Source organism: Cervus canadensis, chromosome 4 (genome assembly GCF_019320065.1).
Source record: "Cervus canadensis isolate Bull #8, Minnesota chromosome 4, ASM1932006v1, whole genome shotgun sequence".
Taxonomy (NCBI): domain Eukaryota; kingdom Metazoa; phylum Chordata; class Mammalia; order Artiodactyla; family Cervidae; genus Cervus; species Cervus canadensis.
In genome coordinates this window covers 49,530,432-49,644,608 of record NC_057389.1, presented here as the reverse complement: position 1 = coordinate 49,644,608, position 114,177 = coordinate 49,530,432, and the positions used below count along the sequence as shown (strand labels likewise).

The 114,177-nt window shown below is 37.5% G+C and overlaps 2 protein-coding genes across 4 annotated transcripts; both read left to right on the top strand.

The window, feature by feature from the left end:
- The first annotated feature begins 7,631 nt into the window (after positions 1 to 7,631).
- SPINK5 (serine peptidase inhibitor Kazal type 5) lies at positions 7,632 to 91,148 on the top strand. 3 transcript variants are annotated; one of them, XM_043465058.1, is made up of 36 exons: positions 7,632 to 7,813; positions 9,095 to 9,120; positions 12,881 to 13,008; positions 14,566 to 14,638; positions 24,196 to 24,323; positions 26,418 to 26,481; positions 27,584 to 27,711; positions 29,509 to 29,575; positions 36,450 to 36,577; positions 38,233 to 38,314; positions 39,654 to 39,781; positions 40,971 to 41,052; positions 42,153 to 42,280; positions 42,717 to 42,798; positions 43,138 to 43,265; positions 45,811 to 45,859; positions 49,601 to 49,728; positions 51,310 to 51,391; positions 56,799 to 56,926; positions 58,596 to 58,677; positions 59,543 to 59,670; positions 60,264 to 60,327; positions 62,768 to 62,895; positions 64,405 to 64,501; positions 65,976 to 66,103; positions 67,765 to 67,837; positions 68,810 to 68,937; positions 69,088 to 69,166; positions 71,739 to 71,866; positions 72,668 to 72,740; positions 73,443 to 73,532; positions 73,642 to 73,769; positions 74,680 to 74,779; positions 82,651 to 82,781; positions 84,883 to 84,961; positions 90,848 to 91,148. In XM_043465058.1, exons 1-36 carry the CDS (start codon positions 7,759 to 7,761, stop codon positions 90,854 to 90,856), a joined length of 3,459 nt encoding a protein of 1,152 aa, XP_043320993.1. In that variant the 5' UTR covers positions 7,632 to 7,758; the 3' UTR covers positions 90,857 to 91,148. The 3 variants fall into 3 exon arrangements, with proteins under 3 accessions (XP_043320993.1, XP_043320992.1, XP_043320994.1); XM_043465057.1 differs by having other exon boundaries at positions 58,593 to 58,677; XM_043465059.1 differs by lacking the exon at positions 73,443 to 73,532 and having other exon boundaries at positions 7,634 to 7,813; positions 58,593 to 58,677.
- A 14,281-nt stretch (positions 91,149 to 105,429) lies between these two features.
- Positions 105,430 to 111,073, top strand: LOC122439195 (double-headed protease inhibitor, submandibular gland-like). Its single transcript, XM_043464286.1, has 6 exons — positions 105,430 to 105,564; positions 106,282 to 106,313; positions 107,415 to 107,536; positions 109,040 to 109,082; positions 110,349 to 110,461; positions 110,907 to 111,073. The coding sequence occupies exons 1-6, from the start codon at positions 105,498 to 105,500 to the stop codon at positions 110,962 to 110,964; spliced, it is 435 nt and encodes a 144-aa protein (XP_043320221.1). The 5' UTR covers positions 105,430 to 105,497; the 3' UTR covers positions 110,965 to 111,073.
- Positions 111,074 to 114,177: the final 3,104 nt, after the last annotated feature.

Below are 114,177 nucleotides of genomic sequence, written 5' to 3'. Positions count from 1 at the left end.
CTGCTTACATGCTATATGACTTTGGAAAAGTAATAGAGTCTCACCAAACCTCACATCACCAGATGGTTGACACCGAAATCAGACTGATTGTATTTTCTGCAGCCAAAGATGGAGAAGGTCTAAACAGTCAGTAAAAACAAGACAGGGGGCTGACTGTGGCTCAGATAATGAACTCATTATTGCCAATTCAGACTGAAATTGAAGAAAGTGGGGAAAACCATTAGACCATTCAGATATGACCTAAATCAAATCCCTTATGACTATACAGTGGAAGTGAGAAATAGATTTAAGGGACTAGATCTGATAGACAGAGTGCCTGATAAACTATGGATTGAGGTTCATGACATTGTACAGGAGACAGGAATCAAAACCATCCCCAAGAAAAAGAAATGCAAAAAAGCAAAATGGCTGTCTGAGGAGGACTTACAAATAGCTGTGAAAAGAAGAGAAGCAAAAAGCAAAGGAGAAAAGGGAAGATATTCCCATTTGAATGCAGAGTTCCAAAGAATAGCAAGGAGAGACAAGAAAGCCTTCCTCAGCAAGCAATGCAAAGAAATAATGGAAAGAAATAGAATAGGAAAGATTAGAGATATCTTCAAGAAAATTAGAGATACCAAGGGAACATTTCATGCAAAGATGGGCTCAATAAAGGACAGAAATGGTATGGACCTAACAGAAGCAGAAGATACTAAGAAGAAGTGGCAAGAATACACAGAAGAACTGTACAAAAAAGATCTTCATGACCCAGATAATCATGATGGTGTGATCACTCACACTCACCTAGAGCCAGACATCCTGGAATGTGAAGTCAAATGGGCCTTAGGAAGCATCACTACGAACAAAGCTAGTGGAGGTGATGGAATTCCAGTTGAGTTATTTCAAATCCTGAAAGATGATGCTGTGAAAGTGCTGCACTCAATATGTCAACAAATTTGGAAAACTCAGCAGTGGCCACGGGACTGGAAAAGGTCCATTTTCATTCCAATCCCAAAGAAAGGCAATGCCAAAGAATGCTCAAACTACTGCACAATTGCATTCATCTCACATGCTAGTATACTTTACTATGCTTAAAATTCTCCAAGTCAGACTTCAGCAATACGTGAACTGTAAACTTCCAGATGTTCAAGCTGGCTTTAGAAAAGGCAGAGGAACCAGAGATCAAATTGCCAACATCTGATGAATCATCGAAAAAGCAAGAGAGTTCCAGAAAAACATCTGCTTTATTGACTATGCCAAAGTCTTTGATTCTGTGGATCACAATAAACTATGGAAAATTCTGAAAGAGATGGGAATACCAGACCACCTGACCTGCCTCTTGAGAAATCTGTATGCAGGTTAGGAAGCAACAGTTAGAACTGGACATGGAACAACAGACTGGTTCCAAATAGGAAAACGAGTACATCAAGGCTGTATATTATCACTCTGCTTATTTAACTTATATGCAGAGTACATCATGAGAAATGCTGGGCTGCAGGGAGCACAAGCTGGAATCAAGATTGCCAGCATAAGTATCAATAACCTCAGATATGCAGATGACACCACCCTTATGGCAGAAAGTGAAGAAGAACTAAAGAGCCTCTTGATGAAAGTGAAAGAGGAGACTGAAAATGTTGGCTTAAAGCTCAACATTCAGAAAACTAAGATGATGGCATCCGGTCCCATCACTTCATGGCAAATAGTTGGGGAAACAATGGAAACAGTGGCTGACTTTAGTTTTCTGTGCTCCAAAATCACTGCAGATAGTGATTGCAGCCATGAAATTAAAAGACACTTGCTCCTTGGAAGGAAAGTTATGATCAACCTAGGCAGCATATTGAAAGGCAGAGACATTACTTTGTCAACAAAGGTTGGTTTAGTCAAGGCTATGGTTTCTCCAGTGGTCATGTATGGGTGTGAGAGTTGGACTATAAAGAAAGCTGAGCAGTGAAGAATTGATGCTTTTGAGCTATGGTGTTGGAGAAGACTCTTGAGAGTCCTTTGGACTGCAAGGACATCCAACCAGTCCATCCTAAAAAAAATCAGTCCTGAATATTCATTGGAGGGACTGATGATAAAGCTGAAACTCCAATACTTTGGCCACCTGATGGGAAGAGCTGACTCATTTGAAAAGATTCTGATGCTGGGAAAGATTGAGGGCAGGGGACGACAGAGGATGAAATGGTTGGTTGGCATCACTGACTCAATGGACATGGGTTTGGCTGGACTCCGGGAGTTGGTGATGGACAGGGAGGCCTGGCATGCTGCAGTTCATGGGGTTGCAAAGAGTTGGACAAGACTGAGTGACTGAACTGAACTGAAACCTCTATTTTTTAACCTGTAAAAACAGAACAAAATGATAGTTACTCTTTATTGTTGTCCCTGTCACTTAGTAAGTACACCATAATGAAGTACTTTATGTATGTACTTTATGTAATGATGTACATTATGGTACACATCATGATGTACCATAAATGATAGCAAATTTTGTTTCTTTCTAAACAAATAAAGATATTTTCCTAATTTTACTTACAAATCTGACAATTTTCTTATTGTAAATATGCACATAAAATATTTCAGTATAAAATGTGCATTACTCTTTTACCAAAATTCAGTATACTAGCTGCTTCATAATTAAGTCATTGTAATTTTCCCCCAAGGGACTATAGTTCCAGAAACCTGCTTTCTACAGTCAGAATAAATCCTAGGAGACTTCAGAACATACAGAACACCCAGGTAATGGATAGTACAGTGTCATGGAACAGGGGTTTCAGTAGTATCAACTGTAGGAGAGGCTAGATATTGTATTTAAGAACCAAATATTACCCCAATACATGAGATTTAATATGGTCAAACATTAGGTATTGAATCATTCTGTTTTCTTAATCCTAATCTAACAAAAACAACAATTATATCTATAAATAGTAAGGTCTGTATGCTTAGTGATCAAACAGTGCCCATCTCATCTTGTTCTTAGAAAAAATGATATGCTTATCTCTATAGTCTTTTAGCCTTCTAGACAAACAGAAAGAAATTCTCATAGAGGGAGTGAAGGTACAAAGAGGTGATTAAATAGATAATCCCACTAAGGGATTGTAGGCTTTCCTAGTGGCTCAGATAGTAAAGCATCTGCCTGCAATGTGGGAGACCCAGGTTCATTCCCTGGGTTAGTAAGATCCCCTAGAGAAGGAAATGGCAACCCACTCTAGTACCCTTGCCTGGAAAATCCCATGGACAAAGGAGCCTGGTAGAATCCAGTCCATGGGGTCTCAAAGAGTCAGACATGACTGGGTGACTTCATTATTCATTATAAGGGATTGTAAGTAGAAAAAAATATGGGAGACCCCTATAAGTTAATGGATTACTCAAGAAAGCAGGTTTACTTAGCAATAAAACCATGCAAGAAGCACGAGACAGACCACAAAACAACAAAACAGTGGTGACATCAGATCCCCATCGTGCCCAGGTGAGCTCAGTAAGTTAATGATCTCTAGGACATTGCTCTCTGCACACATAAAAAGCAATAATTTGTGGACCTAGCTTGACCATGTAGGGACAAGAAAACTCCTGTGCTCAACTGGGAGGAGGAGCTGATGATGGAAGCGTGACATCTATTTAAGAAAGACAAAGAAGGTCTTCTCCCTCTCCCCACTTTTCCTTTGATTATAAAACTGTAGCTGCATAAGTTCTCAGAGCATGGCATTTCTCACTTGCCCACTTGTAAACTTCACAAGAGTCCTATTCTTTAAAAAATCACTTCTTATCTATCACTTTGCTCACACTGAATTCTTCTTTGCACTGAAACATAAAGGACTGTGGTGACAGAGCTCTTCAGAGCCCCAGGGAGAAAAAAACACAATTGGTTTCAATACCTATTAATAGGACTTTGAAAAAGAGAAGGGGTGGGGGGGTAAAGGCTGTTTTCCAGTTAGTGTCTTCAGAAAAGGAGAACACAGACTTGTTAGTCAGGAAAAACATGAGAATCTTAGGAAAGGAAACAAAATTTAAGAAAATAAAAAATTAATTCATTTTCTAAGAAGTATTAGGTTATATACTTTGTCAATCATGGTCACAGCATGCTTCTTTTTTTCATTATGGGTTTACGGTTGTGTGTATGTATGAATATGTGAGAGCAGGCAATAAATAGAAAGGACTACATTAGCAATAGAACATTGTACCTAGTTTAAAGCACTATAACATCCAGATTCTCTTGAACTGCCTGAAAGTCTATGCGCTGGCAACATAGGGTGTAAAAAATAAGAAAGTGGCAAGGCTGGGACTACCACTGAGGCGAGCTCCTACTCTGAGGTTTATGAAGGGCACCATTTTCGGCAGGTAAGGAAAGGACTATGACACCTGCTCTGCTGCCTCACAGCATTGAATGAACAAATCAAGAGAGCTTATGGAAAACAGACTGTTTGGGAAGATGTAGAAGGTGGTTAACTTTAAGGGACTATAGTTATTTATTAAACTGTTATGATCATCAAGGAAATCTCAGCATATAGAAAGAGAACATTTGAAGAGTGATCTGCTAACTTTGGATTTCAGAAGTAACCTTTGTCTTTAGTAACACTGCTGATCTACAAAGTCTTGTTCCCTTCACAGTTTTCTCATCTCTTCCCCCTGTGTCAATATCCTTGATGAGAATTCAGATTCTGGGTCACTTGATACCTGTGTTGAATTGTGAAGTCTATACTTTTTGCAAACTAACTCCATTCCTTTTTAATGAGAAGGAAAAGGGTTGTGCATATTTGATGAAAAGCTTAAAGAGCTGGGAAAAAAATTTAGAATTTAAGGAAAGTATTCTGACAACCTAATACAAAAGTACTCTATTAACCCAGCTCTCTAAAACCTCAGTTCCTTTCATTTGAATTTCAAGTCTATGGTTTTTGAAGTAAGAAGTGATTAACAGAGTGTGTGATCAATCACCTCTGGATTTACATTTCTAAAATGAAATGGAGAAGTAGCTCTGATGACAAGAGCCAGTTGACATGTGCTTTTGGTATTGCAGTGTTCACTGAATCTTCTCTTGGCTATTTTATCCTCCTGGAAGAGGTTATCAGTTTCAATCCTCTTATGCATCATTTCATTAGGTTCTGGGTGTCAGTGAGGAACTCTTTTCCAGTAAGAAGGAAACGAACTCCTTCAATCCTTCCTCATAGCTGGGATACTTCAGAGACACAATCATCTTTTGGTTCTTTTGTTACACCCTCTCACCACTTCCACTCCTGAGAAGACTGTCCATTTGGGCTAGATTTGATTTTCATCATTGCATATTACACAGTCACCAATTCAATTGTAAGGCATTAAACTTTCCTACCATCAATAATGGGCTTCCCTGGTGGCTCAGTGGTAAAGAATCTGCCTGCTAGTGTAGTAGACATGGGTTCAATCCCTGGGTCAGGAAGATGCTGTGGAGAAAGAAATGGCAACCCACTCCAGTATTCTGGAAATCCCATGGACAGAGGAGCCTGAAAGGCTACAGCGCAAGGGGTTGCAAAGAGTTGGACATGACTGACCACACACCCACGCACACACCATCAGTAAGAGTATGTGGTTAGGACACATTTCATATGTTCTACCAGAGCAAATGGAAGATTAAAAAATTAGTATTGGCATGTCATGGAAGATTTTACAGGAATCAATGATGACCAAAATCTAGCAACAGCTTCAGCAAATTTAAATGGCTAATACTTTGATTTGTTTTAGGTATCATGGTTTAGAACACAATGATAGGATGAAAAAGAGAGATTGTATCTTGACTTTTTGGTTTTACTTCAGAATGTTTTGGGATTGTTATTTCTATGCTGAGCAAACTTAAATCTGTCATTGTGGACCACGTCTAAGAGATGTTGACTTTTCTTGGAGTCTTAGAAATTACCTAGGAAGCCACATCATTATAATGGGATGAAAATGCAAGACCAGCTATCAAGTATAAAGCTTATCACATGTATTTGGAATTTTCCTGAACATTATACACACATACACGCACACACGATTTACCTCTCTTAAAACAATTGTACAATATAGTTTTACTATCCCTGCTTTACATATTAGGAAACAGGCTGAAAAAAAATAAGTGATTTGCCCAAGACAACATGGCTGGTAACTATGATCAAGATTTGAACCCAGGTTTACTATGAGCCAAAGCCATGTTCATTTCCATTACAATGTATAGTTGCAAAGACAGAAATAGAAAAATTTTCTGATTCCCTGTCCCATCTCTTTCCATTAAGCTATGACAGATGTCAATTTTCTACCCTGTAATAGTAATGCAATCTGAACTTGCTTCCTATGGTCACTAATTTTACTAAACTTTTGGAAAGAAATACAGAAATACAGCACAGACTTTGAGACCAATGATTATATTTTATAGGAAAGAAATTATTTCATGAAAGAAAGAAAAGGAAATAGTCTGGATTTGATGGTATATTCAGAATATTGACACGACCTCAGCATTGACTAGCCTTAGATCAGTTTTCTGGAACAGTCTTTAAAAGGGCTTTCATCCCATTGAATCCAAAATTTCCTTTCTATAGATTTGGAAATGTATAGAATACCAGAATCCAACCATTTGGCTTTGATTTCAGTCATCTTTGCATAATTCTCCAGGTGCTTTATTGAATGGAATAAAATAAACCAGTAGACAAAAGGCATTACTTATAGAATGGAAGAAGGAACTAAAGAGAAGATACTTTCTCTGGAAAAGTTATCTATACTTTTAAATATTTTGTTTCTTCTTTACTTCTTGGGAAACTAAATAATGAAGTATTACAGCAGTAAACTTAATCTAAAACTGATTTAAGTGAAAATTTCCTAACAGTAATTTGGAAAGTGAAAGACTGTGGAAAGTTAAACCCTGCATCTCTAATGTTTATGATTATGATGTTTGGCTAGACTACAGATAAGGCTTGCAAATTTAAAATGTCTTTCAGATTGAAAAACTTTAAAAGTAGCTGTGTGCAAGCTTTTTTTTTTTTGGTGGAGAATGTGAGTAGCTATGCACAAGCTTCGATTTCACATCTTTCTGCCTTTACTAATGTATAGTGGTGAAGCAGCAGATGGAGTTGAAAAAATGTTGAAATTGTGGTCTTCTCTTCCATCTCAGTAGTGTGCTTTTGGGAAACTCATAGCTTCTTCTGTTTCTGTTTCCCCATGTCTTCAGTGTTTGAATTTTGATAGTTATCCCTTAGGGTCATTTTATAACTTATATGTGAGTCTGTGACACTGAATTGAAACACTCTAGGACAGATGCAGATGGAAGCAAAAGGAACCCTAGGTGCTCTTGCTCTGAGCAGCTTTCTCCAGATGTCTTTAAATCTTTACCTGACTTGTAGGACAACTCATCTGCCTTATTTTCCCCTCCCTTCTCACTTACGAAGGGAGCTGAATTAGAAACATGTTTGTGTATGAGGAAATGTGTCTAGTGTTGGTGAGAAATTCAGTTCTCATATTGGACTCTGGAGCGTTAAACTTTGAGTTTTGGACATAATCTCTTGCCTTCTAGGGCAGGTATCTTGAAAACACATTAGAACTACTTTAGAAATAGCTTCTGTGCAAATCTGCCACCTTGACAGGATCCTAAAAGATGGAAACTAAATTGATGTGGTATATTAAGTTTAGCATGACCTTGAACAACTGGTTTTGCAGTGTTGGCTGTTGTGGGTGTCACCCACAGTGATATTATAAAAGTGAGCTGCATCTCCACGGCTTCAGTCTTAGAGCACCAGCTGGTGAGCAATGCAAGGAGCAGACTGGTAACCAACTTACATCATCATCAACATGAAGATAACCGCAGTGCCAATGCTTCTGACCCTGGCTGTTTGTCTCATACAAGGTGAGCAATTTGCCTGTAATCCAAGCCCCTTGCCACATATTCCAAAGCTCTAGGCAGGGACTTCTCTCCCTCCCTCCCTCCTCAGTGTGTGTGTGTGTACATGCATGTGTATACAAAGCCCTGAACTATCTTGCCAGACTTAGAGTTTTGAAGAATTACATATGCAACTTTATAACTAGGGTATCTTTAAAAAGGACATGTAGTTTGAGATCATCTGAATTTTTATTCATCAGAAATTCTTCCATTAATTCAACATTAATTCTGAAAAGCTAATAGAGTCTTCTCCATATTCCCCTCACCAAACATATAAGTTCATAGTGATATGAATTATATATATATTATACATATTTAGAATATTAAATGTATGTAACAAAATTATATGAATTATGTATACAACAGATATTTAAAACTTAGATGTACTTAATATGTATACTTTATTACTCTACTTATAAATAAAGCATTAAAAAATAAAATTCAACCATCTGGTTTTAAACCAGTATGCTTTCTAGCAAATTTTATTTTTGTGTTTTCAAATCCTAAATGAATTGAAAATATTTCTTCTACATGGTAAGGGACTTCTATGGGTGGCGGGAGATAGGTTTTTGCTTTTGCTATCTGGATTTGAAGGGAACACAGATTACCTAGACTTAACTTGCTATGAAGTGTTTACATATTTTAAAAGGAAACTTCAGAGATGGAGAGTGAGGAGACTGTTACACACAAACGATACCCACTTTCCTAAAATGAGTGTCTTGGTACCAAAAAAAAGTCTGTCAATGAGAGAGCGTATTAGTCTGTGATTTTAATTAATCATAATATTCACCAGATCTCTAAATTTTGTGGCTGTGGAGACAGTATTATCAGAATCCAGAAAATTTACTTTTATGTATATAGGATATAAACTTTATGCTACATTATTCCTTAAAACTGTGATTGCTATATTGGATATGTGTGTTATAATTTTAAAAGAAGCCTACAATACTTTGTTCTGAAAGGATTTTTTAAGAAGTTAAATATTTTGAGGGGGTCAGAAAGTATATGAATATTATTTTTTGAAGAAATTGGCACTTTGTGAGTGAGAGATCTTTGTTATTGTATATACTGCTGGTGCAATGCCCTCACTTTATTTGCCACGGTGCATTTTAATGTGTTCAAATCAATTTGTGGTTTTAAAATATATTGTTGTTAAAATAAGCAAGATACTACACTCAGTGGATTGTTCGTTTTACTTATCAAATGTTGTACATTCCCTTAACTTTGGTTTCTGTATTTTTGTCCCAGATGCTGCCAGTGAAGATGTAAATCAGGTTAGTCCTGCTTTTTCTGTTCATTGAATTCATTCCAAGATCCCTGAAGAAAAATGTTCTGTGACCAACACCTTCATATTAATAATACAGACATATTATACTGATGGGCACTAATAGCTTTGTTAAAAACACAGAAACAGGTCTTTATGAATCAAGGCATAAATCACACACACACACACGTTGATGCATTAATGATAACAGAGGTTGGCAAGAGGTGGTCTATCACACTAAAGGAATGCTTTACAATTCCACAAACACACATTAGTGAATTACTCTTGTTCAGCTTAACAGCTGAAAAAGTCAAGACACACACAGGAAGCTGAAATAGGTTTTCTTGTGATCACTATGCAAAAAGGAGTTGTCTATATCTTGTATATATTCAGTGTATATAGTTCATTCAGTACACATATACTGAGCATCTTTTGTATGTCAGATCCTGTTTGAGGTGCCAGGAATATAAAAACAAGGAAGAATCCTCCCATCATGGAGCTTACATTGTAAGGGAAGAAAAAGACAAGTTAATAAGTAACTTAGCAAAATATACAGTACATTAAGTAATGATTAGAGCTAGAAGGATAGAAGATAGGAATTTCTCTGGATGGAAATGGTATCAGTTCTTCTCAATAGAGATAGTCAGTCAGGTAAGTTTCCTCTGAGAAGATAGCCTTAGAACAAGGATAGCATAAGATGCAGAAGAAGTGAATAATGAAGATACTTGCAACTCACGGCAGACTGAGCAGAAGCACCTGTGTTTAATTTCTATAGAAATTAAGTGTTTTTTTAATATATTTGAAAGCCATATTGAGAGAGCCAATTATACACACACATACACACTCAAGTGCACAACTGTGCCATTATTTCAGATTTGAAATATTTCTGGTTATGTAGCTGATATTTACTATGTCTCTTAAAGATCATGAACATTAAAAGAATAAAACAGTACAAAGATTGTTTTCTATACCAAAACTCATAAACATGATTAAAATACTCTTGCTGTATTTTATTGTTAACTTTTTTTTAAAAAGAGAAACTTCTTACAGGAATATTCTAGAGAATTCCATTATAGTCTCTTTTATTGAAGTTTGCTGATTAAAGAGGTTCAGAAACTCCCATTGCATAAGTAGAGTGGGATGATAGGGTAGGAAAAAAGACTGGATTTTTGAGAATCAAAGAGCATGCTTGTTTGGATATTTTATACTTAAAAAGAAGGGTATTGTGTAAATCTCACTGTTCATGAAGAAATACGTTTCTTTTTTCAGAGTCTCTTATAATGGGTGGTAGTTTCCAGTGCATACTTTAAATTTTGCACTGATATTTCTCATAGTGTTAAATTCTTATTTCACTGAAAAGCATTTTTAAAACAGAAATTTAGCCACCTCTTATGCTGACAAAAGCAAAAAGAATATGACAAGTGATTATTTATCTGGAAATAATTCAGATCATAGTCTGAATATTTTGTCAGAAATGAAAACTATTGATTTTCTCTTCCTTACAATGCTGAATTTTTTTTTTCCTTCCTTTTTTATTAGTTTCTGAGTTCGGTAGCTCGAGGTCTTTCTAGTACCATAAAAACATGTTGAATGTTACAAACATGAGCCAGAGCAGCACAGAAAAGCACCAGAGTGATCTACAAGGATCTTTATCAAATACTTACATTTGTCATCCCAGAAGCCACGTCAGCCTTGTTGGTGCTTTAACATAGAGCAGGGATGATGCCAACTCCTGGGGGTTTATTTTGATGCCTGGGGAGGAACAATGGAAGACAATGAAACAGATATCACAGCCAGTGAAAGAAAACAGAAAGAGCTTGGCCCTACAGGGCTCCAGTTCTTCTGAGATAAGTGGAGAAAACAGAGCAACAAACAAAATAAAAATGAGCCAAAGACTGGAAATTACATCATGAGTAAACAGTTGCAGAGAAGTCATCTCACCACCTCAGGACCCTTTATGGTCCAGACCTGTTCCTGTTTCAACCCTATCTATCATGGTCATTGGGAAGTTATTTCACTTTTCCCAGAGAAAAATGCAACTGTTTCTTTCAATTTTTATGGACTTTTCCTCTTGCCCAACAGAATACACTGGATAACCTCATAATTCAGAAAAATAGCACTGAGTTCCATCTTTACTGATTACAAACTGTGAACAAATTTCTAAACCTATTCTCTGGGACTCTGCTGTCCATTTGTGTTAAAAAAAAAAAAAAACAGGAAGTGGGTTTTTCTCAGATTTAAGAATTTGTCTAATTGTGATATTGGAGAAATCCAATTCAGGAATTATTTTGGTTGATAGTGTTCTTTTTCAGTTGACTAATAGAACCTATTTAAAACTTCATTCTTCATGAATTTTTGTTTTTAGTATGTTCTTTAAGACCTGCCTCACAGAAATATATCTCTATTACAAAGACACCAGGCTCTTCTCTCATGCCATGACAGGATTTTTACCTGGACTTTATAGGTTCAGTTATATCCGGCCAGTTAAGCAGTAACTGGCAATATCAGCATAAAATACTACAGAATCAGAGACCAGACCTGGATCTCAAGAGACCTAGTTGTCAGTCTACTGCCATAAATTGCTGTTGTGCTACTCAGATAAAATCACTGGTTGGTGATGACAATCTTACAGATTTGTTAGTATGTTACCCTTAGCAAAATTTCCCAGGGCTGGCCTCTGAAATTATGTATTCTTCTTCACCGTTAAGCATTCTTCATTCTGCAAGTGCTATTACCTGCCTCCCAAGTGTAGGGTGCTGGGTTAGGTATATCGTTATCCATTAGATGGTAAACACCATTTAGGCCAAGGATCCTTCTGCCTTATTTACTGCTATATCTATGACACTTAGAAGAGTATAGTATCCTCATAGTAAGTGTTTGTTGACTGACTGACTGATTACTATAAAGATATGGGAGGTTGAATAGAATTCTATAATCAATCCTTTGGAAGAGGTGCATTTGTCAGCATTGGGTCAAAGGCTTGATTTAATTACTTATTTTTTCTGTTACAAGAATATTGAAGCCTTTTTTCAAAGTCAAAACAAAATATAGACCAGTGAATTTCCTAAACTAGTAGGTAGGTAATGTAATATTTTAAATCAGGGCTTTACTAGGTAGTGCAAACGTACCATTGATACTAAGCTCCTAGAAAAAAACCTGAGTGTCATACAGCAGGCCTTCATTAAATATACTGAATTAACCTTCTCAGCAACCTTTACATATGCCTTTCAATGATAGTTATTATTGAACTATGATATTAGACATTTTTATATGTATGAGCTTAGCATATTCCAATAATAAGCATGGCAATAACAACAACTATACTAAGCAGGAAGAAGAGGTGAGGTAGAGAACCTAATTATTGAATATCTACAAAGTATCAGGCCCTCTATGAGGGATTTACATGCTTACGATATTTAATCCACACAAAATTTATGAAGCATGTATACTTCTAAGTGGGCCTTTGAGAATATCATTTGCCATGACTATGGGACTTATAAATGAGAAACCTGTCATATAGGCTCAGGTTTTTTGACTCCAAGTCCTTTGTTCTTTCCATTTTGCTAATGGTTTTAGATGAATGCTTTTAGGTGAATTTTCAATTTCCAACAGACAATCCAGATTCATTACTTTTATTTGTATTATCTGTATCAAGTTGAGTGAATGTCTTCCATACAAAGAGGGTAGTGGTTATGAAATAACACTGTTCTTAGAAGGTAAAACTTGCTGTGATGAGATTTCTGTAAACACTTTTTTCATATTTTCCTAAGGAAACATGCAGTGAATTTCGAGCATTGATGAAAAATGGAAAACTGTTCTGTTCCCAAGATAAAAAACTTTCTCAAAGTCCTGATGGAATAATGTTTGTCAACAAATGTGCTATGTGCAAAATGATATTGTGAGTCAAGTTTATCTTTCTTTCAAGTGTTTTGAATTACCACTATTCTGTGAATTCAATATATTATCTTTATTTTCTGTCACGTATAGTTTTCTGAATCTAAGTGGGTAAATAATAATGCTCAGCAGATGATACTTCTTGTCAAGTAAAGTTGGATAAATGTCACCCACCCAGAAAGATTTTAATAATCACTCATGGTGTTCCAAAATATCTCAGAGGGCTCCGTATCAATACTTTAGGTAGTACTCAATAGTCTTTTGAGGATGTAGTTCCAAGTTGAGTTTTCTGACCCTGGGAGAAAAGGATTCTTGGGCCTGTTAAGACCTGACACTGCTGTACCCCTGAGAGTGATGTGGGAGCCAAGCAGGAGAAGCAGGATATACCCTGACTCTGGGAGCTGCCGTAGGGCTTCAGACATCTAGGGTTATGCTGGCATGAAAGGACTCTAGAATCAACTGCGGCTTCCAACTGCCTGCAACTCAGAATTAATATCCTGGAAGTTTACTGACATCTTTGCAATGCTTCCTAACTTGATTTCCTTCTCTCCAGTGACACCCAAAAAAAGTTTGGGTTGGAAAAGGAAAATCCTCAAATCAAAGAAACTTAATTTACTTTTGAACAGGGAATTCATTCTCAGTTTCTAACCATCAAAACTTCAACGCTGGTACCAAGACAACACTAAGCTAACCCATTGAAGATAAGTATGTTATAAATGGTAATGTGTCAAGGGATTTTATCTGACATAGTTATTAATATCGGGATAACAAAGCTCTTATCACATATGCTTCTAATGAAGACACTTTGGAAGATGAAGGAAGGCAGGGCAAAATTTAGGGAGGGGAGACTCCCAGGGCAAGCTGAAGAATCCTTAGTCTTTTGAAAGCCGAATGTAAACCAGTAGATATATTACTTACTAAAGAGTTTTCTACTTGTTAACATAGGATGTTTTGATAGGAGACTGAAACTATGAGTAGAATAAATTTATTGAAAAATAAAAATACAATGCCTTTAGATATGCAAGGCAGGTTATTTATCACTTTGAAGTCACTCAGTCAATTATTATATTACCTATGTAAATTATATTGAGATAAATTTGGTTTCTTAACCTGGAAAGAAGGAGACTGTATGAGGCATTAAGGTTTTCTTTAAATTGCTCAGTTTGTTCTGTGGGTCCTTAAGAGGCTGGAACCTAAGACCAAGACAGGTGGGTAGATTTGGGGTTGATGTGAATATAGTCTTTCAAAGAGAGCATTCTAAAAATAGTACAAATGGCTTTTGGAGCTGGTGACCACCTGGATGTTGGCAGTATTTAAGGTGGGTAGTGTGTTGTGCAGTTAACAATAGAGATTGTTGCCTTCAATAGGAATACATTTAAGATGGATGTATTTCAGTACTGAGGAGAAGTCTGTGGTACCTGTGGTCATTTCTGGACATACTTCCATTTTTGACAAGCTAGAATGGGCTGAGAATAGCCAAAATTCAGTTTACCACATATGATATTAGTCCTAAAAATTGGGCAAGCATGTCTGAGATATTCTATTCTTTCTTATCTTCCAGGGAAAAAGAAGCAAAATCCCAGAAAAGGTCCAGGCTTTTAACAAGAGCCTCCAGGGCTACTGCCCCAGGAAAGGTGAGACTATTTTGAGTCAACTTGTCATATTTGCTTTGGAGATCACATTCAACTCTATTCAGATCTGTTTATTTCCTAATTACTAGGTCATCACCTGTTGTGAAGCCAGCTACTTAGAAGGGAGGGAACAGGGCTTAGTCCAGGGGTGGACTAAATATCTGGTACAGCTTGTCCATAGGCCCAACCCATGACCAACTGTCTGAAAACATTCCGGGCACTAACAGATGCTAAGAGGTGGAGTAAACCAGTGTGATGACTGCCTTGCAGAGTCATTTCTTATTCCTACTATCCTGTCTTGGTTCCAGCAACGCCTTCATGGGACTATAGAACTAAGTTCAAGTCTCAGAATTTGGACAATTTATGTATCTCTGGGTCTCAGTTTATTCACTTTTGATATGGAACATGGATCAAATGAGAATCTAAATTTAAAAGGTCAGCTACAGTGTTTAACATGTGTTAGCAGCATGTGCCTCATTTCCTTTCTCTTTTTCTCTGAACGTATTTTCTAATACTTGGAGATTTCCTGTAATTCAAGTAGACTGGCTTGTTTATATCTATTTTGCAAATTGGGATTCAGGCTAATATTTGTTGGAGAAAACTGTTCTGTAGTAAAAAAATTTTTTTAAATTAAATAAAATGAAAAAAACTATACAGATGCAATCCAGTACACAACCACTTCCCTTTATACATAATTTTTTCATTATATAAAAATTTTTATTTGTATAAAAAAATAAAAATTCTAAGCCCTGATTGGGCAAAGTCTCTGACTGGCCTACAACATCTCACAATAAGGTACTGATGAAGCTGTGGCTATCACAAGGTGTTCTGACAACTAGTCATATTATTCCAGGTCTCCCATGTAGCTTCTTCTCCAATATCTTCTTTCTCTTCCTCCTCTTGTGCCTCTGACACATAACTAAAATGATCAGTCAAGGAAGGCACACCCAAATTACCTTAATATCCCTGGTCTAACCAAGCTAACATCTTCCTTGTCAGTGTTACTCAGGACTGTCTGAGCACCTCAGCTTCCACAGTAGACCTAGTCAACCAAAGTCTTTGCCTGGGCTCAAACGGTCTCACTTTTAAAACAATAACACAGTCACCATGTAACTGATGAATAATTATAAATGCTGAGGAAAAGGGGGCTGCTTTTTTGCTCCCCAAATCTGTGAGGGTCAGAAAAGTTTACTTGTATTTTTCAAATCTGCCTTTCTTTGTCACATTTAGAGAGAGGCTTACAATGTAAAATCCATTCTACTTCTCCTCCCCCTCCTCTTTTTTCTTCATGAAAAGCCTATATATCAATGGTGTTTAAAAAAATACAAAACACAAGTAAGTGACAAAAATCCCCCAAATACACCACACACACACACACACACACACACACACACACACATATATCATTTTTAATCCTGTTTTAAAACATTACTAGTGATATGTTTTCATATATAGACATACATTTGCTGAACTTTAAAATAAAATTTTTAAGAAAATTCTAGAATATTGAGACATTATATTTCTCTGTTATCATTTTATGCCTGAATTATAATTTTGACCTCTCAATAAAGTTCTTATGGTTACATATTTTACTACCTAGGAAATGATTTACCTATAAATTAAGGCAGTTAATATTTGGCTGTGTACCTTAAAGTAATTTCTGTCTAGATTTTTACATGTCTGTGAATAGACTAATGCAACTATACAATTTTATTGTTGTTATTTTCCTCCTTATTATAAAAGAAAACAATCTACTCTCTCTGCTTAGATTTCTACCATCAAAAATTAACCCTGACTCTTACTTTCAGAATAAGATGCTCTACCTGTTCAAGAAAGTTTCTCCTAGAGACATCCTCTCTCTTGCATCATCAATCTATTCTTCATTAGTGTATCTGTCATTCTTTAACCTTATAATTCTGATATCCATTCCATCAACAAGACTTGTTGGTTTTGCCTACAACCAATATTTCAATTTGACTCCTTTTCATGATTTCCATTCCTTCCACCCAGGTTTTCTGAACTTCCATAATTTCTAATCACTAATATCTTTGGTCTATGTAGAAACTTTTGTTTTTTAATTGATCAGTTCATTCATTCAGTATTTCTCATTGATTTAGGTTTCCAGCTTTCTAGTATATTAAGTAGGGTTACATGTATGTGTTTCTAAGTTCCTTTTTTGTTCATACTAGTTCATTTCTTTAATAACTAATAAGGCAATTGCCCTTTCTCACTTTTTCAAAGTTGACTTACCTATGCACAGGTAGTATATTTTCCACATAAATATTTGAAATAAAAAAATTTACTAAGTTTATAAAAAAATCAAACTTGAGTTTGGGAACTCAAATGGTTCAGGTTACAGAGAATTTATAAATTAATTTGCATAAAATTGACTTTTTACAATAGTAACTTGGCCACGCCAAAGGCATAGTATATCATATCATTAATTCATGTTAAGGCATAGTATATCATATGAGATCCATAAAATATTCTCCATAGGTATTTTTATGTTTTTGCTAAGACCTAGGAAATTGGCAATTTTTCTGCTCATTTGAGTGGTATTTTTGTTGTTTATGGTATTTATACCTGATTATTGTTGGCATAGACAAATTCTATTGATTTCTATAAGTTGATTTTATATTAAAAACCTTTATGATACCTTGTTAATTATTATTTTTTACATGTTAATTCTCTTGTCTTTTTCTTGGAAGTTGATCACATCATCTGCAAATAATAGAAGTTCTACAACTTCCTTTTCAATTTTGTTACTTCTTTATTTCTTTTTCTTTCCTTATATCATTGGCAACAATCTAGAGTTCATACATTAGTTCAACAGTAGCAATAATAATGAACTTCAAACTGCCATTTCTTGGCCTATCTTAAATGCCGTATATCTATAAAGTTTCTCCATTATATATAATGTTTACTATAGGTATTTTTTTCTGTAAACTTTAGTTAAAGTTTAGAAGTTCCTTTCTGTTTTTATTCTTCTGAATATGTTTTAATCATTATCACATGCCTTCTTGGCAACTATGGAAATAATTTTACAATTTTTCTCTTTCAATCAATTAATATAATATATTTCTGGATAACCACACTAATATCAAATCATTATTTTCTCAGAGTAAATCGTACTAATCACATTGCATTTTTAGTACACTATTGAATTTACATTGTTAATATTTAGAAAATTTTAAGCTATTTTTATAAGTGAAATGAGTCTGTACTTTTCCATTCTAATTATTCTCATGTGGTTGAGAATCAGTGTAAAATTACCCTGAGGGGTGGCACTTCAAACTATTGAATCAGGAGTTCAGCAAATTCCCTCCCCAAGGAACAACAATAATGCTACACAAAATTGAATAAAATAACCACGTTAGCACTCTAGAAATTGACCAGCAGCCTATGTTAATCTGATAATCAGTTATGTTTGAAAAACTGTTGAACTTTGGGTAAGAATGATGGGAGTCTATGGTCCTCTTGCTTAATGATAATCACATCTCATTCCCATGGCTTGGTTGATATGAAGGGTCTACCAAAGAAGAGAAGACTATGTGGATCAGTAACTGCATCGCCAATGTTGAAAGGGGTTTATTTAATTTGGAGTTATGGGCAACTGTCATATCCAGAGATATTTTTGGTTACTCCAGTAAGGAGAATGATCTTAGGGTTGTAGCAGTAAGCATATTTCTGGCTAAGTCTTCATAAAGGGGTAGCAGAGGCAAAAAGGGACTAAGCAATCCACAAAGTCCTGGGCAATCATGAAGCTATGTGCAAGCACTTAAAAGACACAAGAATATCCCCAAGAAAAGCAAATGCTGAGGAAGATATAAAAATAGCCTGAGTTTTTAATATTCTTCCATACATACATAAGTCCTTCTGTGGAGGATGAAAACTTTACTGGTTTTGAGAAGTTTGTGCATAAACTGTGTCCAATCACTGGCCTGCTGCTAAATTACACAGATCTAGGGAGAAGCAGCTCTGAGACCACATTAAAAAAGAATTAGTAGGAGACTTCTCTGGTGGTCCAGTGGCTGGGGATCTGTGCTCCCAGTGCCGGGGGCCCTGGTTCAATCCCTGGTCTGGGAGCTACATCCCACCTGCTGTGGCTGAGAGTCTGTATGCTGCGACCAAGAATCCTCATGCTGAAAGTAGGATCCGCGTACCACAACTAAAGATCCATCATGCTGCAATGAAGATCGAAGATCCTGTGTGCTCCAGCTGGGGCTGGGCACAGCCAAATAAATAAATAAAAGCAAATGTTAAAAAATTAGGAAACTTGTAGATAGATTAATAAAGTTTAACAGAAGTAGTACAGAAGGAAAAAAATATTGACCAAAAATGTACAGAGTCACAGAATCCTTGAGACAAGTATATCAATACATGTGAAACAGGGATGTCAGAAATAAAAGAGGGAGACTGGATAGAAAAGCTATTTGAAGAAAAAATGGCTTAAATTGTATCAAATTACTGGGCTTCCCTGACAGCTCAGTTGATAAAGAATCTGCCTGCAATGCAGGAGACCCCATTTTAATTCCTGGGTAGGGTAGATCCCCTGGAAAAGGGATAGGCTACCCACTCCAGTATTCTTGGGTTTCCCTTGTGGCTCAGCTGGTGAAGAATCCACCTACAATGTGGGAGACCTGGGTTGGATCCCTGGGTTGGGAAGATCCCCTGGAGAAGGGAAAGGCTACCCACTCTAGTATTCTGGCCTGGAGAATTCCATGGACTGTGTAGTCCATGGGGTTGCAAAGAGTTGGACACGACTGAGTGACTTTCACTTTCATGTATCAAACTGGATGAAAAAATTAATCTTTATAGTCAAGGGTTTCAACAAATTCTAAATTGGATAAAGGAGATTTACAGCTAAGCTCAGGCTTCCCTGGTGGCTGAGTGGTAAATAATCTGCCTGCCTGTACAGGAGATTTGAGTTCCATCCCCGGGTTGGGAAGATCCCCTGGAGAAGGAAATGCAACTCAATTCAGTGTTCTTGGCTGGAAAATTCCATGGACAGAGGAGCCTGGCAGGCTACAGTCCATGGGGTCACAAAAGACTCAGACATGACTTATGACTAAACAATACCTCCACCACCACCTAGGCTCCTCATGATGAAAATGCTGAGATCAAGAGAGAATTTTAAAAGCAGCAGAAGAAAAAATGATGCTTTATATATACAAGTTATAATTGATGATTGGCTTGTCATTTAAAATAATGAAGTTCAGAAGGCAATGGAATGAGATGCTCAAAGTGCTAAAAGAAAGAAAATGTTAACCAATATTCTATATCCACAAAAATTATCCTGTAAAACTAAGGCAAAATAAAGATATTCCCATATCAATGCAATCTGAGAGAATTTGTTGCCTACAGATCTTACAAGTAATAATATAGTTCTTTAGTTTAAAGAAATGACCACCAGATGATAACCTGGAATTATACAAAGAAATAAAAAGCTCTAGAAATGCTAAATATGGTATACCCTATAAATATATGTTGCTTATTTTCACCTAGCTTCTTTTGAAGATATTATATACAGCAATGATTATAATGTTGTTTTATTGGGTGTACAAATATTATATAACATATATGATAGTTATAGTACAGAAAGGGATAGAGAAAATAGAGCTACAATTAGGGCAAAGTTTCTATATTTTACTAAAATTAAGTATTAATTGGTAGTAAATTGTGATCAGTTAGGATGCTTATTATAATCACCAGAGCAACCAATCAGAAGTGACATGTATATCTGCAATTAAAAATAAACAAAAGAAATGACATGTATAATAAATACATAAAATCAACACAAGAATAAAAGAGACACACTAGTAATATTTAACCCAAAATAAGGCAGTAGTAGAAAAAAGAAGTAAAAAGAACAAGAGTGCATTGAAAACAAATAGAAACATAGCATATATAGATACTATCCTATGACTGATTAAGTGAAATGGTTTTGACATCCCAATCAAAAGGCTGAAATTGCTATATGCTAAGAAAAAAAAGCAACTGTGCCTCTAGTACATACTCCTTGAATTCAAAGTTTTAGAAAAATGGATTTTAAAGCTATTTGAACTGGGGCATTTTGGGGAGAGAATATCTCAGACTAATATATCAGTTAATATTTATTCATCTGTTCAACTTTCCTCCTGCTTATTACCCCAGTATAGATATTTTATATGATTTTTATAGCCATGTCTCCATTTTGATATCCATACAGACACAGTATGCTTCAACGGTATTTCTCAATGGTGATACAATTATTTCTAATATTATTGTGCATGGGTGCTAAGTTGCTATCCTTAAACTGTTATCTTCTCTTTCATCAGTTGTACTAGAATCTATAACCTTAGATTTTTTAAAAAAGTATTGATTCACTTTTGGCTACGCTGGGTCTTCATTGCTGTGTGGACTTTTCTCTAGTTGCACTGAGCAGGGGCTTACCTTTAGTTGCAGCGTGTGGCTTCTCTTGTTGTGGAACACAGGCCCTAGGTGCTTTAGTAGTTTACTACTGCGCCACCAGAGAAGCCCAACATTAGCTTTTATATTAGTTTCCTCTATAGTTTCTGTTCTTTATGCCATTCATTCCTATTTATGTCTGCTCTGCTGCTCATTTTACAATGAATTGAGCAGTACTTTCGTCTTTAAATTTTCATTTTTTAAGTTTCATGACAAGGGTATTTGAAGGTGTCAGTGATCATCTACCTCAGATTTGCTCCTGAAGTGTTTTCATGTGTCATTCTTTGCCAATCATTTCTTAATTTTCCTCCCTCCCAAAGTTATTTATTAATACATTATTTGATTTTCAAATATGTGATAATTTTTCCATTTAAAATTAACCTTTAATGTTATTGAATTATGTTCAAAGCACATAGGCCATTTGACAGTGATCCTCTGGAATTTCATAAAACTTTGTGGCCTGATAAATATTCTGCTTTTATAAATGTTTTATATGTTCTGAAAAAATTGTTTATTTTCTGTTTCTTGGATGTAGTTTTCTATTAAAATCTAATAACTTAAGCATCTTAATTTTTTCCTTTGATATGTCAGTTTCTGAGAAGTGTGTGTTAAAACCTCTAATATCAGTTATTTATTTATGTAATGATTACATTCTATTGCTTATTGTTTGACATATTTAGAGCCTACATTATTGAATATATGCTCATGATTATTATGCTTTCTTGTTATTTTCTTCCCTCATGTAGTGTCCTTCTTTGTTACCTATAATGCATTTTGGACTGAATTCTATATATTAAGTATTATTATTGTTGCTTCTGCCTGCTCTCTTCTTAGTTACTTTTCTTATCCTATTTGTGTATTTTTCAACTTTAATTTTTTTTAGTAATTTTTTTTTTCTGCTAAAGTGAGCTAGAAAATATTCAAGGCCAAGCTTCAGCCTCTGCCTCTCCTGGTGAGTGTCAGGAGACGACAAGGGCTAAGTGCCAGAGCTGAAGGTTCTAGAACCAGTGTTACTGACTAATTTGCTGCCTCTTGACCAGGTCAGGAATCCATCTGTAAGCTCTCAGAAATTGTCAGCATCAGGAAGAGGTGTTCTCTGTGGGCTGTGACCCACCAGCCCTTGGAGTTTGGAGGAGGAGGTGGAGGTGGAGTAGTAAATGCTTGCACCTGTTCTCACCACCTCCCAGCTGGGCTTTTCATCTGCCCATCACCCTGCCAACACCTGTGACTTAGTAGCTGCTGTTGGTTCACTGGTGAAGGGGCAGAGGAGGGACAGCCCCAAGTAAATTGCTTGGATCCTTATCCCCTTGCTTCTGCAGATTCTCCAGAAATAATTTGTGAGAGAAAATCAACAGCTTTTCTTCATGCTCCTGCTTTTGCCTTATGCCCCAGCAACACTTTTCTCTCTGGTCCTTAAGCAGGAGAATCTCGTTCCTATCCCCAGTCCTTTGCAATTCTCCATGCCAGGAATGTTCTTCCCACGGATCTTTAGTGCCTGGCTCCTCCTCATTAATCTCATCTCACAGTAAATGTTACCTTTGCAGAAAGATCTGTCTCGACACTATATTTAAAATAGCCACCATCTGGATGCTATATTTCATAGCACTTATAATTTCAAGTTGTTGTGTTTACTGTCTATCTTGTCCCAATAGAATGTAAATCCCTTGGAGTATGTATTCTATTTTTTGCTATGCTAGGGTCATAGTCTAGTGGAATACCTAGAGCCTAGTAAATATATAATGGGTTTTGAGGAATAAATGAACAACCAAATGAATAACATAGCACATATGGCCATGGCTCATCCTGTTTTCTCTCTATTTTTAACTTTTTCCTAAACATAGGACATGAAGAGTGGGCTATGTTTTAAAGATTTTCTTTCCTAGTTTAAGTTCATTTTCCTTTTTAATTGTCTTCTAGGAGAGTTCCTCAGTATAATCTTCTGGTTCACAAATGTATTTTACATTTGTGTCTGTGCTACTTTTATCTTTGGTATTGTGTGGCATACTAGGTCATAGGACCATATTCTAAGTTTTCAAATCTATAATTAAAACATTTTGTTATGACAATAATGACAACAATTTTTTTTTATAAATGTGATATCATATTCTTTGGTTTTAGATAGAGATTAAATACAAGTTAACTCTGTGTCTTCTTTAGCTAGCTTATGTCACAATAATGAGTTGCCAAATAATGTTTCACAACTGTTTCTTTCTTTCCCACCACAAGACTGTAATGTGGATCGGGTGTGAATTCCCATTTTTCGGATTAGGGAAGTAAGGTTCAAAGAGGTGAAGTGAGTGGGTGGCAAATCTGAGACCTGAATACTAGTCTTCAGTTGTTACCTAGTGTGGTTGTTTTCCTCACCAAACAGGTTTGTCACTTTGTATATGTCATATTATTAGAGCAGAGATTTTGGAATTTCTCTCATCATCCCTAAAAGGTGTTTAGCTTTGTTGGCTTATCAGCACAGAAATCATTTAAAATAACAGCAGCAACAATAATAATAAATGGCCAGGATATGTTTGGTACTGTTCTAAGAGCTGTATGTGTGTCAATACATTTAAATGCCTTTATAAGCCCGAGAATCTGGTAATATATGCATTTTACAAATGAGGACACTACAGCATAGAGTGGTTAAGTAACTGTCCCAAATCACACAACTAGTAAGTGGCAGATTTACAATTATGAACCCAGCAATCTGGCTCTTGATCATTACTCTAATCTATACTACTATAAAAACTTTATTGGAGCTTATAGTTTACAGAGAGCTTTCATATCCACTGTCTACTGGACCCTATGACTACTCTGCAGAGAAGGCAGGCAGGCTTTGACAAACAGTTTGCTAAATATCAGAGAGGTGACTTGGCCCACCTCACCCAGATAGCAGGTGTCTGAAATCTTACTGAAATAATTTCTTTTGAAATTAGACTATATCTCTGTTCTTGGACCATGTTTAATTATTCATGATTTTGTTAGCTCACTGAAACCTCCTTATTATATTTTCCTTCTCCACTGTATTATACTGTTGTGGGCTTAAAATATTAATCTAGTTATGTATCTGAGGAATATCTTCTCTCTTACATTTTGATGTTCCTTGATTATGTCTCTTGCAGTTGAATTGTGATGATTTCAAGCAAGGAGAAAGGGCTGGGGATTTTATCTGTACCCTTGGTGGTACAGCTGTCTGCGGCACAGATGGGAAAACATACAGTAACAGATGTGCGCTGTGTGCTATGAATGCGTGAGTATTCTTCGAAGGTTTTCTCCCTGAAGCATGTTCCCTGTATAATTATGACACAATTTTTGTACATCTTTAAGGTAACAATTCATTTTATGGGAGTTAGTCATCTATAAATTATTAGGATCACTTCTTTTACTATTCTTAAGAGAAAAAATATGTATGTAATACAACACTCTATATTTTACAAAGCACACTTGTGTGCAGTTAATCAGATGGTTAACACTTTCTGTGAAGTAGACATATATCTGATATATCTATATCTGTACACACATACACACACAAATATATATTTATATATATATATATACACGGGCTTCCCTCATAGCTCAGTTGGTAAAGAATCCGCAGGCAATGCAGGAGACCCTGGTTAGATTCCCGGTTGGGAAGATCTGCTGGAGAAGGGATAGGCTAACCACTCTAGTATTCTTGGACTTCCCTGGTGGCTCAGCTGATAAAGAATCTGCCTGCAATGCAGGAGACCTGGGTTCAATCTCTGGGTTGGGAAGATCCCCTGGAGAAGGGAAAGGCTACCCACTCCAGTATTCTGGCCTGGAGAATCCCATGGACTACCATGGGGTCACAAAGAGTCAGACACGACTGAGTGACTTGCACTTCACTTCTCTTCATACATATACACATCTCTCTATCTGTTTTCTTTCTACCTATCTATTTAGGTATATCTTTTCTTCATAGAGAGTTATTTAATCATCAAAAGATACTTATTTACTAAATCTCAGTAATTTATAACATTGGGGTAATGGGGCTTAATGCTTAACTCTGTCCCATCTACTCATTGTTCACCATGTATAGCTAAAGCATCTCTCTGCCCTACATTTTGTCCTTGTTCAATTCTTTCTTCACCCTTGGTGCTAGGTTTGGTTATCAGTCGTCTTCAGCCAACAAGACGGCATACCTGCTCTGCAGGTTCTGGCTTATGATCTCCGTCTTGAATTGGCTGCTCTTCAGTTTTAGCAAATACAACCACCAATGTTTGAGAAGGCTAATTAGAAATGCTGATAAATATTCAGTCTTGAGGTCTACAAGCTTTGTCCCTCCTTATAACAAATATCTTTACCAAGCACAACTGAATTAAGTCACTCTGATCTCTCACATGACAGCATTTTCAGAAATACACACTAAAAGTATATCTTCAACTTTCACCAAGGGTCAACAAAAAGAAACAGAAAGCAAAAATAGGCACAGAAAGAACATACAAGTTGTTATTAGGAGTGCATTTGTAACACCATTATGACCACACTGTGTATTAGTTCTGACCTTGTTTTATGTGGGGAATCTTACCATGTTTTGTGTGGAGAGCTTATTTAAGCCTCTCATTTCTGGTATATAACTTTTTAATTATACAGTGAGAATCATCTTGCTCACTACATTTCCTTCTTAGTTCTGTCTGCTAGGAAACTCTGTAATGTCACTGGAATTCAATTTTTATATTTTCCTTCAGCTGATACCTTTTGGTGTAATTTTTTTCCTCAGTTTTAACTACTTAGTTTTTTTTAATTTTATTTTTATTATATTTTTATTGGTATGTAGATGCTACAGATCTTTTTAGAGTAGAAAATGTATCTTATATTTGTGCTACTATGTTCTCAGGCATGCTTTTAATGCTTTGTTAGACAGAATAATATTAATTAGGGCCTTATATATTTTCCATGAAAAACAAAACATTATCATAACTCCAGTAAAGAATGGTAGAATAGTATGCTGGATACTATACACTTGAACTTGATTATTTAAAATAACATCATCATCAACAACAAAATTCCTTAGGTGGGATCTAATATCTAGTTACAAGATTTACTTCTTACCTATTCTTCTGATATGGATCCTCTCTGGAAACAGGAAAAAAAAAATCTGGAAATAGCATTTACAAGTCTGAATCTTACCTCCAAAATGCTCTCCAAATTTCTTTGACTGTAACTTATAGAAGTGGGATTTCATTAGAAAGAGTAAGTAAAGAATGCAATGTGACACCTATTTTCAAAAGCAAAGGAGGATCAAAATACAATGAAAAGAAACTGCATATGCTGAGAAGTTCCATGATATTAAACTGCTGTGTCTACTAACTTTGAATTTCAGTGAAACCAGAGCTCAAGTTGGCATAAAAAGTGAAGGAGAATGTGAGAACAGTAAGCCAGAACAGGTGAGGACAAATGTCAGATTGGGGGGAAACACTGGGGGACTGACTTTGAAAAGAAAGAAGATGCTCTCTCCTTCCTTCTTTGATGGAGGTGTTGGAAAGAAAGAATTCTTGCTGCACCTGAAATGGAATACTGCTCATTTAGATGAAAAGCAACTGATAGTTCCTGAAACTGGAGTGGATTACTTTGGTGGTTAGACCTTTCATCTCTATTTCTGCTTTTCTAAAAGAAAAGGAGGTAGGGAGGGAAAAAAAGAAAGCTACACGTGTTGTACAAAGGGATCTACTTCAGTTACTGAACCTGAGTAGAAACCCCTGTCACTGACAGTCAAGATCTCAAGCAGATTACTCAACCACGCTTTACCAGTGTTTCCATATCTACAATGAGAATTGGACCACATACCTTCTTTTTGATGCTAAAATTCTGTGAGCCTGTGATAACAGGGGAAGTGAGTGAGTGTCTCACACACATCACACTTGATTTTTGATAGTTGGATGATTTTCCCAAGTCAAAGTCTGATGACTTTCCAATATGCAAGCACAGCACCTGAGGTTACCTCCACCGATACATTTAACACATTGTATTTTTTTTTTCTTCAGATTCATTTAAACTATATTTTTGTTGTTTTTAAAATTGAAGTACAGTTGATGTACAATGTTGTATTAGTTTCTTCTGTAAACCAAAGTGATTCAGACACACATACACACACACACACACACATATTCTTTTTAATATTCTTTTCCATTATGGTTTATCATAGGATACTCAATACAGTTCTCTGTAGCACACTGTATTTTAAAAGTCTCTTTGTGTCACCCAGTGGATTGTGAACGAGTTCAGGGCAAGGACTGTGTTCTACCTTGGTTCTAGCACATCACAGGTTATCCACATTTCCTAACAAATGAATAAACAAGTAAATGAGCTCTATGGTTAACCATGTGAATTACACAGCACTTAATGACCTGCTTTTACACACTGGCACTGCTCCAGGTAGCTAGTCTGTCCTGGGCAGAGGGCCACTAGGCTCTATAAAATTTCTGAAGATAGTGTAGTAAGCATTACCATCAGGATGGTAAATGTCAAGTTCCTTTCTCTGTTCTTCAGGATATATGTAGTGATTTTCGGCCTTATGTGAGGGATGGAAGACTTGGATGCACAAGGGAAAATGACCCAGTTCTTGGTCCTGATGGAAGGACGCACGGCAACAAGTGTGCGATGTGTGCTGAGCTTTTGTAAGTATCCTCATCCCCTCGCAGGATAGCAGGTGAGGCGGTTGAGGATGCACTTGGTTGCTGTTCTGAGAACCACCCCACGGAGCAAGAAAGTCCTTTTCCTGAAGCATGTTATCCTTGGTCTTTATAGGGTGAAATGGTCCCTGCTCCCACAGTGTCTTCTTCTCTTTTTAATTCATATTATCTGATAATGTTTCTTAAAAGGAGTGGATAAAGTGATTGTACTAGTTATCTAATTCAAGACTGTTAATTTGTTTAATTATAATGACAAGTGCATAGTGTTGTTTACGGCACAATATTTCAAAATTTAAAAGGTGCTCTCTTCTGGAATAATTTAAATAAGTCATTTGACATGCACTGCTTTATTCAGGCATGTGTAGATACTCGTACTGAAAATGGCAGTCGAAAATAATTATGTCGTGTGCATAAATGTATTAGTTGTATAAAAGGTGGGGTGGGCTTTATGAAAGGGAAGAACTCTTGGGTTAATCTTTCTCTCAGTGCCTGATGCTTCCCTGAGCACTGAGCCCCAGATCTGAATAAGATCCAGTTAGTCTTTAATATTCTGGCTATTAAACAAAGCACAGGCTCCCTAATCTGTGTGTTCGAAAGCCTTAAGGTGCTCTGTTTACATCGTTGGATCTTTAAAATCAGGACAGAGAAAGACTCAACAGATTAAAGAACTTTGCCCCTGTCTCTGAAGATTACAGTATGCTATTGTGGAATTCAGGCCTTCCCTGGTAACTCAGCTGGTAAAGAATCCGCCTGCAATGCAGGAGACCCAGGTTCAATTCCTGGGCCAAGAAGATCCCCTGGGGAAGGGATGGGCTATCCACTCCAGTATTCTTGTGTATCCCTGTTGGCTCAGACTGTAAAGAATCTGCCTGCAATGCAGGAAACCTGGGTTCAATCCCTGGGTTGGGAAGAGCCCCTGGAGGAGGGCATGGCAAGCCACTCCAGTATTCTTGCCTGGAGAATCCCCATGGACAGAGGACCTGATGGGCTACAGTCCATGGGGTCGCAAAGAGTCGGACGTGACTGAGCGACTCAGCCCAGCACATTATGGATTTCAAGGGCATGTCCTCTCAGGTTTATAAAGCAGAGACTAACTGGTTTTCGGACAGGAAATCAACCTCATTTCCACTTTCTTATCTACAAGGCATGCACTTGTAGTGCTCAAACCTGCCCTAATTCTGTGATTTTGTGTTTATTTTCGTTTCCTACCTAAAAAAGAATTTGACTTCCTTGTCTCCTGGTTGGTTTCTTGCTCCATAGAACTAAGATAGTCATGCCTATTTCTAAGATGAGACTGCAACTATACAACAGATCTGAAAGGATTTCCAAGCTTTGTTCAATGTAACTTTTTAGTGACAAGGGTGCTTCTACATGAAGACAAACAAATACTTTACAAGGTATAAAAAGCTATACATAAGGGTGTGTTTGACAACATGTACTTCAGATGCTTAGTTTGGTTTCACCCTTGTCACGGTGTTTTAAAGCTCTTGGTTCTGCCTGTTAAAGCAAGTTTTCCTGACAATCTTATGTTTGTCAATCAATTAGTCACACCCATCCAGTGTTACAGAACAAAGCTTCTAACTGACTGTCAGTGAGTCAGTTTCACACCCACCCTTATCTCTGGCAATTCTCTGGCTCAAACACTCAAAACAGGGGAAAGCTTGTCTCATGTAAGTGGATGGGTTTAGCAAGCTAGAGCACAGAATATAGAACTGCTGAGCACAGAACTGGACACTGAAAAATCTGATACAGTCATAAATCAATCAACTATTTTCTTGACAGCTTAAAAGAAGCTGAAGAAAATGCCAAGCGAGAAAATGAAACTAGAATTCGACGTAGTGCTGAAAAGGTAAATTTCTCATCAACATAATTTAGTTCCTGTGGACATAAATATTAACAACTTATACTTGAACCTTTAAGGTAATTCAGTAATGTCACTGTCCATCGTTATATTGAGCTTTTTTCCTTAAAGTTCCCCAAGTTGAATTCCTATAATGCTACTCCTAGAATAATCTTCCTAGTATATTAATCATTAGATTCAACATTAAAATAGCTTTTCCCACCTAAAGCTCAAAATGTGCAATTTCTCTCCTTGCTTAAAAAAAAAAAAAATACCAAATTTATGCAAATTAAATACTATTTCGTTTCCACCAGTCTTCTCTTTGGCTTAAATTACTTTTGCTTTGACTAGGTTAGTTTAAAAAGCAACATAATATAAATTTGACAGAAATAACTTTAAAACAATTCCAGAGTCTTTTAAACAGTATATTCACTAGTATATTTTATGTATAATCCTACTAACACAAGTTAGTTATTCATTTTTCCATTATGGTTATTATGTTCAGAGAGGCCTGCATTTATAAAGGTCATGCTTCTAATTAAACAAAAACTTCAAATACTGATATTGTGGTTTTTAAAATACCTTTAAAATTAAGGTTTTTTCAAATTATTTGATGATTTAGCTTTTCAATCTAGTATGAAAAAATTATTCCTTTTGTTAATTGAATACTCATCGTAGGTAACATAGCCTAGATTTCTTAAATCACCAAGGTTATTAAACCTTACTGTCAATGAAAATGATGGTAGTTATTTTGGTAATAAGGTTTCCCTGGTGGCTCAGTGGTAATGAAGCCACCTGCCAATGCAGAAGACATGAGTTCAATCCCTGGGTTGGGAAGGTCCCCTGGAGAAGGAAGTGCCAACCCACTCCAGTATTCTTGCCTGGAGAATTCCCGTGGACAGAAGGGCCTGGTGGGCTACAGTCCATGGGGTCACAAAGAGTCAGACACTACTGAGTGACTAAACAACAACAACGAAGTCTTTTGCTGAAAAGTGAGAACACTTGAGTTTTAGTCCTGTTCTGAGTGTGTGAAACTGGGCTACTCATCTCTTCTGTCCATGTCTCAATTTTCTTATTAGTAAAATATGAAGGCTGGGTAAATGATTTCAATCGTACCCTCCTGTTGGATTCTGATTCTGTGTCCTGCACTCTTTTGTGCTAATATAAGGATACTATTTTTGTGGATTGTAGGGCCTATGTTTTCCTAAAGGGACATGCAGGTCCAATTCTTGGTAGCTAAGAGCTGAACTTCCACTTCATAATGCAATTCAATGAATCAAATGCCCCAGCCTAAACAGGGCACTCAGAGTTTAAGAAAGACAGAACATTCATAATTATCAATACTTTCTTCAACACTCACTGAGATTTCAAAAACACTTCTTTTGTGGTGGTTGTTAAATCTCAGTTTAACACTTTGGGTCATCTTCTGAGATCAACATTTTATTACTTCATCAACAGACAGTTTATTTTCCTTTGTCTTTCATCCTGTCTCAGCTACTTTTCCTTCTTTTACTCTCAATGGCTGGGGTCATTGTTTTGATGGGGTCATTAGATGTGATTTTGTTGAATGGGACTGCATTAGAGTGATGGCTCAGTACTTACCCCATGATCAACCTGTCAGTGTGTTGATCACACAGTGCTTCTTTAGAATCTCCTTGGATGAATCATAACTTATAAACTGAAATTATCATTGTTTCTTTTATGGGAACCATTGAGCATTAATTTTATTGCCATGCTGATTATCAGGTGACAGTCTTCTGTGTCTGTGTTCCTAGATTGTTACAATCAGGAAGTTGAGAGCATACCCATTACTCCTCCAAAAACAAGTATCTTCTCATTAGATTCTCTTTTAAAGTATCCTAGTGAAATATGAGTTATTTTTTTAAATTAGAGAATACTAGATCTAGGGAAGGTCCTAAAGAGCAGCTGTTCTGAAAACCTCCTTTGTGTTGGTAGTGAGACTGAAGTCTCAAAGGTGATGGGACTTTGCTACGGTTTCCTAGTGAGTCAGAGCCACAATTTAATTTCACTTCTGACTCCAAATCACACTCTTTTATTAAATAAGGTTTTTAATTGAAGTATAATTAACATACAGTATCACATTAGTTTCAGGTATGCATCATAGTGATTTGATATATATATATATACTTGTCAAATATATACTATATGTTATATAATACATATATTACATATAATACATATTATATATATACTTCAAAATGGTCACCATAAGTCTAATTACCATGTGTCACCATACAAAGTTCTTAGAATGTTATTGACTATATTTCCTATGCTGCATTCTAAATCTCCATGGCTTATTTATTTTATAACTGTAAATCTGTACCTCTTAATCCCCTTTGCCTATTTCACCTCCATCCCACCCCTAGCAACCACCTGTTTGTTCTCTGTGTCTATGAGTCTGTTTTGCTTTGTTTGTTCATTTGTTGTTATTTTGTTTTGTTTCAGAGTCCACATGTAAGGGAAGTCATGTAGTAACTGACTTTCTCTGACTTACTTCACTTAGCATAATACCCTCTACAACCATTCATAGTGTCGTAAATGGCAAGATTTCATTCTTTTCCATCACTGAATAATATTCCATACATATACATACAAACATATACATATATATGCATATACACACATACATTGTATATATGTACATATCCATTTTTTAAATCCATTCATCTACTAATGAACACTTGGGTTATTCTATGTCTTGGCTATTGTAAATGATGCTGCAATGAATAAACCATACTCTTTAGGCTCGTCTTGTTATTAGCTGAAATGGTAAGATGAGGGTCATACAGTTGAAAAAGGCCAGGAGAAGCATTTTTTATGGATTGTATTATAGTAACATATGTTATCATAAAATATGCTTATTGAAATAGATGGCCAAACATAGAATAATCATATATTGTGTGTGCGTGTGTGTGTAAATATATATATATATATGCTGTGCTGTGCTTAATCACTCAGTCATGTCCAACTCTTTGTGACCCCATGGACTGTAGCCTGCCAGGCTCCTCTGTCCATGGGGGTTTCCCAGGCAAAAATACAGGAGTGGGTTGCTATGCCCTACTCCAGGGGATCTTCCCAACCAGGGATCGAACCCAAGTCTCCCGAATTGCAGGTGAATTCTTTGTCATCTGAGCCACCAGGGAAGCCCATAGATATATGTGTGTACATACATATATATATAAAAATTCTATTTGATGGGGGCATATATATATATGAATAGTGATGTATATAAGTAATGTTTTGGAATAAATATATATCTTAAAGTTTTTATATATTTATAATATATATAATTAAATAAAACTATTTTGGTATATATATGCATATATATTTATGTGTATACATATATGGCCCTCATCTAATAGAATTTTGAAAACACAGAGAGAAACCTTTAAAATACTGAAAGCATCAATCAGGAAATTTGTGGATATAGACTTCCTCAGAATTTTAGGATTAAGTCACAACCTTCTTAGGTTTTCTAAATAGATATATCTACTACTGTGGGCAAGAATCCCTTAGAAGATATGGAATAGTCCTCTTAGTCAACTACAGTCCGAAATGCAGTACTTGGGTGCAATCTCAGAAACCACAGAATGATCTCAGTTCATTTCCAAGGCAAATCATTCAATATCCCAGTAATCCAAGTATATACCCCAACCACTAATGCTGAAGAAGCTTAAGTTGAACAGTTCTATGAAGACCTACAAGACCTTCTAGAACTAATACCAAAAAAAGATGTCCTTTTCATCATAGGGGATTGGAAAGCAAAAGTAGGAAGTCAAGAGATACCTGGAATAACAGGAAAGTTTGGCCTTGGAGTACAAAATAATGCAGGACAAAGTCTAATAGAGTTTTGTCAAGACAACACTCTGGTAATACCAAACACCCTCTTTCCAGCAACACAAGAGACGAATCTGCATTGTGACATCACCAGATGGTCAATACCTAAGTCAGATTGATTATACTTTTTGTAACCAAAGATAGAGTAGCTCTAAACAATCAGCAAAAACAAGACCAGGAGTTGACTGTGGCTCAGATCATCAACCCCTTATTGCCAAATTCAGACTTAAATTGAAGAAACTAAGGAAAGCAATTAGGCCATTCAGATATGACCTAAATCAAATCCCTTACAAGTATACAGTGGAAGTGACAAATAGATTCAAGGGATTAGATCTGATAGACAGTGTGCCTGAAGAACTATGGACAGAGTTTCATAGCATTGTAGAGGTGGTGATCAAAACCACCCCTAAGAAAAAGAAATGCAAAAGGCAAAATGGCTGTCTAAGGAGGCTTTAAAAATAGCTGAGAAAAGGAGAGAAGCAAAGCACAAAGGAGAAAAGGAAAGATATACCCATCTGAATGCAGAGTTCCAGAGAATAGCAAGGAAAGATAAGAAAGCCTTTTTAAGTGAACAATGCAAAGAAATAGAATAGGAAAGACAATAGAAAAACAGAAGAATAGAAAAAATAGAATAGAAAAACAATAGAATAGGAAAGACTAGAGAGCTCTTCAAGAAAATTAGAGATACCAAGGGAACATTTCATGCAAAGAAAGGCACAATAAAGGACAGATTTGGTATGGACCTAATGGAAGCAGAAGAAATTAAGAATAAGTAGATGAATATACAGAAGAACTATACAAAAAAGATCTTAATAACCCAGACAACCATGATAGTGTGATCACTCCTCTAGAGCCAGACATCGTGAAGTGTGAAGTCATGTGGGACTTAGGAAACATCACTACAAAGATAGTAGAGGCGATGGAATTCCAGTTGAGCTATTTCAAACCATAAAAAATGTTGCTGTAAAGTGCTGCACTCAGTATCCCAGCAAATTTGGAAAACTCACCAGTTGCCACAGAACTGGAAAAGGTCAGTTTTCATTCCCAAAGAAAGACAATGCCAAAGAATATTCAAACTACCCCACAACTGCACTCATATCACATGCTAGCAAAGTAATGCTCAAAATCCTTCAAGCGAGGCTTCAACAGTACGTGAAGTGGGAACTTCCAGATATTCAAGCTGGATTTAGAAAAGGCAGAGAAACCAGAGATCAAACCAGAGATCAAAACTGTCAACATCTGCTGGATCACAGAAAAAGCAAAAGAATTCCAGAAGAAAACCTACTTCTGCTTCATTAACTACACTAAAGCCTTTGACTGTGTGGATCACAACAAACTGGGGAAAATTCTTAAAGAGATGAGAGTACCAGACCACCTTACCTGCCTCCTGAGAAATCTGTATGCAGATCAAGAAGCAGCAGTTAGGACTGAACATGGAATAACAGACTGGTTCCAAAATGGGACCAGTAATCCTTTAGTATGTGAAGGCTGTATGTCGTCACCCTGCTTATTTAACTTATACATTATATGAAATGCCAGGCTGGATGGAGCACAAGCTGGAATCAAGATTGCCAGGAGAAATATCAGTAACCTCAGATATGCAGGTAATACCACCCTTCTGGCAGAAAGCGAAGAAGAACTGAAGAACCTCTTGATGAGAGTGAAAGAGGAAAGTGAAAAAGATGGCTTAAAACTCAACATTCAAAAAACAAAGATCATAGCATCTCGTCCCATTACTTCATGGCAAATAGATGGGGAAACAATGGAAACAGTGACAGACTTTATTTCCTTGGTCTCCAAAATCACTGCAGACTGTGATTGCAGCCATGAAATTAAAAGATGCCTGCTCCTTGGAAGAAAAGCTATGACAAACCTAGATAGAATATTAAAAAGCAGATATATTACTTTGCCAACAAAGGTCCGTCTAGTCAAAGCTATGGTTTCTCCAGTAGTCATGTATGGATGTGAGAGGTGGATGATAAAAAAAACTGACTGTCAAAGAATTGATGCCTTCGAACTGTGGTGCTGAAGACTCTTGAGAGTCCCTTGGACTGCAAGGCGATCAAACCAGTCAATCCTAAAGAAAATCAACTGTAGATATTCATTGGGAGGACTGATGCTGAAGCTGAAGCTCCAATACTTTGGCCACCTGATGGGAAGAGCCGACTCATTGGAAAAGACCCTGATGCTGGCAAAGATTGAAGGCAGGAGGAGAAGGGATGACAGAGGATGAGATGGTTGGTTTTCATCACTGACTCAATGGACATGATCTTGAGCAAACTCCAGGAGATGGTGAAGGACAGGGAATCCTGGAGTGCTATAGTCCATGGGGTCACAAAGAGTCAGACACGACTGAGCAACAGAACAACAACAAAAGATAAAGATTAGTCTTGATGGCCCACAATTCTAAGTGAAAAGTGAAGAAAATTAGGTTCACTCTCTGAGGTTTCCACCTGCAGTGTTAGAAATGAACACTGATAAAGGAGGAAGAGTAAATTAAAATGATCCACAGAGTGAAAAACAGAGTAAGCATAATGCTGTTGGGTACCATCTTATTCCTTTTCCCTTGCAGATTACACAGATTGTTCTTGACTTGTTCCTATTAAGTAGCTCTTAAATATCTTATCTCACAGATTCTGTATTCTGCTTATTGGCAACATTTCTTTTGTCCTGGCTGCTGTGTTTTGTTATGTTCTTATTTTTTTGGAACCCCATGACAGATCTTTTATTTATTTTTTTCACAGATTTGAAAGTTAACAGTAACTATCTGATCTTAGAAAATATTTCCTCAGCCTTATTCTTTCCTAGGCTCTTTTACCTTTTAGTATATATACCACATAGTAGATACAAGTACCAAGTAATTTGACAATATAATTTCTATTTTCTCATTAACTCTCCTTAATATATTCTTTTGTTTATGAACACCTTCTGGATATAACATTCTTTGACTATAAATACATGATATACATTTTTCTAGGTTAAAGGGTAGAAAAGTGCTAAACGTAATTACTTGTCTTTTTTAAAGGATCTTTGCAAGGAATTTGAAAACCAAGTGAAGAATGGAAGACTTTTCTGTACACGGGAAAGTGACCCTGTCCGTGGCCCTGATGGCAGGATACATGGCAACAAATGTGCCCTGTGTGCTGAAATTTTGTAAGTATAGATGTGGTTTCTTTGGAGTGAATCAAGAGGTGAAGTGAAGATTGACTAAAATGATGGATAAGAACAGTGTTTATGGGAAGATTTGCTGTTGAGAATTTCTGACCAATGTTATGTCCTCTACAAATCATAATGCCACCTAACAAGCAAGCTCTAATATTTCTTTTTTAATACAAGTGAATTCTAGTTTCCAGTAAGATGACTGGATCACAAAATACTTTTAACATTTCTTCCCATAACCTTTGTAAGCCTTCTTGTGAGCTAGTCAGAGTGTGTGTGTGCTCAGTCTGTCCCACTCTTTGCAACCCCATGTACAGATGGAGAGTTAAAAGTAGGCACCAGGACTGATTATTTTCCTTCAGTAATTACCACATTAGGGCTTCCCAGGTGGTGCAGTGGTAAAGAATCTGCCTTCCAATGCAGGAGACACAAGAGATGTGGATTTGTTCCCTGGGTCAGGAAGATCCCATGCAGTAGGAAATGGCAATCTGCTCCAGTAATCTTGCCTGGGAAATTCCATGGACAGAGGAGCCTGGAGAACTATACAGTCCTTAGGGTCACAAGAGAGTTGGACACGACTAAGCAACTGAGCGCACACATACATACATTACCCCACTGTGGCAGAATAGATGGGATGCCACAAAAAATTCATGTTCATATGTGAACTAGATTAACTCTATCTTTTCATCTTGGACATCTGACCCTGGGAAAAGAGCAAATCCCACAACACATAAATTAGGACATATATAAAGATGGCTCAGGAAAGTCCTCATCACACTTTTCTTTCAGATCCTTGAACTCTATAAGCTCTTTCCTCTGGACTGCTAGTTCTTCTGTTGGTCAGCTAATGTCTCTTCTGTGTACTGCATATCAAAATTATACTTCCTCGGATAAGATCTCTTAAAATCACTGATTAAATTCAATCTTTATAACATTTAATAATTTCATAACAATCATAATAGTTTATACGTGTATAATTATTTTGAGTACTATCTATTGATTCTGCTCTACTGGTCTGTAAGTTCTAAGAAGATAGAGTATGTGCTCATATCACAAACTACTATACTACATGCCTAGGATGCTATCTAATGCTTGCCAAAAAATAATTGCTAACCAAAGGTTGAATAAATAATGGATGAATGTATGGACAAAGATCCCTGCTCTCAAGAAGCTTAAGGCTAACATCAATACACGGATGTGTATGCACATGCGCACGTGTGTGTGTGCGCACACACACTCTCTCTGCAAGAGAGAATAAAGACTATCCTATAAGAGAAGAATATCCAATATGAAAACACAGTAAAAGATGTATAACTCATTTCCACTCTGAGGTATGGGATGTCTTCTTAAAGAAGGTAGAATTTAAGCTGGGGGAGATTTAAGAAAGAAGATGACAAAAAAAAAAAAAAAAGATAGCTACAATGGGAAGAAATGGCAAACAGCAAACTTGAAGGCAAAATGAAAGGGGTTCTTTGGGAAAATAGTAAAGATTTCAATTTAATCAAGGGCTTTAGGGTGATTTGAAAATGTTTGTTCTAAAACTCAGGAACACTTAGTTGTTTGTTTCTACCTGCATCTAAATGACTGTTTTGCTTCTTGAAGATTCAAAACATCTATATTCATTCCCTTATTTTCATTTCTGTCTCCAGCATACGGCAATTTTCAGAAGAAAAAAATAAAGCAGATGAAAACTTGAGAAAGCCTGATGAAAAAGTTAAAAGAGATACTGAGGTAAGGATTAGTTTGATCAACTTAGTTATGACTTTTATACGGTGTGTGTGTGTGTCTTTTACTTTAGAATGGAATGGCTACCTGCTCTGGAATTCTGGCCTAGAGAATTCCATGGACTGTATATAGCCCATGGGGTTGCAAAGAGTTGGACACGACCAAGCGATTTTCATTCACTCACTCACCGTCTTAGCTCAGAAACCTACCAGCTTTCCTCTGCATTGATGCATAGGCATCCTGCCTGGTCTCTATACTTCTAGCCAGCATCCTCCTCAATCCTCAAGATTCATCTTCCATGTTGTTTTCAGAGTAGGAAACATGAACCAATGGCATTATGGAAATCTAATGTTTAAAGTATACTGGACCATTTCACTCCATGAAGAAACTCTATTTAAAATAGCTCACTCCCTTAGTCCACCTTCTGTCATGTAACTCTTATCGTTAAGGTCTCAGTTTCAATGACTTTCTCCCTTCAATTCTATGTTACAAAGTCCTTTTAATTTTAGCTATCAAATGCCCCCCAGCTATTCTTTTATGTTTCATTTTCAATTTCTTCCTTCTTCTCCTTTCCTTCCTTCCCTCTCCCTCCCTCTCTCCCTCCCTCGTCTTCTATAGTTTCCCTAACTTCAGTCTTTAGTCACTTAAACCCTCCACACATCTGACTGGATAATCTTTTTAAAACAAAAATCTGATTAGATTTTTCTCTGCTATAAATATTGTTTTCCTGTTTCCTATGAATAAAGTGCAGAAGTCTTTTCAAAGTTTAGTGGTCTGATTCTGACTTATCTTCAAATTCACCTTTTGACCAGTTCCCAAACCTTCCTCTTTGTGTCCTGGTAATTCTTTAGCCACTGTACTCATGGCTGTGATAGATTATCTCAAAACAACCTGTTCTTTTACACCTCTGTCTTTTAATATCCTAATTCCTCCCATAGTACATTTTTTGCCACATTGTTTTCCTAGGCACATTCTAAAGATACAACTCATGTATAAATTCTTCTGGGAACTTCCTTGAATCATTCTTTCCTTTATGCTGGTGCACACTTAATTTAGACATGTGTCATATCCCTTAGCTTTTTATACTGTAATCCCTTATCCTCTTCATTCAACATGAAAGGGCCAAATCACATTCATATTTAATCCCTCTAACTTAATACATTTGTTGAATAATTAAGTGAATGAATCTTTTAAGGAGAAATACCACAAAATTTTTGGAAAATTCTAAATCCTAAAAGTTTTATTTTTTTATCCCTAACTCCTCTTTGCCAACATCTATGATAAAGAATATCATACATTTATAAATGAAGAACCATCTCTAAACTGTCTGATCTTCATTATTCAGAAACTGTGCAGTGAGTATCGGGATCGTGCCCAGAATGGAGTACTCTTCTGTACCAGAGAAAACGACCCTATTCGTGGGCCAGATGGGAAAATGCACGGCAACCTGTGTTCCATGTGCCAAGCCTTCTAGTGAGTACAGACTTTTAGAATGTTGAGGAATGAAAGGATGCTATAGTAATTTAATAGAACTAGCCTGTTCTGGGGAGGGAGCTGAAGAAGTTTCACAGAGAATGTTAATAATAGAGGCGGGAGTAAGTATCTAGAGCTATTTATGCCAAGATGTCTGTTTTCCCCAATGTCTATTCCTTGGCAGTGGAACATCCTGATTTACACAAATATCAAATTCTCCTACTGCTGAAGCTTCATATTGTGAACCTGTTGTACAAGTTTATAGGCATTTAGTCTTCCCCAAATTAACACTTAAACTGCAGAAATTGATTATTGAAGTTGTCCATGAAACATCCATGAACTCATAAAATAACAGTACATGTTGCTTTTTATAATGTGACATTTCTCAGTAGGTTATAATTGAGTTTGGTTTCAAAGTCTGGGATTGGGCTCAGTTTATTTGATTGAGTTCAGATTAAGTAGTTCACTACATTTAGTTTGGCCTTTTGTTTTGACTGACAACCATGTATGGTTGAAATACCATCAGTTAACTGTACATATCATACAATTCCACTATACAAAACAAACTGAGGCTCATTTGGCTTATCAAGGTATGGCAATTATTAATCTTTTTCTATCCATCCTACATTTCCTTATAGAGTACACAGTCATGAGTAGGCAGTACATACAAAGTGAATTAATAAAAGCTAGGGTATACACGAAGTGGTAGATTGAATATAGACTTGAAATGAAAGCTCTTGGTTAGTTGTGGTCATATCCTGAGATTATAAGCAAAGCCCTCACTACTTCACCTTGTGTCTGTGAAACAAGGGGACCAGTGTGCTTTGTTAAGGCCACTTTTAGCCCCCAGGTATAATGTCACCAAGCTACTAGTTTTGGTATCTCCTTGATGAATGCTGATGATGTTCCTTTTCTGAGCATGGTCAAGAAAGGTAACTTTCAGAAAGCAAGTCTCCCAGATCCACAAGTATTGGTATCTTTATTTCAATGTTAAGCAAAAACTATGAAGAAGATATGGTACTTTACCATAATGGAGGCTCTTGTGCTTTTTCTCATTAATATGTGGTGATAAAGGGGGCAAGTTGCTCATTCCTAAGGAGAGAGGACAGATTAGCAGTGCAGGAACATGGAGAAACCATTGCCTGGGTTTGGTTCTATGGATTTGTCCTTTTTTCGCCCTCTCATTCAGCCAAGCAGAAGCAGAAGAAAAGAAAAAGGCTGAAGCAAGAGCAAGAAGTAAAAGAGAAGCTGGAAAAGCACCCTCATATGCAGTGAGTAGACTGTAATTTGAACATACTTCAGAGAGCCTAAATGCTGGCATACTACCCTGCCAAAGTCCCCAGAAAATCTTAACCCTTCAATCTGGAGATGACAGTGAGATGCATGCTATGGGACACTGATCAATTCTTGCTGCTTCAGAGACTAACTCTGTACAAAGAAAAGGACTTATTTGCAGTCTGGAATAAAAAGAGTGTTAGTTCTACTTTCATCATGTACAGACTGGGCTAGCTTTTACTACTCAGTTTTCAAAGACACTTAGTGTGTATTTTCTACAGGTGAATTTTTGAAATTTCACATCTGAGTTGGGATAAAAATACCTTACACAACTGGGAAAAACATGGTTTTTACCTTTGAAATGCAACAATATTCATTTTCATGGCCCTATGTAAGTTATTGTAGCTTGTTTAAATGATAGAAGTCTAATCCTCCCTTTCTAATTTTTTTTCTTATCCAGCCATTCTCCCTAACACAGTTGGACTAAGGTTTCAGAATATGAACCAGATCATACTACTTCTCTTCTTAAAATGCACAAATAACTCATTATCAACTAAAGGATGCATTTTAATCTCCTTAGCTCTCTTATCTGGCTCCTTACTGTCGTTCAGAAATTCGCGTGCTGCTATATATGCCATGTAGTTTCCAACATGTGCTCTTCAACTTATTTTAGCAATCTAAAATGTGTGTTTCTCAATTTATTTCTTAACCAGGAAAATCCTACTTACTCTTCAAAGTCTCACTCAAATTATTCTAATTCCCAGAAAACATCTTCCCTGATTTCCACCATCAGATTTCATGGTCCCAACATTTGAGTACTCAGATTTTCTTGGACCTGTATGTTTGCACTTATTTTATCCTATGTGTAGTAGAGTTTACTTGCCTCCCTCTTTTATTATGCATCCTCTGATGTCTTGTTTGTTTCCATCTCTTAGCAAATCATGAGTTTTGCTCCTTGAATTGAATTTTATATTTGAGAGAAACACAACTAACGTCCTGGACTCAAAAGATTAGTTTCTACCAATGGAGATGCTTTGAACTTCTGCTTTGAATGGGGATGAAATGTATTTCTAGATTACCTTCTCTATTTTGGCAGGAGGTGTGCAGTGAATACCGCCAGTTTGTGAGAAATGGGAAACTCCCGTGCACCAGAGAGAACGATCCTGTCCAGGGCCCAGATGGAAAGATGCATGGCAACACCTGCTCCATGTGTGAGGCCTTCTTGTGAGTAGAGCTGCTGCTGGGAAGACGAGGGAGGGTTCGGTCCTTCCTGCTTCATCTCTCTCTCTCTCTCGGAGCTTTATTCTGTTTCTTAAATTGTGTCTGTTTCTTGTCAGTGGCATTTGTGTGTGTGTGTGTGACCCATTTTAGCACAATGTTATAATAATCCAGGAATGATTCCTGCATATCACTCGCTGGTTGAGTTCCCATGGGAGTGTAAATGATCTGAAACAAGGATCACACCCTTGTGGAGTGGGATATGAAATCATCTGACATCATGTGACAGATCACTAGCAAACACACCAATATGCCCAACAGTTCATACATAGTTCATAATATATATCAACTGTAATAATCAAATATTTTGAGTACTTTAGATCACTTCAATCTGGATATTCTAGAATTCTTACTCATTTCTCTTTAAATGACTCTCTTTTAGCCAAGCAGAAGAAAAAGAAAAGAAAAAGAAGGAAGCTGAATCAAGAAATAAACGACAAACTGAGACTACACCTTCCTTTGAGGTAAGAGGACTTTCTGCATCAAGTCAGAGGCATATGGACCTGGAATCCATAGATGGCAATCAGGGTACCCATAAATTCTCTAAAACCATATGAAACACAAATACAGTTTGTGTTTGTGTATTTGTTTATATGTGTGCATGCACACATGTGCATAGATAACTGTTTCTAGGTTGAGGGTCTATAACTTCCATCATTTAAAATTGCTTGTGTCCTCAAAGTTATCCTAAAATTTACCAACGGCTGAACCCAATTTGAGAAAAAAAGTCTAAACTTCAGGATTTTTTGCAATCTGATCCAACTTGTGTTCAACAGCTCAAACTTCTCTCTTTGATTTCACAGGAGCTGTGCAGCGAATACCGCAAATCCAGGAAGAATGGACAGCTTCTCTGTACTCGAGAGAACAACCCCATCCAGGGCCCAGATGGGAAGATGCATGGCAACACCTGTTCCATGTGCGAGGCCTTCTTGTGAGTAGAGCCCAGGGCTTCTGGGCAGTGGGGACAGGGGACTGCTAAGCAAAGTTTTCAAATAATTATGAATAACACATTTTTCTCTTAGGCATAGCTAGCCTTCTTTGCTGTGTCACATTTAAATGAACTGAAAAACTGAAACAAAAAAAATCCAAAACTAAAAACCAAATGGAGAATTTTCAGATGATAACTTCTGTAACACAAAGAATGCAGAATCATTTCAGGACATTTCAGATAGATCTTTTTTTCAGAGAAGAGATGATTCTGTGAAAACCACACTAAATGCTTTTAGTTTTCTGAAGGATTATTAACTGAAAAAGGAAATACATGAGATTACATATACTGATATCATTATGGTATATAGCAGATTTTAGGAATTTTTTGTTTTGGTTCACTATTTTTCTTTCTACTTATTCTGTGTGACCTCAAACAACAGGATTAAAACTGATGAGAGATACAGGGAGACAGATTTGGATACAACATGAAGATGAACTCTGCAATAGTTATAGAAGGGCTGCTTCAGGAATGATGATTTTATTGTGCAGGAGTTCAATACCCCATTTATAGGGGACTAAAGTATGACTCTATTCTAAATAGACAACGTGGTATGTCCTCTTAAACCGGAGTCAATGATATTCCTTAAGTCTTTTGCTCTTTGTCCCAAGGGATACTCTGTTTTCTATATGCCTAGAATCTCTGAAAGGACTCAGTCATTCCATCTTCCCTAGCTGAGAGCAATATAACCCAGGAGATTTGTCCATAGTGTGAGCAAGCCATGGAAGCATTAAAAAAATCTGTTACATGGAAATCATGACAATGACCATATAATTATCATAACCAACATTTACTGTTGGTTTCCAAAAGCATATAATCGGCATATACTTGTTAAGGGCTTTGCTTCCCAATCTCATTTAATCTTCACAACAACCATATGTAATAGGTTTGGTTTTATCACAAGTTATAGATGAAAAAAAATTAAGGCCCAGAAAAGATAAGGATGATATAAATTTTGGCACAGGGAAAATGAAGACAATGATAAGATTTCTCATTGTAGGGTGTATACAGGGTATAATTATTTAGCAAAGCCATTATCAACTTTTGGTAGTAACATTTACATGTATTTAGGCTTATTTCAGTCTATTTTTCTTGATATTAATCTTTCAGAGATAAGTAAGACTGCCACCTAGTGGTCATCTCTGCTGTTTCCTCTAACTTTTCAGTACGAAAGGAAAATATGTTAAATCTTACAGACAACTTAGACTCATAGTAAAGTTTGGATCAGTTTTCAAATAACGAAGTATAAGAAACCCCACAATTTTGGAGCTATTTCAGTTAGCTCCATCAATGTAAAATTCTTTATTCAATTAAAGTTTTATTATCTCATATTTTAAGGATATGTTAGCAAAGGCTATTGCTTTTCTTAAGAATCATACTTTCCTCCATAGTCCTTTCTTGCACACTTTAATAGCATATACAAATAGAGTTCTCAACTTTTTAAGTTTTAATTTGATTAATGAGAATTTATGCTTATTGGAACAAATAAAAATTATTTTTGTCTCTATAACATGATTAAATTATCTGCATTATAGATCAAATTTTGCTCTGGACTGAGCATATTAAACTCAATTTGCAACACTGTTACTTTTCCAAAATGGTTAAGAGCTGTTACTCTCATTTAAACATATGCCTGTTCTTGGAGAGTTAATTTTCAATAATGCTGACAATGTTGATTATACTGATCACTTTTATCAATCCCTTTAGTATGTACCAGATACTTATTCTGATTGCTTTGCATGTATCAACTCATGTAATGCTCACAACAGTCCTATGAGAGAAATAGTCTTATTACTTCTCCTATCCTTCCACTCTATCTCCTGCACTTAAAGATGACAGAGACACAGCCAGGTTGACACTTTCTGTGTTTCTTGTTCAATTTTGCTGCAGAGTCTTTCTTCTTAATCACCATGCTATACTCCTCCCAGAAGCTAAATATTACCACTTTATAAAGAGTTTTTTTTGAAGGGGGACTTCCCTGGTGGCTCAGACAAGTAAAGAATCTGCCTGCAATGCAGAAGACCCAGGTTCAACCCCTGGGTCTGGAAAACCACCTGGAGAAGAGAATGGCAACCCACTCCAGCATTACTGCCTGGAGAATTCCATGGACAGAGATGCCCAGTGGGCTACAGTTCATTGAGTAGCAAAGAGCTGGACATGACTAAGCCACTAACACCTTGACTTGCATGAAGAGTTTTGTACCTTTTGCAAATGCAAAAGAATCAGCAAGTAAGAAAGTCCTATTGCAAGTTATTTGCTGAGAAGCTAAATAGGTTTCCTTGTTAATTAAGTGATTATTTCTTGAATACCATTCTCTTGAGATGAAATAAATCATTCTAATTATTACCCAATAAAATGGCACCTACTATAACTGGATCATTGGAGTTGCTTGAGAATAATGAAAGCAATGAATGATCAACCTGTGAGTTTGTTAAGAATCTACCATATTAAGATTCATTTCTTTTCTCTTTTTTCCTGTTTCTTACAGTCGGCAAGAAGACAGAGCAAGAGCAAAGGCTAAAAGAGAAGATACAAAGGTAATTTTCTCACAAATTCTTATCTTATACCCTAACACAATTTCTCTACAATAACACTCTAGGTATCTCATTAGAATAAACGCTCCCCTGTTAAATTTTTATGGGACACAGAAAGACAAATACCATATGATATTGCCTATATGTGGAATCTAAAAAACTGGTACAAATAAACCTATTTAAAAACCAGAAATAGAGTCACAGATGTAGAAAACAAATTTAAAGTTCCCAAGAGGCAAAGTCGGGGGGGGGGCGGTAAACTGAGGGATTGGGAGTGACATATACACATTACTATATATAAAAACTGGGATTCCCTGGTGGCTCAGACGGTAAAGCATCTACCTGCAATGTGGGAGACCCGGGTTCAATCCTTGGGTCGGGAAGATCCCCTGGAGAAGGAAATGGTAACCCACTCCAGTACTCTTGCCTAGAAAATTCCATGGATGGAGGAGCCTGGAGGGCTATAATCCATGGGATCGCAAAGAGTCGGACATGACTGAGCAACTTCACTTTCTTTTCTTTTATAAATAAAATAGATAACTAACAGGAACCTTTTCTCCTTTGCTGAGGAAGTCTTACTTATCTCTTCTTGCTATTCTTTGGAACTCTGCATTCAAATGGGTATATCTTTCCTTTTCTCCTTTGCTTTTCACTTCGCTCCATTTCACAGCTATTTGTAAGGCCTCCTCAGCCAGCCATTTTGCTTTTTTGCATTCTTTTTTCTTGGGGATAGTCTTGATCCCTGTCTCCTGTACAATGTCTTGAACTTCCATCCATAGTTCATCAGGCACTCTGTCTATTGGATCTAGTCCCTTAAATCTATTTCTCACTTCCACTGTATAGTCATAAGGGATTTGATTTAGGTCATATCTGAATGGTCCATTGGTTTTCCTGACTTTCTTCAATTTAAGTCTGAATTTGGCAATAAGGAGTTTATGATCCGAGCCACAGTCAACTCCTGGTCTTGTTTTTGCTGACTGTATAGAGCTTCTCCATCTTTGGCTGCAAAGAATATAATCAGTCTGATTTCAGTGTTGACCATCTGGTGATGTCCATGTGTAGAGTCTTCTCTTGTGTTGTTGGAAGAGGGTGTTTGCTACGACCAGCGCATTCCCTTGGCAGAACTCTATTAGCCTTTGCCCTGCTTCATTCTGTACTCCAAGGTCAAATTTGCCTGTTACTCCAGGTGTTTCTTGACTTCCTACTTTTGCATTCCAGTCCCCTGTAATGAAAAGGACATCTTTTTTGGGTGTTAGTTCTAGAAGGTCTTGTAGGTCTTCATAGAACTGTTCAGCTTCTTCAGTGTTACTGGTCGGGGCATAGACTTGCATTACCGTGATATTGAATGGTTTGCCTTGGAAACGAACATAGATCATTCTGTTGTTTTTGAGATTGTATCCATTTCAGACTCTTTTGTTGATTGTGATGGCTACTCCATTTCTTCTAAGGGATTCCTGCCCACAGTGGTAGATATAATGGTCATCTGAGTTAAATTCACCCATTCCAGTCCATCTTAGTTCACTGATTCCTAGAATGTCAATGTTCACTCCTGTCATCTCCTGGTTGACCACTTCCGATTTGCCTTGATTCATGGACCTAACATTCCAGATTCCTATGCAATATTGCTCTTTACAGCATTGAACCCTATTTCCATCACCAGTCCCATTCGCAACTGGGTGTTGTTTTTGCTTTGGCTCCATCCCTTCATTCTTTCTGGAGTTATTTCTCCACTGATTTCCAGTAGCATATTGGGCACCTACCAACCTGGGGAGTTCATCTTTCAGTGTCCTATCTTTTTGCCTTTTCATACTGTTCATAGGGTTCTCAAGGCAAGAATACTGAAGTGGTTTGCCATTCCCTTCTCAAGTGGACCACATTCCGTCAGACCTCTCCACCATGACCTGGTGTGCTGCGGTTCATGGGGTCGCAAAGAGTTGGACATTGACTGAGCAACTGAACTGAACAGGAACCTACTGTGTAGCACAGGGAACTCTCTCTCTATATATAATTTCAGTTCCGTTCAGTTGCTCAGTCGTGTCCGACTCTTTGCGACCTCATGGACTGCAGCATGCCAGGCCTCCCTGTCCATAAAAAACTCCCAGAGTTTACTCAAGCTCATGTCCATTGAGTCAGTGATGTCATCCAACCATCTCATCCTCTGTTGTCCCCTTCTCCTCCTACCTTCAATCTTTCCCAGCATCAGGGTCTTTTCAAATGAGTTAGTTTTTTGCATCAGATGGCCAAAGTATTGGAGTTTCAGCCTCAGCATCAGTCCTTTCAATGGATATTCAGGGTTGATTTCCTATAGGATTGACTGGTTGTATCTATCTCCTTGTCCTAGGGACTATCAAGAGTCTTCTCCACCATCACAGTTCAAATAGTCTTATAGAAAGTTTATCTTTATTCTATTTCCTAACAAGAGTTGCAAAAGTATAAGCCTAATAATTTCAGGGGGGAGGGGAGTCAACAGAAATTAAAAGTTTTCCTTTATACTGACTAACTTTCTCAATAACTCTGTTACCTGCAATGATCTTTTTATTAATATTAGTAATTCAGAATTGAAAATTTGTTTTATCCAGAATGTCCGATCAGTTTCTAAAATCCTCTAAGTGTTTTGATTAATCTTAACACATTCCTCCTCCTCTCCACTCCCACTGTTATTCTTCTGTTTCAAATATGCATCCTCCAACCCTGGACTCTATCAAGTAACTCTCAGAAAGATCAGTCAGTTTCTCCAGGCATCATACTTTCCTATTTGTTCTCCCCAGCTCTTTATTTCAGATATGTCATTATTTCTTAGCTTGAAAATGTTTTTTCTCTTCTTTCTCAAGCCTTTTAAAGACAAATAGAGACTCATTATATTCTTTTGGGGGGGGGCGGCACATTCATTTAAAAATGTCCAGCTTTACTGAGATATAATTGAATTACAACACTGGGTAAGTTGAAGATGTATAGCTTGTTGATTTGGTACGTTATAAATTGGAAAATGCTTGCCACCAAAGCCTTGGTGAACAACTCAATCATGCCACATAATTACATTTGTTTTTTGTGTGGAGAACGTTTAGTCTCTTAGGAACTTTTACATATATAATACAGTATTGTTAACTATAATCACCATGAACTAGAATTTATAACTGCAAGATTGTATCCTTTGATTACTTTCTCTCTCTCTCTCACACACACACACAGTAAACACCATCTAATTCAGTTTCTGTGAATTTGGTTTTTGGGGATTCCACAGATAAGTGATACTATACAGTATTTGTTTTTCTCTGACTTATTTTACTTAGCATAATACACTCAAGTTTTGTCCAAACTGTTGGAAGGATTTCCTTCTTTTTCATGAAGACCTAGTAATATTCTCAGTTCTCCCAGGAAGGCTCCTCTTTTAGACCTGTTGAATTTCCTCCCCTTTGATCTTTCCTAGCTTTTATAGACTGTGATGTGTGACACATCATAAACATATATATTTTATTTTGGTCTCCACCAATTTTATCAGTCTTCCTCTGCACCTCTATTGTAAGCACCCTCAAGAGAATGCTGACGTTAAACATTTTCAGATCCACTATACAGTCAGTGCAATTCTGAGTCCACGATAGAAGACTTTTAAATGCTTACTGATTTACTGCTACATGTAATCACTTTTTTTTTTTCCTTAACTCTGTATTATTTCTTCTTCATAGCAGACAGAAGTGTAGGGAGGGTAGAAAACCACTCTGAGAGTTTATTTTCTTCATTTTCCAGGAACTCTGCAGTGAGTTTCGGAACCAGGTGAGGAACGGAATGCTCATATGCACCAGGGAGAATGACCCTGTCCGTGGCCCTGATGGCAAAATGCATGGAAACAAGTGTGCCATGTGTGCAAGCCTGTTGTGAGTGTCTAAGCTCTTCTTTTCCCTTCATTCTCTTTGTAATTTATCAGCCCTGAGTCTCAGTTTCTCCATAAATGTGTAGAATATAGACCGTGACTTGAATGCTAGACAATTTTAAAAGCACATGGAAAAGACATTAACACTGGATCACACAATGACAGTGTTATTCTCTATTCAGCTATCTTTCTATCTTCTAGCTAGGCATGGGAAGAGTCTTAATTTAGTGCAAATATGTTTTTAACACCTGACAATCATCATTTGTAACAAAAAGAAACCAGAAGTCTGATGATCTGGGTGAGATTAACTGTTTGGTCCCCCACCCCTGACATTTTATGATTCTGTGAGTATACTCAGATACTGGTTAAGGAAAAAACCAGCTGAAAAGACGTCTCCGGGATCAGTGTGTAAACACTTCTAAAACAGCCGAAACAAGAAATGGAATAGAATGGATTGCATTTATCTTTTCAGGGGCATTGCCATGTGCAGGTGAAATAAATACTTTGATAAGTGGCTTACTGTAAGACAGTGAAATCTGTAAGAGGCAGGCCCCATGATGGATGTTTTCTAAAAGTCTCCTTCTTTAGCCATGTCCAGGTCCTCTGTCTGGGCCACTGTTTTTCTGAGTGGAGCCAGAGCTCCACTGTGTAGGACAATACAGAGGTGGATTATTACCGCCTCTGCTTCACCTCCTCTTTAGATTCTCTATCCTCTAGTGAGCCTCACACTAAAATGCTGAAAAATATTTAAATAATATTTGTTTAAAGAAGTGCAGAGTTACTGCCCCTTAACTTTCACATGTCTTGGTCTAATCTAAGTATATTCGCATAGTTCCTTAGAGGAGAGATTAACAGGGGGAGTCAATAAAAAGTGCCTGAGAGTCAAGAAATCCGGGTTCTCCTCTTATCTGCTTGATTTGCTAGTGCTGTATTAGATGATGGTATTAGATGTGATAAATGCTAAGGATGTTTCCAGCTCTGATATGCTATATGTCAGTAGAAAATAACAAGAATGTCAGAATTTTAGGCTCACGATTGACCTCAAAATGTTAGTTGTTGAATCTTCTTGGACTTGACATTATTATACTCTAAAACTTGAATTTCAATTTGAATATTAATTCCATGAAAATATTAAAATTTTAAATTCTATATTAAAATATGGTTCACTGACATTATGAGCCCCTCATCTGCTATGGTATCACCCCTTGCTCTCATCATTAATATGGTAATTATTTAGATATAAAAAGCAATTTAAAAATTTTTTAGAATTAAAAAGAAAATCAAGGCAACTGTGACTTTTTTTTCCAGATCATCGATTGAAGTCACTGACTCACTGAAAAAAATACTACCCAAGGTTCACATACTGATAAAAATGTCTACTAGGTTTATTTTTTTTAAGGATGATTTTAAACTACTGAATTTATCTGCATTATCGGGCAAAGTATTAGTACATCTTGATTGGATAAATTTGTACTGAAGACTAAATTTGACATTTGGTCTGGAAGATTCTTACTCCTTTTTAAAATATATTACTGAAAAGAATGAGAAATTGCATTTAGCTTGTATCTTCTGTATTTTATTGCAGCAAACTTGAAGAAGAGAAGAAAAATAATGGCAAGGAAAAGGATAAAGCTAGGTCTGCGAAAGTTAAGAGAGAAGCAGTACAGGTAATTATTTCACGTCATCAGAGCCACATAAATATTCCATTCTCTCTGGGCAAGGCTCCTGCTTCTGCTGTCCTCAGTGACTAGGCAAACTGAGGAGCTATATTTGGATCCCCATACTTAAGAAGATCCCTTCTTCTTTACTCAGCTTATCTATCTCATATCTGATCTAGTGCTTGGGCATTTAAGAAGATAATGCACTTTCCTCCACTGACCATGTGAGTTATAGTAATCCCGGGAAAGATGAGTCTGAATGCAAACCAACAGAGGTAGAGTTTAGAGTTTTCTCCACATTGTTTTGTATTAGAATGTTTAGTTTAAAACAAAATCCTAGTTAATTCTCTGTAAGATCTTGAGAAAATTACTTAAAAGCATCTTTAAGCCTCAAGTTTACATTCTACAACATCTCACATGATGATGACAACAATGATGATGGTCATGGCTATTAATTATGTAGTGGCTACTGTATGACATGTTGTATAACAATTTCATAACTGATCTTTGTAGTAACCACTCAAGGTATATAATATTATCTGTATTTTTTTAAAAAAAGGAACTGGAGGCTTAGATAACAAGTTAGGAAATATGTATTTAGTGACTATGTATGTGTGTGTATACATACATACATGCACGCACACACATGTGCACACACACACACACACACACACTCTAACTTGGGAGCTAACAATTGAACCACATGTTCTGGCTCTGAAGCCTATGACGCTCTTTGGATGTTGCCCCCAACCTCCATGTGTGATATTTCTGAAGGCTGTGCTTCCAGTCTTCAGCACTCCTTTCCTTTATCTCCCTTGGAAGATCTCATTTCTGACTGTTTTTTCTGCTCTCATCTTTGGTTCCTACTTTGAAGAAAGACTAATTATTTACAAATGTAAGGCAGGTTATTTATGTCACCCAGTGGCTTCTCATCTCACTCAGAGTAAGAACCAATGTCCTTCTAGTGACCGGCAATGTTATATGGAATCTGACCTCTGTCAGCTCTCAGACCCATTTTCCTGCTCTTCTATCCAGTGCCATGCTGGTCCCCTGGTTGCTTTGTGGACATGCCAAGCATTGATTCCTGGCTTTCCAGCCTGTGAACTCAAGAACAGTGTGGTTAGAGTCCTGGGCTCCGGACTCAGACTGTCAGGGTTCAATACTGGCTCCATCTCCCTACCAGTAAGGTCACACAGTTAACATCTATGCATTTTCATCTCATTTATAAAATAATAATATAGTTATCATTATGTATATTATGTTTATGGAGTCCCCAGAAACCTACCCAAGAATAACAGCATGGCCCTACACACATATTAGGTCCTTAGTATTGTACATACAATGAACTCTACCTTCTGTGTGACTTTCTTCCTACTCAGTCATGAGCGTTCATTTCCACCAGCTGTCAAAATTCTGACCATTTCTCATGACTCAGATTAAGTATTTTCTATTCCTTAAAGATTTTCCCCATTTATTCCATAGATGTAATAGCTCTATTATTTCTCAACTATACCATTTTAAAATTGTAACATATAGATGCACTATGTATTTTATCCAAAGAAACTAAAACCAGCATTCTAGTTTTTTTTTTTTTTTATGGTTTCTCTGACAAATTACCACAAACTTGGTAGCATAAAACAGCACAAATGTATAATCTTATGATTATTTAGGTTATAATCTGGCATGGATCGCAAGGGGCTAAGTAATAGGGCTGGCTTCCTTCCTGGAATCTCTATGAAAGGTCCTGTTCTTTGCTTTTTCTAGCTTCTGGAGGCTGTTGTTGTTCCTTGATTCCTGGACTTTTTCCGTCATCTTCAAAGATGACAACACTGCATCTCTAATTGTTCTCCCTCTTATTTATTTCAAAGACAGGATACAAGAGCCCTATTATTCACATTAGTTTAATTTACAAAACAAAGCGCACATATATTATCATATTTTATGTTTGTCATCATCCAGCTATGGAGGAATACCAGTATTCCCACCTTCAGTTACGATTATTCAGTAATCCTTTGACTATTTTACATCAACTTTACATTTTTTTATAATTTTACAATTTACAAGTAGCAGAGCAAACTCTGCCTACTCTCACATAGTCTTACACAAGGTTTACCTTTATTTATTCTATTTCCTAACAACAGCTGCCAAAGTATAACTCTAATTGTTTTTTTTTTGGGGGGGGGGCATAGTTGACACAGCCTAAAAGTTTGCCTCTAAACTGCGTCATTTTCTTAATAATTTTTTGTTACTTGGAACCATCTTTTTGTTAGTAATTCAGAACTGAAAGTGTTTTATCCATAATGTGTGAAGAGTTTCTAATTCCTCATAGGTTTTTTGAATTGTCTTAACACAATCTTCCTTCTCTCCATTGCCACTGTTATTCTTCTGTTTCAAATATGCATCTCCCATCCCTGTACTTCATCAAGAAACTCCCAGAAAGTTGTCAGTTTCTCTAGGTATCGTACCTATATTTTTCTCTCCACATATCTTTATTTCAGATATGTATTTCTTAGCTTAGGAATGTCTTTTCTTTTTCAGCCTTTTAAAGACAAAAGAAGGGTCATAATGTTTGTTTTTTGGGCACATTATTTTAATTTAAAAATGTACAACTTTATTGAGATACAATTGGATTATAACACTGGGTAAATTGAAGGTGTATACGCTGGACACTTATAAATTGAAAAATGTTTGTCACCACAGTATTAGCAAAAGTTCCATCATGTCACATAATTGCAACTGTTTTCTGCATGGAGAATATGGAATCTCTTAGGAACTTCTAAGTATATAATATAGTATTCTTAACTATAATCACCATGAACTAGAATGTATTCATCTTATATCTGCAAGTTTGTACTTCTGACTACCTTCTCTCTCGCTCACACATACACACACACAAACACACATGTAGCCACCATCTGCTTTCTATTTCTGTGAATTTTGGCTTTTGGGGATTCTACAGATAAGTGATACCGTATAGTATTTGTCTTTCTCTGACTTATTTTGCTTAGCATAATACACTCAAGTTTTTTTTTTGACTCTATGATATGACATTTATTGATCTAACATATGATGTTTATTGATATAGTAATAAATTGACAGTTAAGGAGACTAAAGAAGAGAGAGGTCAAGGCCAACAGTTGGACAATACTCTATCACATAGTCTTACTGTTATACACTGTAATGCCTACTAAATTTATATTATTTCAGCTTCATAACTCATTTTTAAAAAAATTTTATTTTTAAATTTTGGGGGCTGTGTTGGGTCTTCATTGCTGCTCAGACTTTTCTCGTTGTGGTGCACAGGCTTCTCATTGTGGTGGCTTCTCTTGTTGCAGAGCATAGGCTTTAGGGCACATGGGCTTCAGCAGTTGCAGCATATGGGCTCAGTAGTTATGGCTCCCAAGCTCTAGGGCACAGGCTCCATTGTTGTGACATATGGGCTTAGTTGCTCTGTGGCATGTGGGATCTTCCCAGAACAAGAGACCGAACCCATGTCTCCTGCATTGGTGGGAGTTTTTTAAAATTTTTTAAAAAATTTATTTATTTTAATTGGAGGCTAATTACTTTACAATATTGTGGTGGTTTTTGCCATTCTGTGACATGAATCCACCACGGGTATACATGTGTCCCCCATCCTGAACCACCCCCCCCACCTCCCTCCCCATCCCATCCCCCTGGGTTGTCCCAGTGCACCGGCTTTAAGTGCCCTGTTTCATGCATCAAACTTGGACTGGTCATCTATTTCACATGTTTCAATGCTACGCTCTCAAATGATCCCACCCTTGCCTTCTCTCATAGAGTCCAAAGTCTGTTCTTTATATCTATGTCACTTTTACTATCTCACGTATAGGGTCATTGTTACTGTCTTTCTAAATTCCATATATATGCGTTAATATACTGTGTTGGTGTTTTTCTTTCTGACTTACTTCACTCTGTATAATAGGCTCCAGTTTTATCCACCTCATTAGACCTGATTCAAATGTGTTCTTTTTAATAGCTGAGTAATATTCCACTGTGTACATGTACCACAAGTTTCTTATCCATTCATCTGCTGATGGCCATCTAGGTTGCTTCCATGTTCTGGCTATTATAAATAGTGCTGCAATGAACATTGGGGTACATGTATCTCTTTAAATTCTAGTTTCCTTGGTGTGTATGCCCAGCAGTGGGATTGCTGGGTCATATGGCAGTTTTATTTCATTTTTTAAGGAATCTCCACACTGTTCTCCATAGTGGCTGTACTAGTTTGCATTCCCACTAAGTGTAATCCCTCAGTGTAAGAGGGTTCCCTTTTCTCCATACCCTCTCCAGCATTTATTGTTTGTAGAGTTTTTGATAGCAGCCATTCTGACTGGTGTGTAATGGTACCTCATTGTGGTTTTGATTTGCATTTCTCTGATAATGAGTGATGTTGAGCATCTTTTCATATGTTGGCTAGCCATCTGCATGTAGTCTTTGGAGAAATGTCTGTTTAGTTCTTTGGCCCATTTTTAGATTGGGTCGTTTATTTTTCTGGTATTGAGCTGCATGAGCTGCTTGTATATTTTTTGAGATTAATTCTTTGTCAGTTGCTTCATTTGCTATTATTTTCTCCCATTCTGAATGCTGTCTTTTCACCTCACTTATAGTTTCCTTCATTGTGCAAAAGCTTTTAAGTTTCATTAGGTCCCATTTGTTTATTTTTGCTTTTATTTCCATTACTCTGGGAGGTGGGTCATAGAAGATCTTGCTGTGATTTATGTCAGAGAGAATACACTCGTTTTACCCAAATTGTAAATGGCAGGATTTTCTTCTTTCTCATGAAGGCCCAATAATATTCTAAGTTTTTCTAGGAATCCTCCCCTTCTAGGCCTGTTGAGTCTCCTCCCCTTTGATGTTCCTAGCTTTTATAGTGGAGAAGGCAATGGCAACCCACTCCAGTACTCTTGCCTGGAAAATCCCATGGACAGAGGAGCCTGGTGGGCTGCAGTCCATGGGGTCGCGAAGGGTCGGACACGACTGAGCGACTTCACTTTCACTTTTCACTTTCATGCATTGGAGAAGGAAATGGCAACCCACTCCAGTGTTCTTGCCTGGAGAATCCCAGGGACGGCGGAGCCTGGTGGGCTGCCGTCTATGGGGTTGCACAGAGTTGGACAAGACTGACGCGACTTAGCAGTAGCAGCAGCTTTTATAGATTGTGATGTGTGACACATCATAAACATATATATTTTATATTGGTCTCCACCAATTTTATCAGCCTTCCTCAGCACAATTTTGAGTCCAAGAAAGAAACTTTTTAAATGCTTTTGATTTACTGCTACATGTAATCACTTTTCCTTTTTCTTAACTCTGCATTAGTTATTCTTCAAAACAGACAGAAGTGTAGAGACAGTAGAAAACCATTCTCTGAGAGCATATTTCCTGCATCTTCCAGGAACTCTGCAGTGAGTTTCGGAACCAGGTGAGGAACGGAATGCTCATATGCACCAGGGAGAATGATCCTGTCCGTGGCCCGGATGGCAAAATGCATGGAAACAAGTGTGCCATGTGTGCAAGCCTGTTGTGAGTGTCTACACTCTTCTCTCCCTTTCAATCTCTTCATGGTTTATCAACCCTGTGTCTCAGTTTCTTCATAAATGTGTAGAATATAGACTATTACTTGGATGCTAGACAATTTTAAAAGCATGTGGAAAAGACATTAAGTAACACTGAATCACAGTGACAATGTTTTTCTCTATTCAGCTATCTCTCTATCTTCTATCTGAGGCATAGGAAGAGTCTTAATTTAGTGCAAATGTATTTTTATACCCAACAATCATCATTTCTAACAAAAAGAGACCAGAAGTTTGATGATTGATCCGGGTGAGATTAACTGTTTTTAACCCTTGACAATCCTCATTCATAACAAAAAGCAGAAATTGGATGATCTGGGTGGGGTTATCTCTTTGGTTCTTCTCCCATCCCTGACATTTTCTGACTCTTGAGTGTATTCAGATACTGGTTAAGGGAAAACCAGCTGGACAGAGGTCTCTGTGATCAGTGTGTAAACACTTCTAAAATAGCCTGAACAAGAAATGGAATAGAATGGATTGTATTTATCTTTTCAGGGGCATTACCATATGCATTATTACCATATGAAATTGTAAAGATTGAAAGCCTTAAGACTTAGGGCCACATAATAGATGTTTACTGAACTGTCTTCTTTTTAAGCAACATCCATGTTCCTCTGGGTCACTGTTTTCCTGAGTGGGGCCAGAGCTCCACTGTGTGGGACAAGATAGAAGTGCAATCATCATCACCTCTGATTCTACTCCTTAGATTCTCAATCCTCTAGTGAGCCCCACACTAAAACAAATGCTGAAAAAAATACTTAAATAGTATATCTGTTTAAAGAGGTGCAGAGTTATTGCCCCTTAACTTTCACATGTTTTGGTCTAATATAAGTATATTCACATAGTTCCTTAGAGGAGAGATTAATAGAGGCAGCCAGTAGATTAAACAGTGCCTGAGATTCAAGAAATCAGGGCTCTCCTCTTACATGCTGGATATGCTAGTGCTGTATTAATGACTATACTAGATGTGATATATGCTAAGGATTTTTCCAGTTCTGATAATGGTACATGTCAGTAGAAAATAGCTAGAATGCCAAAATCTTAGGCTTATGATTTCCCTCAAAATATCAGCTGTCAAATCTTCTTGAACTTGAATCATTATTATACTCTAAAACTTGAATTCAAAATTGAATATTAATCCATTAAAATAATTAAATTATTAAATTAAATTTATTAAATAAATTAATAAATTTAAATTAATTTTATAGTGAGACATGGTTTATTTTGATTATGGGTCCATCATCAGATTGTATCACTCCTTAGTCTCATCATTATAATTGTAATTATTTAGATAGCATTTTGAAAAATCAAGGCAATTATTGCTCTTTTTCAGATCATTGATTGAAGTCACTGACTAATAGAAAAAAGTCCACCCAAGGGTCACATGCTGATAAAAAAAAAAAATACTAGTTTTGTATTTTTAAGGGCAATTGTTAACTGCTGAAGTTATCTGCATTATTGGGCAAAGTATTAGCATCTCTTGATCGGATAAATTTGTACTGAAGACTGAATCTGATTTTTGGTCTGGAAAACTCTCATTCCTTCTTAAAATATATTACAAACTAGATTCAGTTTTCCATTCTCTTTGGTATCTTCTTTTTTTTTTTTAATTGCAGCAGACTTGAAGAAGAGAAGAAAAATGTTGGCAAGGAAGAAAAGGAGAAAGCAGAGACTGAGAAAGTTAAGAGAGAAGCAGTAGAGGTAACTGTTGCAGGTTCTTAGAGCCGCGTGAACACCCCATTCTCTCTAGGCAAGGGAGAGACAGACCCCATGTACTAGTTTTTTATGGTTTCTCTGAAAAAATTACCAGAAACTTACTGGCTTAAAACATTACAAACTTATGATTTTATGATTGTTTAGGTTATAACTCTGACATGGACCCAAGCGACTAAATCACAGGGTTGGCAGGGCTGTGTTCCTTTCTGGAATCCACAGGAGGGCCTGTCTCTCTGCTTTTTCTAGCATCTAGAGGCCTTTCATGTGCTTTGGGTCTGGACTTTTCCCATCATCCTTAAACACTGCATTTCTAGTTGTTCTCCTGTAGGTACAGCTCCCTCTCACTGTGCAGTCTTAACTCATCCAGTTTTAAGGTTTGACCCTTGTGATTTCATTGGGCACACTAAGATAATCCATGATAATATCTCCATCTCTAGGTCCTTAACTTATTCACGTCTGCAAAGTCCCCTTTGCTCTCTAACATATTCACAGGTCCTGGATATCAAGACTTGGACAGATTTTGGGTCAGGAGCTAATATTCTGCCAATCACAAACTGCTTTATGAAAGGGACAATAAATTACTGTTTTTAATCTCTCACAGTGCCCAGCCCAGAATAATATTTGAATTAAGTTGAAGGTTTTCAAATGAGATAAGTGACAGTAATCTTATATGCCAAATAATGTGCGACCTCAGCATCTGAAAAGTGTCTTGTCTAGTATTGACCTCTGAGTCACCATCTTGATGCATCCATTATGTTTGGGGCATTATATCCTAGTTTTCAAAGGGGTAACGTGGAGGAAGTGTTTAGTATTTCATTACCTGATGCTTAACTCCTCCCTCATTTGGCAGGAGCTGTGCAGTGAGTATCGTAACTACATGAGGAATGGACAACTTCCGTGCACCAGAGAGAACGACCCCATTGAGGGCCCTGACGGGAAAATCCACGGCAACACTTGCTCCATGTGTGAGGCCTTCTTGTGAGTAGGCTGCGGTCACTGCTCCTCCTAAGCGCCGGAGAGGACAGGCCTGTGGTGGGCGAGAGAGAGCATGTTGAAGGCTTCCTTTCTGAGGCTGACAATGAAGGCGACCTTTTCACTGAGTTTGGGGATTTACTATTACAAAGCTGTCTACTTAGTGCATTTCTTTGTAGTGTTCTCAGTATTCCGAAAGGTACTTGAATTGCTATTAAGGGGGGACCGTGTACTAAGGGGAAATTCCCCCAGAGTTAATGACATACAAGGATTGGCCATTTTTGTTCTGCGTACATACTATCATGAATCATCCAAAGATGTAATCATTGGGTGCTAACACATTGAAAGTACCCTGTCATCTCATCAGTTTTTTAAGTATCCTCATTGCTTCCTGGGAAGAAGGACCACATCTTTGTTTTCCAAAAGAAGTAGAGCAGTGAAAATTCATTTACTGCTTGGCCACAACACCTGTGTCTTTAGGTAACACTAAAAATAAGAGGTGTAGAAGTAATGGAATATATCTATCTAGAGAGATCCCCTTTAGGATAATATGTACTGGGTATTAGGAATGGATTGATCCCCCTGCCTTTCTCTTACAGCCAGCAAGAAGCAAAAGAAAAAGCAGCAGCTAAATCCAGAAAAGCTAAGAGAGAAGCTGAAAAGGTAGGTATCCTGGAAGCTTCATACCACAATGAAGCTTTGTAGTTTCTCTTTAAAAATAACTCATGGGATCACTGAAGGCCTATGTGTGAGAACTCGAGGTTCAGTTAATCCAGGGGTTGATAAAATTTTCTTAAAGAGTAAGACACTAGATATTTTAGATTGCGACTATTTGGTCTCTGTCATGACTACTCAACTCTACTACTGTAGCTCTAAAGCAGCCATGGATAATATGCAAATACATGGGCATTTATTTTGCATAAATAAAAATTTCCAGTAACTTTTTATTTATACAAAAAGGTGGTGGGCCAGGTTTTGCTCACAGGCCATAGTCTGCAAACTTCTAATTTACTCCTTTGCCCTATTTTTAAATGAAGATTTAAAATCCAGAGAGAGGAAGAACTTGCGTACAAAGGTAGTGAGAGTATTGGTATCAGAATCTTGAAAAATGGGAACAACAGAATTCAAACTTGGACTTCATGACACCAAATCTAGCATTACTTCTATACAACATGGAGCTTTGGATGAACACATTTGGTCAAACCAGGAGTGTCCCTTGCTTTCATTATTTCTGGGGACAGCATTTGGGCAAAAATTAGAGCAACATTCCCAAATAATATTTTCTTGGTTCCAAAAGGACTGATTCCAGGTAGATTTTTCCAGGTTTGTGGTCATTTCCTTGCCCCCATCAAAAACTATTGATGTTAAAAATAATCTCTAATGAAATATCACTTGCAATTCTGAATGATTTGGTTTGTTTTACAACTGTATTTCCCACAACTGAGAATCTGAAATTTTAAAATATTAGCTCATATATGCTTTCCTTTTCAACATCAACAGGAGACTAGTCTTGAGCATCAGATGATTTCTCATTTTACATTAGCTACTACCAACAAACTATCCTCTCATATTCTTTTGCTAAAGATGACCAGTTAGGGAATCTGGCAGTGAACCTTGCAGCAGAGCTAGGAAAAGCTCACTCTTGTCTTCACTGAGTTTTGACTTGAACTAAAAGATACAGAAAAAAATACAAAGTCAATCTTACTTGCCATCAGTAATCAATTATATGATCTTAAGTATTTGCTTATTCTATCTCAATTCCTCATAAATTTACTGAGTACTTCTCAGATGTCAGTCATTGTAGATATGTGTAGAAATATATTATCTCACATTATTGTCATAACAATTCAGCACATGTACTGAATACTTAATATTGGCAATTATTATTTTAACTGTGTGGAATTAATATTATTTTCATTTTATAGAAGAGGCAGTTGAGGCACAGACAGGGTAAGACCCCTCCTCACCCAAGGTCTCTGGGCAACAGATTAGAATTCTAACCAACATTATTAAATAGCCGTCAACACATTGGGTTTGTCTGGACACACCTGGAATATCATGCTAAATTCTTTAGGAAAGGGAAAGAAATCAGAATGAGAAATGGTGCAAATGACTGAAAAAGACTTGAACAGAATGACTGAAGTAGCTGGGGGTGCTTTGCTATGGGAGAAGGACAAGAGGACTTTCTCCAGATATTTGAAGGACTCTGTGTGGAAGAAGAAAAATATCCTCAGTTTTTCTGAGGGAAGTAAGATATGTTGACTTTGCTTACTGGTTTGAAGGAACATACTCATCCTATTTGCAATGACATCTTCAAAAAATAAAACCCTACGAATAAGGATCCTATAGGAATGATTAGAGTTCCTTTCCAAGATCTTCCTAAGTAGCACATGGCTAATTTGTGGGAATGATCTAATAGAAATTCTGGAATTTGTAGCTCAGTTGATAAAGAATCTGCCTACAGTGTAGAAGACCCGGGTTCGATCCCTGGGTTGGGATGATCCCCTGGAGAAGGAAATGGCAACCCACTCCAGTATCCTTGCCTGGAAAATCTCATGGACAGAGGAGCCTGGTGGGCTGCAGTCCATGGGGTCCCAAAGAGTTGGGCACGACTGAGTGACTAACACTAATGAACTCCTTATCACTACAGGTGTTCCAGTGCAAATTACACAACTTATTGGCAGGTGTGACATAAAGGGGATTATCAAGTGAACTTCCAAGTTCTACCTAAACCTTAATTCTTAAAAATTCTATGCTATATACAGTGTTCTTATTGCATTATAATATAATAGAGATAGACAATAAAGTCTTGATTAAGAACTGTATCCAATCCTCTAAGAACCCAGTTTTTTAAGAGATTCTTGCTTATGTGTGACTGCCAGGTTCAGTCTGGACTTGAAAGTTAAATCTCAAGGAAAAAAAACAGGAACCTCTTTTTAAGTCCTGTGCTCTTTGTAGGAATTGAACAAAACAACTGCCAGAAAGAAACATTCATAGGTCATTTTCATTTTCCTTTTTTTTACCCCAGGAAGCACTTAGTAGGGACCCAGCAGAGTTATTTTCAAGAAAATACTCAAGGTCTTGCCTTTTCTCCTCCTTTAAGGATGCATGCAGTGAATTTCGGAGCCTTCTTCAAAATGGAAATCTTTTCTGCACTCGAGAAAATGACCCTGTGCGTGGCCCAGATGGCAAGACCCACGGCAACAAGTGTGCCATGTGCAAAGCAGTCTTGTGAGTGTGCAGCTGAAGTCCATGCTGCGGGTGGTAGAGCTGGGAGGATAATATATAGTGTTGGTCCTTTCCTCACATGTATTGTAAAAGCAACAAATGATCACGTGTAAATCATTTTAGGGCGACTCTTTCTTTACAGAGGCTCAGATTCACAATTCTATAAACAGATGACCAAGCTTTTACACTACATTCTCCATTAGCTCTGGGGCACTGCCTCACAGTGGATCACACCATCTTTCTTGATAAAATTCTAAGTCCTTTGCTGTCAGGTGGATCCCTTCTTTGGATTATTTTGTAATCCCCATTGGAAAGAACGCACAGATCTTACTATCAATCTAACTCCTCTACCTACATTTAAAAAAAAAATCACATTTTTAGGATAAAGATAGCTATTTACATAAGGTTTGGAAGTACATCTGAAATATTTGTCATTTAACAGTCATTTGCTGAACATCTAGAATGTTTAAGTGTATGATGGTTATAGAAAGATGAATGAAATAGTATTACCAGAAATGATATAGTTCAGTAAGGATTAGACATGGGAATAAATTAATATAATACAAAGGAGTAATTGCTAAATGAAAAATGATGTATGCAATGTGTTATGGTAGTTCAGGAAAGGGAGAGTTAATAGAAAGTTTTATGGAGGGATAAAACTGGATCTGGTAATTTGGATAATATGTGAACAGTACAGGAAGGAATGAGGATAAAACAGGGAACAGCATAGGTAAAATCTAAAATTAAGGAAGGTGTAGTATGTACATAAAAGAGCAAGTCATGTTAGTTAGAACTTACCCACTTCACCAGCTTTGAATGCCAGATCATGGATTTTGAAGTCAATTCTATATATAGTGGCAAGCTGCTAAAATTTTTCAGCTAGGAAAGTGGCATAAATGTGGTTCCTTTTTGGAAGATTCATGTTAGCAAGTAAAAAGAAAAGCAAGGTACCGAAATTCAGAATGCTGTTGGTGGTAGTAGGGAATTACAGTAATCCAGCAAGAGGTAACTAGAGCACAGAGCTAGAATAGAAGGTGAGTACATCAACATGGGAGACACAGGAAAGTGAAACCAATGTTAACAGCTATGTGAGCTAAAGAAGAGGGAGCAGTTAGGGATGGCTCAGCATTTTGTTCTTTCTGAAGAAGAAAGAACACATTTGGTAGAGGAGATAATTATATTGGGACCTCTTTAATATGAGGTATTTGAGAGAAATCCCTCTGGAGATTTACATGAGCATTTACAAAATGCTAATTAATTACTCACCAAGTCTTGCTTGTTGTTCCGTAAACGCTGGTTTTCTTCTACTGCAATAAGAGTCTTCCAGGCAAAAGAATGCAACATAATGCATTTTTCTATTTTCAAAGAAGAGGGCCTGCAATGTAACAGATGTTCAATAAATGCTGGTGAATTCTATAAAAATCTAATTGGGTCATAGGATGAGAAACTCATAGAAATGCATTCCACTCTCTGTAATCTATTATTCCCTACCTCCCACCTTCTAATTTTCAGCCAGAAAGAAGATGAAGAAAGAAAGAGAAAAGAAGAGGAAGATCAGCGGAATGCTGCGGGCCAGGGCTCCAGTGGTGGTGGACGAGGGAAAGCTAAGGTGAGAGCCGCCTCTGAGTCCCACAACCAGAGTGGGCTCAACTCAGTGGCCCCGGGGCCATGGCAGAGCCTGTGGTCAAGGGCTATGAGCGTACACAGTGCTGAGCTGGAGAGCATCCTTGGAAGGACAGGGGACTTCCCCCTTATGATTGCAGAGTAATATCCAAGCAATTTTTAGTTTCTCTAGGGCTCACTCTGACTTCTCTGAACTTGAAAATAATTAACATGATGTCCTGATCCCAGTCTCCTGACTCCAATTTCTATCATCTAGCTTTGAAGCCAATACATGATCCTAGGAGAGTAAGTGGCATAAATGTAATGATGTTCCACATCCTGTGCTCTTCAGTTCCTTTCGTTATGCTCTCTTTCTGACTGGAGCCACTTTTTGGAGGTGTATTTGCTATTGTTCCAAGACAGGATAATATGGTGAAAGAGCATAGGTTTTTGAGTCAGATAGTTTGGGGTATGATCCTACCTTTGCCACCTGGACTTGCAAATCATCAAATAAATCACTTCATCTCACTCAACTCTATATTTTCTCTTACTTAGCAGTACTCTTATAGGGATACAGTAACTTAGGCAAGTGTTGGCACATTTCCTGAGATGTTTTAAAAGTCACTATGACAATGTTGCATACAAGCCCACTCCTCAGGCATGTGAACACAACTGCTAAGATCACAGACACCTTGTCTTTAGCCGTATGACCTTGTCACAGCCATTTTATCTCTAGTCATATGACCTGGGGATGTCAAGACTCTCTCTCTGCCTCCAGATCTGACATAGGCCCAGTGTTTGCCTTTGAAAAATTTTGGCTTTTCTGTTTGTGCATATTTTCTCCTGTAGGAGGTTGAGTTCTTACTCTCAAGTATAGACTTGTTAAGACCCTTTGTCTATCTTGTCTATAATTTACTCAAGCCTGACTTCTTTGACATTTTGCATGATTTTATGCTTTCTCCTAGCACTTCTTTCTCTCTCCTATCTACATTAGAGGTGAGCAATTTTTTTTATTTTCTGTAAAAGGCCAGATAGCAAATATTTTAAGCATTGCGGGTTACACAGGTTATGTTACAACTATTCAACTCTGCCACATCTATGGGAAATCAGCCATAAATAATACTTAAATGAAGGAGTGAAGGTGTGTTTCAAGTTTTATATATAAAACTTCCTATATAAGAACAGACAGCAGGACAGATTAGTGCTGTAGGCTATAGTCTGCTGATCCTGATCTATGCAATTAAATCCCAGCCAGCTTTATAATTTCCTTGTGTTAAACCTTAAAAGCAACATTACCCATGACAGCTGACCTCTTAGAATATGGATGATTCCAGCCCCTCTTCTGTTGACAGCAATCCTAGGTGTGACATGCTGTGTAAGAGGAGATAGATAAGAACTTCTGACTCAGATTATTTAACAAACTTAATAAACATACAACAGACCAAGTCATCCAGGAGGCCTGCTCTCTTCTCCTTTTTCAGGACCAATGTGCTGAGTATCGGGAAAAAATGAAAGATGGAAAACTCAGCTGCACTCGCGAGAGTGATCCTGTCCGTGATGCAGATGGCAAATCATACAACAACAAGTGTGCCATGTGTAAAGAGATATTGTAAGTACTTTTCTCAACCTGCTTGTCTAAAAGATAGCCACATATTCCTCCTGAATTAATGGCTGTTTCTCATTTGCCTGTAGTTTCTTTCGTAAAAATTACCCTTTCTGTTAATTCTCAAATATTATCTCCTTCTCTTGCATCCCCTAAGGAACAAAGAGCCCAAGCAAGGGCAGCTAACCAGTGGCTGATTCCTACTCTATTTTGTGTCATAATTCTGTGAACTGTAAGCCACTGGAGATTTTTGATCAGATCTGTGACTGTAAATTGAATTCCACCAGACTGAATCATTATAGGTAGTCTCTTTTTCCTAGTATTTTGTTAAGGTTTCATGACTTTATATTTGTTTGAATCGTCAGGATACAGTGACTACCACTTCCCTATTTTTATTTTATTTTTAATTGAAGGATAATTGCTTTACAGTATTTTATAGGTTTCTACCAAACATCAACATCAATCAGCCATAGGTTTACCCATGTCCCCTTTCATTTGAATATTCCTCCTACCTCCCTCCCCTCTAGGTTGTTTGAAAGAAATGAAACTCAAATTGAGCCCCAGTTTGAATTCCCTGAGTCATATAAGAACCTATTTCTTATATGAAAAGGGAGCTCCCTAAAATACACACACACATATATTCATGTTATATATATTCATACACATTCCTTTTAAGCATAAAGCCAAATGAAACTTTGAAAGAGATATACATGTACCAGAGTTCTGTATGGTTTAGATCTTGGATCAGAATCACCTGGGTTATTAAAAGTCAGATAACTGAATCTCAGTGTAGACCCTGTCAGTAAAACTGTTGGGATTGACAGTGAATCTGATTTTTAAAATCTCACAGGTGATTCTTAATGTACATGAAAAATTAGGAACCACTAGCATAAATATTTTATCAGAAAGGTAAAAGATTAAAGAAAAACCCCCAAAACCATAATCCTAAGGTTCTTCCTGTATCACTTGTCTTCTATCTTGGGATCCAACGGTAACCCAGATAAATTGAAATATTAGTGCTCATCACTCAGTCATGTCCAGCTCGTTGTGACCCCATGGACTGTAGCCTACTAGGCTCCTCTGCTCATGGAATTCTCCAGGCAAGAATACTGGAGTGGATTGCCATTTCCTTCTCTAGGAGATCTTGCCAACCCAGGGATCAAACCTGGGTCTCCTGCATTGCAGGCAGATTCTTTACCATCTGAGCCACCAGGGAAGCTTAGATTGACCTACAAATCAAGGAACAAGAATGGTGAATTGGTAAGGAATTAAAACTACAACTTATGACAAAAAGGTAAAAGAACTGAGGAAGCTGGACTTGGAGATCTGAAGCTTGCTTTTAAATATCTAAAGGATTAATATCAGGAAGAGATAATGGATTTAGCAGGCTTATTCCATGCTTTCCTGAGGATGTGAAGTTAGGATGAAAGCTACAGGGAGATTAATTTGGACTACATAAAGGAGACTTTGAGATTAACTCAGTTGATCTTGCTAGAATAGCTATCTTGTAATGGGGAGCTTCTTAATACCCAAGGTAACTGTCCGTCTCTGAGAGATGCAGAGAGATTCTCTACGAAGAAGGTGGATTAGGATACATAAACTCTCAGGCCTCTTCAAAACCTGGGTATGTGTTAACAACATGACGACTGAACTCTTTTCTTTTTTAGGCAAAGAGAAGCAGAGGGAAAAAACAAGCAATCTGGCTACAGATCAAATGGGACTGATTCAGCATCAGGAAAGGTGAATTATTAACTAGGTTTTGGCAAGAATGGTCTTTCTGTAAGTCATTACTTGACTATCAAAAATGTGGAAAGAGCATGCCAGGGTTGCCAGTCAAGATCTTGTGCTTAGAAGCTCAGAAGTCATCATGAATGTGAATATCACTGATAACTTGTTCAATGTGGAAATTTAACACCAAATGGAAATCTTCCAGCCTAACACTTTATAAAACACTTTTATAAAGAGTAGTTTAATTATCTCAATAGCCTGGTCAACTAAGATTTTCCCAATCTCATTTTATAGATGGGGAAAATGAGGTTTGGCTGCTATAACAAATTATTACCAACAGTAGCTGAAAACAACCCTGATTCAGCATCATACATTTCTGGAGTTCAGAAGTCCTAAACGGGTCTTACTATGTTAAAGCCAACGTGTCAGAGAAAGTCTGCTTTCCTTGGTGGAGGTTCTGGGGAAGTTCTTTTTCTTTGCCTTTTTTTTTTTTAAACTTCTAGAAGCGCCTGCATTCCTTGGTTTGTGATCATCTTTAAAATCAGCAGGGGCCAGTAGATTTTTTTTTTTTTTTAATGTTGTATCATTCTGACTCTGGTTTTCCTGCCTTCCTGTTTCACTCATAAGGATCTTTTTGATTACACTGGGCCCACCCAATAATCCAGGATAATCTTCCCATTCTAAAGTAACCTGGTTATAAAGCCACCTAACCTTGCTGTGGGGAGGCTCTACACTGGACCACAGAGGTATCCAAGTGATCATTTCTGGAATATATAGCCTTACATGGCAAGCAGGAATTAAGGTTGATGACGGAATTCATCTTCAGAAATTACCACTTGGACATGTCTGTGGTCCAGTAAAGAGCCTCCCACAGCAAGATTAGGTGGCTGCCCAATTCCTGAGTCAAAAGCTTCAAAATTTTCAAGATCAGTCAAATACTATGTGAAAATAGCCATTTCTAATATAATTTTTCCTTCTTTTCAGGATGTATGCGATGAGTTTAGAAGTCAAATGAAGAATGGAAAGCTTATTTGTACCCGAGAAAGTGACCCTGTACGTGGTCCAGATGGCAAGACACATGGTAACAAATGTGCTATGTGTAAGGAAAAGCTGTGAGTATTTTTCAAAAATTAGCTTTTAATTGTTGAGTCTTAAAGTAAATAATCACTCATCCGTTCAAGACAACAATTTTTTTTTTTAGAGCATACCTGAGGTGTTTGTTCATTTTGGTTGAAATGTTTCTTCTCATTTTTCTCTTCAAGGGAAAGGGAAGCAGCTGAAAAAAAAAAGGAAGAGGAGGAATATTTGAGAAACAAAACCGGAAAGGACAATGAAAAACAGGTAATATACGTTAGACATATCTTGTGCTCAATTGCTGTCACATCTGACTCTCTGCAACCTCATGGACTGCAGCCCTCCAGGCTCCTCTGTCTATGGGATTTCCCAGGCAAAAATAGTGGAGTGGGTTGCCATTTTCTTCTCCAGGGGATGGATCTTCCCGACTCAGGAATGAAACCCACATCTCTTGCATCTCCTGAACTGGCAGGTGGATTCTTTACCGTTAGTGCCACCTGAGCATGCTTATACTTTAATTTGCATGAGAGATTGCAAGCTTAGTTTATTCAACAAATAAACAGAATGCATATTATGGAATACATACTCTGTCCCAGATGTTGTGAACATGATGATAAACAAGAAAGACATGATCAGATATTCAAAGAAATAGCATGGAACTTAATTGGCCTAAGAGCAACTCTGTTGCAGTTACCACACATTATAGGAACAATGGCAATTTTCAAATTATTGTTATTATCAACTTGATCTCCCCCCTGAAGTTTAAAAACAATTATGCAAATAGGTGCCAAATTTACAAACAAGTAAAGGATCAAAAGCTTGGAGCTCCAGATGGTAAATTCTTGACTTGGTACTCTAGTGCCATCTTGTGTTCAACTTGGGGTTTTAAAAATAAGGTTCAATGCTTTAAAACACCAGCACATAGACACACTGCAACCTCTTCTAATCCATCTATGGACTGAGAAAACTAAAACGTGAAATTTCCCCAGGAAAGTTTTCCCATTAAAGAGGAAACTTTTTATTAGTTTTATACTGACTAAACAAAATGAAACAGTAGTGGAAATGGTCATTTTTGAAAAATATATTGGGAATATCTGTTACCCATATGTTGGTAGATCAATGGCTTTGAGAAAATACTTTATTGTACAAGTTCCAATGATCTCTACTGGACATCTATTCTAGGTTGGTCAATTTCTTTCAAGTTTAAAAATATCTATTTTAGGAATTTCAAACAAGGGAAAAAACTATGTGTACATACAGAAAATACCCAGATATTTTTTGTGCCTGTGGCAAAAAGAAAGCTGCAGTCTTATCTACAAATGCAAACTAAAATAAGCTTTACAAAGTACATGCAACATCATATTTAAATCTGCCCACAGATTTAAATCTGCGCCCATCATATCTGCCCACAATCAATGCAGTAGGTGGTGGTGTTCCAATTTTACAGTTGAGGAAAAAACTCAGAGAGGTTAACTACCCACAGATAACAAATAGAAGAGCTAGAGATTTGCACCCAAAGAGGAAAAGCTGCAATATACTCACATGGGTGCTATCACAGACACAGATGTATGTGGCATTTTAGGTACCTGGAAGAGGAAAAAAAAATTCTAGCAAATTTAAAAATGATGGCTATGAGACATTTCATATGTTGATTAGGTATTCAATTCCAGAGAATAGTTAAAATGCTACTAAACAGAGAAAAGTAGGTCTGGAGTTGTTCATAGTACCACAATTTAAAGAAAGGTAACTCCAACTTAGGTTATTGGTAGTATTTTTAAAGATAATCTTCCCATATACTGTAGCTCTTTGGGCTTAAAAAAAAGTTAAAGACAAACTTCTATGGATGTTCAAAAATTTCAACAGGAGTCAAACCCTGTGGGCCCAGTTCCGTTGCCTGCTTTTTAAGGTTCTTAGTTTTCAGTGAGTAAAGAAGGCAGCTAGCTCCATGTTCTTAGAGATGTACCAGGAGTCTTATCTTCTACCGTGTAAAGGCAAAGAAGGCAAGGAATCTATAGCCTAGTTATTAATAGGTTTCTGACCTCTGTTTCAACACTGATTTTAATTACTTAATATCTGTGAACCTTTTTCCTCTCATCTGTAAAATGGGGATAATGTGTGCTTATCTTATAGATTTTTTAATGACAACCAAAAGAAATCCATTACCACACACAACAAAATGCTAAGAATATAATACAGATTTGATGAAACAATTTTAAAAAATGTTGTTCTTGAGGAACAAAGCTAAAACTGTAGGTGTTTATATGCCGCCTTGCCAAAGGATGTCTTTCATTCCAGGGCTTTTTAATGTGTGAAGTAATGAGTTGAGGTGCAGTGCAACAGGTTTGGGGTTCAACCCCATGAAACTATATAAAAATGGCACAGGCTGCCTTAGGTGGTAGTGAAATTCCACTGGGGCCGACAAGTATTTGAAAGGGATGCTGTGGAGAGGATTCAGACTTCTTAAGCAGATACTGAACATAGTGCCCGTAAAATGGATCCCCAGCTCCCGGGATCTAATGCCTGATGATCTGAGGTGGAGCTAATGTAATAACAATAGAAATAAAGTGCACAATAGATGTAATGTGCTTGAATCATCCCAAAACCATCCCCTGAGCCCCAGTCCATGGAAAAATCGTCTTCCACAAACTCTTTCCTGGTGCCAAAGAGGTTGGGAACCGCTGCTTTAAAATACATTTCATCTCTAAAATTTTATTTTCTCTAGATTTTTATTTTCGTTAAGAGTTAGGAGTTTACATATAACCAACCAATCATATTTTCTGTTTTAAAGATCATATAATTGTAGAAACATCTCTTTTTTTGTTGTTGTTCTTATTGGCAGGATCAGTGTCATGAATTCCGGAACATGGTGAGAGATGGAAAGCTTATTTGCACCAAAGAAAACAACCCTGTTCGAGGCCCATATGGCAAGATGCATGCCAACAAGTGTGCTATGTGTCAGAGCATCTTGTGAGTACAGAGGTTTATGAATCAGTTTGATATGCTATATCTGCTTCCCAGAAATCCATTCCTTTTGATTTAAAACTTATGGTGTTTGGCATCACACATTAAAAATATATACTAATAGCTCCTCAGTTTAGAAGAGGACAGTAAGTTTCCAAAGCACTTGCATAAGAAATTTCTATTTTGAATATTATGAGAAGCACAGTCATACCACGAGCAGCTGGGATAGGCGAGGACCCTGTTGTATCATGCCAATATCACTGACCTTCAAAGAGGAAGCATCTCAGATAAGGGACATGGGGCAGACCCGTTCACCCTGCAGAGCCTCGGTTCCTCCTGTATATAAAGAGAATAATAACTACACAATAGAGTTTTGGTAGGGATTCAAGGAGAAAATATTTTTAAAATGTTTATAAACTTTAAAGCATAACAGCAATATAAAGAACAATGAATACAGGAGAGTTTTATTGTAATTCAGTAAGAAAATAAAAAGGAGAAATGAAGCAACTCTTTACCTGACAGTCATAAATAATCCTATTAGGAAAAAATGTAATGCCCCTTCAGATGTATATCACTCTAGATGATAGTATAGAAACTGGGTTTATGAAAGTTGATAGCAGTGTCACAAATATATTATGAAACCCCCAGTGATCAGAACTTATTTGTTTAAAAAGTATCTTATGTATTTTTTAAATACTAGAAAACCATGTTAGATATTCTAATGTTTAGAATTAAGGAAATATTTGGTTAAACAATTCAATAATAACTCTGGAAAAACTACTCTATCCCTTTCATAAAATTTTTCAGTGAGCGAGAAGCTAAAGAAAGAAAAAAGAATGAAGAAGAAAGATCAAGAGCCAAGCCCTCAAATGATGCAAAGGTTATTTTTTAAGATATGAAGATAACTATTTTACTTATCATCCTCAGATTCTTGTCTTCGCCTTCACTTTTTGGATAATAAAGTTGCTAATCTTCTGCTTCAAAGAAAATTGATTTTGCCAATATTGTCATGTTGGGTTATAATAAGATTTATCTCCTGGCTTTGAAGTTTAATGTTTTTTCTCAATTTTATAGAGAATTCTCCTGCAGTGTGTATCGATTATTGCTTTGGTCTCTCCTGTTTGGGAGAATTGTGGACTGAAAAATAGTGGGTAAAATTCTTTACCACCTCAACTGCATGCTTATGTCTGACACTTTAAATGTGAAATGAGGCTTCATGTTGCTTGTTGACACTGATTTTTAACAATTTATGTAAAATAAACTAGTCTCAAAGTCTCTCTTTTAGCGTCTCTCCTTGATGCCTTTCCCATTTTCTCCAGAGGGTCTTCTGAACATCAGTGAATCAATAGTGCACGTGCATGATGCTGCCTTTTCTATTTGCTTTTCAAGATCACAAAGAAGACATCTTCAATCAGTCTTTTACCAGTGATAATGACATTCATAGAGTTAGACAACTGTGGGATTGTCCTCTGGTCAAGAGTGTATCTCCCGTGAAAAGTAGAGGAAAGGAAAGCTTGATGGAAAGGGCGAGCAAGACGAGGAGCTCTTTCAAGTATTGTTTTATGTTTCCCTATATTTCCAGGACCAGTGCAGAGAGGTTCAGAATGAAGCGGAGGATGGGAAGTTGAGAGAGTCTGGGCATTCCTTGGCCTCCATTGCCAGGATAAGTGCAGTGAGTCTGAGACCAGAGCCAAGAGAGGAATTCCTAAAACCAAGTTTAAGAAAGTAACTAAATCACAAAGGGAAAAAGCCATGCCCACTTCCCTTTTCTTATTTTCTAGGATGAGTGCAGTAACTTTCGGCAGCATGTGAGGAATGACAAGCTCATGTGCACGAGAGAGAATGACCCTGTTCTTGGTGCTGATGGAAAGTTATACAAAAACAAGTGCTACATGTGCAGACGCATCTTGTGAGTAACAGGACCCTGTACCCCCTCAGCTAGTGAGGGGACTGCATTTTTAGAGACTGTTGATTAAATACTCATGTGCTCATGAATCCATGCGGGCTTTAAACCAAGTCTTTAGATGCAAAAACGCTTTTAAGTTGACAACACCCGGGACAGGAGAAAGAACACTTGGACTTGAAGACAGGAAATCCAGATGGAAGTTCTAATCATGATATTTACTAGCTATGTCACTTAAAAAAATGTTTTCCAACCCTCAGTATCATAGTCACAAGAAATTATTCCAAATTTGTTCTACAACTAGATCACACTTAACAGAGGTCTTACACACACACATACACACACAGATTAGTACTTCAAAATAAGTTAGAGTCTCCAAGGCTAAGGAATTTGTTTTTTAGAAAGGGTTTCTAGTTTATTCTGATGAACAACTATATTTGGGGACCTATGGACATGATGGATGATGATGGTTCTGAAAAAAGCACTATGAACACAACAGTTATATATATTATATATATATATATATATATATATATATATATATATATATGTTAGCTCCTCATAGTACATCCCTTGAGGAAGGAATTACCAAAACTATCATCTTTTTATGGGACTTCCCTGGTGGCTCAGATGGTAATGACTCCACCTGCAATGCAGGAGTTTGATCCCTGGGTCAGGAAGATCCCCTGGAGAAAGGAATACTCTAAACAACTTGTCCAAGGTCACACGTCTGTTAAGTGAAGGGAGTGCCAAGCCAGCTCCCAGCTGTGTACTTTTCTTAACATGTCTTCCTGGATACTTTCTCATTCAAAGTTCTGTGGTTCCATCATATTTTATTAGAAATGTTTAACTTCCAACTAGAAATTACAGGAGCCAGTCTTTGTGGATGTAAATTTACTTTTGTCTTCTTTTCTAGTGAAAAAGAAGCTTTGGAAAGGATAAGACTTGAAGAAAAACCATCCCATTTTAGATCTTCTGAAGAGGAAGACAGCTCAGAGTCTTCCATTTCTTCTCTGGTAAGAACTGCTGTTTCTAAAAAGTTACTTATTAACTTAATTTACTTATTCTGGAGATGGGGGGGGGCAGTGCTGTTGCCACTTGCCCTCCATAAACCTCATTTCGTGTAAAGGCCTAGGAAAGACTGATTCAGTACAGCCTCAAGTCCTTTGGAGGAATCCATGGAGTTCATGCTTAGTAAGAGTCTCAAGATTACTCACTGGTGCATTATTCTGTGCTCTTTGAGATTATTAGTCTTGCTCTAAATGAATTTATTTTGAAATTTTAAAAAGTGGGTGTACAATGCATGTAACTTCTGGCACATGCAGTCAAATAAGTAGTTAGGAGTCTCAACCCTATAATTTCAGCAGACCAGAAAGGCTCCTCACCCAACCCCTTCCTACTCCCCCTCCAAACCTAGTCCTTTTCCCAATAACCTGGAAATTGACACTGAACATATTTATACATATTATACATTTAAAAGAAGTATAAAATGACATACTTACATTTACATTGACCCTATTTGGGATTGCTTTTTTAGAGCTTTGTCAAGGTCAGGAGTAGAAAGAAGAAGATATAAGAGCATGAAGTATATTCATTCACAACAGGCAATCTCAAATTGGTCCCTAGAAAGGAGACTTTAGCACCTAGTCTGATGACCCCAAAAGAAGAAAGAAAGGTATCTAACATGAATTTTATCTAATTATTTCCCCAAATCAAGTATAAGAACGGATGCGTTACACTAACAAAATACTAATTACATATTTCTAGTAAATCAGACTAGGGATCCCTAAGTATGCAGAAGTACTAGCCACAAAATCTGCTCCTTTCCCCCCAGCTTTATTGTGGTGTGTGTGTGTGTGTGTGTGTCTGGGTGTGTGCTTAATTGCTCTGTTGTGTCCGACTCTTTGTGACCCTTTGGACTATAGTCTGCCAGGCTCCTCTGTCCATGGGATTTTTCAGGCAAGAACACTAGAGTGGGTTGTCATTTCCTTCTTTGGGAGATCTTCCCGACCCAGGGATCAAACCCACATCTCCTGCATTGCAGGGAGATTCTTTACCTGCTGAGCCATTGCAAAGCCCTTAGTGTATGTGTGTTGATATGTAACATTATGTAAACTTGTGTACAACATATTGATTTGATAGACTTATAGATTATAAAATGATTACCACTATAGTGTTAGCTAACATCTCCATCATCTCACATAATTACCATTTCATTTTTGTGGGGAGAATATTTAAAGTCTATTCACCAACTCTGAGTATATTACACATTACTATTCCCTATAGTTTTCCTGTTCATTTCCAAGGCAAACCCTTCAATATCATGGTAATCCAAGTCTATGCCCCAACCAGTAATGCTGAAGAAGCTGAAGTTTAATGGATCTATGAAGACCTACATGATCTTATAAAATTAACACCGAAAAAAGATGTCCTTTTCATTATAGGGGACTGGAATGCAAAAGTAGGAAGTCAAGAAACACCTGGAGTAACAGGCAAATTTCTCCATGTAGTACAGAATGAAGCAGGGAAAACGCTAATAAGAGTTCTACTAAGAGAAGGCACTGGTCATAGCAAACACCCTCTCCCAAAAACACAAGAGAAGACTCTACACATGGACATCACCAGATGGTCAACACTGAAATCAGATTAATTATATTCTTTGCAGCCAAAGATGTAGCAGCTCTATACAGTCAGCAAAAACAAGACCAGGAGCTGACTGTGGCTCAGATCATGAACTGCTTATTGCCAAATTCAAACTTAAGTTGAAGAAAGTCGGGAAAACCACTGGACCATTCAGGTATGACCTAAATCAAATCCCTAACGATTATAAAGTGGAAGTGACAAATAGATTTAAGGGACTAGATCTGATAGAGTGCCTGATGAACTATGGACAGAGGTTCGTGACATTGTATAGGAGACAGGGAGCAAGATCATCCCCCCAAAAAAAGAAATGCAAAAAAGCAAAATGGCTGTCTGAGGAGGCCTTACAAATAGCTGTGAAAAGAAGAGAAGCAAAAAGCAAAGGAGAAAAGGAAAGATATTCCCATTTGAATGCAGAGTTCCAAAGAATACCAAAGAAAGATAAGAAAGCTTTCCTCAGCAATCAGTGCAAAGCAATAGAAGAGAACAATAGAATGGGAAAGACTAAAGATTTCTTCAAGAAAATTAGAGATACCAAGGGAATATTTTAGGCAAAGAAGGGCTCAATAAAGGACAGAAATGGTAGAAGATATTAAGAAGAGGTGACAAGAATACACAGAAGAACTGTACAAAAAAGATCTTCACGACCCAGACAATCACGATGGTGTGATCACTCACCTAGAGCCAGACATCCTGGAATGTGAAGTCAAGAGGGCCTTAGGAAGCATCACTATGAACAAAGCTAATGGAGGTAATGGAATTCCAGTTGAGCTATTTCAAATCCTAAAAGATGATGCTGTGAAAGTGCTGCACTTAATATGCCAGCAAATTTGGAAAGCTCAGCAGTGGCCACAGGACTGGAAAAGGTCCATTTTCATTCCAATCCCTAAGAAAGGCAATGCCAAAGAATGCTCAAACTACTGCACAATTGCGCTCATCTCACACGCTAGTAAAGTAATGCTCAAAATTCTCCAAGCCAGGCTTCAACAGTACGTGAACCATGAACTTCCAGATGTTCAAGCTGGTTTTAGAAAAGGCAGAGGGACCAGAGATCAAATTGCTAACATCCACTGGATCATCAAAAAAGCAAGAGAGTTCCAGAAAAACATCTACTTCTGCTTCACTGACTATGGCAAGCCTTTGTGTGGGTCACAATAAACTGTGGAAAATTCTGAAAGAGATGAGAATACCACACCACCTGACCTGCCTCTTGAGAAATCTGAATGCAGGTCAGGAAGCAACAGTCAGAATTGGACATGGAAAAAAAGACTGGCTCCAAATAGAAAAACAAGTACGTCAAAGCTGTATGCAGAGTACATCATGAGAAATGCTGGGCTGGATGAAGCACAAGCTGGAATCAAGATTGCTGGGAGAAATATCAATAACCTCATATATGCAGATGACACCACCCTTATGGCAGAAAGTGAAGAAGAACTAAAGAGCCTCTTGATGAAAGTGAAAGAAGAGAGTGAAAAAGTTGGCTTAAAGCTCAACATTCAGAAAACTAAGATCATGGCACCTGGTCCCATCACTACACGGCAAATAGAGGGAGAAACAGTGGCTGACTTTATTTTTTTGGGCTCCAAAATCACTGCAGATGGTGACTGCACCCATGAAATAAAAAGGTGCTTACTCCTTGGAAGAAAAGTTATGACCAACCTAGACAGCATATTAAAAAGCAGAGACATTACTTTGCCAACAAAGGTCCATCTAGTCAAGGCTATCGTTTTTCCAGTTCATGTGTGGATATGAGAGTTGGACTATAAAGAAGGGTGAGTGCTGAAGAATTGATGATTTTGAACTGTGGTGTTGGAGAAGACTCTTGAGAGTTCCTTGGACTACAAGGAGATCCAACCAGTCCATACTAAAGGAAATCAGTCCTGAATGTTTGTTGGAAGGACTAATGTTGAAGCTGAAACTGCAATACTTTGGCCACCTGATGTGAAGAGCTGACTCATTTGAAAAGACCCTGATGCTGGGAAAGATTGAAGGCAGGAGGAGAAGGGGACAACAGAGGATGGATGAGATGGTTGGATGGCTCACTGACTCAATGGCCATGAGTTTTGGTGGATTCTGGAGTTGGTGATGGACAGCGAGGCCCTATGTGTTGCAGTCCATAGGAGTCACAAAGAGTCAGACATGTCTGAGCCACTGAACTGAACTGATTCCCTATAATCACCACACCATATATTAGAGCGCCATAAATTGTAGCTAAAAATTTATACCCTTTGACCAATGTCTCCTTATTTTCTCCAATCCCCTAGTAATCACCATCGTATTCTCTGTCTCTATGCGATTGGCTTTATTGTACAGTATTTGTCTTTCTTTGTCTGTCTTATTTAACTTAACATAGCATCCTTAGGGTTCTTCCAAATTGTCGTTAGAGGAAGAATTTTCTTCTTTCTCATGTCTGAATAATATCCTATTGTTTCTATGTGTGTTTGTGTGTGTGTATCTTGACTATTATAATAAAATCTGTTATTTTACATTTCATTGCAGTATCATAGTCATAAAGGAAAAGTGTACCTATCATAAGTGTACAACTAAATATTACAAAGTGACCACATCTGTGATATTGACACCTAGGTCAAGAAATAATGTATCACCAGCAGACCAGAAATCCCATCATGCTTATTCTTGTGTAACCTGGTTTTGAGCTGAGCTTTCTCTTGGAGAAGAGAACAACATTCTTCATTCAGCTTGTCATTTAGCCATCATTTATGCATGCTACAAATAATTATTGAGCACTTGTTATTTTTCAAGCATTACTATGTGTATGATTAAAATGGTGGTGCTGGTGGTTTAGTCGCTAAGTTGTGTCCAACTCTTTTGCAACCCATGGACTGTAGCCCGCCAGGCTCTTCTGTCTATGGGATTTCCCAGGCAAGAATACTAGAGGGGGTAGCCATTTCCTTCTCTAGGGGATCTTCCTGACCCAGGGATTGAACCTGAGGCTCCTGCACTGGCAGGCGGATTTTTCACCACCGAGCCACCAGAGAAGCCTTATGAGAACTGCAGCCGTAAACAAAACAGACAAAACTCTCTACACTTGAAAAAACATAGATCACAGATGATGTGAGTCAATAGAAAAATGACATAGTAAATGCTGAGATACAATTTTAAGTATCTTGTACAGAAAAGAGCTCCCTGAGAAGGTGCCATTTGCATCTCCTAGGGAGATGAATTCCATACATGTAAGTGAGGGAAGAACATTCCAGGAAGAGGAATGGCAAAGCCTTGAGACGGGGCTTATAGGACAGCAAGAAGCCCAGTACAGCTGACACAGAGTGACCTCAGAGAGACTTACACAGGAAGACGTCACTAAAATAACAGGAGACCCTGTCATGTAAGGTTGTGTAGACCGTTTTAAGGATGTTGTCTATTAGTCCGAATGCAGGTTTTGAAAAGAGGAGTAACATGATCTGTTTTAAAAGGATATTGCACCTGCTGTATTGAAGATACATTGCAGGAAGGCAAGAGCAAAAGCTGGACAGCTAGTTAGCCATGGCAGTAACCAGAGAGGCTGGCTTATGGTGCTAGTAGTGGAGGTCATAAGAGGTAGCTGAATCCTAGGTCTATTTTGAAGGTGGATAATTTGTTCAGAGTTGATGTACTGTGTAAGAAAAGAGAGGCATAATTCTGCTTTTTGCTTCTTTATCACCCTTTATTTTGGTAGTTTTCAACCTTGGAGTGGCAGATTCCTGAAAAATATTAAGGATATACTTGGTTCCGTTCTACCTTTGCCAGTGACTTACAGAAGGTGCTTGTTTAAACTCTCCCTGAATATCTCTATTGATATGGAACTCACCTCAAGCTAAAGCAGTCCCTTTAGATGTTTGAATTATTTTAGAACACAAATCAGCAAGTACTTCTTTACACCTCTGAAATGATTATCAATAGATATACTACTATTAAATGATCTACTCAGTGTCTGTTTCAGAAATTAGTTTCCAAGTTGTCAAATTTATTGACATACAGTTGTTATTCATAACATTTTCACATTATCCTTTTAATATCTATATATAAGGCACCACTTTTTAATATTGGCAATGTGTGTTTCTTGACTTTTGTCAATTTTGCAAATAGTTTATCAGTTTATCAATCTTTTCAAGCAACCATTTGGCCTTCTGTTTTCTATTTCATAAATTTATTCATTTTCTTCTATTTTCTTTGAGCTTATTTTGCCTATTATTTGCTAGCTTCTTGAGATGGAGGTTTAGATTGATTTTAAGATTTTTTCTATTTACATATCTACCTAAAACTTTCCTTCAAATCACTGAGTTAACTACTGAGTATTTTTTATTTTCATTATCATTCAGTTCAAAACATTTCTATATTCCATTTTGATTACTTTAGAGTCATGATTTATTTAAAAGTGTGTTGCATAACTTCTAAATACCTAGGAGTTTCATAGCTATCATATATATTACTAATATTATTTCACTGTGATCCTAAAACTTGCATTTTATGACTTCAATTTTCAAATTTATCAATACTGGCTTAATGGCCCAGAATGTGGTCTGCAATTCATGTGGGCAACAATTTCATGTCTACTTAAGAAGAATGTGTAGTCTGCAATTGTTGGATATAGAGATCTACAAATATCATTGAGGTCAAGCTGATTATATTATTTTTCAAATACCACAGACACAAATATCAAAATATGTATTATTACAAAAAGAAGTATGTTAAATATAAACATAAAGTTTGATAAATTTGCCTTTTTCTCCTTTCAGTTAATTTTTGCCTCATTATCTTAAGACTATACTGTAGGTACATAAATGTTTGAGATTGTTAATTATGGAATCTATTATTTTATAATTAGAAATCCTCTTCTTTTCTTTATCTCTGCCATTAGTTCTTGTCCTAAATTCTACTTTGTGTGATATTAATATAGATATATCACCTTTTGGGTGATCAGTGTTTGCACATATCTACTTTCTGCCCTTTATATGTTCACCCTATTAGTTGAAATATAAAGATATAAAGTATACTTCTTTTAAATATTATAAGTTGAGTCATTTTGTTTCTCCAGACTAAGAGTCTCTGTTCTTTATCTGGAGTAGTTAGTCCTAATACTTAATGTAATTATTGACACCACTGAATTTGTCTTCCATAATCCTATTTTTTAAATTTCTGTGTTTTTTCCTTTTTCCTGCTTCTTTTAAGGTGAATAAATTTATTATTACCATCATCATCGTGAAACACACTTCCAAAAAACTACTAAGAACAAATATGTTCCTTTTTCTACATGAAAAATTTATGTATTTTTTACCTTAGGAAACTAACAACTATCATATACTGAGCACTTAGTATGTGCCAAACACTGTATTATGTATACATATAAGTGCATTATCTGACTTGATTCCCTAAAACAACAATATGAGGCAAGAGCTATTACTATTCATGTTTTTCAGATGAGAAACTAAGGCTCAAAGAAGTCAGGTAAATTACTTCTTTAGTCAGTGGCAGAGCTGGAACTCAAAAATCCATGTGATTACCTAGCATTTATTTTGAGTGTTTCCTTTCTAGATTGTATATAACCAATGTCTTCATTTAAAAGGACAAAAAAAAAAAAAGTATTATTTTCTGCACAGGCGTTTTCTCCCTATGGGCATACCTCAGTTTATCTGTGCCTAGGTGGCTCGGATGGTAAAGAATCCGCCTGCAATGCAGGAAACCTGGAGACCTGGGTTCTACCCCTGGGTTGGGAAGGTCCCCTGGAGGAGGACATGGCAACCCACTCCAATATTCTTGCCTGGAGAATCCCCATGGACAGAAGAGCCCGGCCGGCTACAGTCCAGGAAGTCCCAAAGAGTCAGACATGACTGAGCGACTAAGCACAGCACTGCTGCTGCTAAGTCGCTTCAGTCGTGTCCGACTCTGTGTGACCCCTTAGACGGCAGCTCACCAGGCTCCTCCGTCCATGGGGTTTTCCAGGCAAGAACACTGGAGTGGGGTGCCATCACCTTCTCGAAAGCACAGCACTGCCTTGTATGATTTCTGCTTTCTAATTGCTGTCTTCTTCCTTGTATCTTGGTTTGGCTACTTCCTTAGTAAAAAAGGAAGCTAAACCCAGGAGGTTACCTAACAGTGATATGAAATGAATATATGAGTTTGTATAACCTATGTTACAGTTCCTTTACTAACTATCTAGTCACACATGATTGAGGAAATCAAGAGGTTTTCACCAAGTCCATATCTCTTAAGTGCCATTGAGCAAATTTACTATGTTTTGTTTGTTCAGAATTCTGAGATGTGCAAACATTACCGAATATTACCCAGGATGGGTTACCTTTGCCCAAAGAATTTACAGCCTGTCTGTGGTGATGATGGCCAGACATACAACAATCCCTGCATGCTCTGCCATGAAAATCTGTAAGTATACAAGTCCACCAAGTCCCTCTTCTAGTGTAGAGGTTCTTGATAATAGTGTTGACCCACAGTAGAGTATTGATATGAATGCAAAGTTCTGCAACTAATTGTATAAGTTTAAAATTCAGATGTTGTGAATGATCTTATTCATGCCTAAAACAGAGAATATCTATGGGTATCCCTTTAATAAAAATTTTCATATACTTTACTGAGTAGAAGAGAAAGGAAAAAGTGGTGAGGTTACAACGTAATTAGAGAAAATCTCTCTAAGCCCATGTTCACTCATGGGAGTGTGAACATCATCTATACTGTGTGTAAAGAGAAAAGAGTTGAGAATCATTGCTATACAGAGTCAGCCCAGGCTCTAATCTCTAATGTCTATCTTCTAGTCACAGATTTCCCTCCATTCTCCACCTGTTTCCAGCCTTCACTTCACCGGCTTTAAATAAGGGCATGGTGGCAAATCTTGCCTTTTCTACCACATCCCACCTCAGGAACATTCAGTCCCTCTTTGTTCATCCTGTCCTTCTTAGAACACTAAAAACAAGGGCCAGAATATGAAGATGGGCCTGATATCCTCCTTTTCAATTCTGGAAAGATATTTGAATTTACATTTATTTCTTTAAAATCAGCTAACTCATGAAAGAAAAAAACATTCTACAGTTCATATATGTGGACTAAAATTAGAATATGAGTGCTTTATGTGTTATATCTGTAAGTAAGACACTTTAAGTTTTCAGTTTTACTGAATCCTCACTACTTACTATAGAGTGGTATTATTTTCATTGTATAGAAGGTTAATCTGAGGCTCAGAGAGTCTAGGTAATCTGTTTAAAATGACAACACTTTGGAAGTAGAACGGACCGGATTGTAACCTTGTTGATTTGGGTTTAAATACAGTTTGCTTTTCTGTCTACTACACTACTGTTATATCAAAGGTAAACAAAAGGGGATCAAAGATTCCCTTGATAATATGGAGAAAGTTACCTCTTTCTATAAAAGAAAAAATGATGAAACATTAAAAATCTGTATGCATAATATCTGTGGGCACATAAATCTCTTTAAGTCCATCCATGGATATTACACAGTTTTAATAACTAAGGAATCTTAATTCTTAAATGTCTTAAACATTTAAGGAATGAGTAAAACCATTCATGAATGTTACTATATGTCTTATTCCCTCCCAGAAATCCTTCAATTTCTCTTTACTGTAAATGCCAGGCCCTAAATTGTCCAACCAATGCTCTGCAAGCATTCCATTAACTGTTTAAACCTATAATAAGTTATACTTTAATCAAAGGAACTTTAGAAATTACAGAAACGCCCATGATAAAAATACTGATAAAGGATGCCTCAAGACGGATTGTTTAGCTAAAGAACTGAGAGTACATGTTACAAAGAGAAGATTTAGACTGTCACAGGCAAGATTGAGCATTACTGGTTTCTGAGGTCTTAGAAGAAGCTAGAGGGAAGAAATTTCAACTCTTGCAATGTTCAAAGACCAGATGAAGTGTCCTGATAGACAGTTAGTCTCCTATCACCAAAGCAAACAAGTAGATGTTTGCTATATAATATTTCTTATGAGAAAGGCATTAAAATTCATATATCTTAAGATTCTTTCCAAGAATAAAATTCACAATGACCATATGGTTATGTTTTATAACATATATACATAATTTACATATATTTATGTAAAACTTATTTTGTAAAATGTATCCTATTTTATAACCCCCAAGTCACATTATAGATATCAAATAAAGTCAAACTCCTCTCTGGGAGCCAGTTTTATTATCTATAAAATAATGGCTTTTGTGTTAGATGATGTTTATTTCTAACATTCAACAATTCCATGAATATATAGCGTATAGAAGAATGAAATATAATGAAATAGATCCAGGCCTGGGGCATAAATCTGGAGCAAAATCAGAAAAGGGAGAATAAATCTGAATGACGCCTACTAGAAAACAGATACCAGTTCCTACCCCTGATTTCAGTTCTGATTTGATGCCCAAATGTCATTCATATTGATGCTTGGTTGTGTTTTGTTTTGTTTTCATTATAACTGTGTGTTTTCCCAGCTTTGAAACTTCCTATTCTGTTTTAGAATACGCCAAACAAATATATACATACGCAGTAAAGGAAGGTGTGAGGATAACAGCATCAAAGAAACAACACCTCTTGGCGTAAGTATCTGGCGTTCAGAATCTCAGTCTTAGAACCAGGTGGTTCGGCTGCTGTTCCCTTGTATTCAGTGACGGATGTTTCTCCGGCCAGGGAAATGATAGCAGGTCAGGTAACCCCAGAATTATCTTCATTGTGAAGATAATTAATTACTGAAATGTGTGGGAATAAAAATATAGTAGTTAACACATCTAAATGTTTATAGTTTACTGGGATTAATAACAGACTGTTTATGAGCAATGTACATAATGTCACCAACACTTCTTTAGAGTAGCTTTTAATTTCTGTGATCTATGATACAGAGGCCAAGGGAGGTCAGACAGGGATAGAAGCAGACAAAGTTTCTATCTTTCTACTTTGCATTAAACTGTCCTCCAACATGAAAAATTGACCTTTTTATTTAAGTCCCTATAAGGATGTTTCTGGAATCAAGATTGCCGGGAGAAATATCAATAACCTCAGATATGCAGATGACTCCACCCTTATGGCAGAAAGCCAGGAGGAACTAAAGAGCCTCTTAATGAAATTGAAAGAGTAGAAAAAGCTGGTTTGAAACTCAACATTCAGAAAATTAAGATCATGGCAACTGGTCCCATCACTTCATGGCAAATAGATGGGGAAACGATGGAAACAGTGACAAACTTTATTTTCTTGGGCTCCAAAATCACTGCAGATGATGACTGCAGTCATGAAATTAAAAGACGCTTGCTCCTTGGAAGAAAAGCTATGATCAACCTAGATAGTATATTTAAAAGCAGAGACATTACTTTGTCAACAAAGGTCCATCTAGTCAAAGCTATGGTTTTTCCAGTGGTCATGTATAGATGTCAGAGTTGGACCATAAAGAAAACTGAGCGCAGAAGAATTGATACTTTCGAACTGTGGTGTTGGAGAAGATGCTTGAGAGTCCCTTGGACTGCAAGGAGATCCAACCAGTCCATCGTAAAGGAAATCAGTCCTGAATATTCATTGGAAGGACTGATGCTGAAGCTGAAACTCCAATACTTTGGCCACCTGATTTAAAGAACTGACTCATTTGAAAAGACTCTGATGCTGGGAAAGATTGAAGGCAGAAGGAGAAGAGGATGACAGAGGATGAGATGGTTGGATGGCACCACTGACTTGATGGACATGAGTTTGAGCAAGCTCCAGGAGTTGGTGATGGACAGGGAAGCCTGGTGTACTGCAGTCCATGGGGTCACAAAGAGTTGGACATGACTGAGCGACTGAAGTGAAGGATGTTTTGACATATGTTACAGTAATCTCACCTTATTTGAGGTTTTGTTTTCTGTGGTTTTAGTTACCCAAAGTTCACAAATACTAAATGGGAAACTCCAAAAATAAATAATTCATACGTTTTAAATCATTTGCTGTTCTGAGTAGCATGATGAAATCCTGCACCGTCCTGCTCCATCTCACCCAGGAGGTAAATCATCCTTTGTCTAGCACATCCCTGTCACATCCTTGTCACTTAGTAGCTATCTAGGTTATCAGATCAACTCTTGTGATATCACCGTCTTTTGTTCCAGAGACCCTTATTTTGCTAAATAATGCCCCTTAGAGTGCAAGGGTAGTGACACTGGCAATTCATATATGCCAAAGAGAAGGCGAAAAGTTCCTTTATGTGCAAAGCGGAAGTTCTCAACTTAATAAGGAAAGAAAAAAAATCATGTGCTGAGGTTGCTCAGGTCTTTTGTAAAAATGAATCTTCTATCCATGAAATTGTGAAGAAGGAGAAAGAAATTTATTTTAGTTTTGCTGCTCCATCTCAAATGGCCAAAAGTTAAAGACACATTATGTGATAAGTGCTTAGTTAAGATGGAAAAGGCATTATATTTGTTGGATGGAAGACATGAACAGCAAATGAGTTCTGACTGGTGACAAGGCTTTTGGCCAAAAAGCATTAAGACTATATAATGAGACTTCAGCAAGGAATCCCCTGAAATTAGCCAAGCCATTTACTATGAGTAAAGTATGGTCACACAGATTCAGGAATAGGTCTGGACTGAAAAATATAAAAATGAGTGGAGTGGATGCATCTGCCATGAAGAAGCTGCTGCCACATTTCTAGCAGAGTTGAAAGGTTGATTAAAGAGGCAGACTATCATTCAAAGCATGTCTTGAATTACAGTGAGACCAGGCTCCTCTGAAAGAAGACGTGCAATAGAACCCGCATTTGCAGAAGCACAAAGGAGGCATCAAGTCAGAAAAGCAGGGGAGGACAGATTAACTCTGCTACTATGTAGTAATGCCACAGGGGATTAAGCCAGGCAAAGTGTGAAGAGCAAATAACCCACCTGCTCTGAAGAACAAATATTAACTACCCATGTTCTGGTAACAAAATCAGAGAGCTTGGGGGACAGTCATCTTATTTACGGAATAGTACCACCAATGCTCCATCCCAGAAGTGAAAAAATACTTGGAAGAGGAAAGGTTGGAATTTAAAGTACTACCAATAAAAGACAATGCACCTGGACATCCTGAGTCTATCTGCTATGAAAATAAAAACATTGAGGTTGTATTTTTGCCTCTAAATACAATCTCATTGCTTCAGCCCCTTGATCAGAGCATCATTCAATTTGTCAAAGTCACATACACCTGCCTGGTGTTTAATTACATTTAATCAGCAATTGATGCAGACCCTCACTTGGACAAAAAACACTGGAAATCACTCACTACTGCTGACACAGTAGGAAACATTCCTCAAAGCTACAATGGATAAATTAGAACCAGAAAGTGTAAATGCTTGCTGAAAAAATTAATGGAGTGAAGTTGTGAATGATTTTAAAGACTTCCTGGGGATTGATGGAAAAGTTAGGAAATTCACAGGACAAGACAAGTTGATGGAGAAGGATATTCTGACGTGCTTGATGAAATGGAAGAACATATTGAAGGCCATTGACAAGTATCCAAGAATGAGGAACTAGAAGAACTTACTAAGTCATCAACAGAGGGAGAGGAAAACAAAGAAGAAACTGAAGCAGAACCAGCAATGTAAACATTAGGAAAATTTGCCAGTGTTTCAAGCTGCACAAATATTAAGGCAAAATTACGGAGTATAATCCTTGAATGGAAGCCAGCATTAAAGTTACCCATATGATCACCAAAGGATTGCAACTTTTGCAGCAACACTTTGAGTTAGAGCAACAACTTCTAACTACAATATCCTTTCAAAAGTTTTCCTCAAAAAAACCTTTTGCTATCAAAGATTCCTGACATCCAGCCATGCACACCATCACAGTTTGATGATACAGGATCGCTTGAAGCAGATGATTCTCTGGCTGATGTATTCAGAAAGTCAATGATAGCCTGATGCTATGTCACAAAACCTCCCTCTTTCACATCATCTCAATTACACAAGTATTATATTGTATCATCACAAAAGGGGTGGGTACGGTGAAATAAGATATTTAGGGGGGGGGACTACATTGACATAATGTCCTGTTTTAGATTTATTGTTGTTAATCTCTTACTATGCCTAACTTATAAATTAAACTTTATCATAGGTGTGTAGGTATAGGAAAAAATAATATATATGAGATTCAGTTTACACTGAATATATCTATGGTCTCAGGCATCCACTGGGGGTCTTGGAATGTACACCTCGGGGGTAAAGAGAACTACTGTATTGAGTTTAACGTTGTCCCTGGTGATGGCATATGAGTAATCTCCTCCTCAAGCAAGAGGATATTTGACTTGGGTAAAAATATCAGGAAGTTTCAAATAAGAGAAAAATTTTGTTACCAGATAAGTATAAGTTCAGAGTTTTGGTGTTTTTCATGTATGAGACCTTTGGCAAATCACATAAATAATGTAAACCAAAGTTCTCACCGAGTTACTGAAAATTTTTAGTAAATACTTTTAAGCATTTGGTAATAACGCTTTCACAATAATGGAATTAAAAATGATTCTACCACATTTGAGGATCTCAAGCAACACTAGATGAGACCATATTCAAAAGAACTACTCAGTAAGCACTGATATGGGAAAGTGGAAAAACAAAAGAGCTATAAGCTAGGTGTTTCTGCTTTTACACTGGCAGCTGGAAGGCAGGGGACTGGAATGAAATGAAGAGATCTTTGCTGTTTCTTCTTCTGGGTTAAAAAATCATTTATCTACTCTGGGTCTTTACACATGTATAATGAGAGGTTTTAAACTTTTGCCCTAGTCCCTGTATGGTGTTTGCTGTCTTACTACGTATAAACTGTTAGTGGTTTGCTTCTCATTTTATTGCCAGAATATACTGTCTCCCCATCTTACAAACACATCTGGTCACGTATATCTCAAAACAGGAAGGTAAAAGTAATCTTTATGCAAGTCCTACAGACCACACCTTAGACCATGCCTTGCTATAATCTCATGTAGACAACTTGATGAAAACTACTTTATAAGGAATTTGCCATAAAATAATACTAAGATATTTTTATTCAAATAATGAAGTATCTTGCCAGAGATAAGAACAAAACGTTTTGTAAGTTCCTTCCTTTCATTTGAGGGTGTTTTCTTTCCACTAGAGTTATATAACGGATATTACTTATGGTTTTATCTGATGGAACAAATCTTTAGAGCAAGAGGTGTCCTGGGCATTTATTCAGTTCCGGCTAGATGATTGTTATGTGATCTTGGATACACCAAAGTGGTATGGGTGGGTCATGGCCCAGCATTGCTCTGATAACTATTATGGGTGTAAATCCTAGAGGCTGAAACTTATTGCCTGAACCTAGTTCATGAGTAGATGATTCTCTAAGAGAGTCTAGAATCCCAAGAATGAATAAAAGACCTGACAGTCACAACTTTCCTGGAAAAATAGACTGAAAATCCAACTTTTACTTCCTATTCTAAGAAATACTTTTCATTATATGGTAACTTCTAAGATTTATATAACTCTTTAGAGAGCTCCCTGTGCTCTTTCCTTTTGCATCCTCGTAGTAGATCTGTATTTAGAGCAGGGATTGTTATCTTTCCCATTTTAAAGAAAATCAGCCTGGGAGAAATCCTGCCTGTACCACAAGTTCATTAGAATTAAGTTCTGGGTCCGCTGTAGACCTGATTTCATTTCTTGTGCTCTGCCACCAGCCTTTAGTTGTCAGGACATTCTGAAAACCGAGGGCTCTAGAAAAGGCATTATCTGAACTAAATAAAGATTAGCTACACTGGAAGGAAATTCCTATATTAAGAAAAATGTCAGTACAATTTTGAGATTAAGAAATGACTATTCTTAATTCCATGACAAAGATTTTCAAGGATTCAACAAGACCATAAGTTGCCAAGTCAAATCAAAGGAACCCTTATGGGTTCAATGTGAGAACTAAAACGGAGGTTTGAGTTTGTAATAATAATGTGCTAGTGTTCCAGGTAGCACCAGCAGACAAGATGCAGTTACCATTTTAAAAACTTTAAATGTTGACTTAATGTTTTAAATGTTGATTTTAAGAATATACATGGATGAGTCAGGCACGAAGACAGCTAATTAAATGCTTATGGCCTAAAACTATAATGGTAAAGCATTAATTGTTAGAGGAATTAGACTTAAGTCCTGATCAAATATTAGACCTTGGCAAGTCAGTGAACTTCTCTGAAGCTCAATTTCTTCCTTTTTGAAAAGATATGAATGACACCTTCCTTCTTTCATTATCATGAGGGTCACAAGTAATCAAGAGCAGAGGTCAGTTTTGCATCCACCTCAATAGGTAAAATGTATTAGATACTCCATAAATACTTATTGAATCAATTAAATAAAATGTGAAAGTGATTTGAGATCCTGTATTCTTGGCAGAATGCAGGAATCGACGGATTTCTTTGACTATGTTACAATCATAAATGCATAGCCAGCATTTCTACAATGTCTTTGAGTTTCTAACATCTAACCTCTTCATCTTCTTGTCTAGGTCAAATGATGCAAAAGTTGATAAAAGCCATGAGGGAAAAGTGTACCCCAATTCTGAATCACCTACCTTCACCATCTGTATATACAAAGAATTCTTCAGAGCTCGTCTTATTTACTATAGAAAGCAATACAGAACTGTTGGGAGAATGGACTCATTGACTTTCAGTCTATTCCATCTCTTTCCTCCTAGATTCTGTGATCTAAGGGCACAGAGACATCTTAACCAGTTTGTGCTGTGGAAGCCTCCTGATCACAATGCTGTCTGTTCAATTGCTTGTTCAATAAAAGTAAACCCAGCAGAATGCCATTTCTGGGATTTTTTTGTCACAGTCTGGATAATAGGAATTTTTTTTTTTTAAGAAACTCAATTAACTATACCCTTTTCTTTAATCCTTTTCTCAAATTCTAGTTGCTCTCAGAGTTTGGAAGAAATGTCTAGAAGAGAGGTGAGGAGGTAAGGGCTCCTAGGCAGCCAACAGCTATCTAAAGTCAAACAACCAGCTATGACTCAACTTCACCTTCACTGTTACCTTACCAGCTCCTCTATCTAGCTTCTGTATTTCCACGGACAGCTTAACTATCTCAGTTACTTGGGTCTCATCCAATGACACAAATTAGTAATTTCTCATAGTAATCATGTTACCTCGATAATTTCCTGTATCAGGGCCTTGAACCCATATGTAGTCTGGAGGAAGACCAACGCAACAAGAGTAACCAATGTATGCAAGTCTGAGCAGCACTGACGAGTAGAAATATAGTAGTAGTTATGTAGTAGAAAATTTTAAATTTTCTAGTAGCTACAAAAGAAATGGGTAAAATAAATTTTAGGAATATGTAGCCCAATATATCAAAACTATTATCATTTAAAAATACATACATAATGTTATAATCATAACCAATATAAACTTTTTGTTACTAAGTCTTTGATATTGGTATGTGTTTTAGACTTCCAGCACATTGCAATTTGGACCAGACACATTTCAAGTGCTCAAGAGCTACATGTAGCCGGAAGCTACTAGTGACCTATTAGACATAAGAAAACCACTAGAGAAAGTAAGCACTAGACAGGAGTGGGACAGAACAATGTGTAAGCTCCTGCCTCAGTGCTGAAACACTGTCGAGCTCAGACTCTTGCTACAGCTTGTGCCTAGTTACTGTTCATGTGCGGATTCTGTGCTGATGCTGAACACACAGCATCAGGAGGAGGAACACAGCTGAACACAGATGGAGGAAAGTAAAAGTGTGTGTCACTCAGTCGTGTCAGACTGTATGCAACCCCATGAACTGTAGCCTGCCAGGCTCCTCCATCCATCGGATTCTCCAGGAAAGAATATTGGAGTGGGTTGCCATTCCCTTCTCCAGGGGATCTTCCTGATGCAAAGACTTGGGCTTCCCTGGTGGCTCAGATGGAGGAAGCTATGGGGAACCCATTGTGCTTCAAACTGTTCTCAGCTCTAGAGCTGTGCCAGGAATAGTTGGCTTACCTGGATTTGGGAAGTTAATTTTGTATTTATTATGCTGTCCTTTTTCTTTTAGATAAGTTGCCACTAAGCCAATTATAGCAAAATTTTGTGATCTTTGTCCTTTTTAACTAAAGTGAAGATAAATCATTCCCTAGGTTTTTTTTTTTTTTTTTTCCCATGATATCATTTAAGAAAAAAGAAAGGCAGCTTACATATCATTTATCAAGCATGAAAACACAGAGCCATTTTAGGGGGGAAAAAGGGAGAAAACAACACTGCTATTTTCTTTGGTAATTCCAGGACATACAGAATGGGTTTCGAGATTCTAGAACATATGAGATTGTATCTCTTTCCTGGTTATTTCTGGGAAATCCAAAAACACTATTTTCCTGACCAAGATACACAATTGTTTGAGAAATAGTTACTTTATTATATCACTATGAATATTTTATTAAGATAAAAATAGCAAATTCCTTGTACTGCTTTGATCATTATTGTGATTATGGTCATAAGGTTACATGCACAAAAGACTATATTATTGCACACTCAAGACTTAAGCAATCTTTGACAACCATATTGAGCATCAGGGAAAAGAGTGTGGCTTAGAGATACTGTGAAGTGAAGGACAGGGGAGTCTAGAACTGGATGAGACACAGGAATGGAGAAACGCCTAAGGACCCAGTGAAAGTCAAGGGTGAAGCAGGGATACAGAGGTCAGGAATGGAATGGGGACCAAGGAGGCTCAGGAATTGGGGTTAAGGATGTGAATGTGTGAAAGCTGTTTATTTTGGAGACACAACCTGGAGGCAAACATAAAATGTCACCTGTGTCCAAACGGTCACAAGAAAATAGCTGCATTAAGTATTAAGTAAACTAATTTCTGGGTTGCTTCTTGAATTATATCTTGATATCCATATGGGAGGCAAATGAAAACCAGACCCATCTCACTGAGGTTTCCCAAACCAGCCCTAAAATTCTAAACCAGGAAGTGAGAAATGATCCTGAAATAGAACTAAAGAAAGCCAAACTATTTCTATTATCTCTTCCTGCCACTACCACAGACTGACGAACTTCTCTGTAACTGATATTTCAGATTTCATTTGCAGAATGTGGGTTTTCAGAAACTACCACTTTCAGACTCCTTATATTTCCTGTAAGGAACTCACCTGAAGTTCCCCCTCTCTCTCTCAAGGCTTCAGAAAGAAGTACAGAGAGCACTTGTGTAGAGTACAGGCCAACAAATTTTCCACTGAAGTGCCAGATAGATCTTGTGAGACATACAGTCTCTGTCACAGCCACTCAATGCTGCTGTTGTAGAAATATATGAATTTACATTATGTAAGTTCATATGCATAGCTGTGTTCCAATAAAACTGTATTTACAGAAACAGGTGGTGGGCCAAGTTTGACCTGTGGGCTGTAGCTCAGTAATGGTTAAGACTCTGTCTCTTTAGCTACATGTAAATCAATGACATTAGAAGGCTCCCTCACACATACACAAAAATAAACTCACAATGGTTTAAAGACATAAATATAACACCATAAAGTTCCTAGAGGAGAACATAGGCAAAACATTTTCTGACATAAACCATAGAAATATTTTCTTCTATCAGTCTCCCAAGGAAAAGAAAGAAAAAATAAACAAATGGGACCTGACCAAATTTAAAACATTTTTGCACAGTGAAGGTAATATCAACAAAATAAAAAGACCACCTAGGTAACAAGAGAATATATTTGGATACATTGTCACTGACAAGGAATTTCCAAAATATACAAACATCTGATTAAAAAAACAAACCCAATCAAAAGATGGGTAGAAGATCTAAGCAGACATTTTATCGAAGAAGACACACAGATGGTCAACAGGCTCAAGGAAAGATGTTCAACATCACTAATCATTCAGTTCAGTTCAGTTTTGCAGTCGTGTCCGACTCTTTGCGACCCCATGAATTGCAGCACGCCAGGCCTCCCTGTCCATCACCAACTCGTGGAGCTTACTCATTAGGGAAATGCAAATCAAAATCAGGATGAATTATCACTTCACACTGACCAGAATGGCTATATCAAAAAGCATACAAATAAAAAATGTTGGCAAGGATATGGAGAAAAGGGAACATCTGTACACTGTTGGTGGGAATGTAAACTGGCTCAACCACTATGGAGAAGAGTATGCAGGTTCCTTAAAAACTAAAAATAGAACTACCATATGATTCAGCAATTTCACTCCTTGGTATGTGGCCAGAAAAGACAAAAATGCTAATTCAAAAAGATACATGCACCCCCAATGTTCACAGCTGCACTATTTACAATTGCCAAAACATAGAAGCAACTTAAGTATACATCAATAGATGATTGGTTTAAGATGTGGCTTATATACACACAGACACACACACACAATGGAGTATTACTCAGCCACAAAAAGAATGAAATACTGCCATTTTCAGCAACATGAATGGACCTAGAGAATATCATACTAAGTAAAGTCAGACAAAGAAAGAAGTATTATATGGTATCACTTATACGTGAGGTCTAAAAAAGAATGTAAATAAATCTACATACAAAACAGAAACAGACTCACAGACATATAAAAGAAAATCATAATTACCAAAGGTGAAAGGAAGGGGTGGAGGGATAAATGAGGAATACGAGATTAACAGATACAGACTACTGTACATAAAGGCTTTCCCAGGTGGCACAGTGGTAAAGAATCTGCCTGCCAATGCAGGAGATGCAAGAAACAGGGTTTCCTCTTTTACAAGTGGTGCTGGGAAAACTGGTCAACCACTTGTAAAAGAATGAAACTAGAACACTTTCTAACACCATACACAAAAATAAACTCAACATGGATTAAAGATCTAAATGTAAGACCAGAAACTATAAAACTCCTAGAGGAGAACATAGGCAAAACACTCTCCAACATAAATCACAGCAGGATCCTCTATGACCCACCTCCAAGAATATTGGAAATAAAAGCAAAACTAAACAAATGGGACCTAATGAAACTTAAAAGCTTTTGCACAACAAAGGAAACTATAAGCAAGGTGAAAAGACAGCCCTCAGATTGGGAGAAAATAATAGCAAATGAAGAAACAGACAAAGGATTAATCTCAAAAATATACAAGCAACTCCTGAAGCTCAATTCCAGAAAAATAAATGACCCAATCAAACAATGGGCCAAAGAACTAAACAGACATTTCTCCAAAGAAGACATACAGATGGCTAACAAACACATGAAAAGATGCTCAACATCACTCATTATCAGAGAAATGCAAATCAAAACCACAATGGGGTACCATTACACGCCAGTCAGGATGGCTGCTATCCAAAAGTCTACAAGCAATAAATGCTGGAGAGGGTGTGGAGAAAAGGGAACCCTCTTACACTGTTGGTGGGAATGCAAACTAGTACATCCGCTATGGAGAACAGTATGGAGATTTCTTAAAAAACTGGAATTAAAACTGCCATATGACCCAGCAATCCCAATTCTGGGCATACACAGAGGAAACCAGAGCTGAAAGAGACATGTGCACCCCAATGTTCATCACAGCACTGTTCTTAATAGCCAGGACATGGAAGCAACCTAGATGCCCATCAGCAGACCAATGGATAAGGAAGCTGTGGTACATATACACCATGGAATATTACTCAGCCATTAAAAAGAATTCATTTGAATCAGTTCTAATGAGATGGATGAAACTGGAGTCCATTATACAGAGTGAAGTAAGCCAGAAAGATAAAGAACATTACAGCATACTAACACATATATATGGAATTTAGAAAGATGGTAACGATAACCCTATATGCAAAACAGAAAAAGAGACAGAGATGTACAGAACAGAATTTTGGACTCTATGGGAGAAGGCTAGGGTGGGATGTTTTGAGAGAACAGCATCGAAACATGTATATTACCTAGGGTGAGACAGATCACCAGCCCAGGCTGGATGCATGAGACAAGTGCTCGGGCCTGGTGCACTGGGAAGACCCCAGAGGAATCAGGTGGAGAGGGAGGTGGGAGGGGGGATCGGGATGGGGAATACATGTAAATTCATGGCTGATTCATGTCAATGTATGACAAAAACCACTACAATATTGTAAAGTAACTAGCCTCCAACTAATAAAAATAAATGAAAAAAAAAAGAAACTAAAAAAAAAAAAAAGAAACAGGGTTTCAATCCCTGGGTTGGGAAGATCCCCTAGAGGAGGAATATGGCAACCCACTTCAGTATTCTTGCCTAAAAAATTCCATGGACAAGAGGAGTCTGGGGGTTACAGTCTACCACAAATAGTCAGACGCAACTGAGCAACTGAACACACAGACACACACACACACACTTTACATAAAATAAACAAGCAACAAGGATTTACTATAGCTCAGGGCACTATATTCAATGCCTTACAGTAACTTATAATGAAAAATAACCTGAAAAATATATATCTATATAGATAGATAACTAAACCACTTTGCTATATACCCAAAACTAACGCGATATTATAAATTAACTATATTTCTGTTTTTTTTTTAAAAAGAATCTCTTGTCCTTCTTTGTAAGTTATTAGCAGTTGTCTTCTCTTTGCTCCTTTCTATACATTTAAATGTATATTTAAACCACACTTCTTATTCTATGAAAATAATAATAAAAAGTAACAAATGTTGACATTTAAACATTTAATATGTGCCTAAAACTGAGACAAGCACATAGTCAGACTCACATTTGTACCCCAATCCAACACTCTTTGTGGCCTTGCTGGCTGGCTTTGACCAAGGCCAGGCTCATATATAGCACAGATTATGGTAAATGAAGAGAATGTCCCCTCAAAAACACTCCCTGTGACCTTTACCAGTAATGGATAATACTTGTTTTCCTCATAGTAAAGAGCATAACAAGACATCTTATTCTTTCCCTGATACCATCCTGGCACAGAAATACCTTTTTCTTTCCAATATTGTAATTAAAGTTCAATATAAATAATATGTGACCATAAGTCACTCTTCAAGCATGAAGGCAGAACAGAGAGAAAGACTTGGTCATCTGAAAATCAGTCATAGGGAAAAGAAATCTAATTAAAACACTAGTCATCCTTGAGGGACTTTTCACAAGATGGTAGTTCCTTGTGGATTATTTTGAGGGATGATGTGCTGTCTTCCTCCAGGCTATTCTACACACTCTGTTCTATTACAGTCCTTGTAAATATCTTTCAAGCCTAAAGACAGTTTACTTTTTAACTTCTTTTCTTTAATGGATTTTAGACCTTCTATCTTTTCAGTGGACTTTTTCAATGGCCTAACAGACATGCTTGTCGCCATCTTTTTCAGCCCTCTCTTTTTTAAAAAAATCTTCCAATGACCTCTTTGAAACACAGATCTGCTTAATTCCCCAGTTTAAAAATTTTTTGTTTTTTGGAAAATTCCTACTAAAAGCAACCAGGGTGCACTAAAACACAGTAAAACAAGACAACCCTGGAACCAAGGTATTGTCTTCCCCACTCCCTTTTTTCCTCTGTTCAGTTGTCACTAAATTTATTAACTCTTTGGTTTAAGCCATCATCCTTTTATGACTGACTGTAACAACTTTATACATGATCTCCCTGCAGAGTACTGATCTGAAATCCAAATTTGGTAGTATTATGCATAAAAACTTTAAGTGGTTTCTCTAGCCCCCAAGATGAATACCAAACTCCCCCTGACATGCAAGGCCTCTGTTTACCTCTTTAGTCTCAGCTCTTATATTATCCTCTTTTCCTTCTACCCTTGAATAATTTCCTGGAATTTATTTATATATGTCCTCTCCTCCTAACACATCCTTTTTATTCACCTCTTGTCCTTGTCCCATTTTTTCCTTCCATCTCATAAGGTTCTTTTCTTTAAACTCTAGGATAAATTTATTCTCACCTCATAAAAGCTGCGGCTTTTTTCCTAGAAACCTTCCACAACTTCTTTCCCCTCTGAATGTGTGTTAATTATTCCTGTCTTATGATCCCATAACCTCTTCTCCCTACACCCAGATTACCAGCTGTCTTTGTTTCCTAGTTGCTTATTTACAAGTCTGTCTCTCTCACTAGACTGTGACTGCTTTAAGAGAAGAAGAGATGGTTTAATATTCTTGCTTTTCTTTCTAGTTCATACATACTATAATACTTAACTTGGAGCTATTACTTATTAAAGTTGTTGGGTAAAGCTATACTCGTTTAGAGCTTTAAAAGGAAATTTAGAACAGGCCTCTTAGTTACTGTCAATGATATAAAGCCTACAAGGACTTTTCTTTCCAAAAACTGCTGACAATGATGGTTGGAAACAAGCTAGTTAAATGAAAATATGAACTTATAAAATGTATCTCCTCCCCAGACAAAGGCTAGATTCAGGAGGTATTTCTCAGAAATATTAGAAAAGGCTGTAGCTAAAGAGGAATGCAAAAGTAGTAGCAGCCCAGAAAAAAAAATAAGCTATGAAGTATATTGTTATAATTAACCTTACTTTCAACTAATTAACTGCTCTTAATCAGCTAAATATATGATACATAGTAATAAAGAAAATCTCAATTATTTTATTTCAGGTTGATAAACTCCTAGATTGACAGAGCTAGAATAAAACTACCCATGATTTATCCAGCATGTTTAATATATAGGAATCCTAAAGCCAAAAGAGAGGAAGTGATTTTCTGAGCTTACCCAGATGGCAGTAAATGAGATATAAATTCAAGTAAATGGTTTTTAATTTCATGTCCCTTACATCACTCCCTCTGGCCTCATGAACCACAGTTCTACACTTTTCATGCAAATAACTATCCATCTGATTATGTTTTCAGAAAAAAGGGTGGCGTTTATATCCACTGATCCTAGAAAACTATTCATTACTTACAGAAATGTCACTTCTGTTCATTTGTGGAACACTTCAATTCCAAATCTATGGGGTATGTGGCAGGAGAAAGTACACATGCAGATTTGTTAGCAAAGAGTAACAGAATTCAAAATGAAAAGTAAATTCTAATGACTTAACACAAAAGAAGGCCTGGGAATAGTAATGAAACAGAAAACTGCCAGCTAGTATATTCTCATCTTGATTTTTTTTTTGCTCCTAAAATTTTGAGTGAGAAAAGTTGCCAAAACTCCATTGCAGAAGTCTGTAAAATGAGCCATTGACAATTGTGCTTACAAAGGATATTTGCTTAGGACCCAGCCTCTGCTCACAAGACAGCCATTGATGAATCAAGCAGGAAATGCCACATCCGGCTCTGCCCAGACGCTTAGAAGATGTGTAGGCATTTAGATAACCTCCAGTTATAATTGCCCATTGAAGAATTTCTAGTAGAGCTCTTCTCCCCCCATACTAGCACTTACTTAGAAGCACGAGATAAGACTCGAAAGAAGAATGGAATCTTGATACAGTCATTTTAATGTCAGTAAGTCAAACAAGAAATAGTAACACAGCACCAACAACTCAAGCAGTAGTTAAAAGCTATTAACTAGTTTTCTTTATATCTTTCCTTTACCATCTAGCACAAAGCTTGCAAAAAATGATATGAATTTTTGCCTTAGAGGGTGTTTGAAAATAAACTGGACAAAAACATAAAATAGGTAAAATATTACTCCCAGTGTTGCAGCAAAAATAGAAATAGAGTTTTTCCTCTCCTGAGAACAAGGAAAGTAAGGGGAACAAAGAACAGACTAAAGAAGAAACATAAATGGGCATGAAAGAGTTAATAACACCTAGTTTTATTTTTTTTCTTTTAGTTATTTTATTTAAAAGAAAAAAATTATTTAGTAAAATGCTGCTTTGTTTTCACTGTGTATTCTCACTAAATATTCATGATCAACCTTGAAGAAAAATCATAGGATGAGGTAAAAATATTATTGAAAAATTGATATAACAAAGACAAGATATTATAAGCACAGTAGGAAATGCGAACACAAAGTATGAAAATTTCACTAAGAATGCTTTTTTCTTGACTGCCCTATCAAAAAAAAAATTTTTTTTTAAGTTTTACTTTAACTGTTACTAACCTGAAGCAACAGTTAGAACTGGACATGGAACAACAGACTGGTTCCAAATAGGAAAAGGAGTACGTCAAGGCTGTATATTGTCACCCTGCTTATTTAACTTATAAGCAGAGTACATCATGAGAAATGCTGGGCTGGAAGAAGCACAAGCTGGAATCAAGACTGCCGGGAGAAATATCAATAACCTCAGATATGCAGATGACACCACCCTTATGGCAGAAAGTGAAGAGGAACTAAAAAGCCTCTTGATGAAAGTGAAAGAGGAGAGTGAAAATGTTGCCTTAAAGCTTAACATTCAGAAAACTAAGATCATGGCATCTGGTTCCATTACCTCATGGGAAATAGGTGGGGAGACAATGGAAACAGTGTCAGACTTTATTTTGGGGGGCTCCAAAATCACTGCAGATGGTGATTGCAGCCATGAAATTAAAAGATGCTTACTCCTTGGAAGGAAAGTTATGACCAACCTAGACAGCATATTAAAAAGCAGAGACATTACTTTGCCAACAAAGGTCCATCTATTCGAGGCTATGGTTTTGCCAGTGGTCATGTATGGATGTGAGAGTTGGACTGTGAAGAAAGCTGAGCGCCAAAAAATTTATGCTTTTGAACTGTGGTGTTGGAGAAGACTTTTGAGAGTCCCTTGGACTGCAAGGAGATCCAACCAGTCCATCCTGAAGGAGATAAGTCCTGGGTGTTCATTGGACAGACTGATACTGAAGCTGAAACTCCAATACTTTGGCCACCTCATGCAAAGAGCTGACTCATTGGAAAAGACCCTGATGCTGGGAGGGATTGGGGGCAGGAGGAGAAGGGGATGACAGAGGGTGAGATGGCTGGATGGCATCACCGACTCGATGGGCATGAGTTTGAGTAAACTCCGGGAGTCTGTGATGGATAGGGAGGCCTGGTGTGCTGTGATTCATGGGATCGCAAAGAGTCAGACACGACTGAGCGACTGAACTGACTGACTGAACCTGACACTGTGTAAATTACATCCCACACCTACCACCCCTTAACTCTATGCAAATTACATCCTGTACCTGGGGCTTTCCTTCCTGGCACTCCTTTTCCAGACCTTGTCAGGCAGTTCAGTCGCTCAGTCACATCCGATTCTTTGCAACCCCATGGACTGCAGCACACCAGGCTTCCCTGTCCATCACCAACTCCCGGAGCCTACTCAAACTCATGTCCATTAAGTCAGTGATGCCATCCAACCATCTCATCCTTTGTTGTTCCCTTCTCCTCCTGCCTTCAATCATTCCCAGCATCAGGATCTTTACAAATAAGTCAGTTCTTCCCATCAGGTAGCCAAAGTACTGGAGTTTCAGCTTCAGCATCAGTCCTTCCAATGAATGTAATGAAATTAATGAATACAAACAGACCTTGTAGCTTTCTGCATTTCATAAAGTAGGCCCAGTAGGATGCGCATGCAAGACTCCCTACTTTGTTCTTTATCACTTACCTCAGACTTGGAGCCCCATCCATAGGGTCCCCTCAGATTCCCCCTGTGGGGAGGTGGGGGTAGGGTTGGGGGACAACCATGGTTCTTGAGGCACCAGCCTGCTGCGCTCTCTCTTGGCTTGGCCGGCTGAGGATCAAAATGGCCTTTCTACTTCCTCCAGGCTTTGTGTTATTTACTTGGCATCAGAGGGCAGAGAAAGCCAAGATTTGGGTGGTAACATTAGCAGCTTGAGTACTTTAGAAACGAATGCAAAAACAGAAGAAATTAAATTTTCAAGAGAAATCAAAAGGACTGAGTTCTAACACTGACCGAGACAGCTGCTGGCCACTTCCTGAAGAGGCTGTTGAGTGCATGCCTGTACAAAGTATCTGCTGAACCCTAGACTCAGGCATTTCTCAATCTCAGTCAAAAATCACCCTGTCTCCTGTGTGGCATGGAGTAGGGAGCTGGCTGAGTGAAGGGGGCCATTTAAGGCTGGCATGCACGGCTGAGATGCAGGCGGCAACCATGCCTGTCCAGAGTTAAAGGGCCTGCTCTCATTTCCCATGCACTGCTTACGCATTTCAGATCCTCACAAACTCCAATAATGAGACTAAATCTCCTCAAATCCAAGCAGAATGAACAGCTCAGAATCCTGTAATTTTATTTAGAGGAAAAGATAGATAGTATTGCATATCTACATTTACTGATCAAAACTGACACCTACTCTGTGGAACCATGTTGGGGGTTGCTAGGAATCCACATTCAGTGCATGTCTGCACCAAGGCCTGGCTGCCCCAGAATCGCAGCCAACCCAGCAGTTTTGAAACAAAAACATTGTGCCTGTTAAGGAACTGGCAGTAGAAATAGGTGTGGATTTACTGATGGGTTTTTTGATATGGGCAATGTATTATGATGATGTTGAGTTTAATGTAATTCTACATACTATTTTTAAATCCTTAGTTACTGAGTAGATAACGGAAGAAAGAGAAATGGAGTCTTATTAGTTTGTTGAGCAGATTCATTTTTCCTATGAAGATTTCCAGAAAGAGAAGAACAGGGGAGGTAGATAGGCCATTCTTCTTAAACTCTGGATTTAAAGGAATGAATCAATGAAACAAAGTTAAAAAAAAAAAAACAAAACTTCATGGAGAGGAAAGCACATACACAAATTAAAACCTAATTGTTAAGAGATTAGATGGTGTAAAAATTATACAGGATATGAAGACTCCTAAATTTTCCTGGATTGGGTTACTACTGACAGCTATTAGCACAGTGAAGCTGGAGAGAAGCTTAAAAATGAGATTAAGCAGCAAGATTTTGGGGGAGCAAGTTGACCTGGAAGATCCTACAGGATGACCAGAAGGTACTCCCCAGTAAACAGTAGAGAGCTGAGTCTAGGACCCAGGTAGCAAATCTTCCCTCATCTTATTTGGGAAAGTAAGTCAGGCCAGACATGTTGACTTAGAGCTGTGTGCTTGCGAGAAGATATGGAGTAGCAGGAAGAATCCTGTACTCAAATCAGGAGATCTGATCCACTGAACGGCCTCATCATGGTACTCTTCCTCTCAGGGCCTCACTTCCTTTTTTTCTTTTCCAAATTGATTTCCATGGAAACTTGAAGTGCATGGTAGAAATGTTAATACTCTTGAGCCCTATATATCTTCCATTTAAGTTACCTTTTTTAAAAAAAAAAATCTGCTTATTTATCATTTGCCTCATAAAAGTACATCTGAGTGTGGAAAAAGTTCCCTTTTTAAATTTGACAACAATAACAAAAATGACAAACCTAGACAGCATATTAAAAAGCAGAGACATCACTTTGCCAACAAAGGTCCATACAGTTGAAGCTATGGTTTTTCCAGTAGTCATGTATAGATGTGAGAGTTAGACCATAAAGAAGACTGAGTGCCAAAGAATTGACGCTTTTGAACTGTGGTGATAGAAAAGACTCTTGACAGTCCCTAGGACAGCAAGGAGATCAAACCAGTCAATCCCAAAGGAAATCAGTCCTGAATATTCATTGGAAGGACTTATGCTGAAGCTGAAATGCCAATACTTTGGACACCTGATGCGAAGAGCCAACTCACTGGAAAAGACTCTGATGCTGAAAAAGATGGAGGGCAGGAGGAGAAGGGGGTGACCGAGGACGAGATGGCTGGAGGGTATCACTGCCTCAATGGACATGAGCTTGAGCAAACTCTGGGAGATATGAAGGACAGGGAAGATTGGTGTGCTGCAGTCCGTGGGTCACAAAGAGTCGGACACAACTTAGCAACTAAACAACAACAACAGAAAGCTTGAAGACGACAGATCCAGATGTTTGTTCTGGGACTCACCAGTTCTCACATCCTGTGAGTCATTGTTCTCATTTCTGTTATCTACTTAGAACATGGTACCCCTAAACAGATGTTTCACTATAACCTGGAAAGATGACCATTTACTCCATTCAGAAAGCCTTCTGGATTGCACTTCATTGTGGTATACATATTTCAAATGTTGATAAAGCCTTGAAATATACGCAAAATGTAAGTATTCAAATTTTTACAATAAACTAAAACTGTAGAATTCAGAGAGAAAAGAGGTGGTATTGGAAAATGAAAACTATGAATGAGAGAAACATATCTTAAAAAATTAGAAACAAATACAGTCATTACTGGAAGATAGTAAGATCTGAAACTGGAAGATCTGGTTTCAGTGAAGATCACAATAGCTATCTATTCTGGGGAATTTGCTTACCTCCTCCAATCTCTGAATCTGTCCTTTGTGAATTTATTTTTCCTTTATATTAACTCCATCTTCTGGAGAACTGATGTGAAGACCACAAGAGATAATGGAGGTGAAAATGCTAAATAATTGGAAATCACTGGGCCTGTATTATTGAAAAAATACTGGTCATGTAGATAAACAGAATATTTATAGGTATGGGTGCAGAAGAACGGGTCACACACAATATCATGATATGATCTTAAAAGGCATGAGATAACATGTCAAAGTATGGGTTTTTATTATAAATATCCACTTTAGTGACCGAAGTAGTATATCCTAGTTTTTTGTTTTTGTTTTTTTGAAGTATAGGCCTAGAATTGGAAGGGACCAGCGCTCCTATTAAGAATGTGACTAAAAAGAATATATTTAATCTTTCTGATTTTGTTGTTTTATCTGCTAAATAGCAATAATACTCGCCTCCACACTTCATAAGGTTAATCATTTAACAAGCCTTCACAGAATGCTGTAAAATGTGTTCATACTCTAGAAGAGCAAGGTTTATGGTGCTGTTAATGTCATCTACTACGGTACATTTTAAAGAAATGTCCTCATCGCTTCTCTGAACTATTTCAACATTCTTGCTTCACAATAACCTTAAAAACCTTTTACATGCCATTTCAAAGTCTGTTTGCTATTCACTTCACCTATGACTTTATTTGTCCTCAAATATAGCCATGCCATTATACCTGCTGAGAGATCAAAGGATTATTATGGAAAATATCTGGTAGTTGGTACCAGGATGTAACTATTCCAACTGTCTGTTACTCAAGATAATAAGGAAGCTTTCTTTGAAAAATAAAAAGAAACAACCTTGCTTGGATTAACAGCCATTAGTCATTGGTCATTGCAATTTTAATGAGGGTTGGACCCTGCTCTGAGTATATATATATACATGCATCTGTCAGATTGCTTTTTGTCTGTTTCTCTCTGAACTTCTTGACTCAGGGCAGCGGCTCTACAATATCCTCATTCATCACCACTATGAACAGCATCACTACTTTTGCCATCCTTGCTCTGGCAGCCATGACATGGGCTGCCACTCCATCTGGTGAGTTAGGATTCCTTTTCAATATTCATGCTCTTATGTTAACTGCAATATATCTGGCCTTCAGTAATTATAGAATATTAAGTGAAAGTGAAATACTGGAGTGGGTAGCCTTTCCCTTCTCCAGGGGATCTTCCCAACCCAGGGATCAAACCCAGGCCTCCCGCATTGCAGGCGGATTCTTTACCAGCTGAGCCACAAGGGAACCCCATACAATGTTAAAGTCAAGAGAAAATTTAGAAGGCATCTATTTAGATTGGTCTGATCAACAGAGTAGGGGTAAATCAGACCTTCAGGAAGAGGAGGAGAGGCTGAGAAGAAAAGGACTGAGAACTTCCTGCTCAGTTCCTCATCAGATCTCTCAGGTTTCTGATTGCCCTTTTAGAAACCACCTATGTAACTCAGACCATAAGTCCAACTCTTCCTGGGCATGCCCACAGGATCTCCTGGATTCCTCTACAGTTCCTTCTCCAGTGATCAGAGATTCCTGCCCCCAATCTCATCTTTTTTTTGGTGGAGGCAGGGGGTCAGGATCATATTTCTCTGACTTCACACTTAGCTGGCCCTGAGTAAAGAAGTGACCTCTTTTCGGTCTGGTCTGGGCAAGAAAAGTTGGAAAATGGGTTTTAGTTACTGTGAACAATGAATTCAGCTTTGCATTTCTACCTGTATAATTTACTATTTCTCTAATTCCTTCTCTCAAAATGCATCTCATCCTAGTCACTTCTGGTGATCGACAAATAGGGATAGAGGTGAGTACCTTTTTGGCATGCTCTTTGTAAAAATGAAATCAGGGTGAATGTGTAAATGAGTAGTGAAGGTACCTAAATTGACTCACAGTGGGCTGAAATAATTCCGTGGGAGGTAAAAACTGTTTCTACTCTACTTTTCTGGTGGTGTTTCTTGAAAGGAATCTCTGTGCAAAAGAAGAACAGGAGATAAAGGAAGCTCTTACCTTTAGGTAGTATTTTATTTTACTTTTTAAAAATTTTTTATTATTTTTTCTTTAAACTTATTTATTTTAGTTGGAGGTTAATTACTTTACAATATTGTACTGGTTTTTGCCATACATTGACATGAATCAGCCATGGGTATACATGTGTTCCCCATCCTGAACCCCCCTCCCACCTCCCTCCCCATCCCATCCCTCTGGGTCATCCCAGTGCACCAGCCCTGAGCACCCTGTCTCATGCATCCAACCTGGACTGGTGATCTGCTTCACATATGATAAGATACATGTTTCAGTGCTATTCTCTCAGATCATCCCACCTTCTCCCACAGAGTCCCAAAGACTGTTCTATACATCCGTGTCTCTTTTGCTATCTTGCACATAGGGTTATCATTACTATCTTTCTAAATTCCATATATATGTGTTAGTATACTGTATTGGTGTTTTTCTTTCTGGCTTACTTCACTCTGTATAATAGGCTCCAGTTTCATCCACCTCATTAGAACTGATTCAAATGTGTTCTTTTTAATGGCTGAGTAATATTCCACTGTGTATATGTACCACAGCTTTCTTATCCGTTCATCTGCTGATGGACATCTAGGTTGAAAGTATTTTTCACATTCATTATTCTACTGGACTCTCATTATAACCTTTAAAAAAAGAGAGAGACTAATATTTCCTGCTTAAACTGCTAATTCTCATTTAAAGACTGTTCTAGGTCTGATTTATTTTTGCAGCATAGCACCTGGTCCACAAAAGGTCTTCTAGACATGTTTGCTGAAAAGCTGAAGAGGCTAGGAATCTTCCTACTCTCTTCTCTTAGATATAAGATATATCTAGATACAAGAATGATGGCAGAATTGAAGGAACAGAATGCAGAGTATTATTTTTGTCCCAATTATAGGTGAACTGCACCAAATACAACATAAAAAGTGCCGGGATTGCGTGCACAAAGGAATGGGCACCAATATGTGGCATGGATCTGAAAACTTACGGTAATGAATGTATGTTCTGTTTCCTAAATAGGTAAGTATAATACTCAATTTGGAGCCCAGTTTTGTTTTGCTTTACAATCACAAAAGTAACATTGGCCAAAATCTGCTTGGCTTTTGAAAACATGGTTTGACATCTTACTTTTTGTCATGTTCCTCTACTACTCTGTAGACATTGCTTTGTTTAAAAAAAAACAAAACTAACTATATTAGGAATATATATTATGTATATTTCTTTGTTATCCAGCAAAATTCTCATGTATACTATATTACACAATATCCCTCCAGCATTAGCTATTACATATAGACATTTTTATTCCCATATTACATTTAAGGAAACTGGGTCTCAGGCAGGAAACATATTCTTGGTCAAACTTTCATGAATCTCCTGTGTTATATCTTTCTTATCAGTTAATGGAAACTCAGAAGAGAGCTGTTGCTATTTGGGCTGTAAGCCATGGACACTATTATAACACTTTGATCCACCCTTCACACCCCAGAGGAAAATCATGTTGCTTCTCTGATTGTCTGGAAAAGTCTAGGGAAGAGAATGGAAGTATAGACAGATAGTTGGAATTAGTTGGAATCCTCACCACCACCATCCCCACACATTAAATATTAAGTCCTCACTATAAACAACATCTTCTAGGAGACTTTATAACAATGATTATTACCAGCCACTCCAGTGACTTGAACTCACTGCTTTCCTACTAGCAGTTAAAATCATAGACTTTTGTGTCAGACATCTGGATTAGAATCCAGGCTATGCTTGGTAGATCTGTGACATTAGGCAAATACCCATCCTGCTGTGTACTTCTGTATTCAGTAAAGCAGAAATTATAATAGTGTTTAGGATTCATTGTGAGAAAACACGTCAAATCTTAACTAAGCAGCTGACACAGAGTGAATACTCAAAGTGAATACTCAAAATACTGAGCTCTTCTTCCTTTTAATTGTTTTCCTCCTTCTTTTCTAGCCTTTCTGAAAATTCATAGTCAAATATAATAGCAAGTGTTATTCAAATAAAACCCCTCAGAATATACAATACCAGAGACTAAACACTGAGATGGGATTGATTATATTATCTCATATCTTTTTAGAAGGAAGAAATCTAATACTCAGGAAGGAGAAGTGACTATAACAAAATTACACAGACTCTAAGTGCCAGATATGGATATGTGAATATTTTCTTTTAAAACTGCAAAAATATCCACACACTTTATTATACCTTTGATTTCCATCTGAGTATTCATGGACTATTTTAAAAATGCCCAATCTACTCTCCTTTTAGTGTTGATCTAATTTTTTTATATTTTAACTTGTTTGATTAAACAAATGATCATTTATTTGTGATCATTCAAAATGATCATTTATCAAAGATGTTAATGGCAAATATTAACTAACTAGGGAAGAATATTAACCAGAACTAGTTAGTTCAGGTCAGACAACAGAGAATGACATATGACCATGTTTTACTCTGTAGACTAAGAAATATCAAATTACTGAATTACCCATTCAGTAAAATCTTCTTTTTCAGAGACAAAGGATCTCAACTCAGGAAACTTCATAATAATGAATGTGTAAGTATACACAAAAATTTTACATATCCTTAATATAAAATGTTTCAACAATTCCTCCCTTTCATCGAGAACAACTATTTTAAGATATTTATTCTAGAAATTATCTATGACTATGAGTAGTCACAGGTAACACACCTGGTCAGCCTAAACAGAAAATCTGAAATATAATTTATTTACCCAGAGGAAGACTCCAGATACTTTATTCATACTCCTTAACTGAGGCAGACTCACATACATGTGGTTATTTTCTAATGCTGCAACTAATTAGCAGGTTAAGAAGAGACCATCAGGGACTTAAGAACACTCTCGTACCAGTTTTAAAAAAAAAGTTATTTAAACAAGCAGAGGCCAACACAATACTGTAAAGCAATCATACTCCAATTAAGAAAAAAGAGGAGGGGAAGCATGAAAAAATTCAAGAACACAAATGTAGAGATAATTTAGGGGCAAAGAGCTATGTGAGTGGAAAGTCAATCATTTTAATAGAGCTTGAAATGTGATATAAGAGGAATGCAAACATGAGGTTGTGGTAGTAAAGACAGTTCAGAGAAGCTCTCATTTTAAGAAGGGGCACCTAACCCATTGTGACTAGTGAGGGAAAGAAATGTCACCATAGAACCTTTACAAAAGTAACCAGACACTTAAATGAGGAGGAGTCGGTCTGATGGATCAAGTGGGTAAGGAAATGCAAAGTAAGATAAATACAAGAAGCAGAGGCACAGGGCTGTACAGAGGCGGGAAACACTGGGAATGCAATCCTTAATTCAGCCGGGAAAAAAGGCAGGGTAGACGAGACCAGAAAGATAGGCATGGGTCATGAGGGGGCTTTCTGTTGACAGAGTCCGTTGAATATTTAAACAAGATCAGATTTGGTTTCTCAAAAAAAAAAAAAAATTCACATCAATGTGGAACATCAGGTAAGCCTAGGGTTTGCGTGATAAACTGGCAGGTAGTAACTGTGATGGCAAGGCGGTGAGGGCCTGAATTAAGTGGATGCCAGCACAGTTCAGCAATTAAGCACCAGACGGGATCCACAGGATGGATTCTGTTCATCAGCTACACTGGAGAATGAGAGGGCAGCCTTGAACTTGGGCTGAGCAATCTCCTGCTGTGATGGTATTCTCACCACTGTTGGGTCAGGTTATGTAAACTGCAGAAAATACATCTTTCTCCAAGTGGGATTCTGAACTAATGATCCCCTCAAGGCTTTAAAAAAGTTTCTTTTCTATGATTTAATGTTTTGATTTTTTTTTTTTTTTTGAACAGAGGGAGGTTGAGTGCACCACATATTCAGAAGTATGCACCATGGAGTACATGCCTCACTGTGGATCTGATGGGACAGTATATGGCAACAGATGTTCATTTTGCAATGCTGTTGTGTAAGCGCTTAATTCAGTATTTTATTTGTAGGAAGAGCCCCTTACACAGAACCAGAAACCATCTTAGCTACATAAGCCAGATGCTGCTATGAAACCTAAGAGATGACTGCCTGAAAATCATAGTATTTTACAAAAAGAAGGAAACAGAGAGAAAATGAGAGAAAAAGAAAATGCTTAACAATAAGAATTGAAGTTAGGGAAAGAGACACTTGATCATCATCATAATATTATTCAGTGGCAGATAAAAGAGAAACTTACAGCTTTTGGCTCCTGGCACTGGCTTTTACTGGTACATTGAACTCCCTTTTTTCCACCATGCTGAAGCTTGGTAATTAATTGCTCAGTTTCATGTTTCATATTCATCTGGCTGGCTTGATCTAAGATGATGCAACTTTCAATTTAAGATTTCCAAAGCCCCCTTTTAAAAGTATGATTTCTCTTGTAGGATGAGCCGTGGCACACTTTATTTTGTAAAATATGGACCATGCTCTGAGTCTCCCTGATGTTCGAGGGCACCAAGTTTCCTTTGGCAGCAAACCAGTTTCTCTAGGATGGCTATGGGGACAAGTATATGGAACTTGATTCTTCAATAAAAGATTCCCAGCAGAAAAACTGTCAGGCTTATCTCTGTGGACGCAGTTCTTCTTGTATCTATGGTCCTTTCCCTAAACTATAAGTCATACAGAAATACTTCCTCTATTTCTACTCAAGTTGGAAGCTAGAAAGATTATACACACAATGGTGAAAAAAGAATCTGCTCTCAGCATCCCATTTAAAAAATTTTTTTTTTAAGTAAACACGGATCAAAGTGTGCATCTGACCATTACTATTACATTACCTTTAGCTACACTAATGAAAAGTGGAAAATCCAGATTTGGAGAAAGATAGAGTGAGAATCCTTAACACTATAAATGAATCAGAACATGCTAGGAATAATATAACAGGAAATGGCAACCCACTCCAGTACTCTTGCCTGGAAAACATCATGGACAGAGGAGCCTGGTAGGCTACAGTCCGTGGGGTCGCAGAGTCGGACACGACTGAGCACCAAAGTTTTTAAGTTTGTTAGGTATCACCATTTAAACAGAATTCAGTCACATGTGGGCATCTGCAAAGGAAGGTATCTTACGGTTCATGTTGGGGAAGAGATTTTATATATATATATATATATATATATATATATATATATATACACACACTCTAAATGGTGAAGTCCCTAACAAAGCCTGAGAAATATGAGGCTTTGTGCTGGACTCTCAGGAAGTAGAGATGTGAGAACTTTCTCATGGCTGTGTCTCCACAGAGAGTACTCAGCTGAATACAGTGTGCAGAGATAAATAGTTAACTTGGCAAAGAACTGTCTAATAGCAAGTCTGCAAATAGTCACACAGTGATGCCCTATAAATTCGTGTTTCCAAAGCACAATGTATTTTTAGCAGAGTGGTTAAATGCTTTCCAGCTATGCTGTAAATATTTGTGTGACTTTTCTAACAACACATATAGAAAGGTCACTAGAGGTCAAGCAATGCATTTTGTGGGGAGAGGGAATACAATGAGGCAAAGGGAAGCATGTGTGGCATTAAGGAATTCGTAGGCTAGTCAAAGAGACAGACTTTGTAAACAGCTGATTACTAAATATAAAAACAGTATACTTCAGAATTAATAAAATTTCAGTAAGAACTGAAGCGTTGGGGGACAGTCTTAGTCACACAATGAGCTTGTATATTAGTATGCCCAGGCTGCCATAACAAAATACAGATCTCCCTCCACTTAGGATGGGGTTACATCCTGATAAACCCATCATAAATTGGAAATGTCATATATTGAAAATACACCTTATCTACCAGCCTCACCTACCTTAAATGTGCTCAGAATACTTATATTGGCTGACAGTTGGGGAAAGTCATATAACACAAAGCCTATTTTATAATAAGGTATTGAATATCCTTTTCCCGGTGGCTCAGAAATTAAGAATCCACATGCCAATGCAAGAGACGCAGGTTCGATCCCTGGGTCAGGAAGATCCCTTTGAGAAGGAAATGACAACCTACTCTAGTATTCTTGCCTGGGAAATCCCATGGACATAAAGGCCTGGTGGGCTACAATCCATGGGATTGCAGAGTCAGTCATGACTTAGTGACTAAACAACAGCACTGAATATCTCATGTATTTTACTGAATACTGGAAAAGTGAAAAACAGAATGGCTGTGTAGGTACAAAATGGCTGTCAGCATATGGGCTGTTTACCCCGGTGATTGGCTGGCTGGCTGACTAGGCACTGTAGCTCATGCCCAGCATCACAAGAGAATACCATACTACTTATCACTAGCTCAGGAAAATATAAAAGTTCAAAGTAAAGCTTCTACTAAATGTGTATTGCTTTCACATCACCATAAAGTCAAAAAATTGTTAAGAAACTGTCTATAGCAGAGATTGGATGACTTACACAATAGGAATTTATATTCTCACAGTTCTAGAAACAGGGAAGTCCAAGATTAAGGCACAGAAGATTTGGTGTCAGGTAAGAGCCCACTTCTAGGTCCACAGGCTACTGTCTTCTTGCTGTGTCCTCTCGTGGTGGAAGGGGTAAGGGTGTGTTCTCCAGATTCTGTTTCATCAGGCCTCTAATTCCATTCATGAGGGCTGTGCCTTCATGACCTAATCATCCCCCAACAGTTCTACTTCCTAACATCATCACACTGAGGATTAGGCTTCAACATATGAATTTGGAGCTGGTGAGGGGGGCAGGGGCAGACACAAACATTCAGGAAGTAACACATGGGAGACCTAAAGGCTGATGGCCATTCTAGGTCATGACTGGAATGGTGGGCACATGGGGGTTGACCCTATAATAATAAGTAATTGACCTATCTGAAAACAACAATAAGACAAAGTCTACATATTGTAGGCTCCTGGGTGGCAGATCAGCCCCAGGGAAGCCAGCGGCAATGGTCAGGCCAGGGAGCCCTCTGTTCCTGGACATCCTCCAACATCAATCGGCTTCAGCCAACAACACCAGCAGGGCCTTTGCCCTGGACCCTGGGCCGCACATTAACCAATACCTGGTGGCCGGTGAAGCTTTACAGACTCAAGAGGACCTGTAGTGGGAGAAACAGGGCACTGGGCCATGTCTTCCACCTCAGTGAAACAGTTGAAGGGCATGTGCCTGGTAGTCAGGTCCTGACAAAACGTGGTCCACTGGAGAAGGGAATGGCAAACCACTTCAGTGCTCTTGCCTTAAGAACCCCATGAACAGTATGAAAAGGTAAAAAGATAGGACACTGAAAGATGAGTCTCCCGGGTCAGTAGGTGTCCAGTACACTACTGGAGAAGAGAGGAAAGATAGCTCTAGAGGCAATGAAGAGGCTGAGCCAAAGCAGAAAGGACACCCAGGTGTGGATGTATCAGGTGGTGAAAGTAAAGTCTGATGCTGTAAAGAACAATATTGCATAGGAACCTGAAATATTAGGTCCATGAATCAAGGTAAATTGGATGTGATCCAACAGGAGATGGCAAGAGTGAACATCAACATTTTAGGAAACAGTGAACTAAAATGGATGGGAATGGGTGAATGTAATTCAGATGACCATTATATCTACTACTGTGGGCAAGAATCCCTTAGAAGAAATGGGTGCAGTCTCAAAAACCACAGAATGATATCCATATGTTTCAAAGGCAAACCATTCAACATCACAGTAATCCAAGTCTATGCCCCA

What these genes read in the sequence shown, in the direction of transcription:
- SPINK5 (XM_043465057.1), top strand. Translation starts at nt 7,759, where the DNA reads ATGAAGATAACCGCAGTGCCAATGCTTCTGACCCTGGCTGTTTGTCTC. An exon ending in GGCTGTTTGTCTCATACAAG is followed by an intron (nt 7,814 to 9,094) that starts GTGAGCAATTTG and finishes TTTTTGTCCCAG; the next exon opens with ATGCTGCCAGTGAAGATGTA. An exon ending in TCCATGTGCGAGGCCTTCTT is followed by an intron (nt 43,266 to 45,810) that starts GTGAGTAGAGCC and finishes TGTTTCTTACAG; the next exon opens with TCGGCAAGAAGACAGAGCAA.
- LOC122439195 (XM_043464286.1), top strand. Translation starts at nt 105,498, where the DNA reads ATGAACAGCATCACTACTTTTGCCATCCTTGCTCTGGCAGCCATGACA. An exon ending in ATGTTCTGTTTCCTAAATAG is followed by an intron (nt 107,537 to 109,039) that starts GTAAGTATAATA and finishes CTTCTTTTTCAG; the next exon opens with AGACAAAGGATCTCAACTCA. An exon ending in AACTTCATAATAATGAATGT is followed by an intron (nt 109,083 to 110,348) that starts GTAAGTATACAC and finishes TTTTTTGAACAG; the next exon opens with AGGGAGGTTGAGTGCACCAC.